The sequence below is a fragment of the Rattus rattus genome, chromosome 8 (assembly GCF_011064425.1).
Source record: "Rattus rattus isolate New Zealand chromosome 8, Rrattus_CSIRO_v1, whole genome shotgun sequence".
Lineage (NCBI taxonomy): Eukaryota > Metazoa > Chordata > Mammalia > Rodentia > Muridae > Rattus > Rattus rattus.
In genome coordinates this window covers 90,595,628-90,723,644 of record NC_046161.1, presented here as the reverse complement: position 1 = coordinate 90,723,644, position 128,017 = coordinate 90,595,628, and the positions used below count along the sequence as shown (strand labels likewise).

Below are 128,017 nucleotides of genomic sequence, written 5' to 3'. Positions count from 1 at the left end.
ACATGACCAAGTGTGTGACCCATGACTCAACTACCTCCTTCCCCACTGTGGCAAACACCATTGTGATTTTATGTGCATGTGAGTGCGTGTGTGTGTGTGAGTGTGCATATGTGTGTGAGTGTATATGATGACTATGTGTGTGTGTATATATATATATATATATATATATATATATATGGTTCTTTGTGTGAGTATGTGAGGGTATGTATGTGAGTGTGTATGAGTGTGAGGATGTGTGTATATATATATGTGATTCTGTGTGTGTGTGTGATTGCACATGTGTGTGAGTGTGCATGAGTGTGTGTGTTGTTTATGTGTGTGATTCTGTGTGTCGTGTGTGCCTGTGTGACTGTGTATGTGCGTGAGTGTGTGTAGGTGTGTGACCCTATGTATGTGTATGTGTGTGTGTGAGTGTGTGAGTGTGTGTTTGTATGTATATATTTGTGGTAGTGCTGGTGATTGAACCCAGGACTTGTTCATTCTAGGCAAGAATTCCACCACTGACCTAGATTCCCAGTCCGGCAGGCAACTCTTAATTTTCATAAATCAGGTCCCCTTGGAGGCCAGTCACAAACTACAGTGATATTTCTCTATGTTCCTTGCCTTTTTATGCCCTTAGGCCCAGGGAAGAAGCTGGTAGCACAAAAGTGATTCCTAATGTTTGTAAAATAAATCAATTATTATAGATATCCGCCTCCATGCCTTAAACCCAAACATCTCCATTCAAATGTGCTTTCTTTGCCCCTAGTCTCATAGCTTGTAGCAGACCCAAGGTCATGATGTCCTAGGGACCTCATCGTCTGTCTCCATTCCACAGCCTCTCTTCTCAAGTTAACCTTCCGTTTCTACAAAGAAAACCCACCTTCATAACCATCTCTAAACTTTCCTTGGGACTTGTAGGCCCTAAGATGGTCTCTCAGTCAATCTTTGCCCCCAGGCCCTCTCCCAGCTTAGCTCCTCCTCTATGTCAAATGCCCCTCCCCCTCCAATGCAGATGCTTTTAAAAAGCCAAGTCTCACAATTTCTTCCTAGAGGGAAATAATCAGGCGACTTAAAGCCTCTAGGTTGCTTAGGCAAGGGATTTTCAGGATGCTGGTTTGTCACTGGTCTAGAACAGGCCTTGACCAACCTTACGCTAGTGTTAAGAATGACGCGTTTACCCTGCTCTAGCCTAACGACTTTAGTAACTATGAATTAGTTGCAGGCCCTCAGGTCCTAGCAACTGTCCTCGGGGTGGGGGTAGTTAGAACACAGGCTTAATTACTTAGCAGTGTTGATTTACTTTTTAGACAGGTTCCAGGTAACGGTCCGCTGCTTGTCTGATACCTCGGAGAAGCATGAATCAGCAAACGCAGGGGACACACTGAGGGAGTGCTGGCTCTCGTGGCTGAGTACTCCCTGTAAGCCAGACACTGTCTGTCTGCACCCAGCTCCGTTACTCATGGCCACCCTGCAGAGTAGGCGACACCGCCTTCCATCGAAAAGGAAACAGCCAACAGGACGGAGACGACAGCCTGCTCCTGCACCCAGTTCTGCTCCTGAAGCCCGCGCCCTGTTCCCCACCACCCTGCCACGCTGAAGACGAGCCAGCCCAGCCCGTCTCCCCACACCCATTTTCAGTTTACCCAGGTCTGAGGGAACTCTTTCAGTGCGCATCACACTTCCCCACGAGTGACTCAGCACTGCATTTTGAGCTTCAGTGACAGTCATTTTCCAGAGTGTCAGCATGGGCCTGCAGAGGCACCCCTTCCCCACACCATACTGTGCCTCCAAACCAAACATATTCCTGTCCTCTTCTATCAATTTTTTTATAAAGCACAGCACAAGTTTCAGCTCAACCCAGAATACAAAATGAGACCCTATCTCAAAAAAAAAAAAAAAAAAACCAAAAAAAACCAAAACAAAAAAAAAAAAAAAACACAAACAAACAAACAAACAAAACAAAACAAAAAAAGTCCAGGTCGAGAGATGGAGAGATGTCTTGAGATGTATGAGGATCTAAGGTTGGATCCTTAGCACCCACGTAAAACGTGGGGAATGAAATGTGCTGTTGTCTTCAACTATCTGCTGAGCCAATTATCCGCCATCTTGGGAAATCCAGCTGCCCCCTCTTGCAGAAGGATTATCCCCAGCTGGGTTTGTTCACTCTCTACACCTCTTCACTGAGGGGTGGGGAGGGTCATGAGACCCTCACCTGAGTGACTCACCACTCTGCCTTAGTTGCTGGTGATCTCAGGGAGGAGCTGGGATATATAGGCAGGGGAAGACCAAGGGCAGAGGGGCTCTAACTGTGTAGCTCCGGGAGCCCTTCCTCCCTACTGGGTGAAGACTTTCCAAGTGTGACCTATTGAGGGAAACCCCTGCCACCTAAGTAACTCCTCACTGTAACTCTGTAAGAAAGCCCACTAAATTCATCAGTTTTCCAGGGTGAACTCTAATAGAATGGCCCCTCAGTTTGTCTTTGGGACATTAGGAAGAGGGACTTACTTAGACAGGACTTAGATCTCCTGTGGGAAGACATTTTTAGCAACAGTGCATGGTGAAGGCTCATAGACAAGAGGATCCTCAGAGCTCACTGGCCAACCAATGTAGCTGAAATGAGACTCCTTGGTTCAGTGAAAGAATCTGTCTAAAAATAAATAAATAAATAAATAAAGGGTCAGTTGGTGTGGTGGTACACAGTTTTTCGAAACAGAGTTTCTCTGTGTAGCCCTGGCTGTCCTAGAACTAGGTCTACAGACCAGGCTAGACTCAAATTCAGACATCTGCCTGCTTCTGCCTCCTGAGTGCAGGCATTAAAGGCACGCTCCACCATTGCCTGGGGGTGGTGCACACTTTTAATCCCAGCACTGGGGAATCAGAGGCAGGCAGATCTCTGTGAGTTCTAGGCTAGGCTGATCTACACAGTGAGTTCCAGGCAAGACAGTGCTATACAATACAGTAAGACCCTGTCTCAAAAAGTAAAATAAACAAAATAAATAAGCCCAGTAAAATCCGGGTCTCAGCCTAAAATCTCTTACTCTTCAAATCTCTACTCTCGCCTAGGAAATAGAAATATGAAGTTGGTAAAGGTGATCTTTGCATCTGCAAACCAAAGTGTCAAGGACCTAGGTGAACCATAATTAGGGGATGGTTAAATAACTAAATACTACATCAGTATATCAAAGGCTGGTGCAGCCAGTGTGCCAATAACCTTAAAACCTTCATTTCCTGCATCCCCCTAGCTCTTTTGAAAGACCTGGACATCCCTAGATGTCACAGGCCTGTTGACGAAGCTAGACACGGGATTCTGACTCCATTTCTTTCTAACCCTCAAGGTAGTGTACACTCACTGTGTCTCTTCTGGGCTGATGACTTTATGGGCCTGGGTTTCTTCCTCTGATGCTGGAATCACATGGCTACTCACCTCTAAGGCTAATGTGAGAATCAAACGACTTAATGCGTCCTAAGATCCTAGCAAAGTATCCTGAGTACGTGCTGAAGAAGCTTCCTCAGTATCTGTTACTTCTAGTATCGCTATTGTTATTATCTCTACTTGAAGTAGAAAGCCTGGGAAGCTGGGACAGTGCCTCGATTGACCACCAGAGGGCGCTATCGTAGAGCGGAAAAACAGTCTTCTGGCTGAATCTCCAGGTTTAGCTCTGGGCCACAGGTCAGGTACGTCAGTCAGCCTGCTTGCCCGTTTTCCTTTCTGTGGGACTTCCTAACCTTCTAGACTTCTGGTACCAGGGAAATATACATTTGGAGTTCAAGTCCACCATTTTCATGTGTCAAATGTTTGTCAAACCGCCAGATCAAAGGCCCATCTAGACAACTGGATGGATGCTCAGCGTCCTGGAACTAGACTTTGCCACTCCAGGGTAGGCTGGCTCTTCTGGACACTTTGGGCCTAAGGCTCAGCTCCAGTCCCTCACAGTTGACTTCATGCGCCTTTGGGAGACTTTTCGGACATTTCTACATTCGACATATGGAGAGAGCGTCTTCTTTGAACCCAGTCAGCTTCTTCAGTTAGAAAATCACCCACATCTCGACAGCTCCAAATTCCTGCTGACCTTTGGCTTTCCTGCACACCCCTCATTCAGTATCCAACGGTGTCTGGTGAGGGCCACTTCTGTGGGTGGGGCTTCAGAGAAAGATTCCAAAGTCTACGACTGGGTCAGGAGCCTTCCAAGTACTGAAGTCCCGGTACAAAAGGCACATTCTTGGGGATTTGTAAAAAAAAAATGGATATTCTCCGGACCCACTGCATCTCAGTTTCTGGGGTGAGGCTGGAAGGCTAAGTGGGTAGCTCTTGGAGTAGCATGGGGCTGTTGAGGACGTCCTGGCCTGCACACCTCCCCACTTTGGGAGCTGCAGGAGCCCTTCCACAGACAGGTAAAGCTGCTCTTGAAATGTTCCAACAGTCCAGCTTATCACTGGCCAGGACGAGGTTTTCCCAGTCTCACGTAACGTTAAGCATTTTTTCTGTATGTTGGTATGGAACACTGCTGTGGCTTTAACCTTCATCCCTGAGGAGAAGATGTCATGTTTTGTTATAGCTGCTCAGCGGAGAGTCCTGACTTAGGACAGACAGCCCACGGTCAGATAACGTGAGCCCGCTGTGATACTGTCTCCTTCAAGGCTGGGGGAGGGGGCACTGGGACCCAGAAGGGAGGGGAGAGAAGGCAGGCAGTATTTTCTTTGCCCTGTGAGGCCAGCCAAAGTCCCGCCCTGTGTAAGAGCAAGGGAAAGGAGAAGCTTGAAGCACCGGGGAAGGAGAGGCGCAGACAGACTCTTCAGGAAGGTTACCGTCAAATCTCCAGGTAGGCTCCTGCAGAAGGTGTGATTCCCAGTGCTCACCCCCGAGAAAGGTTTTACAGTGCTCAGAATTGTCCTTCAAATACAGCACACATGGAGAGAGAGAGAGAGAGAGAGAGAGAGAGAGAGAGAGAGAGAGAGAGAGAGAGAGAGACCTAATATCTGAGAATATGGCTCAAGGGCCATTTCTTATTATGACTGGAAGCTTCCAGAATATATTTTATTATTTTACTTATGTGTGTGTGTGTGCGTGTGCGTCCATACGCACATGTTCAGATGAGTACTTGTGCATGTATGTCCACATGGAAGCCAGAGGTTGCATCCACTTTTTTTTTTTTTTTTTTTTAAAGATAGGATCTCTCACTGAATCTAGAACTCTCCAGTCCAGCTACACTCAGCCAGCAGGTCTTGGGGAATCCTCCTGTCTCTGCCTCCCACAGTAAGGTTTGGGGCACCAGTCCCCACATGCAGATGTCTTACCTCAGTGATGGGGATCCCAAGCAAGGTTCTCATGCTTACAAAGCAAGGACTCCATTGACGCGGCCCTTGATTCCTTTTTAAATTCAAACGCATGTGCATTGGACAGCAGCCCCCGATGGTTCGCTTTCTTCTCGCCATAGCGTGCATGGCAAAAAAAGAAAAAAAAAACAATTATAAAAACAGGGCAGATTAATTTTGTTCACAGTTTCAAAGGTTTCAGGACATGCTCACCTGGCCCCATTTCTCTGGCCTATAGCAAGGTAGTAAGTAAGTCATGTCAGGGGACATGTGGGGGAGGCTTGTCACCTCATGGCAAACAGGAGGCAAAAGGGCAGGATGAGATACAGCCCCAAAAGACTTTCCCGCCTTCCTCCAGCCTACTCCCTCCAGCCAGCTTCTCCTCCTCTTCCTCCTCCTCCTTCTAAAGTGTCCAGACCCTCCCTGCATAGCACACCACCCCAGAATGAAGTGTTCAACCCATCAGACTACGGTTTCATAGTCAGGCCCCGAATGGATATGTCTACGCCCTAAGCTCCAGTAAATGTGACCTTCGTTGGAAATAGGTCTTTGTAGAAGTGGGGAAGGATCTCATGGGTTCATCTCAATTTCAAGGAGTCCCCGAGTTCAATGACTGGCACCCTCATATGATAGATATAGGAGAGGAGATTGGAGACTATCGGTAGAGGGATTTGTAAAGACAGGCAGGTGCTGCCGTCACTCCATGCCAAACCTGTATCTACATGTCAAGGAACCCCAAGGAGTTCTAAGAAAGAGGTGGGGACACACTGGAGCCTCAGAAGGGGCTGGAGAGATGGCACCGTGGTTAATGGTGCTGCTGTTCTCCCAGAGGACCTGAGTTTGTTTGAAGCATTCACATCAGCTGGCTTACAACTGTCTGTAACAATCCAGCTCCAGGGTTCCTGTGTCCTCGGTCACATACAAACGTGGTACATACTCCCACGGGTGCCCATACATGCATGCAAGTCATGATAACATCGACATTGTTTAAAGAAGAGAAGAAAAACAAATTAGTCCTCTCAACACCAGACTTTGCATTTCTGTCCTTGACAACCACGGGGAAGTTAACAGTCGCTACCTTCAGCCTCTCAGCAGAGGACCCAAGGGCAAGATGATGCACTCATCCCAGGACAGACCCTGTTTCTCCTCCAGGCCACTGGAATTCTATATCACCGTTTCCAGACCACGGTAACATTGCCACCATCACAACAACAAAGAATAGTGCTGGGGGCCTCGGGACCCTGGGCCGCAGCACAGCATAAGACAGAGACACAGCCTGACCCTGTGTCTTCAGTCACCACTGCATGCACCATCATAGCCCTGTCACTGTCGCAGCCATTTTCACTCTCAGATCCCCCATCTTCCAGCACCTCCATGGCTGATCAGCTGGCTCGAGAAGGTGGCTGAATCCAACCAAGGATCTTCTCCACACCCAGTATATATGGTGACAGGGCAGTCACCACAAAGCACACTGCAACTGTCATGCGGTCACATGGTCAAAACCCAACAGAGGCTGAACTGTGGGATATGATCTAGGAGGCAGAAGCTGGTAATGGCACCGTGGACCTCTCGGAACTTTTTACTGTGCTAGCTAGATAAAAGATGGCGAGAGTAGAGGTCCCTGAGGTTCGAGTCTTCAGTGGAGATGGCTACAGCAATGCCACAGAGCTACATCACGCGAAGAAATGAGAGAGCAAAGATGATCGAATATGAAATGGCCAGAGACGCAGAAATGGGCAGTCGGCCGTGGAGATCTTACAAGATGATGGTCATAAAATCAAGACCAACTGATAAACAACTCCCGCCTCCGGAAGGGTGGGACTGGATCCTTTACTTCACAACTGCACCAACAAGAAGGTCGTTTATTTGTCCTGTTTCTATTTAATAAGAGAGGATGTCAAATCACCTTCTGTGTGTATGGGTGGAGAGTCCTGCTATGAAAGGCCAGGCCTTCTTGGTTTTCTGACAGACTTGCTTCTCCTCAATGACGTAGAAGTTCTTAGTGGAATCCTTGAGATTCTATTATGAATTCTAGCAACGTGGCTCAGTGGATGACAGTGCATGTGCTCCAGCCTAAGACCCTGAGTTTGGTCCCCCGAACTCACAATGGAAGAAGAGAACTGATTCCCAAATACTGTCCTTTGATCTCCGCACATGCACTGCGGTATGTACCTGCCCCCACCCCATCAGGCACCCACATAATAATAATGGGTAAAATAGCTCTTAAAAGTCCCACACACTTGTTTACGATAAGTAGCATGGACTGGTCAAGTTTTCCATCGACACTTGATGTTTAAGCATAGTCAAGTGTCTGTATCGACTCTGACAAGCTGACATATTCAGATGAGCCTCTAGTTCAATTCATTAGCATATGTTGCCATAGATTGTTTCCAGAGAGAAACATGAATTTCAAGCTGATTTATTTCCAGTGAATATGCAAGAAGTGTGTGAATTAGACAAAGGGTGTGTGTGTGTGTGTGTGTGTGTGTGTGTGTGTGTGTGTGTGTGTGTGTTATTACAACAGACACCACTGAAATTCAGAGAATACTCAGACATTATTTTGAAAACTTATGCTCCAATAATTTGAAAAAAATCTGTGGAAAAGGGTATACATTTCAATGCATATGATCTGTCAAAATTCAATCAGGAGACAGGAGAAAGCTTCAGCGGGTCAATGACAAATTATGTAGTAGTTGAAGTCTCACTGGGGAAGACCCCTGGATGGAAGCTTTACTGTGGAAATTGACTGGACCATTAAAGAAGCACTGACATCAATGTGTCCCAAGCTTCTGATACACTGGAAATGGAGCGGTTGCTTCTAAACTTCGTCTGTGAAGCTGAGACCAACCAAACACCAAACATGACAGTGGAGGAAACTCTAGACCAATGGACTTGAAGATAGACGCGAAAATCCTCAACGAAATGCAAGCTAGATCCAACAATATGTTAGGAAGATCACAGCACACAAACTAAACGCTTTATTCTGTCAATATTTCTACAAATCCTCTCTTAACATTTTAAAAAGATCAACTATCAGAAATGCAGGGATATGACTCAACATATGTGAATCAATAAAGTTAATACAGTGCATAATTAAAGCTGTCCACGAAGACTTGTGGACCACATCAGGCTGAATGGGCAAACTCTGGAAGCAATATTTTTGATATCGGGTTCTTTAAGATCAGGAACAAGACAAATGACTGTGCTTTGTCACTAATATCCAATGAAGTACTTGATATTGAGTCACTGCAATGAATCATGGGAAAGAAAGGGCGCAGAAATAGGAAGGAAGAAGCCAGGTACCTCCACTTAAGGACGATGTGACGTGAGACCTAAAGATTCCACCAAAGGTCTTCTTAGACCCTAAAAGGAAGGCCAATAAACCAACAAGGTATGAAATTAGCACACAAAAATCCAGTGGCTTTTAAATATACCAATAGCAAACCCATCGAGAATCAAATTAAGTCTCACAGTACCAATTGAAATAGCCACAAAAAGAATAAAAAACGAAGGTGCAAACCCAATCCGTGGACTGAAAGGTTTCTATAATGAAAACTACAAAAATTGGAGAAAGAAGTTAGGGAAGACAAGTTGGAATGGTGTGTAATATCAGAATCAATATTGTGTAAATGACTGTGTTGCTAAATGGGATCTTAGCATAGTCAGTGAGATCCCCATCAAAATCTAAAATGTTTGCTGAACTGGAGAACAATGTAAAATTCACACGGGGCACAAGGATCCCAAAAGCCAAAGTAACTGAGTGAAGAGAGCTATGCTGGAGATACTGTAATTCTCATTTCTGAAGTATGGCAGAGTGCTGTAGCAGGAAAACCAGTGGGACACTGGTGTGCAAACAGACGCTACACTGATTGGCTTTTATTGACAACTTGATGCAATTTGGAGTCACCTGAGAAAAGGGGACAGCCTTTGAAGAACTGTGTTAATCAGGCTGGCCTGTACCCATGCCTGTGAGAAATCACCTTGATTGATTGAAGTGAGAGGGTCCACCATGGGCGGCACCATCCCTGACAGCTATATAAGAAATCCAGCTGAGCAAGCCAGAGAATGAGGCAGTACCCAGCATCCCATTGTGGTTTCTGCTTCAGTTCCTGCTTGCTCTCTTCCCTGACTTCCCTTAGTGGTAGACTGTTACCTAGAAATGAAAGTTAAAATAAATCTTTTCCTCCCCTAAATTGCTTTTGGTTGGGGTGTTTTATCATAGCAACAGAAAAGCAAACAGAGACCCATGGAGAAGAGCAGAGAACTCGTAAACAAACCCAACATTTACCTACAGTGATCTAATTCTCAATAAGGCATCCAAAGTACATTAAAGAAAAGACAGTCACCTTAATAAAATAGTATTTGGAAAACTGGATTTCTGTGTATAAAAGACTGAACTTGGAGCCAACTCTCTCACACTGTATAAAATCAGCTCTAAGAGTCAGATATGGTGGCACACTCCTGCGATTCCAACATTCAGGAGGCTGAGTCAAAGAGACTACAAGTTTGAATCTGGTATAAATCATATAATGTGGTAAAGTCCGGCCTGAGCTACATAACCAGATACCATTTTAAAATAAATCTATTCAAAGTAGATCAAGACCTGAAGCCTGGAAACTACAGGAGGAACACACATGGGAAACCTTCACAGCATAGCCACAGTAGTGACTTCCGGAACCGGCCTTCACAGCTTGGGGAATAGTATTGAACTGACGAATGAGGTTGTGTCAACTTACAGAGGGCCTGCTGGGCAAGCAAAGGAAATAACAACACAGTAAAGAGAGCCTGTAGACTGGGAGAAAAATCCTTGCCAGGGCTTCTCATCCAGTATAGGTAAAGAATTTAAAAGGTAGAATACCAAAGAAACGCATGATCGGAGCAGTAAATGAATGAACCCAATAGACCTGGATCATTTGTTTGTGGCAAGGCCTCTCCCCTATAGCCTTGTCTTTGCTTCTGATCCTCCTGCCTCAGACAAGCATCATTCATTACACATGGCTGAACAAACACGTTTTACTGAGAGGAGCTTTTCTGCTGTGCTTTGGAACCAGAAGAAAACAGCAGTCATGTAAGGTCTCGGGGCAACTAGGGCCTGCAGCCTCCACTTCCGGGGTGGGGGTGTGGGACAAGGATGTTGGCCAGGGCTAGCTAATGCAAGCCACTAAGTTTAGGGCGGAGGGAGAGATGGAGATAATAAATTGATACGGGCACGCATTTCCAGGAAGGAGGTATCTGCACCCAGCAATTGTGCCTAGAGGCAAGCTCTAATGGTAAAGGGAGTAGTGTTCGAGTCTTTTATCCGTGGATTCAAGGGTCTCGGGAGTGGGCTGGTAACAACCCCTTCAGGAGCAAAGGTGGGTGGGTAGGAAAGAGAAGCCAGGTCAGTGCTGACGGTGCTGATCACCGAGCTGATCACGTGCTGATCACGTGCTGATCACGGAGCTGATCTGGGAGGAACAAAAGGGAGCTGGGAGGGGCTGATAGCGCAGCTGCGGCTCCCGGGCTAAGGCAGTAACGTGATTTTAAAACTACACAGGACAATCAGGAATTTTTTATTTTTTTAATTGAAACTGGGGACCGGAGAGATGACTCAGCTGGAGGCTGGAGAGATGGCTCAGTGGTTAAGAGCACTGACTGCTCTTCAAAGGTCCTGAGTTCAAATCCCAGCAACCACATGGTGGCTCACAACCAAATCTGTAATGAGATCTGATGCCCTCTTCTGGTGTGTCTGAAGACAGCTACAGTGTACTTTATATAATAAATAAATAAATCTTTAAAAAAAAAAAAGAGCACCGGCTGCTCTTTCAGAAGACCGGGGTTCAATTCCCAGCACCACATCCACATGGAAGCTCAAAACTGTCTGGGACCCTAGTCCCAGAGCACCTGACACCCTCATACAGCCATATATGACCGTAGGCAAAACACCAATGCGCTAAGGCACGTGAAATAAAAATAAATGAGTTTGAAAAATCGACTATGTTGAGATTACATCACACACAGACAAAATGGCTGCCATTAGAACAAAACTACGGTCAGATGTGGAGAAAAAAAAGAGCCTTTATACACCGGTAATGGGGATTTTAATTAGTCCTCCCATTATGAAAATCAACATGAAGTTTCCTTAAACTGTAAATAGAATGTATGACCCGGACATGTAACCGCTGGGTTCCCAAAGGAATCAAAGTCAGTCTGCGAGAGAGGTGCCTGTATTTATTACAGCAGGGTTTACAGATGAATTATAGAGACAGCCTCAGTGTCCATCAGCAGATGAGTGACTGGGATTGGGGATTTAGCTCAGTGGTAGAGTGCTTGCCTAGCAAGCGCAAGGCCCTGGGTTCGGTCCTCAGCTCCGAGAAAAAAAAAAAAAAAAAAAGACAAACTAACAAAAAGCAGATGAGTGGCCACACACAGAATGGAGTATCATTCAGCCATGAAGAAAGATAGTGCTTGCCAAAAAAATAAGTGGGATTGAAGGTGATCATGTTAAGTGAAATGAGTCTGAATCAGACAAATGTCTCGTGTGCTCTTTCCCATGAGACACAAACAAAGGCAAAGAGACTGAAACGAGAGGGTGTTGATTTTAGAAGAGGATGGGGGTGGGGGGTAGAGGATGGGGATGGGAAGAGATGGGCAGTGATGGTTGTCAAAGTATGTTCTGTGCGTGGATGGAAATGTCACAGCGCAGATGACAATTTTGTACAACTAATGTGCCTTTAAGTAACCCCTACCAGAAACCAAGAGGCTTCCTTCTGGAGAAGAAAAGAGGTCATGAGGTCACTGGAAACTGTTGCTACTCAGCCTGATGGACATCTCTTTTCTTCTTCAGTACTCCACTTAAGGAATGGGGTCCTGAAGGGGCCTCCCAGGCAGAGGTCACAGGAAGCAGTTCTGATTAGACTCTTGTCTAGTGGCACATTTTGTGAAGCAGGGGTCATGCTATTTGCATGTTTCCTGTGGGCTGGAAGGGGACCCCATAGAACATGGGGATACTTGAGGGACTCCCCAGCCTTGGCAATTAAGACAGCAGGGAGGCAGAGAGAGAGAGCCTCTGCTGTGACCTGGCAGATGCACTGTCTGTGAGGGAACCCATGCTGGTCGGTGAGTGAGCCCTGCTTGTAAATGCACCGACCACCAAGCCACACTCCCCACCTCTGCTCTCCCTGCTAGTGGCTAACGTCAGTGATCACAGGGTACCGAGATCACCGGATGCCATAATGTCATCTCTGGGTACTTCTGTGAGGAGATTTGGGGAGAGGGGCTGGAGTCGATGCCCTGACTAGAACAAATGGCCTTTGCCTTGTGGCTGGTGCCATCCAATCCGCTGATGTCCTGAACAAAGCCAAGCACTGATGAAGGAGAATGGAGTCTTCCTTCACCGCTGAGCTATGACTTCTGTCCTCTGTCCCCTTACAGAGAATCACATTCTCCGGTACACAGGACATTAGACTCAAACTGACCTGCATGCCTGGCTTTCTTGGGTTCCTAGCTTGCAGATGCCAGATCATGGGACCCCTTGGCCTCAAAAATCACACAAGCTACTTTCTGATCGTGACTTTCTATGTATCTGATAGGTTCTATTTCTCCAGAGAATCGTAGCTAAGTTACCCTCTAAACAACACTTAGGACCGAGGTGAAGCCACTGTCCCCACTGCATGCTTCTGGGCTGATGGCTGTACAAAAGGAGATGAAAAATGTAAATCAGAGGGAAGTTATGAATTTCGATATGGGGTTGCATAAGATTCGTTATTAAAATGAAACTTAATTGAAACTGTTCTTAGAACAGAAAGACTTGAAGAACTCTGAAAGGTGGCCACAATTTCTTCCAGGGGAGAGGAACACACACGGGGGTGGGTTGGTTTGGGGGCTGGTGGGGATGGCTGAGTTCCTTCACGTTACCCACTGAGAAGCCATCTTTGCCACGGATGGTTCTATAGGCATATAGGTGTAGCTTAGAGTAGAGAGCATCTTAAAATCCTGGCTTTATATGTGTAACTGTCGGGAGACTTATATTTAGTTCTACGATCCTAACACAAAGCCCTAGAGAAAATAAGAATAAAAAAAGGTTGCACACAAACTCAAAGGCAGACGCCTCAAACAGACAGTATGTGGTTTTGCTTGTAAAGTGCAGGAAAAGTACACAGAAAATGAAAAACCAATCACTCCTCACTACCCGGAGCAGCGGTTCTCAGCCTTCCTAATGCTTTGACTCTTCAGTACAGTTCCCCGGGTTGTGGACAATCCCCCACCATAAAGTTATCTTTGTTGGTACTTCATAGCTGTAATTCTACAGAGGAGTGCTGTCTCACTTCCTAAGATGCAAAGGTTTGATACCCAGCATAGCTGGGAAGGCCCCGGAGGACCACAAAATGACACAGGATATTGGCATTGCTCTTGGTTGCCCACAGGAAGTAGATTGCAAGGACCTGTTGAGGAAGACACTGCATGCTTCTGTTGCAGGGCATAAAGAAATCAACCTGGCACTGAAGAGGATGCTTCCTCCTTGGTGACTCACACTTCCAGTGCTCTAGGTGCTGTGTGAGGTGCTGTGCCGTGGACCCTGTGTTCTACTCACTGGCCTGCTGGGAGAGCCACCCTGTTGGTGCAATAATGGTATGACTGTCGGGGGCAGTCAAACATTCTCTGTTTGGAGTTAGAGGGGGAAATCATGCCTGGTGCATCTGCTTACTGGTCCTCTCAGCTGCTTTCTTATACAACCCAGGGCCACCTGCCCAGGGGTAGCATCACCCATAGAGGGCTGGACCCTCCCACATCAATCAGCAGTCAAGAAAATGCCTGTATAGACAAGCTCACAGGCCAATCTGATGATCACGATCCCTCAGTTTAAGTTCCCTCTTCCCAGGTTGTGTTGGCAAAACCCAGCATACAGCACCCCACATATACATACATCTATACCACACACACAAGAATAATAAATGAAGGGTCAAATTTTAAAAAGAATTCGGAAGGGTACTTACCTCTGAGCATGAGCTTTATATGCGACTCGCTGGGTCGATTCATATGCCTTGTATCTGGATTTACGATTGTTGAGTGTATAGATGTTAAAACTGGTAAAAGTTGACCAATATATACTTTATTATTAGTGTAAATTATACTCAGTAATATAATAAATATGTAATAAAGCTCATGTAACACTTTTATATGGGATCCTCCTGCCTCAGCTTCTCTGGTGCCGGGATTAGGAGTATAGGTATCATATTGGGCTATATGATATAATATTAATAAATGTTATCAATCAGTTGTGTCACAGTCTTGTAGGAAGCAACCATAGCTAGGCTTAGAGGGAGGACCACCATTCTAAATGCAAATGTCTTCAGAGAAGATAAGTTAAAATTATTTCAATTTCTATCTCAAGAAACGAAGGAAAGGAAAAACGAGCAAAGAAAGCTCAGCCAAAGAAAGTAAGAGTAAGAAATAAAATAGAAGCCGGTGTGATCAAATCACAGAGATACACGCAGTAGAGGAGAGGAAGTAAAAACGTGGTTGTTGGGAAAGCTTTCAGTGAGCCTGATAAAGGAAACAAAGGAAGCTATCACAATGATTTTATAAGACTAGAAAACAACGATCAGTACAGTTCCACAGACGTAAAAAGAAACAATAGCATGGTCACACACAGGCTGGTGCATTTGACTCAGGCAGGTTTAAAAATTCCTTGAAAACAACTTCATAATTTGTAAAATATCGCCCGTGTCCGCTTCTCCCTTGGGGTAGCCAGGCCCTGGTGCACCGAGCTGGACTAGAGGGAGGGACGCTTAGCCTGTGTCGGTCAGTACAGGCAGGGTCTTGGTCAGTGATGAGTGCACAGGCAGTAAACGGACCTGGGAACAGCTTCCGAGAACTGGTTAGTTTACTGGAGGTAAAAGGAGTACGGATGCCCCTGGAGAAGTGGCTAGGGTCTCTGGGACCTGTGTGGTCTCTGGTTTGTGTGGCTGTATGCCATTGGCCAGGATGGCGGTGTTGAAAGATGCTTCATCTGCATACCCTAAAACTGTAGCGGGGAGGGAAGGGCCTATAAAGTCAAACAAGTGGTGAAGCCTGATAACTGTCGGGTAATAGATTATTACTATGATCAATGGTGGGGAAGCCAGCTTTAGGGCATCAGGATGGGAGGGGGGAAGGTAGCCAGCTTCTGCTGACCTCATGTTTTCGGTATCCAGTGTTGAAGCACCCTCGACCCTTTCTCTGTAACCCTGGTTACATTACCGTCCCACAGGAAAGCATAACTGATTCTATAAAAAGAAAATCTTCACGTCTTATGCACATCTAAACAATTGAATGTGAACTATAGGCTTGCCAGGTTGGCTCCTGTGGCCGAAAGTGGAACTTTCTGCACGTGTAGAGTTTCTGCAATGAGCAACCTGTGTCTGACAGGAGGGCAGTGAAGACAGAGGCTCCCATTTCTCACTTGGCCCCTGCCCTGCAGGGGCAGTGTGCACAGATTTCCCCATGCTACCATTCATGACTTGGGGATAGTGGTGACTGGGAGCTCCCCTTCCCCACAGAGTTAAGTCTCAGTGTCTGTGTGGATTACCTGAGAGTCCAAAGATCTTCCCCACAGGACACCACCAACCACACTGGCGTCTGCAGCTTTGAGGGGCTCTATGGGACAGAATCATGTATCCTAACAGCTATGCAGGGATCTGAGGAGCAACCCTCAGCTGTGTAACAGGCTCAGACCAGCAAACACAAGGAAACCTAGACAGCCTGAAGTGGAAAGACCTCCTCTGACACCTGGGTGTGACAGGACCCTGGACAGAGATTCTCTGTGGTCACTGGGGCTGCTGATTTGAAAGCAAGTTTGCTCCCAGCCACGGAAGAACCCCAACAGTTCTTTTATTCCCCCAAATCGAAGATACTAGAACAAATTTACATTAGTCAGGCAGGTGGGTATTCGTTGAGAAACCAACGCTATAATTAGCTTACTATTTGCCTTAAAGAGGAAGGGCCGGAACAACATCACCACCACCACCACCACCATCACCACCCCCCCACCACCACCATCACCACCACCACCACCCACCCACCAGCATCACCACCATCATCATCATCATCATCATCAAGCAGGAAGGAGAGGCAAGTTGAGTGTAGCTGTCATGCCTGGAGTACCAGCTACACAAGAAGCTGAGGCAGGGGGATGTCTTAAACCCAGTAGTTTTAGGCTAGCCTGGGCTATACCGTCAAACCCCATCTCAGAACACAAAACAGGGTATCAAGGATGTATTGACACACAGTACTGTATGAGTGAACTCTAAGCTAAGCAAAATGAGACGGTCACAGGAGAGAGAGTGCGTTGTATGGATCCTGGCCCAGTGAGAGTCCAGAGACAGAGAGTACTTAACACCAGGAGCTGGCCAATGGGGTGGATGAGGACTCATTTTTGTAATGGGTACAACGTTTTAGGTGTGTAAGATGAAAAGAGATGTGGAGACTGCATACTGCTTATGTCTGGACCATAGCACAAATGCCCTGCACACCAGGTAAGGCCGTGTAAAGTCTGAGGCTGAGGGTCTTACACACAGGCCTAGGTTTGCTGCCTACCGTCACCCTCCCACAAGCCCGGCATGAGCTGATTGGTGGTGCACTCTGGCAATCCAGCCATCGGAGGTAGAAGTGGGAGGATCAGGGATTCAAATTCATCTTCAGCTACAAGGGGAGTTTAAGGTCAGACAGAACTGCAGAAGCCTATCTCAAACAAAACAGGCAAAAATGGTTGAATGGGTACAGAGTGCATTCTGTGCATTTTAGCTCAATTTAAAATTTGTGAGATGTATACGGAAATGCACTCCTGTTTTAAAGTCAGACAATCCAGACGAAAGGAAAATGTGCCCTGGCGTCTTCCTCAGCTGGGCGGGGATGCCTAGTGTGCTTTACATAAAGCACATCTTACTCGACCCACACGGCCACCCTATGACTCAAGCCTTATAATAATTTCCATTATTATAAGGACGTGAAGGAGATCAGCCAAGAACCCAGTCCATCTTTTCCACAGTCTCAGACTTCTAGAGGTGCCTGGGCTTAACCCTTCAAGTGCACACTGCCCTTCTCCAGCCTGCTCCAGAGTCGGCTGGTGCCCTGGCTTGACTGGCTTGACTGAGACGTGATCGTGTGTCACACTCAGGTCTGATGGTGATGTAGGCCACATGTAAAGCTAATGGCACACTCCGCTTAGGATAGTGGATATCTATCTGTCCAAAGAGAGATGATTTGACAAGGTCCTGAGGTTTTTTTTTTTTTTTAGATTTATTATGTACAGTGTTCTGGCTGAATATATGCCTGTACACCAGAAGAGGGCATCAGATCTCATTACAGATGGTTGTGAGCCACCATGTGGTTGCTGGGAATTGAACTCAGGACCTCTGGAAGGGCAGTCTGTGCTCTTAACCGCTGAGCTATCTCTCCAGCCCAAGGCTCTGAGGGTTTTAAAATGGTGGAGTAGTTTGTGCATGTTTACTTGTCTTCTGTATTTAATTCTCAACTCAAATCCCAGCTCCAAGAGGAACCGTTCCCAAGTCACGCTGGCCAAGGCAGCTTCTACTGCTGCTTGTCTGTCTGACACCACAGCACCTGTTGTCCTTTTCCCTGCCCATGTTTACTGTGTCATCTGTTAGAGACAGCATCTTCTCAATCCCTTTCATCCAGGCTACCATGGCTGGACCAGTCCCTGGCAGTTGGAAGCTGACTGTGCATTCAGAGGACCGTGTTACAAAGTTGTACAGTTTACACATTGCTGCCTTACATTTTGTTTTAAGACTCTGGTAGTCTGAAACCAGAGTCTCTTTCTTCGATTTTTCTGATCTTCTGCTGGCGGCCAAAATCCATCCCTTGATTTGTAGCGACCTCACTCCAGTTCCAACTTTAGTCTCTATGGGACTTCCCTTTTTTCATTTCCTTCTGTATCTCTATGCACAAATTTCCCTGGTGTGTGTGTGTGTGTGTGTGTGTGTGTGTGTGTGTGTGTGTATGTGTGTATGTGTGTGAGTGTGTGTGTGTATGTGCATGTCTGTGTGAGTGTGTGTGTTTAGTGTGTGGTGTGTAGTTGTTTATCTGTGTGTGTGTATGTGCATGTATGCATATGGTTGCCTGTGCATGTGTCTGTCTGTCTCTGTGCCTGGGGAAGCAAAAGGTCCAATTTGGCTGTTTTCCTTCATCAATTTGCATCGTATGTATGTATGTATGTATGTATGTATGTATGTATGTATGCATGCATGTATGCTTGTATGTATGTACATATGTATGTATTTTGAGATAGGGTCTCACTATGTCTCTCTGCTGGTCTGAAACTCACCATATAAACCAGGTGTGCTAGCACACCCTGCACTCTCATCATATCATATTTTATTTATTTGTGTTTTGGATTTTTTTTCAGGGACTTACCTGAGTCTGCCCACCCTCAATGGTGGGGCTATAAATACTTGTTGCTTGTGCCTAACTTTTTAGATAAATGTTGAGAATCTGAACTCAGGTCCTTATGTCTACACAGCGGGCACTCACCCCCCAACATCCCCTTTTATTAAAGAGGCACTATTGTGGGAATTTTTGTTAGCTCATGGAAGATCATGAGCATGTACCTGCCCAGGAGCTATCTGAAAGACACACACACACACACACACACACGCACACGCACACGCACACGCACACGCACACGCACACACACACAAGCTTAAAAATCCCTTGGCTACCTTGAAGTCTGGGCACTCCTAAGCCTTCCCCTGCTACACCAGGCCCAATTGGAGGAGTGGCCAGTGACCACTTACCCAAGTCTCTCATGTCTGGTTGGCTTTATTTCCTGTGGCTCCTGCATCCCATCCTTCTACCCTGAGTCATGGCAATTCTCTTCCATTCTTCTCTGCATCCTACCTGCACAACTCTAAGCGTCCTGTCCCACGCCCAGCCATTGGCCATTGGTCTTTATTGATCAAAAACCAATCGGGGACAAGGACCTTCAGCGTCTGGACTCGCAGATTCCCGACTGAATCAAAGCATTAGAACCAATCTCCAACATGGCACTAGTCATCGGGCTTAGCGCTCACCATATTCTGGTGTGGTTTTTGACTTGGTTTCACATGTAATGGGTAATTCCACGTAGGAGGGTTCTCCCTCAACAAGGGTTAGGATTTCCGCTCTTAGGAGGCTGCAGCTCAAGTGCGGGGGTAGCCAGTTACCATGGAGGCTGCTGTTCTCTGCAGAGCAGGTATGCTGTGTGATGACCTCTCAAACGATTGCTGGCTCAAGCCCTTGAAGGCATGCTTCTCCCTGGGGTGTGCTGTAATGGATCCCCAGAAAGCCTTCATGGGACATTGTAACTAGACCCTGGTGAGGAGAAGGAATGGCAGACACATTCTCAGCACAAACGTGACCTCAGGTGTGTGTGGACATCTGCCTTGGTGAGTATCCATTGCACTCGCAACCAACCTCTTCCTCTGCAATAGCACCTCTCCCTCTTGTGTGCATGTTCCACACTCTGTGCAAACACAGCCAGCCAGGTGGGAAGGAGGTGTGGACCTGGTGAACATGGAGGCACACGGATGACGAACGCAGTTCGTCCTCTCCCCAGGGAGTTTGTCAGTTTAACCAGGACTTGTTCCTGAAGTGCTGGACACTGGTGGGAAGGTATGGTATTCCACAAGGGGGAGGAGCAGAGTGCTGGTAGGTAATGTCTCCATCTGTGTATGCTGAGTCTCCCTTTTGCTCACATTGCTGGAGAGCAGCTCTGAATCCTTGACCCATAGCCTCACGTTAGCGTCCACTGAGCTGGGCCAATCAAGAGAGAAGTGTTTTGAGGAGTGGGTTCTGTAGTAGATAACTGGAGAAACATTGGTCTAAACTCCGTTTACCAGCCATTGCCTGTAGGACTTTTCAGAAACTTTAGTAAGATTTGGCTGCCGTTGACTCTTCAAAGGCACCGGAAGGAGGGGCTCTCTTGTTGATTTCCCAGGGTAGCCAGAGAACAAGGAGGTCAGGAGCAGATGAGGAGGACTCAGGTGTCCTGACTTCAGGAGCAAACCCCTTATTGTAAAACTTAACTGCGACAACAGCTTTCTGAGATTTACTCTTAATTTTAAATTATATGTATGTGTGTGGTACACAAAGCCGTTCCCTGGGGCTGGAGTTAAATGAACTTGGTTGTAGCCATCCCTCCAACCTCCTGCAGCAAGTAATTTTATCCAGAGGGGAGGAGGAAGAGAAGAGAAGAGGGGAAGGGTTCGAGAAAGAGAATGCACTCATCTTTTGAGTGTTCATGGGGCTAAGCCCTTCATTGGCTGTCTGAAGAGAATGAAATTACTCCAAACCAAGCCTGTTCTCCTACTGACTCTGTCTCACCACTGGTCACTGCAGTGATCTCCTGTATTGGTGCCTACAATATGTGCCATCCGAAAGGTGAGTCACTGTCTGACTTTACGGAGCCACGTTCCTCTTGGTCTGATGGTTCGGCCTGGGCTACACGGAAGCAGAAGGCTCACAGATTCCCAAGCACTTCAAGGCTGGCTTCCCCTTTCTTTTTCCACTCACGGGTCACTTGTCCTCCCTGAGTGCACCAAGAGAGAGCAAATGACTATGAGTGAAGACGGCCAGGCTCCTGGAAGCTTCCAGTCTAATGGTGCCAGGAATGGCACGGACCGACTCCCCTGCAGAGAGGGGTTTGAAAACGATGCTGAGGATGAGGGGTACAGGAGGCGCCCTAAGTGCATCTTGGCTGTGCATGAAGTTGGGTCCAAATGGCGTAAGTAACAAATAGCTTAAGAGAGAAGCACATGGGGGCTGGAGAGATGGCTCAGCGGTTAAGAGCACTGACTGTTCTTCCAGAGGTCCTGAGTTCAATTCCCAGCAACCACATGGTGGCTCACAACCATCTGTAATGGGATCTGATGCCCTCTTCAGCAACACTGTACTACTCATACATAAAATAAATAAATCTTTAAAAGGAAAAAAAAGGAGGACGGCACATTTTTAGTGGTTCCATACTCAGAGTCAGGTCCACCCCATTCTGACCTGGTTTGTGAAGGGCCTAGAACAAAATCCAGATGATACTGTGTCTAAGGAACAGATTTTAGGAGATGTTTATCCATGCTGGTCCATGTGAAGAGTAACGCTTAACTCACCCCAAATGACAACTGCACACCATCTTTTGACATGGACATCTGTGCCAGACCATGGGATCCCAGGTTGCCCTTAAGGCTGCACCGGGCTGACCCCGCCCCTTTTCACCTGGGCCCGCCCCTGGTGGCAGAGACTTCCGGATTTCCCCGCCTGCCAGAGCTCCACCCGCTGGCTTTATTCCCGGATTCCGCAGTCGTGGGCTGGTAGAACCGAGCTCCGAGCTTGAAGAGGCTGGCAGTGCAGGAGCTGCGAGGCTGCGGAGTCCTCGTGCCTTGAGGACAGATGTGCGCAGGCATAGGGGGTGCTCCAACCTGAGCTGGGGTGAAGCTTTTGGAGAGGACAAGACGGCCACAGAGAGATGCAGCCGGAGGAGCCCTGCGCCGGGAGCGCGTCCCCAGAAAGACGCCAGCGCTCGCCAGACCCCGAACCGCGCCTGTCGGGCCAGCTACTGCCCGAGCTCTACAGCTTCGTGGCGCGCGTCCTGTTCTACCTGGCGCCGGTCTACCTGGCGGGCTACCTGGGACTCAGCGTCACCTGGTTGCTGCTTGGAGCCCTGCTCTGGATGTGGTGGCGCCGGAACCGCCGCGGGAAGCTGGGGCGCCTGGAGGCCGCCTTCGAATTCCTGGAGCACGAGCGCGAGTTCATCAGCCGCGAGCTGCGGGGCCAGCATTTGCCAGCCTGGGTGAGCCGGGCTGGGAGGAGGGCTGTGGGCTTCCGAGGAGGAGCTGGAGCGCACTCCCGGGCTTCACGTAAGGGCCAAGGCTCAGAGAAGAGTCGGGGGCGGGACACACCCAGGATCAAAACTGGGCGTCCAGGACTCCGCAAAGTTGCTCGCGGAGGGCGAACAGAGGGCGATTCTTCCACCCGCCTGTTGATTTAAGAACTAGCGAAGGGCGTGACACGTATATGGACACATACAGCAGTGACAGGAGGACAGGGCTCTGGTTCCTATCAGCAGAGGGCTGGCAGGAATGTCCTGTAGAGCTAGCCGGGACACTATGTGGACCACTGTCCTCTCCCTTATGCCATGGACTTGAGCAGGCTGTGCGCACACTCACAGTGCAGGGATAGATAGACCCGCCTCCTGGTGGTGGCTGGTCTGGCTACGGTTTCTCAAAGGCATCTGGTCCTGAGAACCCTACAGTTTAACAACTTGGGTGGGGTGCAAGAACGCTGGGTAATCCTTAGGATTGGAAGTTACACAAACATTGACCAGGGTTAGTGTATGATAGACCTGCCCTGTTTGGATCCCGGTTTGAGGCCGTACCTCAGACTCCCAGGGGAGATGATGCAGAGACCCTCGGACTCCTTATTTCCCCTGGCTTGCATGTTTTGCACGTGGCCTGAACTCTAAAACCCAGCTGAATCTAAGCGCACCACACCTGTCTGTGATCGAGAAGAAAATGTTAGCGTGGCCAATTCATCTCATTTGGAAATTGAGTCTTGCCTGTAGGTAGTTTGTTAAGGCCACCACAGCAAAGTACCACAGATATGGTGAGTTGGACGACAGAAACTTACTATCTTGTAGTCTGTAGGTGATGAGTTCAAGGTCACCATATCTGCGGGTCCATTCTTCTGAGGCCACTCTTCTCTCTTCTGCCCATGGGTGACTTCTTCTGACTTCCCTCTGTGTACCTGTGCCTGAGTGTTTCTTTTGCATATAAGAGTCGTGGCGTTTAAATCCATTCTAATGAGCTTATTTTAACTTAATTAAATCTGTCGAGATGTTCTCTAAATGGCAGTCACATTCTGAGGGACTGGGACACAGAACATGTGCGTTTGGGTAGAGGAGGTTCAGTTTATCCCGTAGCACTAATGTATGGATCAAATCAGTACCAACGCTTTGCAGACAGGAGTACGTTTTTTGGGTTGAGCGGGGACCAATGCTTGCGGATAAGGGTACACACTGTGGAACTTTAGTGAGTACGTTCCTAGAGTAGAAGCCATGGGAACAGGTCTGATCCAGGTGGCCATGGGACACACAGGAGGAGGACTTTATCTCTCAGGGATACCAGGCTCAGGTGGGAGATGGGTACACGATTGGTAATCGTTACGGGGGTCCTGGGGAAGTTAGAAGCAGGAACTTGCTGAGATTCTTTTCCGGGTGTCAGAGGCTTACAATGGACACCTTAGTCTTTTTCACATCAGGTTGTCCCTAGACCACAGTCATCTGCCCTCAAGAGGGTCTTACCTCAGCCTAGGTTTTTCCGGATTCTTAGCTGCTGTGGTTGGCAGACTCTGAGGACCAGGCCTAGGTAAGCTTTGGGATTAAGGTAGTGATGTTAGGTCAGGCTCTGTTGGCCTAGAGAGGCTTGTGAACACAGCCTAGAGAACTCTGAGGAGTAGTGAGTGCTTGGCCTGCCTAACATGGTCAGGGTCGATGGATGGGGCTGAGAGTAGGCAAGCACTGGGGAGACTGGGGCAGATTCTGAAGGCTGAAGTCCTTGTAAGGTGCCTGAGGAAATTACTGTGGTAGTAGTGGGCACAGCGGGAGGCGATAAGCAGCAGCTGGGGAGAGACTGATTGTAGCTGCCTGTGGCCTCTAGAGTGAGGTGGAGTTTAGGGGTCTTCTAAGGTGGTGTCTGGTGTAGAGAGCTGGTGACAGCTGGCATGCCTGGGCCTCCTGAGAAACAAATCTAAAGAGGTTGCTTTCCCATGAGCCCCTGGGAAGGAAGCATAGTTTGATGCAAATGTGGCCTTTTGACCAGCCTCATGCCATGAGGTAGGAAAGCTGAGGCCCTCTGCTCACTTCCTCTTTTTCTACCTCAGAGTAGGAGCACACACTAACAGACCCAAGGAGTGAGGGAGCCCAGGCTGCAGTGTGGAGGTCACCATGCAAAGCAGTAGTGAGCCCTTGATACTATTGGCTTAACCCCCGAAGCTCTGCTTCCATGTGCTGCTTGTAATGCGTCGAATATTTGAAAACCCCGAGTTCAGAGGCAGACATGCCTGTGAGAGTCTGAGCGCTCTAGAAGTAGAGGCAAGAGGGTCAGGAGTTCGAGACCAGCTTTAACTACACAGCAAATTTGAGGCCATACTAGGACACAAGAGACCCTATTTCAACCAAACAACCCAAATAAAGCACTTGTTCAGAGCCGTCACCGCTGGGTGTTCAGTAAACGTTGTTGCTTTTATGATTCTCAGTTTCCTAAGCCTCCTGAGGGCCTTTTCCCAATGTTAAACTAATGAGCAAGTGTCCCTGGGGCAAATGTATCTTTTTGGAGTTGGCTGGCCATGGAGACTGGAGCAGATGGGAGGGAGGGGTGCACAGAGAGCCTCCGGGAAACCTCATTCTGCCTGGCACTTGCTGGGCTGGCTCTGTGGTTTCCAGGATGCTGGCTTCAGTACTGCAGTATTTACCTACTGGACTTCAGAGCCGGGGTCTTCTTGCTCTGACCTCAAGACTGTCCATGAGGTCAGCATCACAGGAGTGGGCCTTCACCCGTCTGCCCATTTCCAGGCATCCACTGAGCCACTCGTTGATAACAATGCCTTATTTATCAGCTGTTTCCTTTGGCTCTCCTGGTAAAGAGAGAAGACTGGTGACTGCCTACCCTGGCTCCTGGTCTGATGGAGCATGTGAGGGATGAGAGCCGGTTGGTAGGCAGATAGCCGGAGGCAGGGCAGAGGGTGGAAAGAACTGTGGGAAACATTGGCAGGCTGTCTGTCTGTGCATTGGCAGGCTGTCTGTCTGTGCTTCTGGTCTAGCCCAGCTTGTTACTGCCAGCTGATAGCAATCAGCTGGCAGCCTTGTTGGGGACAGTTAACCCTTGGGGACCTGCTGGAGAGTGGTGCTGATGGGAAGAGGGAGGAGAGGCAGTCCTGAGCGTCTCTGAGCATTCACCAGGGTAGACCAGGTTCAGGGTTTCTGAACCTCTCTGAAAATCATGAACTTGTAGGGGAAGCTCATCTGGAGAATCCTTCTAGAATCCACGAACCTACCCCAAGTCAGCTTTTCTCTGTTTTCGCCCCACCCACTCCCTGCCCAAGACCTATTCCCTAACCTTTCTCACTTACCCTCCACGTAACTGGGGATGCCAACGCAAGAGCCAGCGAGGTGACCCACCTACTCAAGATGACAGCTGTGGAAAGGCAGCAGCAGCCCTGGATTGTCCCTCATCCGCAACCCTGCTAGCCAGACAGACAGACAACTAGGGCCTGAGTGCTGCTGCCCTTTCTGGGTCTGACCATCAGCCATTCTTACTGTGGGCGGACACAGCTGCCCTCCTAGAACCCACCACTCCTGGTCTGTCCTCACTGATGGTTCTGTTGATTAGAGGAAGGTAATGAAGTTAGCCTGGGCACCCTCAACTGAGTTCACAAAGCTTGATGCCAGAGTCGATGCCATCGAAGCAGTTGATGGCCATGTGGGACCAGAGAGAACTTCCTATCAAGGTGTTCACAGCTCATACAAGAGTCATGCAAGCCAGTTTAGAGTTGGGCCTAACCTCAGGAACTAAGAGGAGGCTAGGTCATGTCCTCTGTGTTTCGGTCCCATGTCTTGGTGATGTTTCATGGACTTACAATGTCCTAGGCCAGGATTGGGCAATAGGTGAGACACAGCATAGGTGTCCTTTTCCTCCAAGCCCAGCACAGGGATTTCAGACATCTGTGTGTTCATCCTCTGCTCAGTCACCAAACATTTATAGAGGGCTTGCCATGTGTGAGGCCCAGTTCTGCGGGATGAGCCACAGTCATGAGTGTCCCACAGTCTCTACTCTCGAGGAACCATTGAGCAGAGTGGGCACGTAGGCCCGTGAGAACGGTCTATCCCAAGACATGTCAGAGGTCCAAGATGTTGCGTGTTTCTGGGCGGGATCTAAAGCAGGCAGCAGCCCAGGAAACCTTCCTGGAAGCAGAGGTACTACGACATGAGGTTGAGGACTCTCCTAAGGATGGGAGACTCGACCCAAAACCTTCCACAGGTTTGGAAGTGATGCAGAGTCTAGAACAATATCTCACAAAATTCAAATTCACCCGGGATCACCTGTGGCTTCATTTAGAAGTTCTGACTCAGGCTTAGACAGGAGTGTCTGGGGCAACCTCTCCTGCAAGCAAAGACCAGGAGGTCACATGGAGGATGCAGATTAGTGCTGTGGGTGGGAACCACCCCTGCCCTCCTATGTCGCAGCCCCCTTCCCACTGGACAGAAAGGAATGGAAGCCAATGGCTAGCTTCCTTTTCTTGTTGAGCACCTCAGAAGCAAGAAGAGGTGGCACTTCTGCGGGAATGTCCCTGGTGACCTAGGAAGGTATGAGCCTCCTCATGAAGAATTGTGAGGGTCACAACATGGGGATGACAAGTAGCTGTATTGGTTAGTGGACAGGGGTTGGGGATCCTGTGATAGTCGTAACTCTACGTCAAATACCTTAGAGAAATAGTTTCTAGAGGAAGCATTGATTGATTTGACTCACTAACTCAGCGATTTCTGGCCAAAGTTGGCCAGATCCTCAAAATTCAGGCTAAAGGTTAGGGAGTCCATTCTTGGCAGCGTGAGTGTGAGTGGGACATAGGCTACGCACATGGAGAGGAAGGGGTGGGACAATACATACCCTTCCACGCATGCCTTCATCCACTTCCTCATGTTTCCATCATATCCCAGCCATGTCGTTGAGCTATGACTCTGCCAGGGACTAATCGGTTCATCAAGTCAGACCCTGGCGATCCAGTCATTTCCTCAGAGCCCCGCCTCTGTAAGCAGCCAGGCTGGAGACCAAGCCTCTGCAGGGATGCTTCATGTCTGAACTCCAGCATCTTCCTTCTCCTAGCGAGCCCCAGGGGTTCCTAATCTCTGGGAACATAGCGTTTCAATACAGAGCTGCTCACGGGTTCTAGAAGCAAGACTTCCTTTTTCTTCCTCCTCCTTGATAAGTAAATACTGAGGCAGGATTAAAGATGTGTCTGGTTGTCCCATCCTGCGCCCCAGTGAGACCTGTTATAGGGACAAAGCAACATTTTTTGATACACCCTGTGTTCCAACTGACCGTATGAGGTTTGACTCTCTCTAGTCTCACAGGAACACAGGGCCCAGGTCTCTCACACTCTGCAACATGACAGGGCCACTCCTACCCTATACCTATGTGTCATGTATTCTTGACACATAGGAACTCCCATAATCCGCCACCTGTCCCTTTGTACACGCTTATTTTTAGTTAAAAAAAATTCCCCTTCAAAATTTTAATATTTTTTTCAAAGTGTCAAGGTTAGAATCCAATGCAGCCTTTTTATATATGTCACTATACCTTATTCTCATTGTTTCTCTTTCCCCTCTGCTCTCCCCCACCCCCTGTGATGTCCTACTCCCCTCTCATTGGTTCCCCTGCCTCCCCTGGTTCCCCTCTCTTCATGTCATGTGTATTCTATTACCCCCTCTTTCCCTCTCCCCACCTCAACTCTCTTAATATCCCACCCTCCACGATCCCCTTTCTGGTTTCATGACCACATATGCAAGTGCATACATGTACATAATACGTGTGTGTGTGTGTGTGTGTGTGTGTGTGTGTGTGTGTGTGATTTTAAATCTGGCTCACACATGTGGAGGCAGCTGTGGTAGTTGTCTCATTGTGGCTTATTTCACTTAACACAGGCTCTCCACTATTTCCCTGCAAATGCCTTGCTTTTCTCTTTCTTTATGGCTGTGCATACAGACTTGGACCACTTTCCCTCTCTGTTCTTCTTCCTAATTCCATTTCCCAGCTGTTGTGAACAGCAATAAACAGGCGCGCATGGGTTTCTCCGGCCTGCCAGCTTGGAGTCCTCGTGGTGGAGGCCAAGGAGAGGTACCTCACGTGGTAGTTTTTAGTTTTTCCTAGGAAACCTCCCTACTGGTTTACCTAGGGAGCTGCACAAGTTTACTCCCCGACAGCAGTGAATAAGGCCTTCTCTTTCCCCACATCTTCCTGGGCCAGCATTTGTCACTTGTTTTCTTGATGATAGTCCTCCGAGTGGCAGAAAGCAGCATCTTGATCGAAGTAGCTTTAATCTGCCTTTCCCAGTGGCTAAGGACGTCGAATACCTTTTAAAGTATTCCATTCATTATTGTTTGTGCTCTCTTTTTAATATATGGTCATAAACTAGTTCAAGATCTGCCTTATGAACGTAAATGGATTCCCCCTTGTGCAGAAGGCACAGAAGACAGACTTGGAAGGCACAAAAGGCAGAGTTAGAAAACACACAGGTCCTCCATACATGGTTCTACTTGAGTACACTTCTGTGCACAGACCGCATATGAAAGTTAAAAGCTAAATGAATTTGAAACCTTTCCCTTTTAATATTCATTTAAAAGAGGATCCACTTCCACTTTATGGGCATGAACGTTTGCCTGCCTGTGTGCATGGTGTCGTGTGCATACCCGACGATGCCCTTGGAGACCAGGAGAGTGTGACAGATCCCCTGGAACTCAGTGACAGTAGTTGTGAGGCACCGCGTGGGTTCTCTGTAAGAGCAGCCAGCACTCTTAACTGTGAAGCCACCTCTCTGGTATCATCATTGTTTGTATTGTCTTAGCCTATTGCAAACGTCCTTTGAGAACGCTGGTAACAGCGCTGCTTTCTATGATGTGAATATACTGTCAGTTACTTGACCGTTTCTTTATTACTGACCGTGTCTTTTCAAATGTCCCCCATATGGCCAGCCTAGGTTCTGGGTCTGCCTGGACTTTCTCCCTCTCATCTACCAGTCTGAGACTCCTACATCTTGCCCTCAGGCCAGCTCCTTGGGCCTCAGGCTCCCTCAGAGCGCACTTACTTATGGTCCCGCACTGATTCGTACCTTGCACCGTGCGTCTGACTTTCCTCCAGCCTGAATGCTCTCCCAGGCCAGGCTGCTGCTTCCTTGCTGCTCTCTCTGCTCCTGGCTCGGGGAGCTCAGCACACAGCAGCCCTCAGTTAAAAACCTGCTGGGCTGGAGGGATGGCTCAGCGGTTAAGAGCACTGGCTGCTCTTCCACAAGACCTGGGTTCAATTCCCAGCACCCACATATCAGCTCACGGCTGTCTGTAAGTCCAGTGTCGGGGGCTTCAGCTCGAAGACACCAGACACACACACATGATGTGCCGACATACCTGCATGTAATACACTCACATATAACATTTAAAAACCTAACAAATAAAATAATAGAAGCCCTCTGAGCTAACGACACTGTAAGTGCTCTGTAGATCTTAGTAGTTTTTCTCAGTTCCCTAGTGTGGTCTCCTGTCAAAGCTTGTGATCTTTTTAATACATATTTTTATTTTTTTGACAATTTCATACATGTGAACAATATCTTTTCTCCTATCTACCTTGCACTTTAACTCCTCCCAGACCAGCTTCCCAGACATGCACCCCTCCCAACTTAATGGTTTCTTTTCTGTAATTTGAAGACTTTTATGTATCGTCACACCATATTTTGCACTTTTCCATCCCTTTTCTTCTCCTTTTACTCCCCCCATGTCTCCCTCCACCCCACACCTCCTCTTGAATTCATAACCTCTTTGTCTATATTTATTTTTGTTATAACACACATTCTGTGACGTCAGTTAATGTTTCCCTTATTTGCGTGTATATAGGGCTAACACCTTAGGATTGGGATATCGTTCTTAAAACAACAAGAAAAACTCTCCCTTCCTTGGCAGCCACTGACTGCCTCTAGCTCTCCGTCTAGGGTCTGGGCCTTGTGAACTTTTCCTGCATCCGTGTTTGCTTGTCGATTGGTTTAGTCTTTGTGGGTCTCGTGCAGGCTGAGAGGCATGGGAACAACATCCCTGTCCTGTCGAGAAGAAACTGTCATGAAGCAGTCCTTGTCCCTCAGCTCTTTCTGGCCTTTTACAGTGTTCCCTGAACCTTGAGTGTGAGGTTGTGTTACAGATGCCCCATGATCATCCCATAGGCACCCCATGGGTACCTAGTCTATATATTTGACTGCTATGGATCTCACTTGCAATCTGACACAAAAAGATATGAGTGCCAAGGAATCTAGTTAGCGCCGCCTGTATGGTGGTGGCACCATACACTGGTAGAGCATGGCCGTATCCCTGAAGAGAACTAACTGCCTACTCCAGCAGCCGTCACTTACCTGTGGCTCCTCAGCTCGAGGTGGGATTTGTGACCACTTCCCCGTCCATGCAGACGCCTTGACTGGCTCGATCTTGCACAGGTCTTGTTCAGGCAACCACAGGGGCTCTGTATTCACCAGTGCCATGGTTCAGTCAGGTCCCAAAGGCACTGTTTTGCTGCAGTTCTCCCCAGTTGCAGACTCCTGTGATCTTTTTGCCCCTTCTGTGATGTTTCCTGACCTTGGGGACATGATTGACCCACTTAAGGTTAGCGGTCTACTGACTCTTGGACAGTTTTGAGTCTCTGCATTAACTGCTCTCCACTGCAAGATGTTTCTCTGATGAGGGTTGAGAGTTTTACTAACTACAGGCAGAAAGGTAAACATGTAGAATGACACTAGCTCCACTTTAAAGCTTACAAACATTTTTTTTTCTTTTTTTCGGAGCTGGGGACCGAACCCAGGGCCTTGCGCTTGCTAGGCAAGCGCTCTACCACTGAGCCAAATCCCCAACCCCGCTTACAAACATTTAAAGAGACATCTGTACCACGTTATTGTCCACTCACCAGCCTCAGTGATTATTATTTTTAGGCCTTTATTAGTCTGATGAGCAAGAAGATACTTTTTTTAATCTCTAGGTATGGTCAATCCTGTCTAGATCATTGACCTTTCTGTCAGCTTACACTGTCACTGAGCTCTCCTGGGATACCTACTCTGGGGCTGGGGGAGATGGCTCAGTGGGTAAAGTGCTTGGTATACAAGCACAAGAACTTGAACTCGGACCCACAGCAGCCACATAAAAACTTGGGTGTGGTCACATGTATGTCTGTTACTCCGGTGGGGTAGGAGCAGGTAGACCTTTGAAGCTCACTGGGTAGCCATGCTAGTCAAATGGTGAGCCCAGGTTGAGTGAGAGAACTTGCCTCAGAAAAGAAGGTAGGGGCTGGAGAGATAGCTCAGTGGTTAAGAGTGCTTATTGCTCTTGCAGAAGACCCCAATTTGGGGTCACACATGGCAGCTCACCATCATATGCAACTCTAGTTCCAAGGGACTCGATGCCTTTTCTGACCTCCATTGCTGCCTGCATGCACACTTTGTACATATAGGCATCCAGGCATGTGTGCGTGCATGTGAGCACACGCGCATGCACACACACACACACACACACACACACACACACACACGCAGGCACGCATGTGGGCATGCATAAATTAAATACTAAAAACTAAAAAAGTTTTAAATGGTGGGGAAGGCGCCCAGTGTTGATCTCTGGTCCCCACACACATGCACATACACCTGTGCACACACACACACACACACACACACACATGTAACATGTGCACATCACATCCGAGAAAGCCTACTTTATGGACAGTTAGTTCTGAGTCCTTATCCTTATCAGGTTGCTGGGTGTCAATGGGGTCATTGATGGCCACTATTGGAGTTCCAGCTGATCTTTCTGCTCAGTTCCAGCTGGTTTAGACCAGTTTGCCGGCTGGGTGTATTATTAAGAGCCTGTGGATTACAGGATAGAGCCAGACAGGTTGGCAGAGCAATTATTTTCCTGTGAGCACGTTTAGCAGGGTAATTTAAAGCAGAAAGGGGTCAATTTAAAAGTAGTTGTCAGCCAGGTGTGTCTTGCGATGTTAATCTCCAGACTCAAGAGGCGAGGGGGAAGGACAGCAAGTTTGAGTCCAGTCAGATTATTTAATGAGATCTGTCTCAAATCAAAAAGTAAAAATGGGAGTTTTCATGACTAAATATTTGCCTCCTGATAAAAGAGGGGAAAAGTGGGGGCTGTGCTTCCTCCTGAGAAAAGTGAGTGAAAGCAAGGGACTGCTGTCCTACAAAAACTGCAGGGTCAGCCCCTGTTGTGTGGTCTCCAGTCCCAATCTGGGTAACATGAGGACCAGTGGCTACCCTTTGTAGGACGTCTCTGCATAGTACCCAAAATGTGTGGGTCTCATCTCATCTGACCATGAGGTGGGGGTAGCAAGATCAGTTTGAGACAGCAAGCATTTGCATGTGAGTGCGGGCGCGCGTGCGTGCGTGTGTGTGTGTGTGTGTGTGTGTGTGTGTGTGTGTGTGTGTGTGTGTGTGTGTGTGTGTGACTTATCTATACTATTTCATAGGAGGAGTTATCAACCCTATGAGAGGGAGGAAGCAGAATCCACCAAAGACAGGAAGACCCTTTAAGTGATGCCTCATCCAGCATCCTGCCTCCTCCTGAGAGGGTCCAGTGGCCTCCATAGACTCAGACCCTCCAACCAGACCTTTCAAGATGGGACCTTATAGTCACTCTGGGCTCTATTTCCTCACTGCTTTGGAATCACTGTCCCCAAAGACTGTATTAAGCAGGTTTCAGACATCTCCACCTAAAGATGGATGCAGTGTCTAAGGCGGGCTCTGTCTGCTTGGGGATCTGACTTGAACCTGAGCTTGCTTAGGTTTCCCTGCTCAAACTCTCATTACCTCTAGTCAAAATGTCATGGGTAAAATTATCAGCCTATGGTCAGGTAGATGCTGCCAAGCTTGACGACATGGATTTGATTCCCAGACTCATCTGTAGGAGAGAACCGACTCCCCCAAGTTTTCCTTTGGCTTTCTGGCTTCCACATGTACCCAGGAATGATCCAGGTCGTTGGGCCATGGGGCTGGCATGTTTGTAAAGACACAGTCTTGCCTGTGGTGCATTGTTTCGGATAGTATACAAGTTTCTTTGGGAATGAAGCAGGCCAGAGTCCTAATGCACTCAGAAATAGGCTCACTTCCTGTATCCCTGGATCATGTATGTGGGCAGAGTAGAAATGAACAACCTCACGTGTAAGGAACCTGAGGCCGAAGGTCAGGCCAGAACCCACCGCTCTAAGCCTTGGCTACACCTTCTGTTGCAGAGGCAGGTTTGCTCGGGCAAAGTCACAGCATTGATAACCAGAGTTTGCCTTCCAGCTCTTCCTAGAAGGGCCCTTGTAAAGGAAGAGCTAAGGCCCAGAGGGCAAGCACTTAGTGACAGCAGTGTCACCCAGGAGAGCTGACATCTAGCCAGTGACTTTGGAGCCATGGAGGCAGCAGAGGAACTGTCTCCTCTGGGTCTGAGAAGACTCCCCCAACCAACCCCAATCAGGAAAGCACTACCTCTTTTCTTCCCCACCCACCACCAAGATCAGAGCCATCCCTAGAGCTTGGTCAAGGTGTCGTGGCCAGCCTTCTGGAATCAGAACCCCTGAGGGCCTAACAGAAAGCCCCCGGCTTAAGAAACACCCCAGGAAGTTTCCTGGATTGATTTCCTATAAATGTCAGAGAACCACTTCCAGAATGATCCCAGAGACTCCTCTTCATGGAGCACGGGAACAGAAACTCTGTGGCTGAGGGACTCTGTCCCATGTTGAGCCACTGCTTTCCTTCCTTTGCTGCCCTCTCTCTGTTCCTCAGAAACTTAACTTGGGGGTTTTACATGACCATAACAGAAAGACAATACATGTTATCATTTCTCTATGGTTTCATAGATTCATGAGTACACACACACACACACACACACACACACACACACACACAGTAACACTGTGAGACTCTCTCTTCAGACTGTCCTGGTGCTCCAGCAAGCTCAGGGGAGATGCCAATCAAACTCTTGCTGTGAAAAGGCCCTGGGTAAGGATGTTTTCCTGTTAGGTTCTGCTGCCTCTAAACATGTCAAGGGTATGCTCAATGGCTCTTAAGCTTGGGCTGTAGCTCTCTGCTTTCTGTTTCCATGGCGACCCAAGCACTCAGGCTGGTAGTGCTCCACTTCCTGGCTAGCCTGCCTCCATCAGCTCTGGGCAATTTGCCGTCAGCTGCCCAGGAGAGCTGGCGTAGGATGGCTGGTCACAGCTGGGTTCAAAATCTCCCCTATCTCAGGAACCCTGATCTTCCCCACCATTCCAGGTCAGTCCTGCTGACCCAGGCTTCGAGCTCAGCCCCATCTTTAGTCTAATGGGTTCCTGGCAAGAGAGATGAGTCTGTCTTCTGGTCAAAGAATTCTACTTAGGAAAGACCAGAGAGCCATCCACTGAAAGTACCACACCAAGCGTGTACAAGCATGTACACCATGTACACACACACACACACACACACACACGCACACACATGCACACACACATGCACATACACATGTACACACACACATGCACACACACATGTACACACACATGCGTGTGTGCACACACACACACACAGAGGCAACTTACATGTAAAATAAATAGATCTAACAAAAGGGAAAGGACAGTATGTTCAACAAATGTGCAGGGAAGCTGTACAGCCACCTAGAGAAGAATGACCTTAGACCTGCATCTCTCACTATGCTCAAAAGTCAACCAAAGATAAAAACCCCAAACTCCGAAACTGTTAGAGGAAAGCAAAAGGAATACAGTGGAAGTTGTTGGTCTAGGGAAAAACTTGCTGAATGAGACTCCAACAGTACAAGAATCAACAAATGTAACCACAGGAAGTTAAAATGTTTCTGCGTAGCAAGAGAAAGTATCAGCAGGGGAAACAGCCCACAGAATGGGTGAAATCTGTCCCCAGATAGGATTGACAACCTATCATATGTAAAGAACTGCAAAAATTCATCAAAAACACAAAACTGCTGGTTAGTACTCAGGCTAATGAAATGAACAAACCGCTCCCAAGGGAAGAAACACAACAGGCCAGTGAATGTGTTCAACACCCTTAGTCATTGGGAAATGCAAATCAAAACCATTTTGAGATTCCACCTTACCCCAGTCAGAATGGCTATGATCATGAAAACAAATAGTAAATGCTGGCCAGCATGTAGGACACAGGGCCTATTATCTACTGCTGTCGGGAGTGCACACTTGTGTAACCACTAGGGAAATCAGTGGGGAGCCTCCTCCAAAAATTAGGACTAGAGTGACTATCTGACCCAGCTATACCACTCCTCGGGTACCCAAACGATCTGTGTGCTACCATAGACAGAGTTGCACATAGACAGAGTTGCTGCATTATTCCCAGGAGCAAAGGAATGGACCCAGCCTGGATGTCTAGCCTATGACGGATGGATAATGAAACACTGTTGTATATACACAATGAGATTTGACTTTGCTATTAAGAAATATCGAATGATTAAAATTTCAGGAAGATGGGTGGGGCTGGAAGGTATTAAGTAAGGTGACCAAGTCTCAGAAAGACAAAAGTCACCCGTTCTCCAGTGAGCGGATCCTAACGCTTAGTGTTTGTGTTAGTGCAAATGCAGGTTTGTGAGAACGGCTGTAGACTGTGGAACTAGACAGGAGACCATGAGAGGGGAGCAAGAGGGCTAAGAAACGGGAGAGGCATAAAAGCTACACGTGGCATGAGAGTGGAAAGGAGGTTCTCGGGGGTGAGAGAGCATGGGAGGAGGGGGCACAAGGGAAGGAGGGGTGGGGAAGAAGCAGGGAGAGAAACAAGGACAGTCTTAAAATATCATAATCAAACCTAGAGTTTTTAAAGACTCTAAACTATCTTCCTGCTTCATGTTCTTAATTTTTGGTTCTCTCTCTCTCTCTCTCTCTCTCTCTCTCTCTCTGTGTGTGTGTGTGTGTGTGTGTGTATGTGTGTGTGTGTGTGTGTGTGATGTAAATGTGTAGAGGCAGAAGGTAACTTGTGAGAGTCGGTTCTCTCCTTCTACCATGAAAGAGTTTTAGGGATTGAGTTCAGATCATCAGGTCTTAGCAGCAGATGTCTTTACCCACCGCCATCACCAGCTGGTTCCAAACTCAATTTTTTCATAAGCAAATAAAAGGAAAACTTAAGAAAACAAAACTGTTGAGTGCAGGAGAAGAGGGTCCCACGGTTAAGAGAAGTTACTGTTTATGCAGAGGCCCTGAGCTCAGCTCCCAGCGTCCGTGTTGGGTGCCCACAACATGGACCTGTAACCACAGCTCTCTTCTGGTTGCCTCAGACCCTGCACTCATGTACACAAATTCCATATGCATGCACACATACATGATTCCAAACCTTTTAAAAAATGCCGAAAATGGTTATAGAAAAAAATATAACCAAGCAACTTGTCAAGGAGAAGATGTAAACAGCAGCTGTCATGTTTGACAACATGGAGTTTGACACAGGTCTGAAGGCCACACAGGGTGATGCATGCTCACACAGGGTGCTAATTAGATGTCATCATGGGCAAATGGATTTCACAATCCAAACCTGAGGTCGAAGTTGGGAGCTGGATGGGCTTGGAAATCTCGTCTATCCCTTGGAAATCTTGTCTATCCCTCTCTGATAACAGCTGATCAAGCAAAAAATAAACACAAGGCAGAACGTTCTTAGCAAGACATGATTAACAAGTCACCCTTGGAATAGTCACAGAAGTTAATCATGTGCCAGCCAACAGAAGATTTTTGATAGGTCCCATCTTGGTTCACACCATAAAGAAATAATATTATTAAACTGTAGTAGGGAGCTATAGAAACCTAAATCTATGCAGTTATTTCTTATTAGGTTTACTTGTTTTATTTAGTGTTTTGTCAACATGTATATATGTTCACCATGTGTGTGCTGGTCCCCAGGGAGGTTAGAAGAGGGCATCAATCCCCTGGAACTGGAGTTTAGGGATGGTTATGAGCCACTGTGTGGGTTCTGGGAACAGAACCCACAATCCAGCTGAAATGGTGAGCTGCAGGTTCAATGAGAGACTCTGTCTTGAAATTTAAGATGGAGCATGTTTGAGGAAAATGCCAGGTGTTGACCTCTGGCTTCTGCATGCATGTACATACACATGCACACACACACACACAGGGTCGGAGGCAGAGGCAGAAAGAAGCATGCACACATACACAGAGAGACAGAGAGAGACAGAGACACACAGAGAGACACAGAGACAGAGACAGAGACAGAGACAGACAGGCAGACAGAGAGGTGCCACTTTGAATCCCAGGAATATAAGGCCCAAGCAAACCCTTATATCAAGTGGAGTTTATTCCAGGAGTTAGATGACCCTTTCCCCCCTTTTTTCTTAATTTTTTATTTTAATTATTTCCCCTTTTAAAAAATTATAGCTTTTGAGATTATAAAATTACCATTGCTTGCCCCATTTCCTTCCTCCTCCTCCTCTAAACCCTCCCAGGCACCTCCAAAATCTTTTCTTTCAAATTCATGGCCTCTTTTTCCTTATTTAGTGTTACATGTGTATATATTATTTATACATATATGTTCCTAAATACAGCCCGCTTGGTCTGTATAATGTTTCTTGTATGTGTGTGTTTTCAGGGATGCTCACTTGGCTGGATAACCAATGGGTGTACTCTTCCCGGGGAAGCACTGTCTCTCCAGCTCCCAGAATTCCTTAGTTGCCTGTAGTTCTTGTGTATAGTTGAGAGGTGACAGGCTTTCCTCTATTCAGTTTAGCATGAGGTGTTCTTGTTCAACTCTTGTTTAGGTAGTCATGTCGGTGAGACTTTATGGCTTTATAGCTTTTGACCTTCCTAGACGACATAATCCCATGCAGGGAGCAGGAAAACATCAGATGTTGACCTTGGCTTCTATATGTGCGCGTGCGCACACACACACACACACACACACACACACACACACACACACACACACACATGGGGGGGAGAGGGAGGGAGGGAGGGAGGGAGGAAGGGAGGAGGGCTCTGATCCTCTGGCTGTTACTGTCTGTCCCTCTCTTCTGCAATGGCCCCTGAGCCTTAGGTGCAGGGGTTTTTTGGTAGCTGTATCCATTGTGACTGGGCTTCACAGCTCTGCATTTTGACTGCTTGTACTTTCCTGCAATGGTCTCCATCTGTGTAGGGAGACACTTTGTTGATGAAGAGTGAGGACTACACTTTTCTGTGGGTCTAAGGACAAATATTTAGAATATAGTTATGCTGTTCAAGCTAAGTTGCAGTTACAGGTTCTCCTCCTAGAGACTTCACAGTCCCAGGGTGTTGGCTAGGTTTCCAGTATCGCCCTTGGGTCCCTCTTGTTGAACGAGCTGGCTCTGTTTAAAGCACACTGTCACTTAAGCTGACAGCGTCCCTGGGATGACTACAAAAGGTCGTGATTATCTCAGTAGATGAAGGAAGGTGTTGGAGATCCCAAATGCCCTTGTGTAAGGAAAGCACACAGGTGATGGGGAGAGCTTTCTCCTACGGTGACATGTGCTGACCCGAGAGCCGCTGTAAAAGGAGCTTCCCTTGAAGGCCAAAACCCAGGGGGAGATGGCTCGATATTCTTTTTTTTTTTTTTTTTCCATTGCTGCTTATCAAACGCAGGCTCTGGCTGAGAAGGCAAAGAACAGGAAATGTGCAGAGGCAAGGACGACAAGAGAGAAAGATAAAGATTGTTACTGGAGAGGGAAGGAGCGAAAGTGCCCTGTGGTGGTGTGTATCTGTGTGGCTGCCTGGGAGGGCAGAGGTGGGAGGCCCAGGAATTGAAAGCCAGCCTCAGCTATGTAGCAACTTCTGAGCTTCACTGGTCCCTGCCTAGAAGAAATAAACACAGGACTAAAACCCAGTAAGTAACCTAGGAAAACCAAGGAACAGTTAGAGCTATTCATTTTCAGAAACTTTCTCAGACCATAAAATACTGGTTTTTTTTTTTTTAAATAACTGCAAAATCCTGTTTTAAAAACTGCAAAAAGGAAAAAAGTTATCTGACCAGTGTTCCTATGGGAGAACAAACATTTTCTGCCGAGGCTTGATTTGGAATCCCCTCAAAACCCTGTGGCAAAGGCTCGGTCTCCAGTGGGGTGGGGTTGGAAGGTGATTGAGCCCGGAAAGTGGGCACAGTAGAAGGAAGTTAGTATGTTTTGGGTGTTCTCCGACGGATACTGGGACTCCGGGAGCTGACGCAAACCTTTCTTTCCTTATGATCTGATTGTCTGGGTCGTTTTATCATAGCAGTGCAATGCTGCCATTATCTAAATATGTTTGAAAAACAGAAAGCGAGGATCTCTCTGCCCTGGGGTCATTTTGAAAAGATGGTAACTGAAAGTGTAAGGAGGCAAATAAACCAATGGGGTTGAAGTTGACTAGCGAGCGCCACACTCCAGATCACACAGGAAGGGTGTGTGTGCCCGGCTTTGTTGTATGGTGGTTAAGACTGCCTTAGGTAAAGTGGGACAGAGACATAAAATTATATCCTTATCTTACCCTATTAAAAAAGATTCCAGGGAGAGTGAGTTCTAAATACACGAGCCACAAACAAAAACTTAGGATAGCCTTGAGAATTGGGTATGGCGAGAGGTTTCCTCAGAAAGATACAAAAAGACCAGTTGTCACGGGAAAGAGGCTGAAGGCCTTTCCACACCAGAGCCTGCCAGGGTCAGGCTTCTACTGACACTGCGGAGAATTGGCTCCTGCGTGCGGGCTCACCAGGGTGAGGATAGGTTCTGAGATCCTGGCTGAGGGAGGCACCAGGAGTATGCTCCAAACCGGATGTTCTAGGGGTCTCGTATTCTTAGATGGGACTGCTGTCCCGGGGCTTTGAACCATCTGTGAGTGACCTCTTGGTAAAGAGCCCCCAAGGCAGGTTTGGTAAGCCGAGAGAGACCAGGGCAACTTGAGGAATGCGAGTCATCACTCTGTTGCTCCCACACTCTCGGGTGTGGGTCCCCAGAACACACAGCGTGGGCTGTTCCTTGCCAGCCCCGACTGAGCTCCAGAATTACTGCAGGAGCTTGTTAAAAATAAGTCAGAGGGCCCCACCCCAGTGCACTCTGATTCAGGCGGTGCCGGGCGGTTTAGGAATCTACACTTGACCAGCTCCCATGGGTGGCCACTATTAGACCTGCCAAGCTGGATCAGCCTCCAGGATCCAGACACAGAACAGCTCAGCTCCCAAGGATGTAGAACCACCTGGGTAGGGAATGTGGAAGGGACCACGCCCTCCGTGTGCCAGAGCAGGAATTGCAGTGGCTTGGGATGGAGAGTGAACGGTCCAGCAAAAAATGCAATCGTGCCAGTAAGGGCTGGGCTGAAGGTCCCCTTGTCCTGTCTCGTCCTGCCCAGTGCTCAGGTGGTTTGTTCTCTGCATACGGCCCCCTTTATGGCCCTGAGCACTCTTACCTTCATGCCTGCATGTATCCATTCAGCATTCATCCACGTTCCTTCACCCCACAAGTGCTTATTAGGACACCTTATGATAGGGGCAGGTTGCAGCAGGGAGCCAAGCATTTCCAGGCTGGTAGGGAGAGGGCATGAGACCAATAGACCCTGTCAATAAAGTATATTGTGTTCTATAGCGGAGAACCATCAGACAGCCAAGATGGATGTCTGTTCGCTACTTGGGGGGACCCAAAAGTGAAATGTGGGACAAATAGTGACAAACTAATCCCAGAAAACAGGGAGGGCTGAGTGAGGGTGACTGTTTGACACCCTGGAAATGGGCTTATGCAGGACCTTGGTGGGTGGTTTTGATTAGACTAAATATCATAGGATTGAGACAAGTCATGTGGAGGTGAACTTGCATCCTGGGACCCCACGAGGAGCAGGAAGAGTGGTTGGGAGCTAGAGGGAGTTAAGTGGCTATGCGACAAGGCCTGTGGGCCTTCTTTGCTGGAAACAGGCATGGGTGGGACTCCTCTGAGAGTAAAGGGAGGAGAGAGGATAGTTTATGACAGCCACACACCACCCTCTAGTGGCTATTGAAAATGGCACCCTCTTAAAGATGGCTGTCAAGGAGTGGTGACATTTCCTGATAAAAGGCTGAATTTCTTTTTGTTGAGCTAAGTTTCGAATTTGCTGAGGTGGTGGTGTTGTCGTTTGCATAGAATATGTCGGTTGCCTTCTTGAAATGAATAAATAAAATTTGTGAGGCGCAAACTTGCTTCTTGACCCAGAGAAGTTGGGGGTGTCTGGTGGGTGAGCAAGGAGCAGTCTCTAGCCTCAGCGTAGCTGGACTGGAGACCAAGGGGAGAGAGAAACTCCCAGGAGTCTGCCTCAGGCCTAGAAGGCTCTTCTATGAAATCAGAGCAGAGCTAAGAGAGCAAACTGGTTCAGAGTCAGCAGGGTCGGGTGTGAGGTGGACGCTGAGGGCATCCTGAGACCTCTGCAGAGGTGGGTGTGAGGTGGACGCTGAGGGCATCCTGAGACCTCTGCAGAGGTGGGTGTGAGGTGGACGCTGAGGGCATCCTGTGACCTCTGCAGAGGTGGGTGTGAGGTGGACGCTGAGGGCATCCTGTGACCTCTGCAGAGGTGGGTGTGAGGTGGGCGTTGAGAATACCCTTGTGGCTTCTAAAGAGGCAGGTGTGTGGTGGACGCTAAAGGCACCCTTGTGACCTCTGCAGAGGCAGGAGCCCAGACACAGGCAAGGGGTAGGAATTCACTGAGCCACCTACCTTCCAGACAGTAGGACACAGCTTGCTAGAAGACCTCTTGCTAGGGGCCTAAATTCCTTTTGGGGTTTCTCTTTTCTAGATACATTTCCCAGATGTGGAGCGTGTGGAGTGGGCTAATAAGGTAAGGCCATGGGTGGGCAGGGCCATGGGTGGGCAGGGCTATGGGTGGGCAGGGCTATGGGTGGGCAGGGCTATGGGTGGGCAGGGCTGCTGGATTCATTGTAGGCCTTGGCATCCCCACTGCAGCCCATCATTTACTCTCCATTGGAGTCCCTAATGCGATCACTATGCAGACCCAAACCTCAGGCAGTACTTCTCCTGTGAGGGATGGACAGAGAGGCCCTTGCACTGCTCAGCTTGAGTGACAGGTCGCTGCAAGTAGAGCTTGAGTGACAGGCCCTCTATGCAGAGCTTGAGTGACAGGCTGAGCTTGAGTGACAGGTTAAATTTGAGTGACAGGCTGAGCTTGAGTGACAGGCCCTTCTATGCAGAGCTTGACTGACAGACTTTTCTATGCAGAGCTTGACTGACAGACCGAGCTTGAGTGACAGGTGTCCGCCATTAGTTCATTCACAGAAGTTTTCCTCACCTCCTTCCTTTTCCCCCTTTAAATCAGTTTCAAATTAATAGCCAGACTGAGGAGAAAAGTTAAAAATATAGAGAAAATTTATAGAGAAAAGTACAACCCTTATTTCCCTCCCCTTGAGATCATTAAGTAAAGGACTATGCTAATTAGACACAGCATCTGGATTCCATGTGGCTCCTAGCCCAGCTACAAAACCGTTGCTGTACAACCTTGCATAGTCTGCCTAACATCTCTGAGCCGGTTTCCTTATCTGTGAAATGGGCATGATTATGATCATCAGTCCCATGGTGAGCATGGGTTACTGGAGAAAGGTCACCTAAGGGAACTCCCCTTGTGCTCACTAACTGCTCCATGTCCTGCCTTCTGACCCATGAGTATCACGTATCCTGACTGTCCAGATGAGAAGCCTGAGTCCCAAACCCCTGGTGTGATCTGTGAGGGCTCCCCTGCAGGCTCCTGACCCTCAGACTCTCCTTAGCCCTGGGAGGAGACTTGGTCCACAGCAGTACTCACCTGGTCAGGCACTAGCGAGCACCCCTTATGGTTGCTGAGCTAAGGCCGACATCCTCACCTTCCTGGAAATGACATTGCCAAGTGCATCAGAAACTGCTCCCAGCTCCAGGAAGAATTTAGAGGAAATGGCTCGCCGTCTTAGGGGTGACCTGGGTTCCGTGGTGAATAGCTGGGTACCAGGCTTCTAGGGTGCACTCTGCAGAGCCCCTCCTGTGCATGGCAGCCAGGTCCCGGTCCCTGCAGAGCCTGCATTGACACTGAGTGCTATGCTGTCCTGGAGGCAGCTATGGCTGTGAACCGCCTGTGAGGGGTTGCTGAAAGAGCTGGAGAACACAGGAAGATGGCGTGGGAGAGGCCTCAGAGAAAGTGGGTGCTTAGGCCCTGGGTTCCATACCTTTGGGCTCTGTTTTGATCATGGAAAGGGGCACAGCAGGGGGAGGGGCACCTTTATATTGAAGCCCAAAGCCCCTACTCCTACTGTCACTTGCCCCTGCTACCCAATGTCTTCACTTCATACCTGCTACAATAGAAAGTGGCCGTTACTGGTTAAAAAAAAAAGGAAACAAAAAATAGGTCAGTTAAAAACATTGTGCCTTGCTAGAACAGTAGCCCAGCTGGTAAGGATGCTTGGCCATCCCCATAATGCACATGGTAGGGAGAGCAGACTCTCTTACAGGTGGTCTGACCTCCACATGAGGGCTGTGGTGCAAGCACACACACATGCACATGTACACACACATGATGTAAAACAATAAAAACATTGTGGCGATATCATTTTGGGAAATTTTGATCGTTGCACAGCCATGTCTGCACGACATCATTTTTTGTCAACAATGATCCAAAATACCATAGTGGTCCCCCCATTGGTTATAATGGAGCTGAACATTTCCTGCCTAGTATTTCAGCCATGTCTTTTCTAGGCTTGGTTCTGTTTACAAACACTTCCTGCTGGGACTACAGGTCATAGTGAACCTGTAGTATTCATTCACCTCAGTAACTTGATGGGCGGCTTCATAGTCTAGGAGCCTTAGACTGTACCAACCAGTTGGGTGTGTGGTAGGCTAGACCAACTGGGTTTATATAAGTACACTTGATATTTGCATAAGACTAGAGTGTGGGTGCATTCTGTCTTGGTATCAGAAGGAACTTGGTCCCAAACATGGCTCTCAGACCTGCCCTGTGACTCATCCTGGTGCAGCAATGGGCCGAAGTCTGCCTTTGGTGGCTGCTAGACATTATACCCACAGGAAACAATTCGTCACCTCTTCTGTCACTGTTTTTTCTTAAACCCTCAGCATCTGTTATTCTGTGTTATCAGCCGCAATACAGAGGGAGGATGTGGTTTAGCTCAGATCTAATGGCTTTGTATTGCTGAATTAAATGGAAGTGTGTTCCCATGGTACCCTGCAAAATGCACCTGGACCTCAGCACGGCAGTGGGACCTGCTGCTGACCTTGGGTATTTGCAGGATGGATTGAGGGGTGGGTGGGAGGCTCGTGGGCAGGCAACATACGAGCTGTGGACTCCATCCATGGAGCCAGGCTGCAGAGGATCTGCAGTCTTCGGCACAGGTCTGACCTCCAAGGGCTTCTTTCCCGTCCTGCAGATCATCACCCAGATCTGGCCCTATCTAAGCATGATCATGGAGAACAAGATCCGGGAGAAACTGGAGCCCAAGATCCGGGAGAAGAGCATCCACCTCAGGACCTTCACTTTCACCAAGCTCTACTTTGGGCAGAAGGTTGGTACTGCCTCAGCGAGGTCAGCCTGGACTTGAGGTGCAGTCAGGTTTCTCTGTCCTCTCTTCCTAGGTCTCCCAGCCCAGGTCAGCCACTTGGTTATGAGGATCCCTCTGGGCCCGAGAGAGCCATAGCCCCTGCCTGTGTTTCCCTGCATGTCAGCCTCAGTACACAGTCCTACCCAACTTCCTAGGTGCCATGGAAACCAGGACCAGAGAGCGGAAAGAAGCTGAGGGGAATGGCTCCTCTCTTTCTAGAAACTCCCTTCTTCATGCATGAAGGGAGCCAGCTGCATACAAAGATGGACAGGTTGTAACTGCTAACCTCAGTGCCCGCTATGATCACCTCTGTCTAGTGGTTTATGACAGGTCCACCAAGAAGGTCAGGGTCTTCAGAGATCATGCCTGTTCTGTGGAGACAGCAGGCACCCTGAAAGAAGTGACCTCTCGGTTGCTTTTGTAGAACTCAGCAGGCAGAGCCATGAGGACTGCAGACTGGTGAGCTTAGAGAAGAGCCTGCAGCATCAGGCCACTCCTCTGGCACTGAAACTGAGGAGGTTGACCAGATGTTCTAGCCCTGCAAGTGACTGGCCAGACTCCCCATCCTGCCCTTTGAAGGCCTTCTGTTCCTGGCCTTGCCTTTCTCCTCTCTGTTCCTTAACCTCCACTTCCCCTCCTTCTACTGACGAGTGTGGAGTTCTCCCAAGATGCCCCTATGTATTTGTCCTACCCTCTCTTTCATATCTGCCAGTATCTCTAGCATTCCCCATGCTTGAGTTAGCTTGGGTCAGTGACCTACCTTCTCTAAGCTCCAGTTGTCTTATACAAAAGGAAAGGACCGCTTCTAAGGGCGGCAGTGGGGCATAGACAACAGGTCTGACCTCAAGTGGCCTCTGAAGCCGTGTGAGCAGTGTCTTGTATGTGGAAGCCATGATCTAGCCTGAACCAGGACTATCCTGCCTAGCATAGAGTATGTGCCCTAACTGAGTCCCTGAAGGTGAGGTATTGGGATAGCTGAACATCATAGGTGCCCAGCAATTCTCTGCTCCCAGCAGGCACAGGGGGGAGCAAAGCACCCCTCCCCCAGCCCACACCTCCAGTGAGGCGGCCTGGGTAGAGCCAGGCTGTGCATGCCCTTTGCAGCTTTTACCATTCTGGGAAATCAAAACAAATTAAATTAAATTAAATTAAAAGTTGCTTAGCATGTGGAAGGTCTTGGGTTCAATTTCAGGTACCACAAAAAAATCTAAAACTGAAAATACCAAATGAATATTAAACAAATGTAAGAAAACTAATCACAGATGTAGAATAAACATCTTGTTCATAGTGAACTCCTGGACATAACCCTCTAATACATTTTTTTCTATATTTATGCTCTGTACTCTGAGAACCCATTCAGAAGTTAATACATTTTTAGATTTTATATATGCATATGTGCCTGAGTGAGTTTATGTGCACCACATGTGTGACAGAGACTCCCAGGAAAGGGGTCGGGAAGAAGAAAAGGGCAGCCTCTGTGTAAGGCTCTGGGAAGAGCAGCAAGCATTCTCAACCACGGAGCCAGCTCTCCAGCACTAATAATATATTTTAGAAGAACACTTTCTGTGGGGTGGATAGAAATGTAATGGAATCCTTCCTTGTGTGACTGATTGGATTTTCCCCCCAATAATTTATTATCGAATTTTCCAAACATTTAAATTTTTAATGGATTAATCAACGGGCTTCACAGACTTGACATCTAAATTGTACAGATGTTAACCCCTTGCTGTGTTTGATCTGAATATCTCCACACATCCGTCCTTATATTCATCTTTCTCTGAAAAGCTAAGTCGATCAGTGAACTTTCAGCACTTTGGCATGCACATCACTAATTCAGGTACAAATGAAGGTTAGTTTTTACTGATTAGTCTTAACCGGAGAACCTGAGAGAACTGTGAGCAGAAGGGGAAATGAGAACGGGGGGACTGGATCCCACCTAGGCAGTCTCTAAGCATAACGGCATCATTAGTAGTGTCAGGGATTGGTGCTTGCCCCTGGGTTGGCTCTCAAGTTGGGCTGGTTATTGCTTGGCCATTCCCTCAGTCTCTGCTCCGTCTTTGTCCCTGCATTTCCTGTAGACAGGACACATTGGTGTCCAAAGTTTTGCGGGTGGGTTTGAGTCCTTACCCCTCCACTGGGGTTCCTGCCTGGTTATAGGAGGTGGCTTCTTTGGGTCCCAGATCCCCACTGTTAGGCATCTTGGCTAAGGTCACTCACATTGGCTCCTGAGAGCCTCCCAATCCCTGGTCTCAGGGGTCTGCCTTGAGATTCTGCCCACCCTCCCACCCCCAGAAGTTGCAGATTTCCATTCATTCTCCTGGCCTCCTGCACCATTCTCCTGTCTTCCATATCCGGTTCTGCCCCCCGCTTCCTTTTCCCCTCCCCTCCCCTCTCCCATCCAAGTCCTTCCCTCTGCCTCCCATGACTATTTTGTTCCCCAATCTAAGTGGGATTGAAGCATCCTTACATGGGCCTTCCTTCTTGTTTAACTGCTTGGGTCTTAGTAGGGTGTGTGTCATGGGTACTCTGTACTTTATGGCTAATGTCCAGTTATCAGTGAGTACATACTTCTTTATTTGACTCCTCCCATTCCACTGTTGTCTGAGGCTGGGCTGTGGGCGTATGAGGCCAATCTAGGACCCTACTGTCCCTTGGATTCTTCTCCAGGCCAAGACCTCACAGAGTAGATACTGGTAAAATGACAGGAAGGGAAAGCAAGAAGGGGACCCATAGCCTTCTGTCATCTTTTCCAGTGTCCCAAGGTGAATGGAGTCAAGGCGCACACAGACAAATACAACCGGAGGAAAGTGACCCTGGACCTGCAGATCTGGTGAGCCCTGGTGTCTGGGGGACAGGCAGGGTAGCTCTAGCCAGCAGATTGGAGACAGGGTGGATTGTGTGCACACAGATTTGGGGTATGAAAGCCTTCCTAGGACCACAGCCACCGCCAGGCTGGCACCCAAGTCTTTGTAAAAGGTTGGGTATAGAAAAGTGGATGGACAGATGACTGTCCCCAAATGGCCAACCCTGGCTCACTCTTTAGCCTCAGCCTGACTTCCCCCAGCGGCTCTCTGCAGCACAGCAGAGCTTTCTTGCAGCCATAGCTGGGCTACCTGAAGGGTCAGAGAAGCCACAGGGCTGAGGAGGTGGCCAAAGGGAACAGGTGTGGCAAGGGAAGAAGACACTTGTGCAGAGGCCAGGGAACTTTAAGCACAGAGATGAAGGGATGGCCTCTGACCTATCAGGAAAACTTGAGGATCATCTGAGTGGTGGCTGTTCAGTGGGCTGTGTACTGGGCTGGACATGGCTTATGATGGGCTTGGGCCAGGAAGAGAGATTCGAGGAGTAAGTCCCTCTGGAGGTGTGCTGAGAGGACAGAACTAGCCCCTGCAGGCTGTCATTCCTTCCCAGAGTTTCATGTTCCTTGGCCTTGGCCAGACACAGAAGTTGAGTCTGGGGCCATCCTCTTAGGAGCTGGTCTCCACTGTGTTGGGATGGTGGCAGGTCATAAAATGCCCCTGGTCCCAGATGCTCCTCCATGAGATTCTCATATGAGTAATTCAGCCTCCCAGTAGGTGCTTGGCACCCCTGTGGTCCCTTCTGCATGTCCCTTCTCACCAAGCATTTCTGTGGTCTGTGACAACAGACTCCTGTGCCCAGTCTCTGTGTCTAGTCATCTTCCTCCCCACCTTAGTTTCCTTAGGCAGTCTCTTGACCTTTACCCTCAAAGGCACCCATCCGGGGCTCCTCAGGGTCCATCACCAACAGGGGCCACCAGTTGACCCTGTCTCCAAGACTTTATCACCTACCTCTATCTCCAGCAACAGCTAGGATGAACCCAGGGGCACTACCTGTGTCCCCTTGGTCAGGAGCCCAGAAGCAATAGAGAGACCGTGTGTTTACCAGAAGTCCGCCATGAGTGCCCTGGGGCTAGGTGGTACCACAGAACACTGCTGTCATCGACAGAAGTGGGGGTATGCCTATGCCATTAGGTGCAGGAGTCTGACGTGCTGCGTCACAACTGGGACTTGATGGCCAGCGACAGGGGCTGAGGCTGTGGACCACTGGGCAAGTTTCCTACCTGCTTTCCTCTTCCTTCCTTCCCTCTTCCTGTTTCAGTTATATCGGGGACTGTGAGATCAGCGTGGAGCTGCAGAAGATTCGTGCAGGTGTGAACGGTGTCCAGGTGAGTGAGGATGCTCGACTGCCCCGGCCCCCACGGTGGGCTTGGTGGAAGCAGCTCCTGGAACCGGCTGGGAAGGACACGATGGTACCAGATGTGGGTCAGTGACATCATGGGAGCAGCAAGTGGTCCTGGGCTTCACTAACCTTACTGGTCCTTGGGCTCTGGAACCAACTGTGTGTCGGGTCTCCAAGGGCTTTGGATGCCTAGGGAAGTGACAGAAAGCTATAGCTGAGATCCGGGTGGTCTGGGATATGGAAGTGGATTCACCAGAATCCGTGTCCAGATTTGGAAGTAACTTCGGTGTCCCAGCCACCCCAGCTGCCTACACAGTGTATTTATTAGTTCATGGCCCTTGGTGGCCAGCAGCAGGGTCATAGCTGTATACATAAAGTATGGGCCCTTCGGTGACAGCAGGTGGCCCAGGCAGGTAGCCTTGATAGTGGCATTGGCATGAGTGTTAACGAGGCTTCGTGAGCTGAGAGGAAGGTATGAGAAGAAAGGAGGTTTGGTCCTCACAACCCTCTGTGCCTACCAGTTGCAGGGTACCCTGCGTGTCATTCTGGAGCCCCTGCTGGTGGACAAGCCTTTCATAGGAGCTGTGACTGTGTTCTTCCTTCAAAAGCCGGTGAGCTCAAAGCCTAAGAACAGGCCTGATAATACTCCCCATGACAAGGCATTGGGACTCATATATTGGCATTTAGCCTGAAAGCGGACATTACCGTAGCCCATAGGCTAGATACCTATGTCCCAAACCTATTTAGTCCTTAAGGCAACATTGCAGAGTTTGGTTCAGTTCTGCCCATGCTGAGAAGACTGAGCTGAAAGACGACCGATCACAATGTCTCAGAAGGTGGAGCTGAGACAAACCTGGGCTCTGGAGTCCAGACCAACTTGGCTGTGTGGCACAGCCCCCTTCTGTAGTGGTCCTGGCATGAAACAGCAGCCTAAACTACGGCCTGCAGCCTTGCTCCAGTTTCTTTCTGCTGCTGTGTTTGAACACTGATCAGAGGCAATGATCAGGGGAGGAATGGGTTTCCTTCAGCACACAGCCCCTCACTGAGGGAAGCTGGGATTCAAGCAGATACGTAAAGCAGAGACCATGGAGGAGACCTGCTTAGCCTCATGCTTACCTGGCTTTCTTATGCAGTCCAAGACCACCTCCTGCCCAGGGAATAGTGCTGCCCACAGTGGGCAGGTCCTTCTATAGCAATGAACAATCAAGACACGCCCCTACAGACATACCCATGGGCTAGTGTGAGCTGAGCAATCCCTCAATTGAGGCTTCTCAGGTGGCTCTAAGTTGTGTCAAGTTGACAATTATAGTTAGCTGGGACACTCCTCCATATCCCAGGAACAGGTTTGGCAGGCTGCGAGACATCCTTTCTACTTCACTCCTGCTGAGGTGGACCCCAGCAGGTAGGGTTCTCCTTTCTTGGGGCATGAAGAGTTTGTGAAAGTATGAACCCTGGGCTCATAGCTCCTTGAGCCTAATAGCTTCCCTCTGCCCTGCAGCACCTGCAGATTAACTGGACAGGCTTGACCAACCTGCTGGACATGCCAGGTATCAAGTAAGTGCCTGGGGTGTGGGGGCTCTCCTAACAGTGCTGTGAGATGAAGAGGCTCTACCCTCCTGCCCCCTACCACACTGCATAAGGAGTGGGCAAAAGGGGCAAGCACCAGGGGACGTGTGTGAGCGTGCATGTGTGCTTGTGTGTGTGAGCATGTGGTTGGTGGGGGCTAACCTGTGGACAGGTGCAAACAGTCGTGCTGAGAGCTGTTCTTAGTTCTAGACTGAGAGGCCAGGCTTTTCGGGCATGAGGCTCCCAGACCGCATGCACGTATGTATGGTAGACTCAAACCGTGACTGTACATGTCTCGCCACTCTTCCCTACCCCTGGTGTACTAAGAGGCCCAGGTAGGTTCCATGACCATGGTTGACATGCACAGAGATAAGAAGGTGCATTTCTCAGCAGAGGCCAGGGAGAAGGGTCAGGACTAGGAGTTCTCTCCTCAGGCCAAGGCCAGGCATCCTTCTGAAACCAGGTTTATTGCAAGAAGCAGAGGAGAGGGGACCGGCGTCATTCTATCAGCTGTGTCTCTAGGGGATGCTCCCTGGGGATATCTCTTCTGTTCTAATGGAGAGAATCCAGTCACGCAGTGTTTCTCCCAGTCTCTGGAGACTTCATACATGCATACAAGGAAATCTACCCATCACACTTCCCTCTCTCTTTCCCCAGCCCCCCAAACATCTTCCTGCCGACTTCATGTCCTCTTTTTATTTTTATTTTAAATAACCCGACAACGTCCAGGCAATGCTGACTATGTGTGCATAAGTGTGGGTCCGTCCACGGAAGCGTGAGAATCTCCCAGTGCCCACACCCTCATAAACAGCCCCTCTCTCGGCAGCTGTCCACTACCAATAGATTCTCAGCTACCAGGGAGGCCTGAGGAGCTCCTCCCCATTATGCTGGGATTTTGGCTGGTTTGATCTTACGTATGCCCTGTGCAGGTAACCGTAGCTGCTCTGAGTTCATGAGCGTGATGGCCACGCCATGTGTAGAAGCTGGTGTTTACCTCCTCCCCACAATTCTTCCCACCTCCTCCTCCATCACAGTCCCTGAACTTGGGCACAGGGGGTTGATAAAGGTGTCACGTTTAAGTAATTAAGCACTGTTATTCAGAAAGGGCCTTTTGAGCACCTACTGTGTGCTGGTCCTGCTCTGGGTACTGTACCCCCACTGCGGGGGATGTCACCAGGGTCAAGGAAGAAGGCAGCTTCCCTGGCCAGCTCTTAGCCATGTTCCCTATGGCCTCAGAGCTGTTCTCAGTGCTGTACCCACCACTCCCTTCACATCTACTCCAGGCACAGCCGTTAGCAGCCCTGAGTCAGGTTACAGAGGTCAAGGGAGGGGGGACATCCATCTGAGGCAGGGCAGCTAGGGAGTGTGAATGGGGATTTGAACCCAGGTCCTGGGACCAGTTCTTAAGGTGCTCTGTGTCGCCTGTGAGCAAAGCAAAGCCTTTGGGTGGAGGGGGAGGTGCAAACAGGATGCTGCTCTTGGGGTCAGTATGTCTAGGCGTCAGAATGTACATCCGCTCCACACCCCGCATCTGGGCAGGAGGAGGTCAGTGTTGCCTGGAGCCATCTGCAGAGATAGATTCTCGGTGCCAGCACTGAGGCCGGGTCCAGGGGCAGGTGGCACGGGGGAGGCAACGTCATCACTCACCGCTGGTCAATGTCCCTTTCAGTGAGTTATCAGACAGCCTGCTGGAGGACCTGATTGCCGCTCACCTGGTGCTGCCCAACCGTGTGACTGTGCCCGTGAAGAAGGGGCTGGATATAGCCAGCCTGCGCGTCCCTCTCCCCTGTGTGAGTACTGCAAGCGGGCGAGCTCCGGAGCATCAGGCCAGTGATGAGGGACTCTGGCCACGGCTGGGATCTAAACAGTGCTCATTAGTGGGACCCCTCATGCTCTTTTTGATGACATGGCAACCAGTTTCACAGGGTGCCACCCAGTCTGGGATGGTGTGTTGTTGCTGTAAAGATATATATATATATATATATATATATATATATATATATATATATATATATATATATCTGTCTTTTACCCCGCACTAGGTCCAGCTCTGTAGTGCCCCAAGATATCTGGTGGACATCTTCATCTCAGTCAGCAAAGCCTCTCACCCACTCTGCTCCATCCCATATCACACTGCCAATGACTTCTCTCTGAGCCTGGCGACAATCTCTCTACCCATCTGGTTCCCAAGGCGGGCTGTCACCATGGCAAACACACACATGTCTCCAGCCATCACACACTCTCTTGAATTCAATTAAATCACCACATGGAAGAACACACAACACAATAACCTCTGATCCAATTGATAAGATATAACTGCCCACCTAGACATACAAAGCCCTGTACACATCCATTTCTTAAGAACATTCATAACAACCTGTAAATGTGCAGAGAGGACTCTAACATCCACCTCCATGTTCTCCTGGCTGCCTCTCTCTCCCTTGTTCCAGTCTCCTCCTCTCTCTCAAACTTTTCTCCCGCCCATCCTTCCTTCTCATCCAATGACAGGCTTCATTCTACCTTATACCTGCCTACACCTGTAAAACGACATCATCCTACAGTGTGTGACTTGCCCAAATTCACCAGCTGGGAAGGATCAGAACCCTTACTCTGCTCCTGTCCTCAGTGTAGCTTACAGTTGGAACTATGGTAGACACTCTGTGACATGTGGTTCCCCTTCCTCCCTAGGAAAGCTCCCTTGACTCTGTTGAGTGGCGGATAGAACCTTTGATCTACAGAATAGGGAAGGTTCTTGGTTAAAATAGGACTGGGAATTCTTTGGGTTCTGAGTCCATTTCCCCCAGCTTCCTGGGGCCCACTCGTGGGGCCCTGATTTCCCTCTAAAAGGAGCACTGGCTCAGGGCCTGCAGTTAGGGCCACTGAAGAGGAAAACACACCCATCTCACTGTCTGCCATGTGAAAAGTCTTAGGCCTTCTGCTTCTGCTCAGCCTAACACAGACTGTAGTGCACACACTAAGTTCAGGGACAAGAACTGGCTAGGGAGGCGGCATGATGTCCCCAGTCTTCCCATGGTGGCTCGTTGGCTCTCACCCACATGACATATACAGCCGTCCTATAACAATGTAAGCGTTGTCTCACCCATGTAAGAATTCCTAAAAACATTTTATTCCGAGTGTATTCCATTGGGAATGTACTGATAATTTGCCACATTTAAGTAGCTTCTGTGTTTCTGGTAACTGGTCATGAATATTTACATTGATTTCATTCTGTTCTCTATATTTGTTTTACATTTTAATTTTCTTTACTATTACATAAAGTAGCCATGTGTTTCTAAAGGCCAATATCCAGTCCCTGCCCTACCCTCACCCCACTTCCACCTAAGTAAAGGTTTTCTTTCCATTGCATTTGAGCGTTAGTGAATGTGGACACACACACACACACACACACACACACACACACACACAGAGTCATGTGTGTGCATCTTTGTTTATAGTCCTCATTTCTTTTTATTGCTAGAATTTGGTTAGTTTTTTCAGAATTTCATAATGTGTTTTGGAGAAGGGAGACAGACTTAGAGGCCATGAGGGCCGACTCCTAGCTGAAGAGCCATTGATCCTGCTAGAGGAGGAGACTTATCAGTGCTATAATCTTAAAGAGGATGACTTTCCCTCTCCCTGGAATTTTGTCTGGCTTGAGCTTTCCTAGGTCTTGTGAATGCTGTCACAACTACTGTGAGTTCATTTACTCAGTTCCACTGCTGTGCTGGAAAACAGCGTTTCCTGGTAGTGATCCAGCACCTCTGACTCTTATAATCTCTCCACTCCCTCTTCTACAGTGATCCGCGAGCTTCGGGAGGAGGGGCTGTGATACAGATGTTCAGGGCTGAGCATTCAGTCTCATTTTCTGTCTTAATCACCGTCTGCTGCAAAATGAAGCTTCTCTGATGAGGGCTGAGAGATGCACTAATGTATGACTCTAATAAGTCATTGGGAATCGTTTAATACTATATTAGCAGAAGAGTGAAATGTTCTCCCCTGGGACCATGGCCTGTCTCACTATAGATTCTTGAGAGCAATAATAGTCCCAGATATTCCCATCTTGAGGAGTGGACCATAAACCAGTCGGAAAGTGGTGCGTGCCACCATGATATGTGTGCCATGGCTGCACCAGTGGACATGTGTTGCCAGCCCACTCATTATTGTAACTTTCAGGGTTTATAGCTGGGTACGGCTGATTACTTTCCCCAGTCCAATAACATGCATGGCACTATGAAAGTTAGCCAGTAGGAAATGACTTCCAGGTCAGTAACCAAGAGCCCTGACAGTAGCCTATAATGTTTGGGCGTCTGTGGGGCCAACAGTTACCACAGAGGTAACCTGATCCTGGCACTTGGATTTTTGTAACCCTATGGAGTCTAGCAGGGCACGTTCACCTTACTGTTACAGGATGACACTATTTCAGTGTGTGTACATGTGTGTTAGGAAGATTCTACAGTGGAAAAGGCCTTAAGTGCCATTTATCACGGTCTCCATTTCCTTGATAGATGTTAGTGTATTATTTCCCTTGCTTTTATTGATGCATTTATCACAGACCCCGGTGCCACAGCGCAGAGAGAACCTTCCACATTTCTGCTGATGGCTGCAGAGTGTGTCACTGTGGGAATTGCTGTCACTGCAGCACTAGCTCTGTTGACAGTCAGGTTGTGTCTGGACTTTGGTGGCTACAAACAATGGTGCAGTGCGTGGCCTGCCTGCAGATCTCTTTCTGTTTTTGCCAGTGTGTCCACAGATCGAGTCCTCAAAGTTGTTTTGTAGATCAAAGAAACTGTGTGCATATTTACTGCTATCTTAAAAAGTATTGTCCCAGGAAAGAGTCATACGCTAAGACCCATGAACTGTGAATTTCCAAGCTCAGTTTTGCATTTCTTTTAAACAGTGGGAGTGTGAGGAAAGGGTCCTCCCTGCGGTGAGTGATCCTCAAGGAGGCCCTTATGCATACAGGGACCACCAGTGTAGGCAGGGCCACAGCAGGCTGCCCAGAGAGGCCCTAGCATTCAGTTCATGTACAAGTTTTACAGCAGAGCTGGAGAGGGGCGAACAGAAACAACCTCAGATGAACCAGCTGTTCAGACCAGGTCTGGAGAAGTATGTGTGGGAAGGCCAGAGCCTTGGATCCGGCACTGGGCCCTGCCATCAGGAGCTGTGTGACCTTGGCGGGGTCACTATTATCTCTGGTTGCCATCTCTGTCCAGACTGTGGAAGAGGGCAGCAGTGTTCTCTGGTGGTTTGGGCCCTGGTATCCTGGACTTAAGGATGGTAGGCCAAGACCACACTTGTGAACTGGGGCTTGGATGTTTCTCAGGGTGTGATCAGAGTCCATTTGCTGGAAGCCAAGAAGCTGGCCCAGAAGGACAACTTCCTAGGGCTCGGAGGCAAGTCAGACCCCTACGCCAAGGTGAGCATTGGCTTGCAGCAGTGCCGGAGCAGAACCATATACAAGAACCTGAACCCCGTCTGGGATGAAGTATTCGAGGTAAGGTCCTCTTCAACCTCCCTCAGAAGTCCTGGTGTCTGCAGGCTTCACTCTGGGCTGTGCTGGGCACAGTGGCTCTCATGGCCCCTCATAGAAGCCAAGGTTAGGGTGAAAGTCTTGTTAATGGGCAGGTAGGTTTGTGTAACTTTTGCTCCCTGTCTAGCAGGCTCTCTAGTAAGCTATTCTGACCCCCATTTTCAGTGCCCTTTCTTCTGCAGAACCAGCTGTTGGATGCTTTCAAATAAAAGGAAAAGAACACTGCATAGGCAGTTATGTCCAAGCCCTCAGCCTTCTCTGGTACTAGATCGGTGGGACTCACAGCCTGGCAGTCACATGATTCAGGGTCACCACCTAGCTGTCCCTTTCCTCATAACTCCATCTATGTGCTCTGTTACATCCGGTCCCAGGCAATGACAGAAGGCAGAGAAAGGGCAGCTTAGTTTCTTCATGTCCCACAGCCCCTGTGAGGAGAAGGTGACAGCACAAGGCAAAGCAGATGGCATCCACTGTCCTCTGGGCACCATGCCATGGAGTGCTTGTGTTGTCTCTGGTCCCCTGTGCTTCCCTCCAGGGAGGCCCCAAGCTGGGCTTTGGCAGTCTGTGGGTTGTAGCATCTGACTCATCAGTCAAGACCCGCAGGGCAAGATGCTTCTCTGTCCTTGTAGTTTATGGTGTACGAGGTGCCTGGGCAGGACCTGGAGGTGGACCTGTATGACGAGGATGCTGACAGGGATGACTTCCTGGGCAGGTGAGGAGTGGGAGTCTGGGCTTTGGAGCCGCTTCCGTGCTTAGAGTACAAGATTGGGACTTGGGGCATTTAGAAAGGACAGGCTCTCACTGCTTAATGACCTGCAACCCCGTGACAACTGCCACTGTGACAAGAGTGGCTGTACCAGACAGTCTGCCACAGCATTCTACAGTCCTTTACAAACCTCCCTAGACATTTCCCTGGCAGAGATTTGCCTTTCTGTACGAAGTTCGGTGTAGAGTTTGTGTAGAGACTTTGACTATTGTGGTTTTCTACCAAGTAGGGAAGGGCACAGTGTAGCTGGATCCAGCCTCCCAGAAGAGGACCAAGGGCAAGAGGGGGTGACATAGATGTTTATCCCTTGGAGCAGGAGGCAGGAGCAGAAGGGACTCAAATCTTATGCCCCTGTAGTATGCAGCTTCTTTCCCTGAGTATGGAGTTATGACCAAGAAAATGGAGCCACAGCCGCCCCGGGGTGCTGCCGCTCCTTCTAGGGTCTTCGTATTCACAGAGACTGCACTTTGTAGCGTTGTGGGTGGAAAGTACGGCTTGTGGTACTTGCCTTCCAGGGCTGAGTTCAGGTACATGCTGGATGCGTGCACACTTCTGAGTCACACAGGAACTGTAATCTCCCTCTGACTGACAGGACCTGCAGGTTGGGTTTGGCTTGTGACAGGCTAGGGAACATTGTGATATGGGACTTCCTGGCGTTCTCACACATTCGTCATCTGCTATTGCCACCTACACGACACTGGTACCACTTATTGCCACTGAGAGTGCACTGGAACCAGTTTGCAAGTCAGAGGGGCATTAAAGCGCCTCTGGCATTTAGAAGGGCATGAGTCCAGCCAGGAGGGCCATCTCCTGTAATGCATGAACAGTTTTGCACAAAGGAGAATTACCCCACTCAAAACGCCAGCCGCAGTATTGTTGAAACCCTGGAGGAGATGTACTCAGACCTCTGCTTGTCCCTACTGGGACCAGGAGCCACTACCTCCCTACAGCATAAGCCCAGTGGAGCAACCCTGGAGGTTAGTTAGCCCTTCCTCTTCTCCAGCTACAGTTGGTCTCCCACTGTTTACCGGGGGTGAAAGGGAGCACTGCCCCAGTGGCCACATTCATTCACCTGAGAACAGGGGCCACGGTGGCCCTGGGGCCTGCTCTGGACAGGGCTGTCCTCACTCTTGGTCTTCCAGCCTGCAGATCAGCCTTGGAGATGTCATGAAGAACAGAGTGGTGGATGAGGTAGGGACGGCACACCCAGCCCCGGGGTTTCCGGGGACACCCTGTCAGTGTACAGCTCTAGCATGTCACTTCAGCCATCTGGCCCTGGGCTGCACACATGTCCATTCCCAGGGATGAGAGCTGGGTGAGGTCCAGATGGCTCCGGGGAGCCCCCTCTGGCTGGAGTTAGAGGTTTCCCTGGGAAATACCTGTAGGATAAGGGAACTCAGCGAGGGAGTCACATCATAGGGAAGGGAGGCTGGGGATGGGTTCACAATCCCAAAGTGTAGGGTGTTTCTCCCCACAGCTTCTAGTCCCTCTGAGTCTGTGCTGGGCTCTCTGGGTTGGCTAATCTTCCCCAACCCCTGAGTCTCGAAACTATAGCCCCCAAATTGTCTGCAGCCCATCTCCATCCTTGAACTTGCCTTTCCTTCTCCCGACCACAGTGGTTTGTCCTGAATGACACGACCAGTGGGAGGCTGCACCTGAGGCTGGAGTGGCTCTCACTGCTCACTGACCCAGAAGCGCCGATGGAGGTGAGCGGGTGTCAGGGGCTCCCTAGCAGACAGGACTGTCAGAGGAGGAGACTCAGGTAGAGGAGGGGAAGGGAGAGAGTCCACTTTGCCTCATGGTTCAAACAGAGACAGGAAAGGAGATAGCCCCCAACACTTCTCCCTATTGTGTGCAGAGAGGTGAGGAAGGAAGGGACCCCCATTTGTTGCTGTCTCCCAGAGAACATGTCACTCCGCTCTTCTCTCCACCAAGGCAGCTCCTCATCTCTCAGCAAAGACGGGGTCCTTGGAGCTCTGTGTCAGGGCCCGTCCCCCGATTTCACAGGGACATCTACTTTTGTCTAACTCGAAGCTATCCTGCTGCAGATGTGTTTGTTCTCGGCCAGCATAAAGCTAGGTTGTTATGTTAGCATGAGGATGGGCAGATGCCTTCTGCCCTGAGTAGACTTCTCCAAAGCCTGCCTGTCTCCTCATTCTGGGAGTATTCAGTGAGGGCTGTGTCTGTTTGCAGAAAGATAGTGGCCTCTCCACTGCCATCCTCGTGGTCTTCTTAGAAAATGCCTGCAACCTGCCGGTGAGTCGTGGTGGACATGGGCCTTAAGCTCAGCAGTGTCAACTGTGCGTGTGCTTTAACCCCATTCTTGTGCTGCAGAGAAACCCTTTTGACTATCTGAACGGTGAATATCGAGCCAAAAAACTCTCCAGGTTTGTCAAAGTAAGTGAACACAGCCGAGGACCTGACTCTTCCCCTGAAGTGACTATAGCCTGGCCTGCCTGTCACGTAGCCTCGGCTCACCGGGTCTACGGGGCAAGGTCCTAGGCTTGGCACTTTATTCTCAGTCGTCATTACCCCGGAGCCCCATAGTAATGTATTCCGGGTTTTCTTGTTGTCAAGAGTGGTTGCTGTTACAGAAAAGGACGCAGAGGGTGGAGGGCCTGGGCCTGGGCAGAGTGGTAGGTGGAGCTGGGCATGCTTGTTCCAGTTCTGGCCTCTGCTCTGCAGCCTGGGTCCCTAGCCAGGGTGGTCTCACACAGGACCCATGCCCTAGTGCAGCCCTCCATGCCAGGAAGCCTACTCCCCAACAGGAGACATTGGCTACCCTATAACCTGACGACATACCTCGGGGGAGGGCGGATGGAGAGGGATAGGCTGTCTTGGGCCCATCCCTGAGACACTGTGGCTCCCCCTACAGAATAAGGCCAGCAGAGACCCTTCCTCATATGTCAAGCTATCTGTGGGCAAGAAGACCTTTACCAGTAAGGTAAGGCAGGCACTATGCAGGCCTGAGTGAGGAAATGGAGCTCCTACCCCTTTTAAGGAGAGACAGGAGAAAGGGTGATTTCTCGTGCTGAATGCTCAAAAGGCCTTTGAATCCCTTCCCTATGTGACAAGTGACTCCACCAAGGACAGGCCAGCAGAATTAGGGTTTACCTTGGAGCATGGTGTGAAGCCATGCCCTTCTGCTACACTGACTGTCCCCGAGTTCCTAGGCAGCTGTGACCACGAGGAGCGGCGCGTGTCCGCCTGGCCCTCAGAGGATCTCGCCCTTTCTGTTCTCAGACCTGTCCCCACAGCAAGGACCCCGTGTGGAGCCAGGTGTTCTCCTTCTTTGTGCACAGCGTGGCGGCTGAGCAGCTCTGCATCAAGGTTTGTTTGAAGCTGGGCTCTGCGGACGGTTGGGAGGTTTCTAGGCCAAGGGCAGGAGAGTTGTCTGTGTACCTTGGGCAGTTCCCGCAGTCGGCCCCATAGTGTGTGGGAGGGTATGAGGCCTTACTAGCTCTCAGGCCCTTGAGGTTGGTGCCCAAGATCACCACACTGGAGACTGTGGGAAGCCAAACGGTTCGCTCTCTTAGTTCCTTCAGTACAAATGATCTTTACAGTCTCACAGTACCAGGGTCCTGTGCTAGAGTCTAATACTTACAAAAGTTCTGCAGAATTACCTTTTCACACGAGAATACAGGCTAAAGCAATGATCTGCCCAAGAGCTCATGGCAACAAGTGGTGGAGCTGGGTGAGATCTTTGTGGAGCCTTTAACTAAGCCTAAACGTTCTGTCGTACAACAGCACAAAAGCCCCACTGGTCCTGAGGCCAGACTAGCCTCATGCACACCGTCATCACCTCCACTCTGATCACTCTTGCCCAGATTCTCAGCAGGTACAAGGTCTGGCCTGTTTCCACTCCTGCCAGATGCTAACTGATCCATAGTCCATACTTACTAGAGTAAGCCCAGACGCACCAGGACCAGCTAACAGTGGTAGCAAGGTGGACTTGGCTCCCCTAATTTTGCGACTGGCCCATGCCCAGGTGCTGGATGATGAGCTGGAGTGTGCTCTGGGGGTGCTGGAGTTTCCCCTGTGCCAGATCCTCCCCTGCGCTGACCTCACCCTTGAACAGTGCTTCCAGCTGGATCACTCAGGCCTGGACAGCCTCCTCTCCATGAGGCTGGTGCTCCGGGTAAATATCTCCTGTCTTGGTGGGTAAGGGTGGGGTAGAACAGGTCCCAGCCCTGAGCATCTGTTGACTGTAAAAGCCAGGAGAGAGGGCTATGTTGTCATCTACTCACTGGGTCACTGCATCACAGATGGCCTTAAGGAACGAGAACGTAGCAGGCTAAGTACACAGTAGGAGAGCGGGTTAGGTACAGACTTAAATGATCTCAAGGGGATTATCAACTTTGCTGAGTTTCGGTTCCACAGGAATGTGTCTATTCTTGTTGCGTCAAACACTGCCTCTCCCATTCCCTTCACCCTTCCTCCTGGAACTTCCATGCATGCCTTTCTCTGTCCTCGGTCTATGCCACCACACTGGTCTCCACGCTCAGGCCTTCCCTTCCCTTCCGGGCTAATTCCTCAGAGCCATCATCCTAATCGCAATGTGTGCCTTCCTGTTTGTTAGTGTGGTTCTTATTCCAACCGTGATTTTCTTTTCATCTTCATTTCACCCCTTCCAAGCCCACCTGGTCTTTCTCATGCCTACCTTCCCACCCCATCTTTAGCCGTTTGAAACGTTGACATTGTAATCTGTAGATTTTGAGGATCTTGGTTTGGGAGTAAATTTTGCTATTTACTAATTTCTTGTGTTTTCAGGGTGACTATCCTGTGGCTGTCAGGAAAGTGTTTAGTCTACTTGGTGACTTAGGTCAAGGCTGCTCTGCTGGAGAAGTTCAGCTTTTGTTCCAGCAAGAGTACCACACAACATTAGAGACCTAAAAGCATTGTTATGTTAATTTTAGTGGGGGTTTTTTAAACCCATAGTAAGTCTGAATATGAACTGGGAACTCTTGACAACAGGCTATAATGGTGTGTGTGTGGTGGTGGGGAGACCTTTCCCTATAAACAACCTTGTCGTCTGCCTCCAGTTCTTACATGTGGAGGAACGAGAGCTAGGAAGCCCATACACCGGACCCGATGCTCTTAAAAAAGGTCCTCTGTTCGTCAAGAAGGTGGACACCAACCAGGGTTGTAAAGCCCCAACCCTGAAAGAAGACCTTACAGATGTGACAAGCATCTTGAACCCTGCCTCTTACATCAAGGGAGCCTCCAAGAGCACTGATAACATCAGTGTGGCCACCAAAGCCCCGGAACCTAAGCCTGAGCCCCAGGAGACAGGCCTGGAGCCCAAAGGCAAGGACGGTGCCACAGGGCTCTGTGAGTCCCTGGGAAGGAAGAAGAACCCAGCTACTACCTTCCTGACTGTCCCAGGCCTGCACTCGCCAGGGCCTATCAAGTCACCCAGACCCATGAGCCGCCCTGCCTTTCCATTCGCATGGCCACTCACGAGGGTGGCTCCCAGCATGTCCTCACTCAACTCCCTGGCCTCTTCCTGCTTTGACCTGACAGATGTCAGCTTCAACACTGAGTATGCATCTCTCCGCTCGATCTTGTCTAAAATAACTTGCATGAAAAGTAGATAGGAAAGTACAGACCTGCTCACGTTCAAGTTTCTCACAGAAATGTGTTTACAAGAGGCAGCTTGGACTAATAGAAGAGCACAGGGTGAGGGGGAGAGGTCTACTGTGGGCTTATGGCTCTGGCTACATAGACTTCAGTGTTAGGGTCCCTTCCATAGAAGCGCTTCCTGGATTCTAAGTATAGTGGGCTAACATGAAAAGTTTAGAATATGAACTTACATGATAAGGGCCTGCCATGTATTCAGTGGTTCCTATGGACTTAGCATGTTATCTGATCTAACTTGAACTTAAACCCTGCACGACAGAAGAGACCATTATACAACCCCAATTCCCATAAGCAACCACAACGTAAGGGGCCAGCAGTTCCCTCCAGGGTCGGCCATGCTTTCTTCTGAGAATTAAGATAATTACACTGAATGCTGGGCAGAACCCCGAAGAGAATTACTGACTCCAATGAGTCTGTGTTCCTCACATAGGACATTCTTCTATGACTTTGGATGAAGGGGAGAGGGACAGTTCTGACAGTGACAGGACCCTTTCTTTGAACAGATCTGGGGACTGCAGGCTGCGACGGCTGGGCGAGATTCAGCTCACGGTGCGCTACGTGTGTCTTCGACACTGTCTCAGGGTGCTAGTCAATGGCTGCAGGTAAAGAGGCTCTGCAGCCAGGGAGGTCCCTTGGAAGGGTCAGGTGACCATATAGAAGGAGTGCTTAGGGTGATGGCAAGAGCATGTCCTCCTAAGTGACATTTGAGGACCCATAGGGCATGGGTGGCAAAATTCCTCCAAGGGGTATGTTGAGTGGCCCTTCTCTGTGAGTACTGGTGGGGTCAACAGGGCTTTTCTCAGACACCTCTGAACTCTACTGTCTTGGGGTGGCCAATGCCAAGTAGGTCTTCCTAAGCAGGAACTACCAACTTTCTTAGGTACAAAGTACTTGGTTACATCCTAGACAGCACAACATGTGTGTTCAAAACCACAGCTGGTATCCTGTCCTTTAATTGTGCAGGCGTTTGCCTTGCATTTGTGCAGAGTACAGAGAATTTTAATCCTCCGGCCCATCTACTCCCCAGTGGCTGGTACAGCCTCCTCCCAAATGAGTACTTTCCATGTGTAAGAACCAGGAACTCTGTTTCCTCTGCACATCAGAAACTTGACACCCTGCACCAGCAGTGGCGCTGATCCCTATGTCCGCATCTACCTGTTGCCAGAGAGGAGATGGGCAAGTCGGAAGAAGACCTCGGTAAAGCAGAAGACCCTGGAACCCCTATTCGATGAGACGTGAGTAGGGCAGCACTTAGCAAACCTCAGCCATTTGCACTGAGGACCAAGGTGATGTGTTGTAGCTTGCCAGATATGGGGGAGGGGAGGACACCAGGCTAGGTGCCTTCATGAAGCCCCATATACTTTTCAGTGGGAAAAAGGGCCGCTAGGGCAATTTACCCCAGAATGTGATCAAGTGCTCACACTTGCTGTCCACGGTGGATGGTACATTCTCTCTCTCAGTTCTCCCGCCTGTCTTCCCTCCCATAACATAACCAAGTTGGCAGATGAAACACATCTCTTCTATTATCCACGTCTTTGAGGACAAAACTGATAGGCAGGTTGTAAGCACATGTATTGCTTTTAAGAAATTCAGTTGTCTTTTAAAAAAATTGTTATGTGTATATTCCACATGTAAGCAGTGCCTTCAAAGTCCAGAAGAGGGTGTTGGACCCTCCCGAGCTGCAATTACAGATGGCCTTGAGCCACCTGAGGTGGGTGCTGGGAACTGAGCTCCAAGCCTCTGCAAGAGCAGCCAGTGCTCTTGGCCACTGAGCTGTTGTGTCCGCCTCTGCTTTGCAGCCCTAAGAGAAGACATTTCCAGCCAGGTTGGACACAGGACTCTTTTCCTCTTGTTTTAATCAATCATAACTATTCCAAAAGGCTGAAACTGAGTCCTCTTTGGTCTATGTCTATCCTCATCAACAAAGTAGTCCAACAATTCACTGAACAGCATGCCAGGCACACCATCCTCTAGCCACAGAGTGGGTACCACCTTGAAGGAGAACTCTGCCAGTTATACAAAGATGCCAAAATGGTTACAGCAGAACATGAGAGAGTTTAACAAGATGAAAGCCAGAGTTATCTGAAGGCAGATGAACAGACCTCAGCATAAAGAGAAACCTACCAGTGAGGTTGGTTACAGGTTCCCCTGGGGAACCATGACAAGGCTAGGACACAGTCAACTATTTTTTGTGCAGCTCCAGTAAGCATAGTCCATGAGCATCCGGGTTTCCATGGTAGACCAGATTGGGGTGAGGTGTTCCTCTGAGCGGTGCAGATGAGGGGAGCAGCACTGTCCGTGGAGTGGGGACACAATGTGACACACTGAACAGCAGCCCTCTGAGAGGGCCTCTCAGGCAGTCTCTTGACACTGCCTGCATCTGGAGACAGCTCACCTGGGATGAAGATGCACGGAAAGCCTGGGGGCCCGAGCCGATTCTGTTGCTTTTAAGTTGACAGCTCTTGTCTTGGTGGAAAGTGGAAGAAAACGAGATATGACTTCAACAGAGGTTACTGCACACCAACCTCATTTTAATGTTTGACTTTTAAAGGTTTGAGTTTTTTGTTCCCATGGGAGAAGTACAGAAGAGGTCACTGGATGTTGCAGTGAAAAACAGTAGACCTCTCGGCTCACACAGAAGGAAGGAGCTGGGGAAAGTGAGTAGCCGCGTTTCCCTATTCCTAACACTGCTGGTTCATTCTGGCTCTTACTAGAACCGACCCTAAGGAGGGCAGCCTCCTTGAGGGGTGTTTTGTTTTCATATTCTTCAGACCTGAGGGAGAAATATAACTTAGTACAGACATTATTTTAACAACCTTGCGAATATCCAAATCAATATTCTCTAAGTTTGTTACATCTACTCACACATAGGTATTACCTATTGTTTTTTATAAATAGGTCATTAAATAAAACTTGGATTGCATTAGGTCAAGGTTTCTGTTAAGAGGAGATGTAATCCCAGGAGTGTACCAGGAGGACTCCTGCATGGCAGTTCAGAACTGCACTTCTGTTTTCAACAGCGACTGTCTGTGCTCATCTCTGCAATGCCTACTTCTATGAAAATGACAGAAAACGTCAACGTTAAAATATCTGTACTTCTTGAAGGTAGTCTTTGAATATCTTAAATTCATGTTCCAAACAGGAACGGCTTTTACGTTGTTTTTGAGACAGGGTCTCACTAGGTAGCTCTGGCTGGCCTAGAACTCAGTATGTAGACCAGGCTGGCCTCAAACTTAGAGTTCCACCGGCCACTGCCTCCCAAGTGCTGAAGTGCTGGATATGGAACAGTTCTTTCTAAAACTCTGAGGCCAGTGTCTACACTCTGTCTGGAGAGGCTTCTCCCTAGGAAGGGACGGGAAAGACCCCACCCCTAGCTGAGGAGCTACTGGCAGTGACCAACTGCTGGGGGAGGGGTCATTCTCCTGGAGCAGGGCCGTTGGTAGGCTGCCACGCTGTGCACACACGAACAAAACCCACTGAATCCAGTTAGTAATTAACAATAGAGACGCGAAGGTGGAATGCGAACACTGCAGTGCTCTAGTGGAAGCAGGGGGAGGGAAAAGGCAAGTGTAGATACAATTATATTTATTTGTATGAATGACTAAAATTCTCAAAGAATAATTAAAAATATTACCCTGCTAGAAACTGAAAGCTTCACGCTCAGCCAACTTCGCCCCAGAACATAGCTGTGGAAAGCACTAACTGTTTGTCATTGTTCAGGTGCTGATTGACTTATCAAAACAGGATCTGATTAAGGGCTTTTCACAGTGGTAAGTGTGCCTTCTCCTTCTTCCCTTATCACTGTTAACATGTAAGACGCCGTCTCAGACGGCTGCCCTGGCCCCCAGAGTTCTTTGCCTTCAGTATTACTCAGATGCTTTTCCTTAGGTGTTACAGACTGCAGGTCCGCCTGCAGCCCACTCTAACTGTAGCATTGTCCCTGGCTTCTGCTGTCTCCACAGAGGCCTGATGCTTGTCTTGTTGCAGCCCCAGTTCTCACTACTAACACACTCCAAACCCATTCTTACAGGTATGAACTGACTCCAGACGGACAGCCCAGAAGCTGACAATGACCTCTTATGTCCTGTGTTAGAAAGTGAATCTGTGTATTTTTATCATTTAAATCAGAACATTTGATGGAAGTATATATTGTATGAACTCTTAACTACATGATACTACATGGGTAGTAGAAGAAGGTCGTGTAAAAGCAGGAACTATTCCTGTTAATTTGGATGAATTCAAATCCGCAAAGAAACGGTGGCATTTGTAGCTAAGGAGGCACCAAAACCTCAGTAATGACTTCTCAACGTTGGTAAGTAACCTGTGCCTGTCTCCAACACAGGGTTGTGGCAGAGGAAGCCTGTTTAGGGCAGGTACCAACCACAGGAGGGCACTCTTTTGTGAACTAAAAAGCATCCAAAGTCAAAACCCAGAGCTACCACTGCCAAAGCCCCCCACGATGCTGTAAGCCTGCCTTGGCCCCTGGTTCTGATTTGGAGCTGTGGTGTATGTTCCTAGGGACAACAGTGCTAAGAGTGATATCCTTAAGTAAATGCTCTGGGAAAGCCGAGGCACAAACCTCTGGTATGCGGCATTATTTCCGTAGGAAAATTTGAGCCCAGCCCCAAAACAAGGTTCGTGTCTGAACCCTGGGTTCAGGAGGCTACAGCACAGTCACTTCCTAGGAGGAATGGTGGGGCCTTTTTGTATTTATGTTAGGCAAGTTTGAGACTTAGTCCTGCTGTTGTAAGAAACTGATGGGTCTCCCAAATATACGTGTTAAGAGGAAAATATGGACACTGTGTATTTAAGCAAGTGCCTTTTACACATTTCAGTTTGTAAGACCAGATAGACTTTTGTTCTCTGTGTTTCTAGAGTGACGATCACCCATTCAGACCACACTCCCTGTCATGTTCCTGTTGTCTTCTATAGTGCTTTTCCTTTTTATTTATTTATTATTATTATTCCGTGTAGGATGTGAGCGCAGGGGGTGCAAATGTCGTGACACACATCAGGTGTGGAACACCTATGGATACATAGGTTCTGGGCGGGCTTGTGCAACAGATGACCTTTAGCCATCTCTGATGCCCTTCTAAAGAATGCCACCGAGTGGGCATGGTGGCAAATGTCTTTAGTCCCAGCTCTGGGAGGCTCAGGCAAGTGGCTCTCTGTGGGTTCAGGCCAGCCAAGGCTACAAAGTATGACTGACTCTCAAAAACAAAACAACAAAAATTGGCAATGTTCTACTGGGCATGGTGGCCCACACCGGTAATCCCAGCACTTGGAGGCCGAGGTGGCCTGCCTCAACAGCACAACTATAGTGTTCACTCTGACTTACTGTAGGGTATGTGTTATTTATTATAGACTGTAATATTCATAGCCCCAACTCACCTATCAAGTGTGAGCTGTGGTTTCTGCTGCCGCTGTACTCCTGTACAGATGTGTGTCCATTCAGCAGCATCCCGAGGATACAGAACAGTCCACACACTGTGTCGTCTTTCCCAGTGGCCAGCCCACACTGAATGGTCTCATCTGTATACTCCATCTTAACAATGCTCAGTGTAGGCAGGTGGATCTCTGAGTTCAAGACCATCCTGGTCTACAGAGTAAGTTCTGGGACAGCCAAGACTACACAGAGAAACCTTGTGTCCAAAACCAAAAGCCAATTCTTAGTGTTGTAACATTAATTTTTTTTAATGTTTACACGCTGTCTGTTAGGCCTCATATTAAGCAACTACAATATTTTGTTTGATAATGTTTTAGTTTATATCCCAGTTGAACCAGACTACCTGACGCATAATACAAATTTTGTAAATATTTCTATTTGTGTGTGTTTCATTTCTATTTGTGTGTGCAGAGAGAAAGAAACTAGAGGATACCCCCGCCCTTTTTTCGTTGAGGTAGGATCTCTCACTAGCCAGAAACTCATCGAGTAGGCTAGATTGGCTGGCCAGCGTGAATCCTAGGGATCCAAATCTCCAACTTCCCCTGCGTTGGGAACACGAGATGCACCACCATTATCTGTTTTTAATAATAATGTGAGTTCTGGGGCTCAAACTCAGGTCCTTATATTTGCAAGACACATACTGTTCTGACTGAGCCAACAACCCCTCTGAGCTTGACATTTTCTATCTTGAAGTCTCACAATAAAATATGGCCGTTGACACCCACCTCACTAATGACACTATGATTTCCCCTAAACAGACAAGTATGAAAATGGAAATGCACCAAAGAGAAAGGACTTATATAAATATTAGCCAGCCTAGAACTGATGGTGACAGATGGGAAAACCTGCCACTCCCCCAAAACACATAAGGAACCTGTATATTACTTACCTTTCTGCAATAACAGAACATCATGGCCAAAGCACCTTTCAGAAGGACTCACTTTACCCAGTGGTTCTAGAGAATTCCATAAGCATGGTGTAGCATGGCTACAGGCAGCAGGTGTGGTGGCAGGAACAGGAAACTAAGAGTTCACATCTTACACTGAAAGCACAAACCACGAACTACAAGTAGGTTGAGGCCTTAAACTTTCAAATCTGGATCCCAGCAAAGCACTTCCTGTAACAAGGCTGCACCTCCTAAAACCATGCCACCAACTGGTGACCAAGCCTTTAAACATCTAAGCCTATGGGGGACGTTCTCATTCAAGTGGTTACACCTAGTTAAACAACAAACATGGTCAACGTAAAAGTATCTGAGGTGAGGTTTCTAGTGATGATAAAGAGAAAACCTAGAGTACGGTACAGCATAGAGACCAAATTGTTAGCATGCACCAGAGAGGCATCACGTGAGGACAAGGACCCATTAGCAGCAGCATAGAGAACAGCTACTCTCAGCTATTGGAGCAAAGGGCCTGACAGTATACACAATCAAGCTGTGTAAAAACACCCCTAAACTAGAAAGCTGGTTTAGAACTTGAAACCCTGTGGAGCCTTGATAGGCAAGCACAAAGCCCACACTTAGGGAATGATGGTCACAAGCTGTCAGCAAGAAGCAAAACATGACATCTTAAAAGTATTCAAGTCCTCATGGGGAAAAACCCAACAGATACAGTAAAACTTAAATTCTAGCCAGTCAGGATGTTATGCACCTTTAATCCCAGAACTTTGGAGACAGAGGCTGACAGATCTCTTGAGTTTAAGGACAGAATGATCTACAAAGCAAGTTCTGGGACAGCCAGGACCACACAGAGAAATCTTGTCTCAAAAAGAAAACAAAAATATAAAACAAGGGCTGCAGAGATGCTCAGCAGTAAGAACATGCATTGCTCTGACAGAGACTAGAGTTCCGTTCCCAGGGCCCACACTGAGTGGCTTGCAACCACCTATCAGCTCTAGAGCAGCGGTTCTTAACCAGTGGGTCTCCGCCCCTTTGAGGTCCATTGAGCCTTTCACAGGGGTTGCCTAAGACTGCCAGAAATAAACAGATATTTGCATTACAATTCATAACAGTAACAAAATTACAGTTATGAAGTAGCAACAAAATGTTATGGCTGGGAGTCAGCACAACAGGAACTGTAGTAAAGGGTCAGTGTTAGGAAGGCTGAGAATCACCGCTGTAGATGAACTAACGCCCTCTACTGGACTCCATGAGCACCTGCGCTCATATGCACATTCCCTCCCCCCCTTCCCATGTATACAATGAGAAATGCATCTTTAAAAATTCATCTACATGGATTTATGGCAGTCTTGCTGACCTGGAGGGCCTGGTTGTGGTAGCAGAGCCTGAGAGCATGAGCTCTCAGCACGAGGGTGGGCAGTTACCTTTAGCATGGGATGGCATCCCTGAAGTAGGATTGACTTGAGGCTGTGACAACCGAGAGCAAAGGTTGGCTACTGCGAGGAAAAAGAAGATGACAGCTTTTCTTCTGATGAGCAGTTTCTTTAGCTGGATGGTTTCTGGGCAGTTTACTAGTAACTCAACCTCTTGAGCTCTGCCAGCAGCCCCGGCTGTCTGTGTTAGCGACAGTCCACCATCTTAGGTTGATTAGCTCAGTGCATTGAGGAATCCTGTGCCAGCACCCGAGGGCTGACTCAGCCCAGCACAGGTGCTCAGCTGTTTCTAAGCTCAGGGCTCGCCTGCTCCCCCTTAGTCCTGGGAGGTAGTATAAGCTTTCGCAAGTTGTTGCTCAGGACTGGTAAGAGTCTTGTTCACTTTCCTTTCAGTGGTCAACCACCTTTTATTAGTTAGAAATTCTTATATTAATCTTTCATGTTTACTTACTTCTGTCTACTGTACGACAAAGTATATATTCAAAAATTTATGATGATCAGCAAAATAAAGCAACAAAAAGGGACAACTGAGGTATGAAACTTCCAAATCAGTAGTGCAGAAGACATTATAAAGGAAAATGAACCACTTCCCAACGAGGAGATAGGGGTACAGAGAAAAACAACACAAAATAAAAAGAGGGCGGTCAAAAGGCCTCATTATAACACAACAAAGCATACTGAAAAACCTAGAAGAGCAACTCATAGTTTGAAATAAAACACAGCGATACATGTTGCTTCAAAGAGAACAACTTAAAAGACAATAAAATGAAAAGGAAATGCCAAAGAATACTTCAATTCTGTTCATATGAACGGTAGCACATGGGTTAAAACAAGACTGCTTCTACTCAACCCCGCACTGCAGCCCATGTGGTGAGGCGAGAAAAGGAACAAGTGTGTCTAACACCAACTACTTTTATGGTTAATGCTGCTAACTCAAAAATCACTGAGAATTCTCCACTCGCATCGTTAGCCAATAAACAGTGCTGCCTCAAGCTGCATGGTATGTAGTCAAGTGGTTTCACACAGCACCTTCCCCTTAATACCAGACATTTTAATTTTGAATATATATAGTCTAGAAAGCTTGTATACAAGTACAGAGAATGTCATGCATGCAAAATCTAAAGTAATCTAGAGGATTAAGTTGCTCAAATTGACCAGAATGCTTTTTAGCAAGACTGCTGAGTACAGATAGATTTTAAAATCAATTGTAGCTCTGAGCAATTAGGGAATGAAATCAAAATTGCAAAGGTAATTTCTAAGTGAGAGAAGGCAGAGCAAGGGAGCTGCTTACAATAGCCCCTGGCCTCGGGCTCAAGTGCAGGACAGGTTGGGGTTAACCATGGCTATTCAACATCCAAATGTATGTCAGTGACTCACAAATCTACAATAAGAAGGATTTCTACTGCTGTGGTGAAACACCATGACTGAAAAGCTAGCTGAGGAGAAAAGGGTTTATTCAGCTTCCACTTCCAGATTGCTGGAAAGTCAGGTCAGGAACTCAAAATGGACAGGAACCTGAAGGAGCTGATGCAAAGATCATGGAGGTGCTGCTCACTGGATTGCTCCCCAAGACCACCAGTCCAGGGATGGCACCACCCACAATGAGCTGGGCCCTCCCCCACTGAGCACTGAGGAAATGCCCCACAGCTGGGTCTCGAGGCGTTTCCTCAAGGGAGGCCCCTTCCTCTCTGATGACTCTAGCTTGTGTCAAGGTGACCTGGAACCACCCAGCACATCCTTCTAGAAATAGGCACATCAGGGCCTTTTATTTCAGGACTCAGACTCTGGAGATTGCTTCAAGGGGACTTCTACCTCAAATAACACTCTGATCATAAGTACATACAGACCGTACAGGACCAAGCCATGGCCTCCAAGCAGTCCAAGACCACACAGAGGTGAGAATGCTGATCAGAGAGAGGCATGGTCAGCACAAGAGACAGGAGGAGACCAAGAACTCCTAAGAGAATGACACCGAGTACCAGGAGAATGGCAACACATTTTTCCTTTCCATCCCATTTGTTGATAGCTGCCATGGAGCCCTGAGAGCTTCCTTCTGAGAAGGTAGCTCTTCCCGCAACATTTGCCCGCATGTTGCTCAAGCCCAAGGGAAGATGAAGGGTTGGAAGGTACTTCTGAACCTTCCATGATTTTTTTACATGGCTTGTAGAAACTGCTTCCTAGAACGGAGTTACCACTTTCCAACCAAAGATCCATAGGAGTCAAGACAAAGACATTTCAGGTTCTTGTTTGACATCAGCTAGGCTGAAAACCAAATCAGGCAGCTAAGTGCAGAGGCCTGGGACTGTGAGAGCACATCTGGTTCATATGTATGTATGCGTGAAGCTGAAAGGCTCTTCTTGACTCTCAGTAAGGGTCTAGGACATAGAAACTGAGCAACTGGACATAGACGATATTCCAATTTCTGAAGAATAACTTTTACCACGGGGCAAGGCTACTCACCATATTTAGGCAGTGGGTACTTTTCTGGTCCTGCCTGCCTCTCCTTTTGGGATTGTCTACAGTCAGTAGGTGGCTTCTGGTGGGCTGGATTGACTGGTTACACTGGATTCTTCAGTCCTGCAATATTCCTTAACTCCGTTGAGAGACAGCAAGCTGTAAGATTAGTTCAGCGTGGTTGGCTAAAGTTGCTTTGGGTCAAGTAGAAGACTAACCAGCACAATGCACAAATAAGCTAGGGGGTGCTGTTGCCAGCCCACCAGAAGATGAAATGGTTTACTTCTTGATCACGCTGAGGTTCCTGAGGGTGAACTCTCCTTTGCTGGGGACTGAAGCTATAGCACTAGATTCTGAACTGAAGGCAGCCTATAGGCAGCTGGCTCATCCTGGACTGAGGAGCTTGTTGAGATTTTGTGGGCAGCGTGGGACACTGTCAGCTCCTTGAAAGGCAGAAAGCCCATGAGATGAAATGGATGGTAGAGAAGGTGCCAGCACGTGAATGAACTGAGGTGTAAGAGGCCCTTACGGAGGCAGTGACTACTATGAGGCACAGCTGATTATCAAGGAAAGCTCAGTCCCCAGAACCCACATAGGGGAAGGAGAGAACTGACTATAGTGAGTTGTCCTCTGACCTCCACAGGCATGTTGTGGCACATATGTGCACACATAAACATACATAACACAAACTTGAAAATGTAATTTAAAAATCAACAAAGCCAGGAAGGGCAGTGCATGCCTTCAATCCCAGCACTCAAGAGACAGCTGCAGGTGGATCTCTAGGAGTTCCAAACCAGTCAGGGGTACAGAGTGAGGTCCCTTCTCAAACAAAACTGTAATAATAAATAATAATGTAATGAAAAAAACCAAAATTACATTTAAGGCAGTAAACATGAGTAGCTGGTAAAAAGGAATAATTAAGATAAATCAGTTTATATGTGCTTAGAAAATGGGCTCAAAATAAATAGAATAAAATTCAGCAAATTTATATACATTTTAGTATCCTAGAAACTGACAAATCAAGCAGATAAAAAATGGTAGGAATATAGGTATCAACAACACAACAGTAAAATGTACCCATAATAGAAATTCAACTTTTAAAATAACATGTGAAATATACTAAAATTCATCTAAAAATCATAGTCTGAAAAAATTCTACAGTAAAGATAGCAAAATAGCATTATCTGTTGCTGTGATAAGACCTATGACCGAGGCGACCTGTAGAAGTTTATTTGGGCTTACAGTTCCAGTAGAGTCCTTGAGGTAGGGAAGCTTAGCAGCAAGCAGTAGTCATGGTGGCAGGAAACAGGCTGTTGTGAGCTCGCATCACAAAAAGCAAGCGAGAGAGAATAATTATAAATACCCAAAGTCTGCTAGCAATGTACTTCCTCCAGTAAGGTTCCACCTCCCAGAGGTTCCATAGCCTCCCCAATGACACCAATGGGGGAAGGCAAGTGTTCAAATAGCTACGTCCATGGCAGATGTCTCAATTCAAACCACCACAGCGCTGCAAACACAGATACTCACCAGAACTTGCTAAATTGTACACTTCGTGAGTAGCTATTATACATCAAAATTGTTCTCAAAGGGGTGTTTTCAAATGCTTGTATTTACATAGTTCTCTATATAAATCAGAAACAACTGCAGTACTTTTATAGTTTTAAACTATTAAAATTAGATAAAAGTAGACATGATAACAAGCGTCTAAAACTACGCCTATCAGTGTGACAGTCCTTAATGGCCCTTGAGGTGGCTCCAAAACACTCCTGTCCTCTGGAAAAGGATTGAAAAATTCTGTTTTAAACTAAGAGTTACCTAAGGAACACACACACACACACACACACACACACACACACACACACACACACACTTAAATCATATAAAAAGTTTTAGAAAGACTTCCAATCCTCACAAAAATTTCTTGAGAGTAATTTAACCATTCAGAATAAATAACCCAATATCTTTTAAAACAAGTCCATCGAAACATTCTAGAGTATGGGTTAGTTATAGCAGCTTCTCAATCTGTGCGTCACGACCCCTTTGGGGACTTGAATGAACCTTTCACAGGGGTCACCTAAGACCATCAGAAAACACAGATATTTACATTACAACTCATAACAGTAGTAACATTGCAGTTGTGAAGTAGCAATGAAAATAATTTCATGGTTGGGGTCACCACAACATGAGGAACTGAATTAAAGGGTAACAGCAGTAGGAAGGTTGAAAACTGCTGGGTTACTATTTAGAAATTTTAGCTAAAAAGAAGAATATGGGGTCCCAACGTAGCTTGTAGTCGTGGGTGTGCAATAGAGCACCTCCCACCCCATCAGACTGAATATTGAGACTAGAGACCAAGCAGAAAGCAGTAAGACAGGACTCTTCAGTAACACGCAGTAAGGAGTAATACCCAAGGGAGTCTCGGCCTAGGGAGAGAATACGACTCATTTGTTAGCAATACAAATAAATCACTAAGGACACTTACATTTGGAAATTCTTCACAAAATCTTTATTTGTGATCTTATTTCTTTATAAAAGTACATTACATGGTATTGCAAATAAAGACACAGAAAGACTTCTACTTAAGCATCTATTTCACTCCATGACTAACTTCCTATCTTGATACAAAAACAAAACCTTTTCTTCTTGCTTTTCAGGCCAACAGCTGTAAGTTTATCTTAATAGAATATGCCTATTAGTCCTTGCCTGGAAAACAAAGGCTTCCTATTGGTTGGACTTAGAAAGCAACTGGCATTCTTTTTCCTCTGACCAAAGGGTCATTAAACCTTGAAGTTAAATGCAACTTTCTATAATTTGCAATGTCTCCATGAGTCTCTTTTGTTACAATCTCTTCCTTACATTTTAGAGCACTCAAGCATTGCTTAGGAAATGATTAAGGGATCTAAAGTTAATTTACTATTTTAATAACAACAGCTACATTTTATTAAATAATCAAAAATAAAAATTATATGGATTGAGACCGACCATATATGGCCAATGGTGAGAGGATGAATTCTGAGAGCTGATACATTTGTAACCCTGTCTCAGGATCAGTCCTTTAAAAATACTTAAAATGTTAAGAATGCAATTTACACAGTAAAATTGATGTGATTGTTTTCAGTATGAAAGCACTTTTAATTTCTTTACTGCAGGTACAATGGCATCCAAGTCATCAATTTCTGTAATAGAAAAAATAAGAATTATAAAGAGTGATGTTTCTAGTGAACAGCTCATAAAAATGAGAAGCTCTACACAGCAGCAAGCTTCAAACACAAGGGCAGAAATAGCAGGAATGCTCTTGTGCTCAGGGTTCTCTCCCAGACTGGCTTCAGATTACCACTGCCTTCCTCGGTGCTTGACAGAGTCTCTGGGGCGTCCCCTCTGACTCTGGCATCGATCTTATCAGACTCAGACCTATTAACACGTCCAGTTGACTGTTTGATACCTTGACCTCTCTTTAAATCTCTGTACAGTGAACGCGTAAGCCACCATGGTTCCCAACATGCATCCAAGACATGCATTTCTGGGTCTCCACCTGAGGATTTAGGAATTGACCTCTCCTTAATGAGCACAGTGCTCCTTCTTGATTCTTTTAGTCTCATCGGAGTATTCTCAGCCCTTCTTTGGGGAGATTTGTCAAGTAAGAGGTGTGTGACACCTCAGAACAGGCCTCGGGGATGCAGCTTATCCTGGTTTGGATTTCTGGACAAAGCAGTTCAGGTTGTTTCTGAGACTGAGTTTCCTTCTAAGACAGTAGATTTCAGTGATGCCAAGCCAGGGTTCACTTTCTAAAGTTCTTATTCTCTGAGGAAGCAAGTTAATTTCCCTTAGCCAGATACCAACCCTATTGGAAGGCTCTAAGCAGCGGGGTCTACATTTTTTTTAGCTTATTTTGCTTGGTCATGTTTTTATAAACACTGATAGATCCGAGAGTCTCACAGAATAATGCCATTTCTCATGAGAAGTTTTCAAAACAAGATAGTCCCAGTGGGCTGAAGAGATGACTCACAGTTAAAAGCACCTGGTGCTCTTATGAGGACCTGGGGTCAGCTCCCAGCACCAACAATAGCTAACTGAGTATAATCTAGACCCAGGGGATCGGGCCACCCCTTCTAGCACCTGACTGCACACTGTGCCCACACATACATACAGGCAAGTACCATACACACACACACACACACACACACACACACACACACACACACACACACACACACACACACACACACATCTTTAAAAAGGAAAGAGGATAGTTCTTGTCTCCTTACAGGCTGTTTCTATTCTATGAATTAATCCTAACCAAGTCTTCCTGCAAAGCAGTTAATATTTCCCAAAGACCTAAAGACAGACATGAACCCAGTGTCTAAGGAACACACTTCTCTCAAGTCCACCAACACCTTCCAAGAAAGAGTCGGCCACCATCAACAGACATCTCACCTAAGATTTCAAGAAGATCATTAGTAAAAGCCTGAAATGCTGGAAAAAATTCCTCATGCTCTTCCAATTTGTTGATAATGCTGTTTAAAACAAATATAGTTTATAAAAAACATCATCTTTAGAACATTTGCTAAAAACAGACTTCTCTACTCAGTATGCAATTGAACATTAAGTACCAGTGGTCAATAAAACAATGGAAGGACGGGAGAGACCAAGAGTGAAAAAAAAATTAAATGTGAAAAACCCAACTGCCAGATTGTATAAGGGTTTTTACTGGAAAACATGCAGAATATATAGATGACACATGTGTGTATATGTGTGTGTGTGTGTGTGTGTGTGTGTATATATATATATATATATATATATGACTTATATGTTTATATATATATACTTATACATATAAACACACAATACACACACACATTCCCATTATGTACTTTTTAAAATATCAGGTTCTATATTAGTGGTGCCTAGTTTTTTAAAAATTCTTAATATTTCTCTTCTAAACAAAAAATATATATAACTAGTAATTATTAAGTAGTTTTGGTAGTGTCCTAGAAATAACTGATAGGTTATAATACAACTCAAGAGTTGGTTGTAAAAACTTAATTTCTCCATGTATAACTTGCCCTGAGGGCCCTGTCACTGCAAACGGAAGGTAAGTGACTTGGACAGCTTTGGGGCCCTTACTTTTCACCACTTCATGCATTCCCGATGCACTGCTCACAGATACCTTTGTAGGTCTTCAGGTCCTAACACTCGTTTAACCTGCTCACTGACATCTTCATTAATCATCTTACACAGCTTCCCAACTGTGCTGACCACCATACACAATGACGATGAACTGTCTGCAAAAGAGGAATGAACACACAAGATACATTTTTAAAGAATTTCCAAAATCATTACACTCATCTAACATTCCCTGCTCCAATTATACTCATTTTACTTTTGTGGCAGCGAGGATTAAGATTTATTTTTATTAGTTTACATGCTTGTGTGTCTGTGAGTGTGCACGCATGTTTGTGGTATGTGAACTCTGAAACAACAGAGGCCAGGAGCATGGGTGTCCTTTCCTCTATCACCCTTCGCCATTTCTTTAAGGCACACTATCTCCTTGAGCCTGGAGCTCACATTTTCTTGGCTAGGCTCAACAATTCTGTCTCCATTCTCCTCAGAGCTAGGTAAAGGTATTTGTATTGGGTAAAGATATCCAGCTTGGGATCATAACTCTGGTACTCATGATTACAGAGAAAGTGTTCTGGCCACAGAGCCCTGGGAGTGGTAGTTTTAAGCAGAGTCTCATGAATCCTAGGCTGGCCTGGAAGTTGTTATGTCTCAAAAAATGATCCTGAACTGATCTTTAAAAAAAGGATTTATTTACAAGTGTATATGAGTGTGTACATGTATATATGTGTGCACAAGTGCTTTTGCACACATGGAAACCAGAAAAGAGTGGTTGGATCTGGAGTTACAGAGACTTGGGGCATGTCTGCATTACTATAAGGGTGCTGGGATATGAACTCCAGTCCTTACAATTTCACAGCAAGGGCTCCTTAACCCGTGAGGCAACTCTACAGCCTGTGATCTTGAACTTCTAACCCTCCTGCCTCCATCTCCTGAGTATGTGTACACCTTGGACTCTACAGACCATACCTTGGACTCTATGGACCATACCTTGGACTCTACAGACCATACCTTGGACTCTATGGACCATACCTTGGACTCTACAGACCATACCTTGGACTCTATACCACCAATGCCCTGTTTATTTAGTGCTGAGAATCAAACCCAGAGTTCATCCATGTTAGGCAAGCATCTACCAACTAAGCTATAGCCCTTCCCCTGGTTCTGTTTATTGATGCGTATGTAATTAATAGGAGTTCTGTGAGGTCTGCTGGTACCCACAAGCAATCTGAGCATTGGAAGGTGAAAGACAAAGACTAGGCGGTGAAGGCCAGCTTTGGCTGGAGTGAGAGCAAAGCAACATTGTCATCAAACCAAACACAACCAAACTCAACCCAACCCAAACCCAACCCCAAACCTCCAAACTCAAATTCCCCCTCCAAACTTCTAAATCCAAACCCAAACACCCAGACAACCCAAAACCCAGAATAACCCTAAACCCCAAACAACCCAAAACCCAAACCTATTTTTTGTTAATTTATTAGGAATAATTCTTAAATCAATGCCCCAACTGACAAAGGGTTATCACCTAATTCCAGGAGCTCCTGAAGGTTTCTTACAGCGTTGTTCATTTCCCCAAGCCTGGCGTACACTTCATTCATTCGGGGATAGACTCCATTTAAAGACTGCACATCAAACAGCTTTTGGAAGTGAGAAACAATAGCTTGCAAAGTTTGAGAGTTTGGCATGCTGTTCATCTATACAAAGAAGGTCAAAAGGGTAGTTTACAAGTTGAAATAATAATAAGTAGTTAATATAAACCTTTAAAATGAGAGTGATTATATAAGTATCAAATGTTACCTCTTTCTGGTTTTCAACTTCTTCCAACATGGTATCTACCATTAACAACAGATCTCCTACTTTGACACCTTCATTTTCATTCGGTTTCTTTAAATTATGCCAAGGTATCAGTTCTGCAGACAGTATTTTTAGGGACTTATACAAATCCTTTACAATAGAAGAAAGCACATGGCATTATTGGTTACAGAATAGTTTGTATAGTAACACTAATAACACAGTAATCATGGGGGCCTAAAAACACATAGCTATATAACCACCATCAGTACTTTTTTAATACCACTGCCAATTTAAAACAAGGCTGTTCTAAGTAATAATGTTATTTAAGTAGTTTATTGTTCTTTTAATTATTTTATCAGGGCCGGAGATAGTCCAGGCCCTTCCTCACATATACAAAGCAAATATTTTACCACTGAGTCATATTTCTAGTCTAGCTTTTAAATATTTTTACAGCAATTTTGAAATGAGATTTACATACCAAAATATTCACCTTTACTAAGTATACAATTTGATGGTTTTCCTCTTTTCACAGTGGTACAAAACCACTGTGTAAGCTCAGAACTCCTCCCTCTTCTAAGACTTCCACACCCAGAGCTGGAGAAACACTTAGCAGTGAGAGCACTTGTTGGTCTTACAAGAAGAGCCAGGTTCAGTCCCCGACACTGCATGATGGTTCACAACCATTCAGAACTCTAGTTCCAGAGGATCTAATGCTCTGGGACTACAGTTACTCTGGATAATATAGATAAATATCAACTGAGTATCCATGTGTCACGAAGAGCTTTGAGGTATGTAAGAACAAATACAGCTATTTGTTTCCCAAGGAGGTCACATAGTCTTAACAAGTGTCTTCGGGTACTCGGGGAAAACGGTGACTCTCCATATGAGGCTTCTTCCAACTTCACATACTAACTTGATCCGGAATCTGCACTGTTAGAAGCACTGTTAAAGGCCATGAGCTACCTGGGTGGCAGAAGTGACTAATTCTAGCCAATTGCCTCATGTCCTTCTAATACTCTAACTGTAAGGCTGACTCCTTGCCTCCTATTGAAAAAACCACACCTTAGGCAGAATGTAGCACCCCTGCCCACCTTGCTTGGGGCTATGATCAGTGATGCCCTTTCTACCAGACTCTGGTGTCCAGGTCACCCACAGCATACGCCTGTACTGCACCAGGCTGTCCATCTTTATTGCATTAGTTTTTTCTAATCATATACTGCACAGTTATCTAAAGTCCATGTTTCGTGTGCTTGATCTGTCCAGTTCATCTGAGTCTGTTTTAATGGAGTATGTGTGTATTTGGGGACTTTTGTCTGCATCTTTACACTAGAAAACAGCTTTACACAGTGGTGAGCTGCCTTGTGGCCGCTGGGAATTGAACTTAAGACCTTCAGAAGAGCGCTGAACCACTGAGCCATTCTTCCAGGACCTAGTCTGAGTTTTATGCTCATAGTTTTGTAATACTTTCCCTTCTCCCACATAGAAAAATTAACTGTATCTATAAATTTGGTTCCTCCCTTTGTCTCCTTTCTCATTTGGTTTTTCCCTTCTGATGGAAAGCAAGGGCTGTTTCTATTGTAACTCTTCTGAAAAGGAGGAAGGCAGAGTTAGCACTGTTATCCCTACAGTGGGCTCTTGGCCAAGCATTGAGTGGGATATGCCACAGTGTCCACAAGCCATCTCCACCCCACCCTTTTCTGGAAAACAAACTTGAGAGACTCAGGCTTATAAAACAGTGTATTAATTTACCACAGCCATTTGACCAAAAATGCTTAGATAGTGTAGGGCTCTGTCTAAATCCAAAGGGGGAAAAAGGAAATAAATCTTGGGCTGAGTGCCAAGATTCTTTCATAGGTTCTATACAGACATAATTTTACAAATTAAAAACTCAAGCCAGGTGTGGTGGTGCATGCCTTTAATCCCAACATTCAAGAGGCAGGTGGACCTCTGTGTATGAGGCCAGCTTGGTCTACAAAGCAAATTCTAGGACAGCCAGGCCTATACAGAGAAACCCTGTTTCAAAAACAAAACCAACCAACCAAACAAACAAACAAAAAACCAAAGACAAAAAGCAAGCAAGCAAACAAACAATAAAAAAACCCTTTAGTGGTCTGAGACTATAGTTATTCTAGAATAATATGGATTGATTTGTATCATGAAGAACATTGAGGCATATAAGAACAAATACAACTTTTTGTTCCTAAAGAGGTCACATACTCTTAGCAAGTGTCTTCAGATAACAGGACAAAATGCTGACAAATGTTATCACTGAATCGTATCTTTATTAACCATAGTAGAATTTTGTATAATATAGGTTACTGAAAGAAATCCAACATTTAAAAGGCACAAAGGCAATACTATTAACTTTATAGCAAACCACTTCTCAATAAACTAATAAAAATGTAATAAACTCGTTATACAATAAATACACAATGAACTATAAGTCAAATGTAAATATATCTAATTTCCTAGTTGTTAATAATCAACTTCTCCTGAGATTAAATAAACAGCAATAAACTCAGTCCTGAGAAAGAAAAGTAACATGTGAAGACTGTAAAGCTATTCCCCGTTAAGATGAGAGTAAGGGTAAGACGTTGATCTGAGCATGTGCAAAAGCCAGGAAATGGGCAGCATAGATATCCACAGGAAGAGAGCTAAAGATGGAAGGGCTCAGAAGGACAAAGATGGATCCACTACAAATTCTCAATGAGAGAACTTTCTGTGTTAGAGTTTTGGAAGAGGTGAGCTTATCGAAACAACAATTTACAAGATTAGAAATACGTAAGGTCAAGCATGGTGGATCTTGCCCTCAATTATAGCACTCAGGAGTCAGAAGCAGGAGGTTATCTGTGAGTTCAGGGCCAGACTGGTCTAGGTAAAGAGTTCCAGGCCAGCCAGGACTACACAGTTACACTCTACAGTCTGTCTCAAAAACAAATTGGAACAAAAGCCAGGACTATACAGTTACACTCTACGGTCTGTCTCAAAAACAAATCAGAACAAAATACGAAAGCACCAATATTTCAATTTTAGAAAAGTGGGGTTTTTTAGCTTTATGAAGAACAACAAAAGCCAAGCCCAACAGATTTTCCAAACATATAAAGACTATCCGACTACGTACCTTTAAGGATGTCAGTTCATCTGCCCACATTTCTATTACAGGAACAAGATATTCGAATCCACACTCTTGAACAGCATCTTTACTGCGGTTTTGGGCTCTTTCTTTGCTCTGTTTGTAAATGACTCCTGGGGCTCGTGGGCTATGAACGATTGAATCGATGCTGCACAGCACCTGTAAGCACGGGCAGTATTTGTAGCTAAGATGTTGTCTACATTGCACAAACTGAGGCATGAGAAAGGCGTGTGTCCAGAGTCCACAAACCATGCCCAGACATCTGTGACTACTGTGGAAATGCAGTCTCAGCATGAACACATAAATTCTAAGAAAAACTAAAATAAATTTTAAATTAATTAATTATTTGAGTTTGAAAGCTGTCATTAACACACACACATTCTATAGAGAAGTCCTGGCCAGCTGGCCCAATAATTCCTAAAAAATGCTGCAAGTCCTTCCTGAGGCAGGACTCTCCCAGAAGGCCTGCCCAGGGTCTCTAGGGCTAGCAGGAGATGCTGGTGGCCATCTGTCTAGGGAAAGCTACAGAGAACAGGGGCTCTGAGAGCCTGACTGCTCAGGCTTGTTCACAAGCATTTGTTTTATGGTCACTGATAAGTTATTTCAACATTCCAATTCTACTATACACTCATGTATAAATAAATTAATTAAAAATATTCTTCTCCAAGTTATGAACCAAAGTAGAAAGACAATCCTCTTTTCCCTGACACCAAACATGAGGAAGGCAGTGGGTGAACCGAGAGGCTTAGGGAGTCGATGCTGCCTGAGCTTCAGAAGATCACAGGGCAGCTTTCGGACAGGGCACATTATGCACGCACACTTTTAGGTTGTTTACAAAAATGACTGCAGCTATTTCTTCTCCTTGCTTTGTATTTGTGCCATGATTTGCAGGTTCTCCCATCAAAATATGGATTTTTTTTTTTTTTACCCTCTGAATATCAGTTGGTCTTGCTTTGATCCACAGAATTTACTAAGAAACAAAACAAAATAAAATAAAACAAACAATTCTTAAGAGGACCACTATTTTTGTTTTGTTTTGTTTCCTCTTTGTACTCTAATGCCAGCACATGGCCAAGTGCAGGCAGAATAACACAGTCCCATCCATTCTCAACACAGTTGCAGAGATATATAATCCATCCTACAGGAAAGGCACAGCAGCAGGCATGGAAGGCATGGTGGCAAGAGCTGGAGACCAGCAGGGGCACAGCATCCACACTTGGAAGTAGAGCGTAAACAAGAAATGGGACCAAGTTATCCAACAGGGCCTGATCCCAGTGACTCACTTCCTCCAGCACGGCTCCAACTCCTAAAGGTTCTATCACCTTTCTAAATGGATAGAAATCAAATGGTCAAACACATGAACCTATAGAGGGTTTCATTAACACATTAAAGTCACAACACAATGCCATGATGATATAAGGGATTTTGCAGACTTAGGCATCGATAAATACCACAGAATCAGCCACTCACAGATGCCAAGAGTTGTCTGTACGAACATTCCTTATAAAGGGATAATGTATCACACTGCAATTAAAACCAAGGAGCACCACAAACACTAGCCTTTTCATCAGTCCCTCAATACCTGGAAGTATCTCTGGTCAACCAGAGCCTGCTGGTGGATGTCTTTGCTGGGCTCATCCTTTTTCTCCATGTCATCAGATTTTTTTTGACCAATAAGATCTTGTAATCTAAAGGAGGGAAAAAATCGAGGTAATAAAAATGCTTTCTTGGCATGTTAGTAGACTAACATGATTAAGCCAATGATCCAGCTGGTCTCTCCAAAACCTTACATCTTTTTACTTGTATGTGTGCATGCGCATGTGTGCAAACTTTAAATATGCATGAATGTAAAATATAAGCCATACTGTCACTGGAAAAGTTCCTTCCAATAGGTCACAAATTATAAGCAATCTCTAAAACCACAAGGGCTCTCCTGGACCAGAGACATCCCTCCAGGCACAGGGTGGAGGAGGAGGAGGAAGAGGAGGAGGAGGAGGAGGAGGAGGAGGAGGAGGAGAGGTGTCTCTTCATGGATGCTCTATTTTGCTGCTGTTTTAAGATGGATTTGACCCTATTCAAGATCACATCAAATTCTCCCCTCCTGTGCCTCTTAAAAAACTGGAGTAAGATTGACCAGCAGTCTTAAGAAAATTCTCCACCCCACCCCCTACCAGGCCATTTAAATTACAATACCATCACCCCACTCTAGACAGAAAATGGGCTAAGACACCATATGATCAATTGTTCTTTTACTTGAAGGATCACCCTGAATTGGTCCAATAATGTAAAATGGACCCCTATACTTCAGCTGTGATGTGTTCTCATCCAAAACAAAAACAAAAACAAAAGAAGTCAAGAGGGCAAGGAACTTTGCCCTGGTCTGAACCTCCTAAGAATTATCCAAATCCCCAAACTTAAGAACTGCCCAACATAACTGTTTCACCCCCTTCAAGTTTTCTGGCTACTTGACCCCCAATCTGCAATCCTTTGACAGACCAGACCCTCCCCCCAAATGTGGAAATGCTGTCCCCAGGTAGCCAGCCACAGTACACTGCCCCCTTTCCTACCACGAAAGATATTTTCAATTAGGCAGTTCTCTAGAGGGGAATATGGGACAACCTGTATGCACGGAGCTCCTGTTCTCTATCTCAACTAAAAGAGAGCAGACACCTGGAGAGCTCTGTTGAAGTACAGTATGTCCCAGCCTTTGAACAGTCAGAACTTTATGACCAGACACGTTATTGTCAGAGCAAACTCTGACATCTCCAGAGGGGTAAGCGGTAGATTGGGACATCCATGCTGGTAATGATTTCTACACTTCCAGGGAGAGAGCAATATCCCCAAGAGTCAGTTCTGATCCAATCCTAAATTCAATCAGAGAGGTGAACAGAACTCCTTTACTGCAGCCTAGAAGGTCTCAGAAAGTCAGCAATTAAGCCCTTAAACTATGCCCAACTGACTGTAGTATGCTGAAGGAAAGGAGACTCCCACAATGTTCTTCCAATGATTTCAAGAGGCTGTAAAATATATATTAATGTAGAACCAGGGTCATAGGCAGATATCACCTAACTTGATAAACGCCCAACTGGATTAGCCCTAGATATATAGAAAACTCCAAAAGATGGTAGTTGAACCAGGCAAACCATTGGATAGTGGCTTTTATAACAGGCTCCAGAAGGAGTGATGAAAGGACAAATGCCATGGGAACTGCGGCAACTGCGCAGGTGAGTCCTCAAGAAACACAATGAGGATCATTAGGTTTATGTTTCTTAAGCAGGCAGGAAGGCCATTTCAGGTGAGAATGTTCTCAGAGACAAATGCCTCCCCCAGGGCCCTTCCCTATTTGTAAGGGTGGTAACTGGAAGATTAGATGCCTTCCCAATCAATGAGAGTTCCAAGGATCAATCCAGCTTGAGGAGTCCTGTGTTTTTACAGTGGAATAAAGTCAAATCAATTTCCTCATCAACAAAGTAACCCAATTCGTGCCCTCCCTTTCCCCCTTGTCTCTGACCCCTCCCCCCAAAAGGCTATCATCAGGGGCATATTGGGCCAGCCACTTCAGCATTGTTTACCTAATCCCTTGCCTATTAATAGGGAGATCTCTATTTCTATCAATTATTTTTCATAGTCCCCCCAAACTCCTGCCACTCTTTAAAAAGAGATATCCTGGTCAAACTCAAAGTTAAACTTCTTCCCTAAAGAGAACATTGCTGCTAATACAATCGAAATTGCTCATAGCATAGGCAAATGGGGAACTAATAGGGAAGGCTAGGATCATCCCTGTGTCATTCATTTCTAAGATCCTTTCCATTTTCTGCATCAGAGAAAATATCCTTTAAAACAAGGAAGTTAGGGAAGGGCTCATCATCAATAAAATATTAAGGAAACAGGGATCATTAATTCAATGATAAAATCCATTCAATATCCCTATCTTGAGAGTAAGGAAGGGAAGCCAACAAGTGGAAATTAGTTCAAGATCTTAGACTCATCAATGAGGCAGGCTCTTTACTCCATGATTCCAGTCCCTAGTCTCTCAGATTCAGACTCTTCCCTGCACCATTACAACTGTGTCAGTAATGATGCTTCGCTTTGCATTCCCATATACACCAGCAGTCAACCTCCCTATGCCTTTGAGGACTTACTTATTCAAAAGGCTGGACAGGTCACATGGACTATGCTCCTGCGAAGGCTTCAAGACAGTCCATACTTCTTTGGACCAGCTCTCCTCCTAAGATTTAATGGAATGGGCCCATCCTGGACCATTACAATATTGTATTCTAATACATAGATGGCTTCGTTACAGGTTCTCCAAGGAGATTTTCTATTGGACCTCAGACCAATCCCCTTTCAGCAAGAAGGTTAAGGAGATAAAGGGTGACATGGGATAAGGCACTAGTAAATCAGACCAGAGTTGCTTATCCTGATCAAAGTCTAACAGGAAGAATTCAAGTCCTAAGGCTAGAACAAATCCAACCAATGCTGTCCTTCCCATTTCCCAAGACTCTAGAATAATTGAAGGCCTTCCTGGGAGTCGGGGGGGATATTATATAATTTGGATCTCAGGGTATGGTGAATTTGGCCATGTCTTTCTTTTAAAGAGTTTCAAGAAAACTCAAACCTAAGCCTATGCTTAGACTGAATGGCCCTCTGAATCACAGGCAGCTTTTCAACAGAAAGAAAGCCTTAACCAAAAAGCACCAGCTCTGGACTGCTCACCCAACCCAACTTTTACCTCTGTGTAATAAGGAGGGAAGAGGGGCGGAGAGGAGAGGAGAGGAGAGAAGAGGATGAATTAGGGTGGCTGCCAGAGTGATGGATGAGACATGCTGATGATGGGACAAAGGATCTTGCTGTATTGGGCATATGGTCCTGACCCATCTTTGCTTTATCCTTTGTAGGTCAAGGCCAGAAGTACTTGTGACTTCTAACACTCAGTTGTTAGGATTTTCTTGGTCTGAGAGTAGAAAGTATTCCAAATTAGTGAGTTACACTGCTATAGGTCAAGCCTACTTATTTGTTTTACTAGAAATAGTACCAATGCTGGATGTGTTTCTGTGCACCCTCAGACTTGGAAGAAGACTATCTTTAAGACTGTAGTGCAAAGCATTAAGGTGGGAATTCCTATATCTCAGATTGGATGAGCTGCTGTGCCTCAGGTTTTTAGACCTTGTGGGACAGAGAACACAGAGAAAAATCAATCAAATGGAAAAACTGCTATAATGACCCTCCTCTTTGCTTTAATGCAACTGATTATCCCAACTCAGTCATGGACTGATCTGGAAATCAACCCAATATTAGACCAAAGGAAATAACAGTGAGCATTTGGAAGGCTCGTTCTGGACATATTCAGAAACATATTTGGAAATTGGAAGCTGCCTTGTATGATGTTATGTTTGTGGTGGATAAAAATGAACAGGTTCTGGGGGTTAAGGTAAATGTAACATCCTGCATTACCCCACCTAATCTTTTACTAATTGGGAATGTCACCTTTGTTATTGGCTCTAATAATGAGTTCAGTGTTCTAATTGTCTTTTGTTCAATTGTGTTTCTGCACTGTATGATGGTCAATTTGTAATGGTAGCATATCAACCAGCTTTTATTATGATTCCTGTAAATTTATTTGAATAATGGTATTCTGAAAAAGGCTTACAGATTCTAGAAGAATTAGTTCACACTCTGGCAAGGAGCAAAAGTATGGCTGGGCTGATAATTGCTGGTGGCAATACTCCTTGTAACACAGCAGGTGCTACCACTTCTGCATTAGCTTTAGCACAAGAAGTACAAGCAGCTAGTTTTGTTAATCATCTTCCAGAAAATGTGACCAATTCCCTGAGCATACAAGAGGTCTTGGATAGAAGGCTAGAACAAAGCATTGTTGCATTATATGACACAGTGCAGATCATGGAAGGTGAGGTCTGAGGAATGAAAGTCAGAAGCCATTTGGAATGCCATGCTTGATATATCTGAATTTGTATAACTCTAAAAAATGTATAATGAGAGTCAGCACAGTTGGACCAGAGTAAAAAGGCATCTTCAAGGTATATGGCATAATTCTAATATTTCTTTAGTTTTATTAGCCCTGCATACAAAGGTTTTAAGTTTAAGAAATGCAAAGTCTTCATCTTTTGATGCTGCTGGTATTGCAGAAGATATTCTGAAAAAGTTACAGGCCATTTTTCCTTCATGGTCCTTGTTTACATCTCTTACTGGGCACAGCAGGACTTGGCTTTGTGATCCTTTTTATGGCATGTCTATTACCTGCTCTTTTGAGAGGAATCATCAGAGTTTTCACAGATATCAAAGCAGAATTGCATAAATTCAAGCTCCAATGTCTTCCCTAGCAGAAGCTGGTAGTCAATGACAGGTAAGTTCATCCTGAAAACCTTTTTAATCTAAGACAGGCCACAAATACAAGATTATTCATGTGCCAATGACGGGTAAGAGCTGTGTTTTCAGTTGGCAACCCAAGACAGGAACAACTTTCTTCTCTGTGACTGATAAGGTGCCTGACCATTATAGATAAAAAAAAAAAGATGGGTAAGAATATCTCAGAGGTGGTGCAACCTAAGACAGGACATGGATGCTAAGATTCATATACTGGTGATGGGAAAGGACCACACTTCTTGAAGAGACACCTAGGACAGGCATAGCCTTTCTGCACCAATAGCTTTGTCAGCTTTGGTATAGATAAAAAGGGGAACATGGGGGGTTCACATCCAGAGTTAACTTTGGCTAACTTCTTGCTTCTGATTAATCATGAATGAGTCTGCTGACATCTGTCTTTCTTTTTAGTTAAGATGTGCATTATATCCTGCCAAGTTCCTCTGTTTATGCAGACGTCCTTGAGAGACTGTCCAAGCCTAAAGGAAATGGGCTTAGTCAAACATAGATATTGGAATTGCTCATGCTTTCTATTGCCTGCCTTTAAAAGACAGTGAGAAAATACACTTGCTCCTGGTACGGTATTAACCAGCAGCCCTCCCATATCTATCTCTTGCATATTCTTTCTGCCTTTCCTATAATCATTTTTAGTCCCTCAGTTAGTTTTCACGTTGACTGACAGCTGGCTCTTGGAAATAAACTTTTAATGAGGCATTTTACAAAGCTCATCCAGGAAACCAGATCTCCTTAGACTAAACTACCTCCACACTTCTAATCAAGCTTTAAAACATCCCTAACTGTTAGGGCCTAATTCTCTTTGAGATACTGTATAGCAGGCCATATCTTACCAATGTTACAGTGTTGGATCCAGAAATGGTCAAGTAATTTCCCTTGTTTTCCAACTAGCAAAATTGTAGCAACTACTGTCAGGAACTTCAAATTGGGCCTTCTCAAGAACAACAGCAGAGACTCCACTTCTACTCTAGGGACTTAGGTAAAACTCCTCATTAAAATGGATCTCTCACTTACCCACTGTGGGAGGGACCATATCCTATTATCCTATCCTTACGTACAGCAGTATGAACAGCAAAACTAGATGCATGGATCCATCACACTGGTCTCAAGCCTTAAACTACTTTTCCTGATTCTCCTAAGCTATCAGTGGATCCTGAGACCAAGGCCAACTCACGTCAGTTACTCTTGTAAACCACTGGGGACCTTAAGCTGCTCTTCAAACAAAAGAAGAGCATATGTGTCCAAAGCAGCAGCATGTATAGGCACTACTGTTGCCGTAGCTTTTAGTTTATATTTGTGCCTACCTTACTTTGTGGTGTAACTTTTCCCATAATTCAGGATAATGTCTGAAGTCACTCTGCTTTACTTCCAGATGATTCTTGTAACTACTCCAATACCCACCTTCCCATATTCTAATGTCCCACCCAGGAACCTAATTTCTTTGACCTAATTTCACAGACCTGGCAAAATATAGGGCTTTCATCTTCCTCCAAAAATGCCAAGTTTCTTCATTATCAAATTTGAATCAAGTACAGGGCTGCCCCAACTACTCTAGATCTTTATAAAGGGGACCATTTTTCAGGAATATCTAGAACTTCAATTAATAAAGCAATACCTTTTAGGAATCCCTTTAACACAACCAAAACAAAATATCTGGTCTTTTCTCTTTAGCTATGGGAGAAACAAGAGACAATACTTATTAGACAGCAGTCTCACTACTGTGTGGCCATTAGCAACATCCCACCAGAGGCCTCTAAAGACTGGGCAGGTATGCAAAGGCCACTGTTATACCACTCATTGCCCCCCTACCCCAAATTCCCTACCCTGTAGCTGCTGATGGATTATTGAATCCCCAGTAACTAAAAAGTCTCAACTCACTGGAATGATATGGTGGACCCACATCGCAGTGAGTACTAATATCATCTTAGGTCTGGAAAACTCTGGGAACCTCTATGGCACACTTAGACTTCATCCTACATGGGAGTTACTTTTACTGGATTAACCTGCACTGGGGCATTTTGAGATCTGGGGTCCATACCCATTACCCAAACTGTACTCAAGCACCTCAGTGGAGCCAAGACTCAGGAGTCAGGGTAGATTTCTCAGAACTGGCTGACAATCCTGAAGAAAGGAGATCTTTTTTGGTAAACTAGGTACTAGATTAATGGGACAAGATGAATGAGCCATAACAGAGACATTCTCTAGAAAAGACTCCTCCCGAATAGGACACAGAGTAGAGTTACTATCTCAGGAGGAAAGTGGATATGGGAGATACTCCCAGAAGAAAACTCTAACCCAACAGACTGGCTAACTTATACTAGGCAGACATTACAAAATTACTTTCTAACCCCAAACTGGGAAGGGCCTGCACCATAGCAGTCTCCTAAGAGGCTTTGCCAGAACATAACAAATACAGAGGCGAATGCTCCCATCCAACGACTGGACTGAGAATGGGGTTCCCATTGGAAGAGTCAGAGGAAGGATTGAAGGAGCTGAAGGGACTTGAAACCCCATAAGAACAATAATTTCAACTAACCAGAGACCCCAGGGACTAAACCACCATCCAAAGAGTACACAGACCCATGGCTCCAGCTGCATATGTAGTAGAGCATGGCCTTGTTGGGCATCAATGGGAGAAGAAGCCCTTGGATCCCCAGTGTAGGGGAATGTCAGGGCGGGAGGTGGGAAGGGGTGGGTAGTTGGGTGGGGGAACACCCTCATAGAAGGGGGAGGGGGAATGGGATAGGGGACTTATGGCAGGGAAACTGGGAATAGGGATAACATTTGAAATTTTAATAAAAAACATCCAAATAAGGAAAAAACATTAGCTCTGCTACACTTGGATCCTTTACTGCCTTTTAATTATTTAATTGGTTGAAAAAGAACTCGACAGTCACACACCACAGAAGGCTTGTGGTGCCTCTGCCCACCACACCATCCTGCTATCAGGCACACCACCATTAATACTGTATTCATGTTGTATTGAAAGTGCCTTTTCCATTCCTTCATGATCCTTCTCCCTTATGCTATCTTAATGAGGTCTATTTAGCTTTTGCAGCCCCAGTGTTTAAAATGCCACATAGATACTAGGAAGGCCTACTGTGCAGCCAAAACACAGCAAGAGTAAGAAGGGATATTCACTGATTAAAGTAACCTTTGCCACCCTTTCCCAGAATTCTCAGTTAAGTTTCTCCCCACATTTCAGTAGATACACAATGAACCCCTCCTTGTTTTGTTTGCCTTTCAGTTGTGATAATAGTGTTTCCACAGGGAGGAGAAAAAGCAGCTATCAGTGAAAACTGAAATATCTATACCAATAACACAAATGAATCGATCTACTACTATCTTACAACCCAATTTTTAAATTGAAGGGACAGAAGAATTTATGTGAAATAAAAGAAGAGGGGAACTGTTGTTAAAGAGTTAAGTAAGCATGGAGGTTGGGGGGTTAAAGAGAGAACAAGTTAACCAAAACTAAAGATAGAGAAAAAAGCCTCATGGAAGTCCACTAGCTGAGAGGCTAGTTTGAAATTACAACTTAAAAAGATGACAGCTCTGTAATAGAAATAACCTGCTTGGGTGACAATGGAATACATGGGTGTAAGACATGGATACTTTCTAGGAATTAATGGTCAGGGGGGCTCCAGAGGTCTCCAGAACAACACAGGCTGTTCTTACTGCCTCTGGCTACCCACCGGACAATACGACAAGACTCTAAAGACACTATTGCTGAAGACACCATACAATTTGGCCACAGGACACACAGAAATAAGTCTCAAACTACCCAGGAAACTCCTAATGCTGGCTAGTTCTCAGAGAGCCGGAGTGTGCTATGCAGGCTCCTACCCAGCTGGGCCTTAATGCCTCAGCACTGACTGACCAGGCAAGAGACGCCTCTGGTCCAAAAGTGTCCTGGGACAACAGCCTTCTGGTTGGATTTGAGGCCTGTTCCACACGGGGAACTTTATGACCTGTCAGAGGTTCATGACTCAGGAGTTCGGAGGTCTTATGGTAGGACCTGCCATTGCTATTTTGATAAATGATCTTGTTGTCAAAATGCTGCCCTAACGGGGTTGGGGATTTAGCTCAGTGGTAGCGCGCTTGCCTAGCAAGCGCAAGGCCCTGGGTTTGGTCCCCAGCTCCGGGAAAAAAAAAAAAAAAAAAAAAAAAAAAACCAAAAATGCTGCCTAAGTATCCATGTTTATACCTAACCACCTGGGGTGCTCACCTTTGATCAAAGTTGTTCCGTCTGACAGTGGGCAGCAAGAAATGCAGAGACGCAGAACTGGTCACAGAGCTGAGAATACAAGACAGAGTGCTCAGCCCTGTCACCCTCCGCCACCCCAAAAGCTCCAGGAACAAGGCAGAAGAACAGAAAACCCAGAGGATGGGGAGAGGCTATGGAAGTCTGCACTCTGAACATGACATGACAATCATAGTCACGGACTCAGAACACCTGTGCTTATAGTTAAGCCAAACAAGACTCTTAACACAGACAGGCGAGAGGACTTCCAGGGCCCACCCCTTAATGCTATTAAGTATCTGGGAGGATCATTCCTTCTGAGGATGTGGACACCAACAAGACCCCCATGCTTGGTAGAGTATCAAACCCATGCACATACCAGTTACACCAAATGGATTTGGCAGGCTATTTTTTTAAATAACAAAGTTGTTTAGAGGACATGTTAGGGGAGAGGGAAGATGTAGAGGGGAAATTATATATATAACCTCATATTATATGAATGCATGAAATCCTCAAGAACATATAAAATAAAAAATAAAGTCAAATCCAAATTGTTTTTAGACCTAGAATCAGAAATATCCCCTTTCCACGGTTTACTTTTTTTTTTTTTTTTTTGGAGACAGAGCTTTGCTATCTATAGCCCAGCCTACCCTCATGCTTGTGATCCTCCTGTCCATACTTCACAGTGCTGGTATTTATAGGTTGATGTTAGCATGGTTAGTTCAAAATTACTTCTAATGTCACATCCCCACTCAGCCTGGCAATTATTAACACAACAGGATATTAACACAACAGATGACAAATAAAAGAGCAAATGATAAACATAGGACCCAACTATAAGCAAAAACAAAAAGCAATTACTTTATGTTTTTCTTAAGGGTTTTCTCCAGCTTCTTCACTTGTTGTTTATAAAGTCTCAATTCATGTTCTGTGGGCCTGTAGAGAAGAAATCATGGTGAGTACATAAGTTTATTGAAGAGATAAAAACACATACCAAACAATAAAGAAAGGATTATCTTATTATCAATAAACATTACGTTATTTTAACTAAATTTTATGTGTATGGGTGTTCTGCCTGCATATATACCCTGAATCACTTGTGTACTTGATGCCTGTGAATGCCAGAAGGCAGCACTGAATCCTCTGGAACTGGAGTCCAGATGGTTGTGAGCCATCATGTGAGGTCTGGGGATCAAACTCTGGTCGTCTGGAAAACAGACAAAGTTCTTATCTGCTGAGCCATCTTTCCAGCCCCTTATTAAATCTTTAACTCTGAGGTGTTCACTAGGCATTTTTATTTCATTCTGTATTCATTATTTAAAGCTGTTATTCACTCTTGGGATACTATGTAACTTGTTTCTGGTATATCCATCACCCAGTTTGTTAATATTTTGATATTAAATCTTTTTTACACTAAAACATGTTTTCCTCTGGGCTGCTTGCTTTTGTCAACTTGACACAAACTATCTGGAAAGATGAAATCTTTTTTTGGTTTTTTTGAGACAAGGTTTCTCTGTGCAGTCCTGACTGTCCTAGAACTCACTCTGTAGACCAGGCCAGCCTTGAATTCAGAGATCCACCAGCCTCTGCCTCTCCAGTGTTGCAATTAAAGGTGTACACACAAAAAAACAAAACAAACAAACAAACAAACAAAAAAAGCAAAAAAACCACCTCAATAAAATCGGCCTGCAGGCAAGACTTTGCAGCACTGTCTTGATTAATGATCATGTGGAGGGCCCCACCCGCTCCTGAGCCCATGGTCCTAGCTGGAACAAGAAAACAGTCTGAGGGAGCCCTGAGGAACAAACCAGGAAGCATATACTTCCAAGGCCTGTGCTTCAGTCCCCGCCCCAAGGCTCTTGCCCCAACTTTCTTGAATCATGGACTCTGAGCTGTAAGATGAAATAAAGCCTTCCTTCCCTGAGTTGCTTCTGGTCACGTCATGATATCATCACAGCCAGAAGGGCCCTAGCTAGGACACCTCATTAATGTCACTCCTGTCTCTCGCACAACAGGTGACTGCTATCCTAAACCTACAGTCCATGATCCCAAACATGCTTTTAAGTTCTTACTCCCCCTTCACATGGTCCACAGCAAGTTTTTGAGGCCACTGCATAATCTTTTTTCACTAAATTATAAGTGAAGAAATACAGGAGATTTGCTTTGGTCATTGTTTTATCCCAAAACCTGGGATGATGCCTGACTTACAATAAAAATTATTGAGTAAAACTAAAGTTTTATTAATGTTCATTCTAGGTAACACACTGCCAACAATAATTATGCTGCCTATTTTCTGTAACAGAAACAACTGACTTTTCGCTCCTATAACACTGGGATATAAAAAAAACAAAAACAGGGGTTGGGGATTTAGCTCAGTGGTAGAGCGCTTGCCTAGCAAGCGCAAAGCCCTGGGTTCGGTCCCCAGCTCCGGAAAAAAAAACAAAAACAAAAACAAAAAAACAAGCAAACAAACAAAAAAAAACCCTGGGGCTAGACAGATGGCTCAGAAGCTAAGAACACTGACTGCTCTTCCAGAGGACCTGAGTTCAATTCCCAGCAACCACAGTGGCTCACAACCATTTGTAATGGGATCCAACACCCTCTTCTGGTGTGTCTGAAGAGAGGGACAGTGTACTCACATACATAAAATAAATAAATAAATTTGTAAAAAAAGAAAAACAGCTAAAAGTAATTTTAGAATGAGAAATCCACTGAAATTGAATGTGATATAGAAAGTTATTATAGAGTATACATTTTAAATTCATTAAGTTAGTAAAATTCAAATGTTTTCACCACAAAAATAGTAAGCATTTGAAATAATTGGTGTCAATTAGTTTGATGTAAAGTATTCCACACTACATTCCTAGATCACATAACTTTGTATCCCATGACGACTACAACTAAAATTTGTCAATTTATAATTTTAAAAATTAAAATGTAATGTGAAGTTATAAAGACAAACAAGAAATACTGTGATTCATTTATACAATACCTAGGAAAGACAAAACACACCAGAGATTGTCTGAGGTAAAGATAAGGGTGTGAGGATAAAACTACATAAACACAAGGAAAAATCCTGGGGATAATTTTCTCGGTGGTGACTATTCACAGAGGCCAATTATATCAATACTTTCAAATTGTGTATAATTTATTGTATATCAATCATACATGACTATAGCTACCTTTATGTGTGTGCAGGATATGTATGTATGTGTTTGTGTGGATATGAGCATGTGCATGTTTGTGTACAAGTGCACATGCACATGTGTGTGAATGTGTGAAGACCAGAGATGGCATCAGGTATCATATTTCATCACTGCCTATCTTAGTTTTGAGATCTGTTCTCTCACTGGACCTAGTTTCCATCAACTGGCTAGGCCAACTGGCCAGCCAATGAGCTCCAGGAATCTGCCCGTCTTTACGCCTTCACCCAATGCTACAGTTACAGATACACGCTGCTACAATTTGCCTTTTCACAAGAGTGCTATATCTGAACTCAAGTTCTCACACGCTTGCACAGCAGTTTTCCAGCCCTCACTATAGCTAATTTAAAAGAAAAACTAAACAAAGACTGAACCTGGGCTTAGAGAGACAGCTACGTCTGGTAAAGTGCTTGGCATGCAAACATGAAGACCTGAGTTCAAACCCAAGAGTCCACTAAGACGCACAAGAGTGCACACTTACAATCCCAGCACTGGGAGGGTGGTGGCAGAGACAGGAGATCCCTAGGGCTCATTGGCGGGGCAGCCTAGACTAATTAGCAAACTCCCAGCAACCCAGCAGGTCTCACGGAGCGATCCTGTCTCATAAAACAAGGTAGACAACTCAGCAGTGCCCCTTGATGCTGACCTCTAGTTTCCACACACAGGAGCACAAATGTGCATACTCAACTGCACACACACTTACACCCACATATAAACACAAACAGAAAACGGAACCCTGAATCTCCTCAAAGTTCTTAGCCAATTTTAACCTCAACATGGATTCCGATTTTCGCATTTCCCTTGCTTGCCGAAGGATTCTTATTCCCTTCACCATTCACCATGAAATACTACTGGTCAACAGGAGCACAGGAGGGTCAGGTACTCACTCAGGTGCAGTTTTAGAGTAAGGGGGCAGGAATGATTGGTCTAACATTCTTATTGTTTTCCTCACCTGTTTTCCAGATCTTTTTGTAGGTTCAGCTTTTCACCCAACAGCACGTCGATCTTGGAATTGGATTTCTCAAGTTGCTTCTGTAATGACTGCAATGTATTTCACAGTAAAATAAGTAACTCTCCTAGGGATTATTTTGCTTTATGAAAAGGTATTTGTCAGTTCCTGGTCTCCATACCATCAGAAGGCCTTTATAAGTTGGTGAGACGCCCAGGTTTAGATAGTCTTTTCCTTCTGACTGGTTGTCATCCTCCCCACACTGCCTGTGGGAAGACAAACACAGTGCATCTTGTGGAACTCTATCCTTAAAGAGAACTTGCAGCTAGCAAAACTGAAGCCAATTTAGTAAGGGCTGAGTAACTTAAACATGGGAATCCCAAGTTCCTACTTGTTGTACAGAGAATAGTACCACATCGCAGCAACTACCTAGTCTTAGAGTGGTCTGTTTACTACTCTTCACTTAGAATGTGTGAGAACCAAAAACTTTGTCATGGGACACAAGAGGGGCATGAAAAATACTTGAACGAACAAGCAAAACACAAATGGAACATTCCCTGGTCTTTTTAAAAACACCCTGTAGAGCATAAGTGGATACCAATACACAGTACACAGCACACCGCACTTACCCTGTGTCCCAAACCTCTGAGATTACTGAACATGCCTAAATGTGTTCATTTTCCTGCTGGTGTATTCATCTAACTGAAAAATCCTTCATCCCATCCATCTTTGAGAACTGCCATCTGTGTGCAGAGCCTCCTGCTTCCTTACCCCTCACCACTCTCCCTTTGCCCCCATACACCATCCCTCTGCCTCACAATGACAGTATATACCACTATGCCTTAAGTTGACTTGCATAGGCATTAATGTAATCTTCCCACGGGACTATCGGGGCAAGTCTCAAGCCAGCTGGTGATTCACTGTCCTCAGTCCTTGGCTATCTCAGCCTACAGAAAGCTCGGATTACAGATGCACTTCCACGCCCAGCTACATGCCTGGATTTTCACTGACATTCTATCTTTAGTATTTAAATGTATATAACTATGTTCTGCTCTGCCCCACAGTCAATGTACTGTATGTGCACATACTTCATGAATGTACTTTTATCCAGTGGATATATAACGATGCTTCTACAATATAAGAGGAAATACACTTCTGTTGTTTCATGTAGATACAGTACATTTTAACCTAAACAGTAAAATACTGTCTTACAGACTTTTATTAAAAAGAATTTCAACATGAAGCTATGAGGAAGATGTGGTGAGGAATCCAGAATTGGGGGAGGGGAGAGAAACGGATGGTAAATATTTTTGAAATACACTGTATACAGATATCGAATTCCCATAGAATAAAAAATAATTATATTTGGAAAAGAACTTTATAATGATATAAAGACTTCCATATCATAAAGTCTCAAAAGCTACAGAAACAATTTATAATAATAAAAATAAATGTAAAAAAAATAAAAAATTATATTTATACCTTTGTATATGATGTTTTCTAAGTTTACATTCATAGTAATCAATTAGACAAAGCAATCTAGAAAAAAATATGTTCAATTATTTTCAAAAGGTAGCATTTACTGTACTTTCTAGATAATTTCAAATTACAAAGATAAAAATACAGACTGGGAACAGAGAGATGTCTTAGCAGTTAGGAGAGGATACAGGTTTGGTTTCTAACTACATAGTGGCTCACATCACCCATGACTCCCGTTCTAAGGGATCCAATGCTTTCCTCTGACTCACAGGTACAGGCTCACACGTGCTATATACACATACGTATAGGCAAAGCACTCATACATGGAAAATTCATTTTAATTTTTTCTTTAAGACTTATTTATGTGTATATGTACAACTTGTGTTAAAGTGCCCGTGGAGGCCAGAAGAAGTCATTCCATCCCCTGAACCTAGAGTTATAGGAAATTGGGAGCCACCATATGGGTGCTGGGAATAGAACCCACGTTCTCTGCAAGAGTATCAAGTACTCCCAACCTCTGAGCCATCCCGCCAGGCCTAAAAAATAGTTCTCAGCGTACATAGGGTAGTGCAAAACCACCTGTAACTCTAGCCCTGGAGGTTTCCAATGACTCTGGAGACCTGCTCACAAGCACATAAACCTACATACATGAATATACATACACATTACTAAAAATCAAATCTTTGGCAAAGATTGCCTGGAAAACTTAAAATTTTTCACTAATTCTTGCCAGAAACAAGTATTACACTGAGAGAGAGAGAGAGAGAGAGAGAGAGAGAGAGAGAGAGAGAGAGATCCCTAAATGATATGTTCATACCTAGTTCTACCTAGTCTTAGAGTGGAGATATATATATATATATATATACATATATATATATATATATGTATATATATGTGTATATATATGTGTGTGTGTTTATCTTCCATTATATATTATAAGCATGTCTCACTTTATAAATACATACTCTTCCTGTCCTAACATTCCTACCTCTGACAATCTCCTTCAGTAATAATGCCTAAAGCTCAGTGGTTAAGGAAACTTGCTTCTCTTACTTGGTACCTGGTTTGATTCCCAGCGCACCATATGAGAGCCGTCTGGAATTCTAGTCTCAAGGGATCCGATACCTTCTTCTAATTTCTGCATACATATATGTGTATATATGTATATATATGTAAATACACACACAAACACACATACACACATTCATACACACACTCAGGCATGTGCACAGTCACACATTCATGTGCATGCACACACACACACATACACAAAACTGGTAAACATTGTTTATTTTGGGTTTTCTCTTTTGAGACAGGTTCTCACTATATGGCTTTGGCTGGCCTAGAACTCAGAGCTCTATCTACCTGCTTCTCCCTCACAAGTGCTAGAATTAAAGACATGTGCCACTATACCCATCCATAGTTAATATTTTAAAAATAAGTGTCTAAACCCATTCCTCAAGGAGTTGGAGAGATGGTTCAGTGGTTAAGAGCACTGGTTGCTCTTTCAGAGGACACAGGTTTTATTCCCAGCACCCACAGGATGGCCTACAACTGTCTATAACTCTAGTTCCAGGGGTGTCTGACACCCTCTTCTGGTCACCGCAGGCACATGGTGCATATACACACATGCAGGCACAACACCTGTACATATAAATTTTAATAAGCTAATTCCTCAAAATACTCTTAAAATTATATTCACACACATGCACACTCACACAGTGCATGTATGCACACATGCACAATATAAATGCACAGACGCATGTACACACACACAAAATGATGAACTAGAAGAAAAAGGAGAAAAGGAGATTTCTGTAGCAAAAGATCTAACCACCATCAAGAAAAAAATTAACTGAAAAAAAATCAACCTAGTTCCATTATCATCCTATGCACTAAGCATTACTGTTTATCCAAGACTGAATGAGGAACTCTTCGGCAGAGATGGGTAAACAGTCTCTTTTGAGTGATAACACGCTCTTCTTCCTCTTTGGCAAATCTGCGGATCTCCTTTTGCAAAGAAGCAATGGTCTCTTCTTGCTCCATTTGTTTTTTCTTATAATGCTGGCATTTCATCTGTAAGAACATTGTAAAAGCACAGTTATGATTATACACGGAGGACATGCTGTCTCGCTCTACCTGTGTCACCATCTCCACTGAGATGTTTCATTCAGTAAGTAGCATCAAGGATGTTTAAAACTGATGCAAGAAATATTAATATGTCACGAAACATATAAAATAAAAAAGCTATGTTTACTGCATGCCCTCAAGGTTAAATAATCAGTAAGGGTTTTATGAATCTACATGAAGCCAATATAATTTGTTATTTTAATAGTTTTATGAGACCAGGCTGGTTTCCAGTTTGCATACTATGATATCAGCCTCTAATTGCTAGGGTTTTGTGTGTACTGCTATGCCTACCTTATATCTACATTTAGATACAAACGAGAAACAGGAAGCAATCTATGTATTAAAAATATTTTAAAAGAACCCCAAAAGAAAAACTTACAAGTTTGAAATGATCTATGGGTCACAAATGATGTAGTCAGTTGAGACTTCCATCCAGGCAAAGGGGAAAACTATAAATCCAGAATAGGCCCATAACCAGGAATAATCAGTTTGTGCCTTAGATATATTAAAAAAAAAAGATATCACTTCTAAAACAGAACACTCATGGTTAAGTACATGGTCACCTGTCCAAGGTATCAAATTTATTGAAAGCTAGCAACCCTCAAAGGTGTCATAGTCTTAGTTGCTGGCAATATTCCCTCTTCCAGTGACCATGAAATGATGGTCACTGGAAATATACAGTAATCCATCCTTTGCTTTGGCTCTCATGAAACCAGGCACGACCTCAATAGCTAAGTGATGAGGATGCCAGTGTATAAGTTAGCCAAAACCTAGAAGTAATCATTGTGGTTGATAATGTCCTTGGCATATATTCATTAAACAGTGATGAGAGTCATAGGAACAATTTTGTGTATCGTGTGTCCTGACAATGCTCACCGCTGTGTCTCTATATCTGTCTTTTTCTTCTTCCCCACTGGTCTTCATTCCCCCAGTCTGGCTTCAACTTTCAAGACATGCACGCATGCACGCACGCACACTGCAGTAAGCAGAGATGTGCAATTGTCTCTGTGTTGCGTTAACCTAGTCTTTGGAGTACACCCAGGAGAGTATAACGGTCATATGGTAGCTTATTTTTAGTTTTTTGAGGAAACTCCACACTAATTTCTACAGTGGCTGAACTACTACTACTCCCTTTGGTAAGAGTTCTCTTTTTTCCAAATCCTCATTATCACTTGTTGTTGCTTGCTTTGGAATTCTTTTTTATTAATAAGATTTATTTATTTATTTTATGTATGTAAGTACATTGTTGCTGTCTTCAGACACACCAGAAAAGGGCATCGGATCCCATTACAGATGGTTGTGAGCCACCATGTGACTCCTGGGAATTGAACTCAGGACCTCTGTAAGAGCAGTCAGTGTTCTTAACCACTGAGCCATCTCTCCAGCCCCAGAGTGTTCCTTCTAACCAAGAGTCTATGGGAGAGACATGCAGAAGAGTAATGGCAGCTTCTGGGACCATTTTCCTCCTCAGTCTTGAAACAAAGCAGACATATGACTGATACCTGGAGTTCCAGAGAGTCAGATCATGATGGCTGCATCCTCTCCGTACCCTGTCCTTTCCTCTCGTTGGGTGGCTGGAGAAATACCAGTCACTTCCTTGTATAGGGATATATGCCACCCTCCTTTGGGTTTTGACTGGTGCTTACTGATGAGATGCATCAATCTGATACTTGGGCTAAACAAATATAGGTATTGGTGTTGCCAAATATAGGTAATGATACTGCTTTTCCATTAAACATTTTTCTGGGGCTGGAAAGAAGGCTCAGTGGTTGCTTTTCTAGTGGACCTGGGTTCAATTCTCAGCACCCACATGGCAGCTCCGAACCATCCGTAACTCCAGTCCCAAGGGCCATGACACCCTCTTCTGGTCTCCTCAGGCACACAATGTGGTATGTAGACACACACAGAGGGAAACACTCATACACATAGAATAAAAAGAAATAAAATTAGAAAAGGTCCTGCTCCCCTTCCTGTATGGTGAGGTTTCACCTCCCTTTCCTAGGTCTCCACACGAGTGGTGGAGTTCATTTGTCTCTTGCACTGTGACCTCTGCCTGGGCCATAGCAGGTGTTCAATACGTCTGCTGAGCAAATGAATGAGAGAGAGAAGAAGGCAGCAGCACAGGAGGAAATAGCATTGTCCTTGCCTGCACTGCACCATGCTCCCTTCTCCTTTCCCTGTACAGATTTCCAATAAGCTCTGCTGTCTTAGAGTTAACTACTTTAATGAAACTGACAACCAAAAACAACTGGGGAGGAAAGGGTTTATGTGACTTCTATTTCCACATCATAACCCATCACTGAGGGAAGTCAGGATGGGAACTCACACAGGGCAGGAATCTGGAGGTGTGAGCTGATGCAGAGGCCATGGAGGGGAGCTGCTTACTAGCTTGCTTCCATGGCTGGCTCAGCCTGATTTCTTACCCAGGACCCCCATCCCAGAGGTGGCCTCACCCACCAGGGGCTGGGGCTTCCCACATCAATCACCAATTAAGAAAATGACCCCATATACAGACACACTATAACATCTACACGAGACACCATAAACTCTAAACAGAGCATTATGGTCTGTATGAAGGCACTATGAGCTATGTACAGGGCGACATATGCTCAAAACAGGGCAAGAATTATACTCTGGATATTATGACATTATTATATATACATTGTACTAGGATTTCTTTGCAGATAACTGACTTCTATAATATTCAGTATGGGATATACATAGAGTATTATGTGGCATTTACAGTGAAATCCGAGCTCATTATAGAACAATCTTAGATATATTCAGGCACTGATATCTATATATAGGACATGAAAGCTCTAAACATGGTACTATGGCTGCTATAAAGTAGACTTAGATTTACAAGTGCAGGAAAATCCCTGTGCAGGTACAATGAGCTGCACAAAGTGCAGTATTAGATGCTGAAAGGCTCATTGGTGTCAGAGCTTCCTGCTCTTCTAGAGGACCCAAATTCAGTTTCCAGTATCCATAACCATCAGCTCACAAGCTCCTGTAATTCCAGTTCCAGGAGCCCTAACACCGTCTTCTGGCCTCCAAAGGCACCCATACATTCATGGCATACATCCACACAGACATATACATGTACCTGTTAGGAACACTCATGAAACTACAGCAAGCAGCCACATAGATGAATGTCAAAATGGGGTGCTAAATAGAAAAGATCACCTATTAGCATTACTGGCCTCTGCCAATGTTAACTGTTTTCTTCTAACAATTCAACCACATACCTCAAAACATTTGGATTTCCTTGACCTCTTTGCCGGACATACAACATGGAAGGCACAAGGAAATTACCTGGAACTATGATGAACTATTTTAACACTAATCAAATAACAAAATATATTAATTCAATAGAATACCTGTAACGTTTTATATTCCTTTTGAAGGTCTTTTATTCTATTTTGTTCCTGGCAAACCCTGTTTAGCGATTCATCTTCTAATTCACCAATTTTGCATTTCACACTGTCCATGATCTGCTGCAGGTCATTGGCTCGCTGTTCCTGGTGTGCCGCTCGGTTCTGTTCTAGCTGAAGTTCACTTCTAATTAACAGACACAATTCCTTCCCATCAGTGTTAAAGTAAACCAGATCATACATGTCATATAATAGGTTACTTTCCAAAATGTCTTCACATTTTTATTTATTTATTTATTCTCTTATGTTGCTGTCTTCAGACACACCAGAAGAGGGCATCTGATCCCATTACAGATGGTTGTGAGCCACCATGTGGTTGCTGGGAATTGAACTCAGGACCTCTGGAAGAGCAGTCGGTGCTCTTAACCACTGAGCCATCTCTCCAGCCCCTCACATTTTTAATATTTCTTATTTTATTTTGGTTCTGAGACTCAAAAATTAGCATAATTAGCACTGAACTGTAGCCTAGCCTCAACACTTCTATCTTCTACTAGGTCTGCGGCCATGCCCCCTGACATATCCAGTCTTGTCTCTCTTACAGGAGGGAGTAACAGAAGAAACAGAGGTACCATTACACCTCAGTGCTAAGTGCTACCTAAAGTAATTTACTCAATGTTTGCCCATTTATCTGTGAAAAATGTTATGTTTTACATTCATTACAAATGAAATTTTGGGGGGCTGGAGAGACGGTTCAGTGGTTAAGAGCACTGGCTACTCTTCCGAAAGACCCAGGTTCAGTTCCCAGCATGCATACAGTGCTTCATAATCATTCATAATCAGCTCCAGAGGATTTCGCACCCTCTTCTGAACACTTAGGGCTCAGGCACCCCCATGGGACATTTACAAACATGCTAACAGAAACACTCATACACATAAGACGTAAAAAAAAAAAATCTAAGTATAAAGAAATTTCAGGATCCTTTTCAGAGAGCTGTGTTTAGAATACATGCAAACAACCCCAGGGGCACTCCCCTTTTCCTTACTTAAGCTGCTGGTTTGTCTCTATGAGCTCCTGTATCATGCTCTGCTGACGTGTGGTTTCTTCCATCAGTGTTTTGAAAGCCTGCCTCATTCTTTGTGATGATTGTTTGTCAAAAACGATGAAATCTGCATTGTAAAAAAATTATACACACATATATATTATATATATACACACATATGAGATAGTAAAACCAAAGGGAAGGTAAAACCATTTTAAGATAAAAAACTTCTTAAAAAAAACTCTGTTTTGTACCTAACAAATCAGCAGGAGTAGTTACCTCTGAGATTGGCTCCTTTGACTAGGCACAAAGGTTTAAAGCCACGCGTCACCAACAGCCTACTGATGCTTTCCCATTCTGCTTCCTCCTGCTACAAGCACAGCAGAGAAAAAAAATCAGTTGAAGATGTGGAGAAAAACCTCCTATGATTGCCCATGTTTTCAGAAAAGAACTGTTTCTCCAAAAGACGTCTGATTTTTAAATGGACGTGTTTGTGTGTCTGCATGTAGACATGACACATTAAGTTCAGTTGCCTGCAAACACCTGACAAGTGTCAGCCCCTTGAGTTTGAAGTGGTTGTAAGTCACACGACATGGCTGCTGTGATGGTTGCTGGAAGACCAGCAAGCCATCTCTCCAGAACTCAAAAGGTTTTATGAATTTTTTTCCTCTACTAGGTAGCCCTGGATGGACTTAAACTGGCAATGTTAGACCAGGTCAGCCTTGAACTTAGAGATGTGACTGACTCGGCTTCCCAAGTATACTAGAATAAAAGATGTGCGTGTCATGCCTGGATTTAATAGGAAATTTTATGTATTAAATTAAAAGTAAAATGTATGTTTTTACTAAAATCAGCAACAGAATAGAAATATGCAAATGATTAAGTTATTGCATTATACAAAATATTCACATGCAGGCCTTAGTGGGAAATTAGAACAAAAACAACTTGTAATTTCAGTGAAACAGATAAGTCTAATTAAAAAAGATCAGACCATTCTCAGAGAACACAACTAAAAACTAAAACTAGGCACTCGGAAACAAGTATCCCTTTAAAAATGATGAAAAAAGAAATCAAGGTCCATGTGAGGGCTGACTCGGGAAATGGCTGCTTCCAAAGGGGCAGGCTCTGGGCAGGTAGCAGAGGCAGTGAGGTTAAACAAGCAAAAGGGAGATTAAGTTTTACATCCAAAAATCAGATTGAAAGATTGATCTGTCCAGGTTCCTCTTTAATGTGGACCCATTTGAGATTGTTCAGCTACTCCTGAAGTAACAGATAAAGAAATAAAGGAGAGGTTTTGGCAGCTGTGTAATATTGGTGTGTCCTGACAAAAATCAAGACAATGATGTTGGAGCACAAAAGGCTTTTGAACCTGAAGACAAAGCTTACAAGTTGTTCCTATATCAGGAACAGAACAGGGCCCTGGATGTAATTCAGGCAGAAAAAAAGCACATTGTTAAGGGACAGGGATTAAAGGAAGGAAAGCCTGCACATGTAGAGCGTGATCCTGAACTGCTCAAACAAGTACTGCACGAACAAACCATGAAATGCTTTGCCGAGCTAAACATTAAGAGGGAGAAGCCAAAGACACACGTGGAAGAAGTGACAAAGTGGGTACTGAAGCTCAAGGAAAAGCCAATGAGAAAAGTCAAGATGGTCAAGTAGATAGCATATGAAATCTGCAGGCAAACACCCAAGGAAAGAAAAGGAAGAGTTAGACCTTCCCAAGGCCACTCAAGGTCAAAACAGCATGAGTGGCCAGCAACAGAACTGAGGACTCATTCTTTACTCCCATTTCCACCAACATAGAATAACACTAAGTTCATTTAAAGTTTCACTATAATTTAATATCAGAGTCATTCCTTAGTGCATTGACAGGAGGGGCTACCCCCATCTTCAGTTCTTGCCCACTGAACAAGCGCAAGTGGAAGGAGCCATCTTTGGTGCTTGTAGATAAGCTTCTATCTTTTTTATTAATTATTTTATTTGTTTACAGTTCAAAATCTGTATCTTAATGTTTTATACTTTATTGGATTTTGATGGTTAGAGACTTCGTGGAGAGTTCCTGGAAATCATCTTGCTTGCTGTGAGATCAGACAAGCTTGGGCCACCTCAATAGTCTCTTTGCTTGCTTCTGAGGTGCCATTCTCAAAGTCCCAGAACAGGCAAAAGAGGCATTTGTGAACACACTGTGCAGTCACTCAGTGCTCTCAAGCCCTGTGATGTTTGGTATGATTCCTCTATTGACTGACCAACCATTCTGATCTCTAACAGCAGGCCAAGGAGATGCCTAGGCAGCCATAACTAGCCTCCAGTCTCCTGATCATCACATCTCCAGTGCAGCCACAGCTGCCAGAGCCTACCCCAATCACCATCAACTCAAAGATGAACAGCAAGACAGAGACCCAGCAGCCACCCCTTCCTCCGCACCACCAGACACCAAGCAGGGCTCCACAGGTAGCATGCAGCAGCAGGGGACAAGAGAAGCACTAAGATCCTACATCAGTTCACTATAAGAAATGGATGTGCCCTCATCAACAAGAATGACACACCAAAGATGATGTATACGCCCAACAGATTCACATAAAGAAAAAGCCCAAGAAGAACCTTTTGGAAGTAGAGTCTCAAGCTTGATATAGTTAAAGAAAAAGGTGGAGAAGAAGCAAATGTTACAGGCCCTGTGGAGATCCAGTTCAAGACAGGAAGTACCATTATAGATGATATCCACCTCACAGGGGTCCTCCATGCAATTACCAGAATAATGAGAAAGAAGGAGGGATCAGAGAGCCCAACAACTCAGGCCTCACTCCAGGTAAAGTTTCTAACCTTACTACAAAAGAAGATCCTATGGGTAGCAACCATGGTATTTCAAATCCTCCTGTGCAGGGAAGTAAGGGAGGCTGTTGATACTTAGGGCACAGGAGAGCAAGCCAGACCAGTAAGATAGACTATCCATGGTGTTATAGACCATGATTCTACAAGGTTCTCTTCACTAAAGACAGCATGGAGAAGGCAACCAAGTCAAGGAAAATCAGAGATGAGATGTAATGTCAACAGTCACCTCAACACAGGTATCATACCCAGCAACATCTATTATCCATGAAGATGCCCGAAGAACTCTGAACTACAAGAGGGCAGAGAGATAAAAGTAGCTGAAGCATCAGCTAAGAGGCTAAGCAGGGCGGGGCAGAGCTGATGCTGGCTTACCATCTCTATCAGCGCCTGGTTTAGTCACTCTGCTGTCTGGTTCTGTGTGTCAACTCGACACAAGCTGGAGTTATCACAGAGAAAGGAGCCTCCCTTGAGGAAAGGCCCCCAGGAGATCCAGCTGTAAGGCATTTTCTCAATTAGTGATCAAGGGTGGGAGAGCCCATCATGAGTGGTGCCATCCCTGGGCTGGTGGTCCTAGATTCTATAAGCAAGCAAGCTGAACAAGCCAAGGGAAGCAAGCCAGTAAGTAACATCCCTCCATGGTCTCTGCATCAGCTCCTGCTTCCTGACCTGCTTGAGTTCCTGTCCTGACTTCCTTTGGTGACAAACAGCAATGTGGAAGTGTAAGCTGAATAAAGTGTTTCCTCCCCAACTTGCTTCTTGGTCATGTTTTGTGCAGGAATACAAACCCTGACCAAGACAGTCACCCAACAAGAATACATGAATAGGAAATCCCAGAAACAGAAGCAAATGAAACTGGGACAGAAGGTCTTAATTGCTTGGTTTTTGCCAATTTACCAGGTATCCTGCAGGGGCCCACCCCAGCTGTTCTTCTTACAGACTTGGTTTTAATTCATTTAGCAATAGGGGAGAAGCATTTTCTTCCTCGATGCAATAAAGGTTGGAGTTCATTTTTCATCCAGGATGAGTGAGTTCTTTCTGCACTGGCCTTTGGTCTTTTACTCCACATACATATGTAAGTATAGGTGTGTGTGTGTGTGTGTGTGTGTGTGTGTGTGTGTGTGTGTAAGTATATAATTATGAGATAGTATGAAAGTTAAATATAGTATAGTATGTATGATAGGATAATAGTTGTCTTTGGTTCTTCTTGAGGCAGTAGAAGGGGAATAGCATCAGACAGTAAGCTGGGGAGGTGGTGGTAAGACTTGGTCTTAGGAGATATTTAGGGTTGCTGTATAATAATAAAATGTTCACTTATCTAAGTCTAAGTCACTTTGCTACTGTAGCTGACCTGCCCTTGGGCAACTGCAGTCTCTGGCATTCAACACCTCATCAGAAAACAGCAGGGTATTAAGTTTGGAGCAATAAACTTGTATTGAACACTCACAGAAGGAAAAAACTTTTACACAAGCAAATACGGATTAAACTCACATATGATCATAAACAGATTCATACATACATATTCTTAAATCTCCATTCAAACCAACTGGGCCCAGCTTTCATAGTATCTCATAATTACATACTTACATATGTATGTGGAGCAAAAGACCAAAGGCCAGTGCAGAAAGAACTCACTCATCCTGGATGAAAAATGAACTCCAACCTTTATTGCATCGAGGAAGAAAATGCTTCTCCCCTATTGCTAAATGAATTAAAACCAAGTCTGTAAGAAGAGACTTGTAAAAACAAGTCTGTAAGTCTTTCTAAAGACTAAGCCTGCTTTGCTATTAAGAAAAGCCTGACTGCTCCTCCTGCTTTCTCTGCTCCAGCTCCTTTTTTCCTCTTTCCTCTGCATTCTGCATATCGCTCTCCTAAGTTGCCTTCCAGTTTCTATGGTATTCCACTCTGCCTTCTCTTTCTAATCTTGCTCTCTCTGCCTGCTCTGATGTAACAATGTGCCTTTACTTCTAAGTTCTTGTGTTCACTTTGTCTCCTCTCTTTGTCCTCAGCACTTACACCATCTTTCAGAATACATAATCACATGGTAAAAAGTTCACAAGTTTACACAGAAATTATAAATCGAATAAGCTTACAACAGAGAATGTTTACATGCATATCCATTAGGAATAATCATCTGGCTAAACATACATCATCTGTCACCAGCTCTGCAGGTTCATGGAGAGTTAAAAACCATAACTTTTGTGACCAAGGTATTAGTGAAGTTTTATATAGATAAACTCAGTCAATATTTTATCTTCTGTCCTAGCACCTAAATTAAATTGTTAGTTCCTTTTTTATGACCTTTGATTAATGGTTTTACAACCTCTTGGAATGTGCTCTGAGTAATAGAAGCCTGCTTGCTACCTCAGATGCAGTTAACTCGTGACACTTGAAAACTGGCAGAGTTCTCATTGTAGTTTTGACTATCAGAAGGATTTAATAGCAATGTTATTATAAAAGAGCTTAATAATTACTATAATTTTAGGAGTTCTTACAGAATCATCATTAAAAATTAAGAAACCATTTGTCTATATAGCATCACTATAAGACAGCCTAACTTTGTTGTTCTGCAGAGATCTGCTCAAAAGGATGGGCTAATATCTAGGGATTGTTTTATATATAATAAAAGGAAAAGCATTTAAGTATCAGGAATCTTCCCTAAAATGGATTTCTCCTGGGCCTTGCCTACTGGAGCAAATCTGTTATAGAGGTTAATCCAAGGTAGACCCATCTCAGGAAGATTTTTAGCTTCTTGTTGGCTCCTGACAGTACCAAGAGCTGTTCAGTACCAATACAATACTGTTCTATTATTTTAACATAAAGATATCCTTTTTTTATGTATATGAGTGTTTTGCCTACATGTATGTATGTCCCTGGTGCCTGGTGCCTGGTGCCTGGTGCCTGAGGAGGTTAGAAAAGAAAGTCCAATCTCCTAGAACTAGAGTTACAGACAGTTGGGAGCCACCATATGGGTGACAATAACTATTTTAAAGCCTAGTTTTATTCCATACATCTTTAAAGTTCTTTTTAAAGATTTGATTATTATTTTTACTTTGTGTATGGAGTGTGTTTGAATAAGTTTTATGTAAACCACAAGTGTGAGAAGCCAAGACAGCATTGGATCCCCTAGAACTGGAGTGAGCCACCTGATACGGGTCTGGGAGCTGAACAGTCTTCTCCAGGAGCAGCAAGCGCTTGTAAGCACTGAGCCATCTCTCCAGCTCCACCTTTAAAGGTTTGTAAGTTGTTTTATTTTTCATCATGTTGAAAACTTTAAGAATTTCATCTTTTTTAGCTGGGTGTGGTGGCACATGCCTTTAATTTCAGCATCAAGATGACACCAGTAGATCTCTATGAATTCAAAGCCTTCCTGATGTACAGAGCAAGTTCCAGTACAACTAGGGCCACACAAAGACACCCTGTCTCAAAAAAACAAAGCAAACAAAACAACTTTTTTCTACAGTAAAAAATATAAACTACAAACACCTATGACAGTGGTGATTCTGATGCTAAAGTCTTGTTCTCCAACTGTTTTTTGATTGATCAATAAAGATAACCAGCAACCAATGACTGGGGATGGGGTGGAACACTTAGGAATTTCACAGGAAGACACGGAAAATTGGGAGAAAGAAAGAGGAAGGAGGAGGAGCGGCAAGAGAAAAGCCAACAAGTCGTTAAGTTTTCGGTTGGAGTGGCCCATGGTCACGCTATCAGTTCAGGAGTGCCCCGTGATTGAATTAGCAAAGGTGTTTAGATTAACTGGTGCAAGAGAACCTGAGCAGGGCTGGTAGCACAGAAAGCTTAAAGTGGAGTAGCAAAAGCAATGAGCTGCACACCTATTAACAAATTTTTAAATAATTAAAAAAACTTACCAACTGCTGTGTGTGGTGGCATATACCTTTGATACCAGCACTCAGGAGGCAAGAAGCAGGCAGAGCTCACTGAGTTGAAAGCCAGCACGGACTACATAGTCAGATCCTATCTCAAAAGGGGGGAGGGGTGAGAGCCTGGAGAGATTGCTTACAGTTAAAGCATTTACTGCTCCTGCAGAGGACCCAGGGTTCAGTACCCAACACCCTCGTGGCTGCCCATAACCGTCTGTAATTTGGGTTCCATTGCCTCTTCTGGCCTTATCTCTACAGACTCCTGCACATACATATATGTTGACACGCAAGCATACACATATTTTTTAAAACTGAAAAAATGTTTTATTGTGATGGTTTCCTAGCATGACTCACAGCCAGAGACATCTTTCTTTATGATTATTTACACTTCCTTCTTCTATTTTCTTATATACAACTCTTTCCTCACTTATTCCTAAGGTTTCAGGTCACACAGCTTGACTACTTTGGTAGATAGAGGACTAAAATTATCACTGATGTCCTAAAATCCAAAATCATTGTGTGAATATCTCAAAGGATTTCTGCCCATTAAACTTACTAAAAACAAAAGGCTTTGCTTATGGTCATACATTTCGTACAAACAAATAATACATGCTGTTATCTGATGCCTTTTGTATGTTGTATGAACACGAATGTGTGCATATGTGAAGGCCAGGGGGAGGGGAGCATTAAATGTCTTGGTCTGTCACTTTCCACTATAGTGTCTCTCACTAAACCTTGAACTCGCCTGGTGGCCAGCAACTCTGTCAATCCTAAACCCACACTCATCTGCCCACCTACCATCCCTGATGGCACTATAGAGATGACCATGACCATACTGTGGGGTTCTGGGGACATAAATGCAGGTCTCACGTTTACACAACCTTACTCACTGAGCCATCTTCCAGGCTTTATCTCATGTCTTAAGAGGAAGAATACAGCAGTTGTTATTTACAGATACTGAAAACAGAGACCTTTAGACCCCGGGGTTAAGAGTACATTACCCATCTGCTCTTAAAGTGGATCCAGTTCTGTATCCAGGACCCATGTCAGCTCACAACTGCCTGGCCTCATTAGAAACCATATGCATACCTCCCCCTCCACATAAATCAGAAACAACAATAATAAACTTTAAAAATAATAACTAATGAAAACAGCTGGACATGGCACTTTCCAACATGTGTCCTGCTGACCCCAGCTGAGTAAAAGGTTCAAACTTCTGTGAAGTAAGAAGGAAAAAGACTGATAAAACTGAGAAAGCTTTAGTAATAAAGATACTTGACAGTCCTTATTCTGGAATTTTTTCAGTTATTTAACCAATCTTTTTAAAAAGGATTCTTAATTACCTGTTCTTGTGTATGTGTCTGGGGACAGGTGGAGTGGGGTGGGGGAGCAGTACCTTCAAGTGCGTGTGAGTGCCTGCAGAGGCCAGAAGAGAGTGTGAGATTCCCTGGAGCTGGAGTCGGTGATTGGGAGCTCTATAATGTAGGTACTAGGAACTGAACTCAGGTCCTCTAGAAAACCAGTATACCTTCTTAACCATTGAACCATCTCCCCAATCCCACCAATCTTTTTTAAGTCATAATTTTCATATTTACACACCTAGCACTCTTTTGAACATACTTTGAAAAATAGTGATTTAAAATATTTTGAGTTTACCTGTTTTTCAGTCACAAGTCTGTTTGCTGAAAGGCTAGAATCCTGGGCTTGAGAAGTCACTGTGGACAGTGGTTCTTTTGTAGAATCTGAAGTAGAGATCGGCAATAAAAATACTTGAGTTCCCTAGATGAAAAGAGAAAGAGTGCAACAGCAGTTACAAGAGGGCCAGGGATGAGTTGTCAGAATGCTTGTCTGTCACACCGACAGTGCTGGTTCATTCTCCAGTCAGCATAAACCTACTGTGTGGTGCTCGCCTACTCTCCAAGGCCTCAGGAGATGGCGGCAGGAAGAACAGAACTGCAGTCATCCTTAGACACAAAGAAAATTGTATGTAGGGTTACACTCGCTGAAACAAACCAACACCCATGTTCTCAGGCATGGTTTACTTTCTTCCTGAGTGCCTCTTCCCTTCTTATTCCTCATGCTTTCAATCGATATTTAAGATGGGCATGGTGCCACACTTTTAAATCCCAGCATTTAGGAAGCAGGAGCAGGTGGGTCTGAGTTTAAGGTCTGCCTGGTCAAAACAATCTGTATTTAAAATGTCTTTTAATAATTTGCCCCCCCAAAATATATATATATTTAAAAGAATGTACTACTCAGCTGGGCAGTGGTGACACACACCTTCGATTCCATTACTAGGGAAGCAATAGATCTTGAACTGCAGGCAAATCTTGGTAAGTTTGAGGCCAGCCTGACCTACAGAGCAAAGCTCCAGGACAGCCAGGGCTACACAGAGAAACCTTGTCTCAAAAAAAAAAAAAAAAATCACACACACACACCCAATCCACTTCCACTATTCCTATAGGGAAAAATCAGGCTATGTTTATGTAAATATTTACTTCCTAGATAACATTTGCAAGATTTATTTGATATAAGATTTATTTGAATAAATCCTAGCTTATACTATTCTCTGGAATATATTCTAGGTTTTCCATACAAAGAATGAGAGAAATAACTTTAAAAGAATATGTATATATACATATACAAATGTATATAAACATAAACACACACATACACACACACACACACACACACACACACACAGAGGAATAAATCACAGGGTCTCTGCATGTTGCCTTGGCTGTCTAGAATTTACTACGTAGATCAGGCTGGCCTCTGAGATCACCTGCCTCTGCCTCTAGGTGCTAGAATTTACAAGTATGGGCCACCATGCCTAGTCCAGGATATTTTGAAAAGATTGTGAGGCTACTGAACTGTTAAAATTTAGGAGTTTCTACTGAAAAATCTAAAAGGACATTGTCTAGTCTGCAGTTTCTAATCAGTTGATGAGTTCACTAGCCTACAAAGAGGGGATACCAAAATCTTTGTTACACAGTCTTTATTTCTAAGTATATCAGAAGCTAAGAACAAGAATTTCTGTTTGGTCCACAAAAAAAAAAAAAAAAAGCTTGTGGTCAGTCTACTTGCAATATAAGACTACTATTCTGGGGAAAAAGAATTCCTTGATTTCTTTTATATAGATGAGACTTTCCAAGGGCAAAAATAATTCATATTCATTAACATCATAGAATCTGAAAATTACTTAAAACCAACTCCCTATCTATCAGGAATATGTGAAAGGAGAGTTGACTAAGTCAGGAACAATCCCTGAGCAGGAACAGCAAATCAACTACACATGTCAGGAAGGGAAAAGGCAATGACACCATCACTGCTAGAAAGAATTATTCCAGGTCCCCAGATATTATATAAACCAGGCACTGCGGATCTGCTGAGAAATTCATCATTGAAAAGAAGTGGGCTAGGGGCTGGAGAGATGGCTCAGTGGTTAAGAGCACTGACTGCTCTTCTAGAGGTCCTGAGTTCAATTCCAAGCAACCACATGGTGGCTCACGACCATCTGTAATAGGATCCAATGCCCTCTTCTGGTGTGTCTGAAGACAGCTACAGTGTACTCATATACATAAAATAAATAAATATATCTTTAAAAACAGAAAAAAGAAAAGAAAAGTGGGTTGGCCCCAAAGCTCGGAATACCCAAGATACAGTTCAGAGATCATATAAAGTTTAAGAAGAAGGAAGACCAAAATGTGGATGCCTCAGTCCTTCTTAGAAGGGGAAACAAAAATACTCACAGGAGAAAATATGGAGACAAAGTGTGGAGCAGAGACTGAAGGAAAGGCCATCCAGAGACTGCAACTTAAGGGACTGACAAGATGGTTCAGTGAATTAAGCCACTTGAGGCCAACCCTGACAACCCAAGTCCATGAACCCAGGATGCAGAAGGACCCAACTTGGCCATCCAAGCTGTCCTCTGAGCTCCACATGTGCGTTAGCATAAGCACTGGCACACATACAATAAACAGGCAAATGCATTTTTATCTAATCGCTTTTTAAATTTTGGTTTTGTATTTCTTTTTTTTTTTTTTTTAATCTTTTTTTTTTTTTTTTTTTTTTTTTTTTTTTCTGGAGCTGGGGACCGAACCCAGGGCCTTGTGCTCACTAGGCAAGCGCCTACCACTGAGCTAAATCCCCAACCCCTGGTTTTGTATTTCTTGAGACAAAGAGTCTCCTATGTAACCCTGGCTACCTTTGCCTCTTGAGTCCTGGGACTAAAGGTGTTCGACACCTGTGACATACTTTTTAAAAGCAATTTATCAGTGGGTGTGATGCTCCATATTTAATCCCAACACCTGGGAGACGGGAGCAGGCGGGTCTCTATGAGTTTGAGACCAGCCTGATGCTTGTTACTTAGCAAGTTCAAGGGTGGCTAAGGATACACAGTGAGACCCTTTCTCAAAAAGAACTTGAGAACGGAGCTATTTGACCCTAACTGTCATACACAGTTCAGGGTATGACCCATTACAGCAGGAAGTCAAAAGGCAGCAGAAGCTTAAAGCAGCTGGTCAACTGAATCCATGATCTGAAACTAGGAATGAATGCAAAGATGCTACTCAGCTCCCCTCTCCACATGCACCGTCCTATCCAGGGAGTGGTACCAACCAGCTCTTGGTCTTGCCACCTCACCGTAATTCAGATAGTTCCCCACAGACATGCCGGAAGCCGGTCTCCTAGGTGATCCTACATTGTTCCAGGTCAACAACACTAACCACCACAACTGGTAAGACCACAGTCCAAGCCAGGCCCTCTTCTAGCTCCACAAGCAAGCCACTTTCCAAGATTTCCAGGTTAGTCAGGAGGCTTCTCTCCTATGAGCTAACATCACTCCCAAGCCCCATGTTGCAATATTAGGCTCTATAAAGTCTTCTCCCAACTGATCTCTTGCCTACTTGCAGACTTTCGTCACAGAAGACCTCATTAAACTGGTTGCACAAAGATGAGACAAAACCCCCACACCTCTAGCCCTGGCAGAGACAGCCAAAACATTTCTGAAAGCCACCAAGAGCTAAAACAACAGGAGTCGGTGAAAAATGCAAGGATTCCTCTCAGGCCACTGGAAGCCAGGGGCGTGATACAAAGAATTATCACACTAGGAAGCAGCTGAAGAGGTCCTGAGAACAACCCAGAGCAGAAAGAACAAACCACAAAAGACAGCGGTGTACTGTAAAAGCCAAGGTGTCAAAGCAGAGTGTCTATGAAGAATGGAAGGCAGGTGCTAAAGCTAGGAGGACTGCCCGTCCCAGGGACTGGGAGAGTTCAAGATCACAGTTAGCCACAGCTCGAGAGCTTAACCGTAGCTCAGTGTTGGCGTTCGAATGTTGGAGTCTTAAGTCTCTAGTTCCTGAGGCTTAGGGTTCAGGCTTCAACACTAAGGGAAGGGCTACTTGCCTATCCAGGACTTCTGTAAAAGCAAGAGATCACAGCCAAGCAACTGGGGACAGGCTTGCCAAAGCTTAACAGCAAACACGGTTAAAGCAATACTAACCAAAAGAAAGCTAGTACAGACTCTATAACCAGACTGCCTAAGGATTCTGCATAAGATCAGGGAATACTAATGCTTTTGTGCTTGGATTTCATGAAAAAAAAAAAAAAAGGAAATAGTACTTACCTCCCAGAAGCACTGTGAAGACCCAATAGACAGAGCATAGCGTAGTGCATACCTCACAGGACAGAGTTGCTGCCTAACTTTGCTAAGATTCAGCTTTCTTCCTAAGTTTAAACTATTAATATTACTTGACAGAATTATCAGGTAGTCAAAAAGAAAAGACCATGTAATATCATTTAGCACAATAAGCAAGACACTTTCTTTTTTTTATTAATTTTATTTAAAGTTTATTGTAGCTGTCTTCAGACACACCAGAAGAGGGTATCGGATCCCAGTGCATATGGTTGTGAGCCACCATGTGGTTGCTAGGAATTGAACTCTGGAAGAGCAGTCAGTGCTCTTAACCACTGAGCCATCTCTCCAGCCCACCAAGACACTTTCTTAACGATCTCTCAATTGGAAAAAAACCATGTAGTCATCTATTATATTGGACACCTACCTCAGTCATAGCGATTCCTCTGTAGTTTACATAGATGGTTCAAGTTAATCCCAATAAAATGATCACCCAACGAGTCTCATGTCCAAAACTGGATCTTGATCTAGGTTTCAAAAAGATAGAGGCCAAAGCTTTGAAATGTTCAGCCTGTCACTGAAAATGGTCGAGTTATTCACAAGGCAGGTATCTATGGTACAAATAACCACAGTCTGAAAAACTGCAACATGAACGGCTTTTCCTCAAATCCCGCCCCCACTTCCTTTCCCCTTATCCTTCCTCCTATTTTATCGAAACATGTGCTGGATATTCAAGTCTATCATTGTGCTGTGTGGCTTCGAAGGTAGTTATCCTTGCTTGCAAGTATATTTTATTCAAGTAAGAGCAGGAAGCACAGATCAAGCAAACTGCCCCCCAACACACACACTCACAACTCCCAAGAGTTTCTGAGTTCTGAAAATGTTCTTTAAAAAGTTGTGATAAAAATCTGTAATAAGCTTTTTCAAGAGTACATTTCCAATTATTACAAATTAACACAAATTTCTACCTACTAATGCAAATGTGCTAATCATTTGTAGTGGTCTCTTCCCCACTCATGCTAGTAATAGGACACAAGCTCAAAACCTTGAAAGTCCTAGGACCAAGGCAGAACCTTTACAGAGAATGATTAACGCATAGGACCCCTAGAGTAGAAGGTAGAAGATAGAAGTTGTTTAATACATAGCAAATACAGCCAAGTGTAAAAAAGGAGAAAAAGATTCCGTGCCCATAATTCCCAGCTTTGGGTCTTAGGAAGGAGGATCATGAGTTCTGACAGCCCGGCTACATAGCAAAACCCTATCTCAAGAAAAGAAGAAAGAAGCTAGGCATGATAGCACACACCTTTAATCTTAGCACTCAGGAGGTAAAGGCAAGTGAATCTTGCAAGTTCAAGACCAGTCTGGTCTACACAGTGAGTTCCAGGACAGCCAGGGATATAAAGAGACACTGTCTCAAAAAAAAAGCAAAAAACAAAAATAACAAAAAATGGCTCAGTGCTATGAGCATGTACTCTTTTACAGAGGACCAGAGTTGAATTCCCCCTACCCATGTTTGGTCTCCCACAACGACCTGTGATTCCAGCTCCCAGGAGATCCAACCCTTTTGCCCCCCCCCCAGGGAATGTGTACACATACATACAAACATAATTAAACGTGGTAAAAACATTAATGGTGGATGGCAGTGCACACCTTTAATCCTAACACTCAGGAAGCAAATCCTGGTGGATTTCTTCGAGTCCAAAGCCAAAATGGTCTACATAGTGACTTCCAAGACAGTCAGGGCTACATGGTAAGATCTTGTCTCAAGAGAAAGAGATAGGGAGGGGAAAAGAGAAAAGGAAGATAGAAAAAAAGAAGATAAAAGGAAAACAAAATGAAAAAAGGAGGAACGAAAAACTGGGGATGTTTAAAACAGAACCTTACTATTCAACTCTGGCTGACCTAGAACTAGCCTAGGGTAGTTTTGAACTCAGCAATCTACACCTCTCAGTCTCCAGTGTGATTTCAAGTGTCAGCCATCTTGGGGAGGGTGTATATTTTGGCACAGTCCATCCATGGTTTCCAACAGTTCATTAAATTGCCCTGTGGGTATTTGAGGATCTGTTAAAATATAACACATTAAAATTTATAGCCAGGAGGTGGTGGTGTACATGTTTACTCTCAGCACTCAGGAGACAGAGGCAGGAGCGTCTCTGTGAGTTCTAGGTGAGCTAAATCTACAGAGCTAGTTCCAGGACTGCCAAGGCTACATGAAAATCCATATATATTAAGTGGGGTGTGGTGGTGTTTAGCAGCAAACCTAGCATTTCGGAGGTTGAAGGATCAGGAGTTCAGGGTCATCCTCAGACTAGGTTGCATGAAACCTTGCCTAAAAATGAACAATTCTATTCCAATAATATTGCAATTTGCTCTTTGCTGTTTACTATTATATACAAAAATCTATGCAACGCAGAAGGTTGAAAGCGATGCCTGCAGGGCTGATATGATTACAAATAAAGTGGCAGGCTAGAAAGACAGGTCACTGGGTAAGGCAAGAAAGCTTGATATGCAATCCTCAGAACCCACAGGAAGTGAGAATTCTGTAATTTCCGCCCTCCCATCGGGAGATCAGAGGACACTGCAGCTCTCCCCCCCCTTTATCCCCAACAGTATGCAGGAAAACAAAAGACCTTGTCTCAAACAAGGTAGAGGCGAGGACAGACGCCCGAAGTTGTCCCTTCCTCTACGCTTGCGTTGTGGCGTGAACACTCAATTTCTGATTAGTTGATAATAGTGGGAACCTTGATTACGCTTTGCTGTATTCTTCACATTAATCAACGTGGACCCACATAAAAGCGGAGTCTGCACCCTGAATTTGTAATGAGTCTGACAGGAAGGGTACTCGCCTACCCTTTACTCCGCGACCTCCCAACTTTGCTCCAAATCGCTATCACCTGACAGCGCCGCAAAGAGAGGGAAAGCTAATCAGCCCCCAGGATCTACAGCTAGCCCCAAACCCAGGTTCCTTGTAGGATTCTAAGCTCAGTTCCTGCTCCTCCATCAGGTCGCTCCTCATCAGGTCACTCGGCTGGGAGCGAAGGCTGAGCGCGGCCTTCTCCCCGCAGGGTGGTCCACGCCCACACCTGCACGCGCAATTCCTAGCTAGCGCGAAGGAGCCGGGGCGACTCCATCCTGGGGGCCCTGGCTGCTCACTGGGACGCTCCGCACTCCGGAGAAGCCACCTTTAGGGCGTGCACCTGAAAGGGGCCCACGCAAAGTCCTCAGCGACCCCAAGGGCCACTCACCTCAGTCGCTGCTCGTAGCTAGAAACGCGCCCGCCCCGCGGCTTAAGCCCCGCCTACGCGTCCGTTAGCGCAACCAGGCTGACCAATCGAACCGATGCGGTCGATGGCCTCCCAGCGGGGCGGGACAACTCCACCTGGCGCGCCACGCTCTGCCTGGTTGATGCTCAGTCACCAATCTTGAGTTTCTTTGATCCCTGAGAAACTAGAAATACACACATTTGCGGTCGCAAGTGAAAGTTAGACCAGGACTGCCTGGCCGTCACTGGATGCTTGCGCTCACTACAGCTCCCTCTCCATGACTGCGAGCCTTTTTTCAGGAACTGCGTGCTGGCTCTCGACTCTCCAGATCGGGCTAAGAGCTATACAGGCTGGCATTCAGACATTTCACTGTCTCCTTGAACATTTTCAAATGTCTATAAAGTACTGAGATGCCTGCGTGACGAAGCTCAGTCTAGATAGGAAGTTTGGACTCCTGTTAGACACTGATAAGCCTGTTAGTAAAGGGTTTGCGGCTACACAGATAAAGGAGGATTACATAAGGCCTGGTGAGACACAACTCTTGCTTCAAGTTTGGATCCGCTGAGAAGACTTGAAAATTTGATCTGTGGGCCTCCAGGTTAATTAAATCAGACTCTATGAAGTGGGGCCCACGTGTCCAGAGTTTATAAGGTTCCCCCAAGTGATTCTAATGTATAGCCAGAAAGAGAAATAATTAATTATTCTAAACCTGGTAGGGAAGAGGGACTGGGGATGTAGATCAGTTGTTAGAATGCATAGCATGCGCTAAACCCTTGGGTTTGATTCCTCAACTCCGCCTGAGACAGGCATGGCGACGCATGTCTATAATTGCAGAAATTAGGAGGTAGAGGCAGACCAGGAGTTCAAGGTCATCCCTAGATTCCTACCAAAATTCAAGGCCACCGAGAGAGAGCTACATGAGGCCTTGTCTCAAGGAAAAAAAATAAAATTATGGTCTCTCTTCACTCTTTTCAAAAACTAAAAAAGGGTTAAGAAATCCAAAATATTTAAGGGGGGAAAAAAATCACGTTTACAAACCTGAAGGATGACCTCGAGTTTCAGGGATCTATTATCATTGTTCTTGTAATTTATAACCACACGGTGGCACTATTGACAACAGGCCTTTCCAGAAGGACTTGGGAAATCCAAGTCCCATCTGGGCCTTAGTGAACCTAATACATCAACTGAAGTGACTCTCTCTAGAAGGTCCAAGGGCGCACATCCCTTAAGAGGGTACTGCTCTCAAACCCACATTCAGGCAGGTGGAACCACAGTGAGTCTGAATCGTATGTGTTCCCCGCAAACATGTCCCAACTCCCTCTAGCCGCCACCCCCCACATTCCTGCCCCATGCCTTTCCATATCCGGATAGTCACACTGAGGAGCTGGCAGATTTTCATTTTCAGCCTAACCCGATCTTACTGCTTGCCTTTTCCAGAACAATAGGGTGACTTTCCCATTCTTCTGAGCTGACCTGCTCTAATCGCCTCTATAGGCCAAATGTCCCCGGGTTAGACTTACTTTTGATGCTAGCAATATAAAACAAAAGACAAAACAAGACTAGTTCAAACTACCTTAAACACAGAAAGGAGGTAGACCTCGAGATTGATTAACTCAAACCAACCTCAGTGGCTAAGGGGGTCGATACGTTTCAAAGGGCCCAGTTGCTATTAGTCTGTGCTGTGGAAAACATGGTAAATTCATACTTATTTTCCAGCTGCCTACCAGGACCACATACTCTCTTTTCCCATAGAAACTTCACCAGTTTTTGTTGTTTGTTTTTGTTTTATTGAGCCAGTTGGATCTGCCAGATACACCATCTCCTCCTGGTCAGTAGCTGCCTGGGAGATGAAGAGGCGACTTAAGCCTGGATACCAGAAAGTAAAAAAGGAGTAGCCATAATTTTAAACGGTTTCCAAAGTGCTGATGCTTCTTCCATTACTTCATAGCCAATACTGGGAAGGGGGGTAACATTAAATATTTAAATCTCTGGGTGTCTGATACAGTTATTTTCCTTTTATTTCAGCTTTCATTGTTGTTTAAAAACTAAATTTGGCTGGGCAGGGGTGGCACACACCTTTAACCCCAGCACTAGGGAGACAGTGATAGTGGATCTCTGAGTTCTGTCCAGCCTGGTCTACAGAATAAGTTCCAGGACATCCAGGGCTATATGGAGAAACACCACCTCAAAAAAGTAAATAGGTGGATGGATAGATAGATAGATAGATAGATAGATAGATAGATAGATAGATAGATAGATACCAAATTTAGAAAATCAGCCAACCCGTTTCAAAAAAAAGATGTTTAAAAAACATATGCCATGTTTTGTTTTGTGATGGACATAATTTCCAGCTGCTCTCTTAAAGTGGTAGTGTCTGTGATCAAATTGATGAGAGGCAGCATAGGAAACTAAACATCACTCAGGTCCTTCCTGAGAAACCAGGAAAGCAATCTGAAACTTAGAACAAAGTCAGAAACTCAATCAGCCAGAGCAAGAATGTTTCGTGTTTAAGTTCAAGACCTTTCATGGTGCTTTGTTCAGACAGGATCTCCTGCCAGGCAGTCCTGGCAGGTAGGTAACAAATGACTCTTCCTCCCACAGGTGTCCCGCCTCTGTGAAATAGTTACAAAATGCAGCCCAGACTCTCTCTCCAGTCCAGCACACCAGAAACTATAGAGAAAGGGACTAGATGGCTGGAGAACCACAGGTCAGCTGCTCCAACTCCACTGTAGATTTATTTCAGTGGCACTTGGGGTGCGAGTCCCAAATATTAAACCCAAATTTTTCTTCAAGCATACTACTTTTCAAATAATATGATCTCTTAACATAAACATTTCAAATCCTATGTGCTTGAACCTAAATATAAAGCCAATAACTTCTGAAGGGCTTTGGGCCCCTGTGTAAAATAGAATAAATATAATCACCGGGCTGTTGTGAGAACTAGAGTCACATAGCAAGAACTTCATAGATTATGTCTTATTAGTCTTATAAAAATAGCTAGATTCCTTGAATTTTATGAGAAAATATTATCCTTTGATAAGCTGTGAGCTGTGACCCCACTAGGGTTTCCTAGTCCTCCCCATTCTGAATTGTTTCTCAGAATTAAGACCTTGATAAAAAAGAAATTCAGAAGGGGACAACTAAGGATTAGGAGGAAACCAGCCAACCTTGAGGCATCTCTGGAGTCTTCCACTACAACCCTTCTTTAATAATTTATTATGTGTCCAATCTACGAATAAAAACAAATAATGAAGAGAAAGCTACTATGAAGTCTTCCTCTTGGGGAACTGTAGAGGGATTTTAATTCAGCATCATGGCTGCTCTGGCTGGAATACAAACACACCCTTCACGCCTTCAATCCCAAACAATGAGGGTAAAGTTAGTTTGTTGAAGAAAGCGTCCGTGTTTGAAAGTGATGTCTAATTAAGTGGCAGACAAAAATGACGAATCAGAGAAAGATTTGGCAGAACAGGATACGCCCAACTCATGAGAAGAGAGAGGAAAGGGAAGCTACCTGAAGGGCAGTGCAGTGAGAGGGGGAGGCAGTTTTGCTGGGACAGTTGTACAGAGACAGGGTGGAGAGAGAGAGCAGGTTAGACACATCTGAAGACAGAATGAGACAGAGAGGGAGAAGGAGACAGAAGATTAGAATATATTGCCAAAGTTAGTGTGAGGCCAAGCAGAAGCTGGGAGAAGCCAGATCGAATCAGTCAGCTTGGAGAGGAGTTTGAGTCAGAACAGCTGAGGTGACCAGCCAGCCAGAGTTCAGAAAGAGCTAGACAGAGTGAGCTTATTCAGCAGTAAGTCTCAGAGGCTGAAAACATTCCAGGCCTAGATAGGATTGTACAGAGGCTAGAAGCTTCCAGGACTAGGCCCAGGTTAGCAGAAGGAGGCAGTAGTAAAACTCGGAGATGCCAATTACATTAGGAGAATAAAAGTCGCTTTTCCAGGGAACCTTTCATTTCAAGGTCAGGTACAAAGCTCTCTCAGCAGAATTGCTGGAGTACATTTTGCTCAGGAATTCAGTCATATCATTTCCAAGATCTATTAACCTAATCAATAGGTTGTTTCCTCTTGTCAACACTGTCTTCTCTCCCAGACTGCACTTGCTTAGCGCGTAGAAACTTTATCCATTATATTTCATCCCAAAGTTGGAACAACCTTACATTATCATCAAGCTACAGAAGTAAGCTGTAAGATGGGGCCCACTCGGGCTCCTATCACAAAAATGTCTTTTGACTGCATAATTTCCAAACCACAGAAATGTGTTGCTTTCTGTTCTGGCTGAGAAGTCCAAGATCAAGGTGTCAGAAGATGAAGAATCTAGAGAGGGATTGCTTTGCTCACCTAAGATAGCACCTTTTCCCCCCGCACCCTTATGAAACCAAGGAAAACCTGAACAAATTCTTCACACTTAACCTGTTTCACCTGCTCTTAATTCCAGACTAAACCCTCTAGACTTAACCCACTTCGTGTGCTCCTAGTGACTCGCTTTTAGCTGGTTTTTAAAACCACCAATTTCAGAGGGGACACTGGTGGGTCATTGTTAAAGTTTGGTCATGGGGGTTGGGGGATTTAGCTCAGTGGTAGAGGGCTTGCCTAGCAAGCACAAGGCCCTGGGTTCGGTCCCCAGCTCCGAAAAAAAAGAAAAAAAAAAAAGTTTGGTCATGAACACTTAAACCAATTACTTCCTAATTCTTGATCACTTTTCTCCATACTCCAGTCCATAAATATTCCGAACTCCCCGTCTTCTTTGTGAGGGCAATCTTCACTGTTGGCTTGACTGGATTGAGAAATGCCTAGTGATTTAGTGAAGCAATCCTCAGTGTGATGATGTTTCCAGAGCAGATTGAGAGGACTCTGACCTAATAAACGGAATACTCCCTTGATGATTCACAGTATATCATGGTTTTATCAGGACGGGGTGAAAGGTTATAAATGGAGCCGAGTCAGGGGAAGTGGGTTACTGGGAGCATGTTCTTCCTCTGGCTTCTTCCTGCACCCTCTTTCCTCTGCCTTCAGGCCATCATGCCTGCTCTGCTTTCTGGGACCACGCTGTGAAGTAGCCCATCCACCGTGCTGACCCTGCCGTGGGCAGACTGGCACCTCTGGAATTCTGAGCCCAAATCAAAAGTCTCCTGTAAGTCTTTTAATTATTTTGGTCATTAACACAGTGCAGGAGACTAGCATATTCTGGTATATTTTGAACCGATTTTTTGGGTTTTGTTTTTGTTTGTTTGCTTGTTTGTTTTTAACTAACCAACATAGCCACCTTACACGAGCAGTGAGTGGTCCCCAGAGAGTAGGCCCAACAACAGAACAGACATAGGTGAAGCAACTGAGGGCTTCTAGGGGCCCAGCAGATTCGAGGACCATGGTGATTTGAATACTGGGGTTCTTTGAAATGTTCTATGTTGAAACCTGATTTCTAACACAAGTGTTGAGAGGTGGAGACTTTAGGAGGTAATTAGGTCATGGGGACTCTGCCTACATGAGTGGAATCAGTGTCTTTATCGGAGAGATGTGACAGGATCCATTTGCATCCATCCAACCCGGTGGATGTTTCGGAATAAGCTCCTGATCTGCCTGCCTCAAAATATGCCCATCACCCAAATGCGTTTTGTCAAGGGAATGAGTCTAGAGGTAGCCGTGTATGAAGAGGGGAGAGCAAATTTTACGTCTGCCTCCCGTATGTATCACGGTCCACCTTAGGGAGTTTGGGTCTTAAAAGAAGTGAAAGAAAAGCTCTGGAGAATTGCAAGTCTGAGGTCTGTCTGGGTTACAGAGTGAGCTTAAGGCCAATTTGGGAAATTTATGAGGCTTCGAACACCGGCTCGGTCCCAGGATCACAAGGGAGAAAAAAGGAAAGGGATGCCGGACAGTGGTTTTAGAGAACCAATGTCAGGAGCAGATTTACCTTCCACAGGCTTCAGAGCAGCAGGGTCGTGGGGTTTTGTTTCCCCAAGTTCACTCCAGCAACGGAGCCAGGCACCCAGAGAGGACTGACAGCTCATAGCAACGTTTGTTGTTGGGCGTTGCTCACGGGGCAGGACTTGATGATGTCTGGGTACAGGCTGAGGAAGGCTTGTTCGGAGAACAAAGGCATCAGGTTAGACAGCTACACAGGTAGGGCCGGGAAAGCAGGGCAGCAGATCGTAGACCGTACTGTTCTGCGCGCATGCTCCCAGAGCTCCCAGTCCCCAAGCTTGGTGCAGGAGCAAAACTTTGCAGTCTAAAGAATCAGACCCAGCACGCTGCTTTGCAAGATGGTCGGTCCATAGGCCATAATTGCACAGGTGAGACCACAGCCCAGGTTGGGGAGCAGGGGACAGCCTGAAGCCACCCATCTCTATAGTGGCCACGTCCAGACCTCAGTAGTATCTAACCAGGCAACTTGCCTCCCTGTGGTTTCATGTTATGCTACGCAAGAGACTCCGGCAGTGGACATTAATGCTTTGACTCTCCCTACCACACCCCTGCCAACGTGCCCCACCCATTAGCTTCTGCTGGTCTGCTTCCTTTTCCCAAACAGTCCCTGCTTTCGTGCCTCGTTTGTTGTTGTTGTGATGGTGGTGGTGAAGGCTCTGTTTTACTTTGGGTGTTGTTGTTGTTGTTGTTGGTGGTGGTGGTGGTGGTGGGTTGTCCTTTTTTTTTTAGATTCAACATGAATGACAGCTTATAACATCGCTGTTTCCGGGTGTGCTTTCTTGGCCTCCACATGTTGGTTTTCAGTTCTGTCTATTGTCCAACAAACAGCATGTTTCATTCTTCTTCGTGGGTAAATAATACTCCATTGTGTTTATATAGCCTTCATTTTCTTTACCTATTTATGTGTTAATGGGCACGTGGGCGTATTCCATATCTTGACTATTGCACAAACATGGGTGTCTAGGAGTTAGATTCCTTCAGTTATACAATTATCCATATTCATATGGTGGATATTTTTTAGGGTATTTCTAGGGTATTTTTAGGCA

At 45.5% G+C, this 128,017-nt stretch overlaps 2 protein-coding genes and 1 pseudogene across 3 annotated transcripts; 2 read left to right on the top strand and 1 right to left on the bottom strand.

Moving 5' to 3' along the window:
* The first annotated feature begins 21,751 nt into the window (after positions 1-21,751).
* Esyt3 (extended synaptotagmin 3) lies at positions 21,752-66,715 on the top strand. Its single transcript, XM_032910183.1, has 23 exons — positions 21,752-22,093; positions 41,841-41,882; positions 44,467-44,601; positions 47,391-47,467; positions 48,757-48,823; positions 49,359-49,448; positions 50,336-50,391; positions 52,073-52,193; positions 55,727-55,897; positions 56,563-56,645; positions 57,842-57,890; positions 58,316-58,405; positions 58,893-58,955; positions 59,034-59,096; positions 59,575-59,643; positions 59,943-60,029; positions 60,688-60,837; positions 61,742-62,241; positions 62,843-62,941; positions 63,443-63,574; positions 64,891-64,996; positions 66,060-66,109; positions 66,370-66,715. Exons 1-23 carry the CDS (start codon positions 21,770-21,772, stop codon positions 66,404-66,406), a joined length of 2,661 nt encoding a protein of 886 aa, XP_032766074.1. The 5' UTR covers positions 21,752-21,769; the 3' UTR covers positions 66,407-66,715.
* An 11,012-nt stretch (positions 66,716-77,727) lies between these two features.
* Positions 77,728-121,079, bottom strand: Cep70 (centrosomal protein 70). 2 transcript variants are annotated; one of them, XM_032910115.1, is made up of 16 exons: positions 121,026-121,079; positions 118,208-118,307; positions 113,802-113,924; positions 105,712-105,802; positions 105,436-105,559; positions 104,399-104,579; positions 100,795-100,964; positions 98,892-98,948; positions 97,591-97,675; positions 97,413-97,501; positions 94,119-94,193; positions 84,201-84,306; positions 82,607-82,777; positions 79,489-79,635; positions 79,217-79,385; positions 77,728-77,852 (listed from the first exon to the last, which is right to left on the bottom strand). In XM_032910115.1, the coding sequence occupies exons 2-16, from the start codon at positions 118,214-118,216 to the stop codon at positions 77,728-77,730; spliced, it is 1,722 nt and encodes a 573-aa protein (XP_032766006.1). In that variant the 5' UTR covers positions 118,217-118,307; positions 121,026-121,079. The 2 variants fall into 2 exon arrangements, with proteins under 2 accessions (XP_032766006.1, XP_032766005.1); XM_032910114.1 differs by lacking the exons at positions 77,728-77,852; positions 79,217-79,385; positions 79,489-79,635; ... (3 more) ...; positions 97,413-97,501; positions 97,591-97,675 and having other exon boundaries at positions 98,893-98,948; positions 100,760-100,964.
* LOC116907159 lies at positions 106,487-107,183 on the top strand (annotated as a pseudogene).
* Positions 121,080-128,017: the final 6,938 nt, after the last annotated feature.

Excerpts from the sequence above, each read along its gene's own strand:
- Esyt3 (XM_032910183.1), top strand. The coding sequence starts at position 21,770 with ATGCAGCCGGAGGAGCCCTGCGCCGGGAGCGCGTCCCCAGAAAGACGC. Across the intron at positions 50,392-52,072 it reads CTGGACATGCCAGGTATCAA|TGAGTTATCAGACAGCCTGC; the intron begins GTAAGTGCCTGG and ends TGTCCCTTTCAG. Across the intron at positions 56,646-57,841 it reads AGGGATGACTTCCTGGGCAG|CCTGCAGATCAGCCTTGGAG; the intron begins GTGAGGAGTGGG and ends TTGGTCTTCCAG.
- Cep70 (XM_032910115.1), bottom strand. Across the intron at positions 105,803-113,801 it reads GACTTGTGACTGAAAAACAG|CAGGAGGAAGCAGAATGGGA; the intron begins GTAAACTCAAAA and ends CTGTGCTTGTAG. Across the intron at positions 105,560-105,711 it reads CAAAGGAGCCAATCTCAGAG|ATTTCATCGTTTTTGACAAA; the intron begins GTAACTACTCCT and ends TTTACAATGCAG.